Source organism: Mastacembelus armatus, chromosome 7 (genome assembly GCF_900324485.2).
Source record: "Mastacembelus armatus chromosome 7, fMasArm1.2, whole genome shotgun sequence".
NCBI lineage: Eukaryota > Metazoa > Chordata > Actinopteri > Synbranchiformes > Mastacembelidae > Mastacembelus > Mastacembelus armatus.
This window is the reverse complement of record NC_046639.1, coordinates 22,904,504-23,048,682: the sequence shown is the minus strand read 5'-3', so window position 1 is coordinate 23,048,682 and position 144,179 is coordinate 22,904,504. Positions and strand designations below refer to the sequence as shown.

Sequence of the window (144,179 nt, the reverse complement as noted above, 5' to 3'; positions counted from 1 at the left end):
ATGTGGTAAAAGAAAATACTGGGCTGTACTTTAGAGAGTTAAGCCAGCGGTTGGTATGAGCTAGAAGTAGGCCATAACATCGCATGAAGAACATGAGGTGAGTGTTTTAGAACAAGATGTACCTAAAGTCCCTTTAGTCATCTAATAACAAATAAGAGGGAAAAGACTAAAATATTGAATCCATGCTATTTATCTTCTGAACTCATTTGTCCTGCTGTCACACAATCATGCAGACTAAAAACAAACCTGCTGGTCAGTTTAACATCTTTGGAAGAAGAAACTAACATGTCCATGTCCTGCCCTGCTGCACCAACCCAGACCTCCACTTGATGAACACACTGTTATTATTACTAACTGAAATGAACTATAAATGCTAGGAAAATGACCCAGTGTGTAACCATGTGGAATAATCCTTTAACAATGTAGAACAGGATATTTTTTGATTCAGCCGTTGTGGTTTGAATAAAATCAGGCTCACGTTTATCATCAGTGAAACAGCTCTTCATCACAGACTGAAGTCCAGGTTCTCTGACTTATGGATTTAGCTGATCATGTTTTTCACAGGATTAAGTTGTTTAATATATTATTGTCTTTGGCTTTTTAAACATACGTGTTTACATTTGAATGCAATAATGAAATGTAATTCCTGAAAGGCGGAGTCACCATAGGTGGTTCTGTGGTGTAATTGGTTGATACTAACCAGAGGTTAAAAAGGGCTAACGTGTGAATAATTGGCCTTTCCCCTCCCACTGTCTCTATTTATCTCCACCCCCCAGTGTTAGGCTGATATATTATGCTATTTAAGTCTCCCGCTTTTCCTCTTTAGTTGAGATAAGAGTTCATTTCCACTGCTTCTACAGCTTCTCTCATTATTGTAAAAGTCCTTCTTTTCATGCCAAGCAGCCTGCCAAAGAAGCAAATTGCTTGTCCTGCTAATACTTTATTAGAGACTCCTGGTGTGCACATACGCCTTCAACCTCAGTCAGACTCACTAGTTCTCTCAATCAATCACATGCACTTCCCTCAACTTATCTGGTGACCACTTGTACTAAAAACAGACTATATAAGCACACACACAGGTGTGAATGAGCATGCTGTAAAAAACTATATCTGATACATTATGCATTACATTATGCATTATTGTGCATTTCATGATAAAATTGCACATTCTTCAAATAATAGCAAACTAATTTGTCTTTGTTCTACAAATCTGTCGAGATCACTCAACATTAGAGGCGATAAATTTAAGAAATTGATGAAATTGTGCTTTGGTCTTGGTACATTTCACTCATCTATCCATTTCAAAAACAAAGTCTAAAATAAACCTACCAGATAAACTGAATTAAGGCTTAATTATTTCAGTGAGTCAAATGTTGCTATCAGACATTTGAAAAACAAAAAAAGCACTGATGCAAAAAGTTTCTAAAGAAAATTGCACTGCACAATGTATTACTGTCAATGTTAGCCATTAGCCTTGGAGAGCCCAGTGTGGTAGCAGTACCAGGTCAGCAAGGGTGGAAAGGGTTAATAGCTATTACTACACACTATGCATCACCTCATTGCTCAGACTTGTTCAGGTACATCCTTGCCAGGTAACTCCCTGAGGTTTCAGAGGTTCCGTTGCTGCTGCATTCATGGGGCCATGGCCTTCGTGTCTTGTTGAGCTGGTGAGATATGGGTCACATTGCAAGATGTGTTTACAAGCCGCACACAGCAGGTATCCACTTAGTATGCATTTTAAACAGGTGAAACATGGCAGTAGGGTCGAATTATTTCAACTGTGTTGAATGAAATTTAAATTGGGATTGGCCAGAGACAAAGATGGATATTACTGCCACTATTAGCTATTATACAGCCAGTAATCCAACTTTTCCTTCAATATTTGCTTTAATTCCACTTTATCTTGCACACTAAGATGGACAATGTGTCAAATACATAGCAAACGAGCATATTTTTACATTGTTGGCTTGTTGACTTTTTACTAGCAGTTGGAATGGAGGACAGACATTAGATTCACTTCAGGGAAAAGACTTTCAAAGATAGTTTGGGATTGACTCATCTATTGAATGGGAGACCTGGATGCTTCCAACTGAAAAGCCCTCTGACTTTACTGGAGGTAGGGAAGGTAACAAGAGGCATGTCCACGTTTACATTAACGTGCACAATAGTCTTATTGTTACCCCTTCTGGTTGTGGGGTGGTGGGGGTGAGCCATGCACATGCTCGTTTTCAAAAAATGTCAAACAGCGGGTGTCTTCCTCCCTTCATAGAACAATAATGAAACAGTTTTGATTTAGGATGCCACAATGAGGACAGGATGTAACATTTTTGTGGTAAAACAGCAAACAAAGACAGACAAAATGGGAAAACAAGCAGACGCAGAGAACAACTGATCATAAGAGAGTGGCAATACAGACTTACATAAAGTTCAGGCAACCAAAAGCTGACAGGGACAAGAAAAGGCGTGTTGATGTCAGAAGCTGGCAGACAAATAATCCCCAAAACAGAAGGGACACAAAGAGAGCCTAAAAATACATTGAATCCAAAAACTGGCAACTAAAAGCAAAACACAGGCAGAAAACAAAACAAAAAAGTGTGGCTGGAACAAACTGCAGTGGAGAAACCACACATGTCACTGTGGTAGAGAACAATGAGAAAACTGTGGCTTCATTCACAATGAGAACTAATGAGTGAATGAGGTCCAGGTGTGCAGGACAGTGTCAGGTGATCAGGAACAGACTGTTCTTAGGTAATAGTAATGTAGTGGGATTACTACAGTAATGAGTAAGTGATGACACTGACATGGAGTCACACATTCACGTCACATAACCTCATGCAGACACAAAGAAGCGTATCTGAGTACGGGAGAAAAGGAAGACCTGCAGTGACTGCTGGGAGCTTTAACCAGTGTCTGACAAGCAGAAGTGAAGCAGCTCATCTAACTGACTACAGACAGCATCTCTGCATTACTGCTGCGGCCTCCAACATGCAGCATTGATCCGATGGAGTGCATTGTCTGTCTCTTACCTCCTTTCTTCATCCATCTTTACTCTATTCCTCTTGCTTCATTTTCTTTCTCCCTTTCATTCACTGCACTCCACTCTGCTAATCACTCAGTCCTTCTGTCTCCCTTGCTGCTTTTCTTTCTGTCTTCCTCATCAACATACTCCACGATGTGGGATCTGAGCCAAGGCTTTAAGACAGATGGATGATGATGAATGGTGAGCCAAAGCAGATCTCTCTCTCTTTTTCTTTCTTTCTTTCTCTCTTTCTTTCACATAATCTTGACTTTGTTTGCTCAGAAGCACTTCTGAAGCTAATGAGAATGTGCCTTCGGGAGAGAGATGATGTGCTTTTAAATGATTAGGGCAAAAAGCTCTAGTTCCTTGGCCACTAAACATCAATAGAGCAAAGTGAGTTGGACATAAACAGGGTTGAGATTGGAGAGGGAAAAATAAAAAATTTTCTCATTCTGTCCTCATCCTCTTTTGGAAAACCAATCAGGGGCAGTCAACAGCTTGTTCGACCCCTCAAATCTTCTTTACTTCCCTATGATAATGATGGGATACTGCTTGTATTACTAACAGATTCAGGGGTTGTGGAGTATAATGATATGTGAGCAGTGACATGTAGCTTTTGCCTTTGAAGATACATGGATAAAGCCATTTGGAAAATCCCCCCAGGACCCAAGATAGAGTCCCCTTGGTCTCAATTATACTGGCACCGCTTGGTGCTACCTCATTTTCTCTCTACAGTCTCTATCTCTCTCTGCATGACATTCCTACATCTCTTGTAGCACTGCAGGACAGTGCCGTCCTTCACCATTTGATCCAGGCCAGAGCAAACACCAGCTGTTCTTTGATGATAGCAGAGATGATGATAGTGTTAAGAATCCCAGAGCATTGGATCCCCTCCGGTTTAACCGTGGAAAACCCTAACAACCTGTAGCAGCAGGGCTAGCAGCAGGTCTGCAGTTGTGCTGCTGATGGCTCCTAGCAGGAGGCACCATAAATAATGGTCATCTAGCTGTAGTGATGCAAGATGTTGGTCTACATTCTGCGGGTTGTTAATACTTCCAGGGACATTTGCGGAGCTGTTCAGCTGGGGTACACCGTGATGTAGGTGGTGGAGCCAGGAAGCATATGATTTACAATGAGTGGCACAGGTTTGGGCCAACCCATGAAAGCCCTCAGCATGAAAGTCAGACCACTGCAGCCATTCTCAAAAGGCCTGTGCAGCTGTGGGAAACAATGACATCATTATCAGCTAATCAGCAGCATGTTAGTGGGCAAACCAAAACCAAAACAAGACATAAATACAATAAAATCAGACAAATCTACCTACTTGTTAAGTTTATAGTATGTAAGAAAAATGTATGAAAACAGAGAAGAAGTCCGAGCTCCACCGGTTCTTGTGAATCAAGAACCCAGCAAATGATCATTCTTGCTTAAAATTATTATACTTTGCTAAAAGTGATTTTTGAATTCTTGGTCTACGACAATCATACTGTGCTGAGCAATTTTCTTTCTTTCTTTCTTACACATCATCCATTCCACAACCATGTCAAACCCTGTACTATGCTAAGAAATCATCATTTACATCATCTTTTACACTGTAAAAAATGAGCCATTGATCATCCAAATTAGAATATAGTAAATCCGTGGGCAAATTGAAGAAAAGATTTGAATGAGCAGTACAGCTTTCTAACACAACACACTGGCAGATTTATGACTATCATCATCATCAATACAGCTCTGGATGATGATATAAAATGATTACAGCTAATATGGACATTTATGGTGCCTACATTCATACACAGAAGACACACAGATCCCTGAAGGTCAAGTGGAAGAGGGGGGCAGCCGTTTTCAAAGAACCTTTGGTCAAGTCCTTATTGAAATTCATCAATAAAAATGGGCCTCCCTGAGCCTTTTCAGAAATAAAATTGTCATGCTAATTCATTTTGATTGCCACATTGGAATGACTAAGCAAAATGAATGGCGGGGGGCAGATGTGCCCATTGAAGCGTAACTCTGAATATTTCATAGTAAATTACCCATGATCGACTTGCCCCATGGATCCTGGTGCAAATTCTGATCAAATGCTCACATGTGGAATTCCAATCAACGCTTTGCTAACTCATTGATTTGCGAGCAAAAGAGGTACAGGCTAAAACCCCTAATGAAAAGCAACACTGTCGACTGGGATGTTTTTCACATCAAAGAATGAAGCAAATTTAAATTTTCATCCCAAATGTACACCTATTCAGACATTGGTGAATTGAACAAACAGCATACCTTATCATTTACAAAGCCTAACACACATTTGCACAGAGTGATGTGTAAGGTTTTATTGGGGCTGACATTGTGCTCAAACATATCATTTTGCATATCAATGCACTGAAGTTCTTTAGGTGCTTTTCTTGTTGGGACTTGACAGAAAACACAGCACCCAGCGCAGGTTCAGAGCAAGGAGATGGTGTGTGCATCCAATTCTAAATGCAGGATGGGGCCTGTAGATTAAACCTCACAGACCACAGTATGGAGGAATAGTCAGGAATAACAAGCCCTCTGTGTTTCATGAGAGACAGGACGGTAGTGGATAAGGGGGGAGGACACTTTCCAATGAGCCATCTGGACATGCCCCCACCCCCAGGGAATACGGAGCAAAACATGCTTGATCTGTTTCTCTCTCTGTTCCTTTCCTATCCATCCATGTATCTATGTATCTGTCTATCTATCTATGTTCTATCATGTTCATGTATAGTACAAGTATGATCTGTTGTTAATATAAAATGATTATAGCCACTTTAAAGGTGCATTCATGATCTTAAAGCTCAACCTCTCTGTTGTAGCTGGACAGTTTGAACAGCCTGTATTTATTCAGCAGAGGAAGGTGGGAGATTGAGCAGAAGGAGGTGATCAGCATAAGCTTCAGCAGATCCTCTGGGCCTACTCACTCCTGACATCACAGATAGCTGTGAACTTTTAAATAATCATTTCATTTTACTGTAATGCCTAAAAAGACTGTCAAATGAAAAAAAAATCTCTGGTGCTGTCTAAGTTCCCAGTGTTTGGATAAAATTACACAGGGGTTTGATATGGTTACATAATTTTTTATGTTAACAGGTAGACAATATAACTCTATAAGTCATATATGAAGACATCAATCAGACAAGGGACACTTGTAAACTGTAAATTGCAATGTAAACACACCCTTGAATGCTCTTGTCCATCACTTTACAAGTCATTTCTCCATCACACTCTTTTTGTCACCCTCTGGTGTGTCTGTCTCTCTGCACTATTCGGTCGCAGGGATTGGAGGCCCTCAGGGTATTGATTGGGCTCGGCGTAATGCTGTCAGACTGATGGGAGACATGTGATTCACAGATGAAATCTTGGCCCTGATACACTCAGCCTCCAACCACACACATGCGCACACGCACGCACACAGACACGCACACACACACACTTACAGTATGTGGGCAGGAAGCACATAAACACATATGAGTGCACATTAGATCGTGCACTGCTGCGCAAGGCCAAATGCATGTACACACACTTAAATTGGTGCCACACACATGCACCCTTCCACACAGACACCCTTGGGAGCCCCTCATGACACCCTCAATCTGTCACAGATAAAACCCAGAGGACCTCGTCTTCAAGTCAGGAGGGCTGGGACAGTACACTGTGCTCAGCAGAGTTTGAGCTAATCAAAGGTGGCAATGCCAGACTGCCTGCAATGACAGATATTTTTTTCATTTTTTACATATTTCACAGTTGAGGATATCTTGTTTCTTTGGTTGAAGGCATGTAAAAGGAAGTCTGCCCTGGTGGGGAAAATATGGATCCTGCTTAATCAACCACCATGGGCCTGAGGTGCATGTCTGAGTGGAAAAGGCGGTCCAGGTTGTTGGGTGACAATAATTACATGAACAATATGATCCCTGTTATTAATTCCTTCTGCTTCAGAGAAAATGTGGGGAAAGACTTTGTTATAACAGCAGGTCTAAAGTTATTATTAAAGTTATTTTAAACGTAAATGATATCATAAAGCTGATACTAGTCTTTACATTTCGTATGGTCAACAAATGCCATGAAAGGAAAGCTTGGTCTGTCAATTTTGTAAAAAAGTCTAACAAATTTCCCAAAACAGTAGTAGGCAGTGTTTTTAGCCAGTGTTAATCAAACAGAAATAAACATTGCATTTGTTGGGGACCTTCAGCTACAGATTAATAAATGCTGGGTGGCCTAGTGAGTATTTATGGCAACGTTGTGCGTGTTGGATTGAGTCAAAATAAACTAGAGGAAACGTGTCACTCAGTGCAGCAGAGTGCTCATTGATGTGTGGCCAGCAATGGTGTTCTGTAGCACAGACAAATAATCCATCTAACAATTTGGCTACACAAACAACATTTGTTAATGGGATCAATTCATTGCTGCTTTAGGTCTATTCATGACTTTTGTTGACAAATGTCAAAACACAGAATATTGCTTTATTTTCTCTAAGGATGTTTTACCTTCTACAGCAAATGAATCAATCTCACAATCAATGTGTTGGAGCTCTGGTGCTGTTTATTTCCTAATGTATAATTACTATTATGTTCCTTTTCATCCAAAGAAATACATGGTTGAATTCTGTCCTCCAAAAGAGTGCACTGTGTTTCTCCTGACAATTAATGAGGCACTGCATTTGACTTTGAGCCTATACCATTATTGCTCTAATAAAATGTACATTTGTCCTTTCTCCTATGTGAGTCCCCTTCGTCCTCATTGTCTGCCTCTGTGTGGGTCCCAGGGAAATAGCCGCTGTTAAGTCTGAAGGCAGTAAGTGTTCAAATAAAGCTCTTCCTCAGCAGTAGGCCTGTTAATTGTTTGCATGCACGGCTGGGGATCAACGAGACAGATGTGGCAGGAAACAATCATGTGATGAATCAACCCCAGTGTTAAATGGTGTCACTCAACCTTTTAAAATTCAATAAACAAGTCAGTCCGTCCGCATAGAGATCCATACCCTCATCACAGCAAATTTCCTGCGGTGTAAATGAGTCAATAGCAAAATGTGACCCCTGACTTTCCCTGTTCAGGATGATCCATGAGCCAGTCTCACACTTACAGAGACAGTCAACAAGTAGCTTTGGGCAACTGCACTAATGCCAGTTTTTTTAGTAATAGATTGATTTATGGCATGATTTAATGCATGATTTTCCTTTTTTACATTTGTCTAGACGATGAAAATTTTCAGAGGTTTTTGTTTATGTTGTATTTATGACATTCTTTTAATACATTACTCAGTAAAGCCACAGTCTTATTAGCAGCTGTACTTAGACATAGCTGTGCTTTCAGCTAAGTGCTGCAGTACATGCTAACAGGTTTACATTTGACCATCTTTATTAATTGAACAACATGTTTTAATCAGCAGAGACAGTTACCTAAATACAACAAATACAGTCGAGTCTTTAGTTTTAACAGTTATTTGGACTAATCCAAATTCATTCCAAGAGGATCATGGATCTCAATGCATCTTCATGCTACAGTTGTCATGACATTTCTCTAAAAGCAAAAAATGTCAACCTACTGCTGGAACCGTAAAGTCAAGGGATCACTGTTTTCTGGGGACCATGAAGGTCTGTGCAAAATTGAAAAGGAATTGATCTAATAATTATTTAGGTATTTCAGTCTGGACCAATATGGCAGACTAACCAATAGACACTGACATTACCATCCATATATTTTACTATTAACAATACAACAATCCAACACATATCTTCAAAAATATGTATATGACTTACATAACCTTTCCAATACCTTCAATATTTCACCTAACTGTGTCCTATTAGCGTAAGAAATGATGACTCCATTGGTTAAATTTGGCTCTGGCCCCTCTCTCCTTGACTCACTAAATGAGCCGAGTGAAGGATGTTGTGCTCTTCCGCATAAACGCTTGCAGCAAAATAGAGTTTATTAAGACCCATAAAAAACAACATTAAAATTCACAACCAAGGGAGCGTCGCCTGACCCCTAGAGAATGATAAATTAGCTTGTGTTGCCCTAGCAAAACGACCATTTTATACCTTCATCTTCCCCCCCGGAGCTGACTCCCCTTCACTGTGGAGGTACTGAAAGAGACCTGGAATGAGAGGCTTTGGCAGCAAGGAAATGTTTTCAGATTAGTATGATATCATTCTGCCTGCTTCCCTCCTCATAGGAAATCACTCAGTGGTGTGAGTGACATTTAATTCAGCTGCAGGTCTGCTTTTCTCATTCATTGGTGTCAAGTGGGTATGGCTTGGCTGAGCGCCTCACACACCTTCACCTAAGCAGGTCTGAATTTGACATTGACGAGTCTGTTGTAATAATACAGAACAAAGGGCAAGAGAATAAAAGTCAGAGATCTCTTGGTCAGTATAAGCTTCTTAAGGACTATATGTTGATATATTCTAGTTTTCATGTACCATGTGTTTTCTGCAGCCAACAGAGCCATAAAAGTTTTGAAGCTATAGAAAATAAGTGGCCATAATGAAAAAAGTGTATGAATGAGCCACATAAAAGTGAGGTTAATACTAACTTTTAGTACTACAGCCCAGCCAATGCTCTCGCCACATGTATGAAGCTGCTGCCCTATAAGTGTCAACCTTTAATGTCGACTCACTAGCTAACCAAAGTCCCTCGTGAGTCATCACCAGCAACTCATTAGCACTATGCTAAGCTAATGGATCAGTAAATGGATTTTTATGTGGGCATAAATGCAAATTTGCAACACTGTGGGGCTGTTCAACGATGCTGTGTTTAGCAAGTCGTTCGGAGCCTCGGGGGTGTGTTTGTGTCTCATTAGGCTCGGCCAGGGATCTATTGTGGACGGGGAGGACAGAAACTCACTGACGACAGGCCTACAGCGCAGAAACACTTGTTCATCCTGAACCTGGAGGTTTTACTGAAGAGAAGAAAGATCCCCCACAAGTGCAAACACAATTACTTGTTTGAAAGCAGAAAAACAGCATGTTACGCCAGAACCAATCAAGTGTCAGGTGCTATTATGCTGCATGATATTTGTTGCTGTCTGGGACCTGGGAGACTGACACAAACTAAAGCTACTTGATAAGACTTGAGCAAGGGTGTTATCTCAAAAATAAAGTACTCACACATGTGGTTGCTTTCTGTTCCTGCACCACTGTTAATCCATGATTGGCAAAGGTTATCTATCAATCCAACTACATATCCACACAATTTCTCACGGATCAATTACTAGACACATTCAAGTGCTAACAGGTGACACTATTAGGATACTGCTGTTTTTACTGATCATAATGCATGTAGGTAATCTATATAAAGCATCATGAGACATTCTGCAGTCATTTATAATGCACCACGGTTTCTTCTAACACAGGCTTTAAGTCAGTGAAAGAATGAGCATAATAATTAGGTCAAGTACAAAAACTGTGCGTGCTCGTTTTTATGCATGGAAGGTTATAAGGTCTGATGAACATTATTGTTCTTCTTGAGTCCAGAATACAAAGTGTGGTTATAGCCTGCCACAGAAGCTCCATGACAACTCATTGTCTGCTTTGATTAAAGTAACTCTTTTCTGATCAACAGTGACAAAACTGTAATGTGGCAAAAATGGCAGGGGGCAGGATACCACCACTGTAGTATTTGTTGATCCTGACAGCAGTCCACATTCAAATCCCAAAGAGCAAGACAGACATTCAAAATGGAAGCATGCAGCAGCAGGGCCCTGTTCAAAAAACATTTCTGAGTGGGAGGTGAGAGGAATAGTTGCAGAAACCACATCTCTTCTTTCCACAGCCAAGTGCAATACATCATTTCTTGATGATACTGTGTTATATGTTAACCTTTCTTACAGCAAACACTGACCTACCTATATGTTTCTATTATTTCATTAAGACTAATGATTTCTTGAAGGAGCATTTCATAATTTGGCACCAAGTGCAGGAAGAAAGAGACAATGTTCTTTAGTGGCTAAATTGATCAGTTTCAAGAGACATTGAGAGACTGAAAGAGCAGAGCAATTTAAACCCACATAAAAATGCATTTATCAGTCATTTACTGTTCTAAACTTTACTGAATTGCATGTAGGCAAACTGCAAATGTTTGCATGATCACTCGACCTCCTGTGCTCTGACTAAAAGATTTATGCTGGCTTAGGAGTTAATTAGAATGAATTAATGAAAATTAATCTTTTTGAGAATATCATTTTGGGACCTCGAGTAATAACCTCTAATGCCAAATGGGTTGTGGGATTGTTATTGCAACACATTTAATTGCAAATGAACAATAATCAGGTCTGATTAAGGTGGGGTTAATCTGATTTTCATGTAACACCACAGCTCTGACAGTGCCCTTGTCCCTGTTCTAAATAATTACTTATAGCTGGAAGGTGCTGGGGAAACATTTACTGCAGACTTTTATTTTTGGAAAGTGACCATGTTATAAATAGGAAAATTTATGATGGACCCTGCAGTTATTAAAAATAAAACACTCTATGCTGTGCATTATAATTCAATATCTATTAACAATATCTATTATCATCACCACCATGGATGCCTGACCTGAAGCAGGACCTGGCCTATGGCAATGAGTGTCCAGTTACCCAGTTTCCTCTCAGTTTGCACAAAAAAAAAATGTTTAACTCTTTTCAGATTGTCTGTGCTGTCTCATCTTTGGGAAACTGTCTTCAGTTTTGTAGTTTTAAACCAAGGCCTCAGTCAAAACAAAGACCGTGTGGAACAAAAGTAAGGAAGATTTATACAAAGATACTTGAGCACCACAAAAGACATTTATGGTTCTGTCAATTTAAGAACGCTCCCTTGGCTTTTGGGCCTTACACAGTCCATCCATCACACTGCATCACAGTCTCAGCAGCATACTGCTAGGACCAGAGCAGAAATTAAGTTTAATATTATGACTGCTTGACATTTTAGACAACTGTACAAGTAAAGGAAATCCAGGTCCAGGTATTTGTTGTTTCTATTTTTTTCAGATCTTATTAGCAGATCAAGCTGCCATGCTGAGGGAGATTGCAGCAACAGTTCCTACATTGGCTGTGAGTTCAATCAAAGGGACAATTTATTTACGGTGACTGCAGACCAAAGAAGCAATAAATAAAGGCACCAGGAAAATCAAAGGTATGGATTCAGGTGGAAATTGGCATTTTGTCACTACAAAATCCACTACTGACCTGGAAAACACACACAAGAAATATACACTCCTTAGCTCCCGGGAGCAGACTTCCTCTTTATATCCTCAAATGCTTACATTAAGATGGAGATGTACAGGATACAAAGTACAAAGAAATGACAAAAGCAGGGAGTAGACACATTAACAGGAACACCTGTTGTTATTGAAATCACCCTGCAACATCATGGGTATGAAGATTTGTTTTTGGGGATTGGTCAGACATGTTAATTCATCTTTATAGACTGTAGCTTGTTGTACTGTGGTATTTGGATTGTGTTTTATTTTTTAAATATCATACTGGTGTTCATGTTACTGTGTCCACCTCTTGTGCTCCTCCTCCTTTTCTGTAACTCCTCTTAGAATGAGACTCACAGAACTTAAGTACATTATTTGTATATATGTATATACACTCTTCCATTCAATTCAATGGAAAGGTGTGTCCAAACTTTCTGACTGGTACTGTATACAAGTCAACTATATCAAGCATCTGAAATCAGCAAATACTACTTCCAGCTCGCCAAAACATTTCCTATCAAAATATAGTAAATTTAGAAGGAATCTGAAATACATTTAATCACACATGAACTGATTTTAATTACAGAATTTAACTTTGACATGTAGATGTTTCCCCACTTTCAATAATATTTTCCCTAATATAGATACCTCTATTTACTAGAGGTATTTATATTTACTAAATGATGTACTACTTACTTTTACTAAAGAAAAGACAAAAAAATAAAAAGAATAGACAAACCAAGGATTCATTCTCAAAGATTCAAATAAGAACCAATATCTGTAAAATCACAAATGCTTCTTTTTTTCGTATAGTAAGCTCTGTTCTGGGCATTTCCCAAAAATTTACAAGAATATGGATAATGCATTGGATATGATTTATATCACAGTGTCTCTCTGGATGTGCACACGGGCTAAAATACAGGCACACAAGCATCCACACATACACACACACAAATTATAGAACAAGCCAGAGGTCCACATTTGTTAAATGCTCCCGGTGGTGTGTATGAGATGTGTGAGGTTCATTGACAAAAGCTACTCTTCTAGTCTAGGTTATCACCACATACAAAACATAAGTTATAAGCTGAGTCATCCAAAATGTCCACATTTTACCAGCATGACCTTCATTCACCGAGAAAAGACACCAAATCTCTGTTAACTCTTCTGCGTCATTCCAACAGACTTTAATACTTATTCACATCGTCCATCCTGTGTGACTGCAGAGATTTTGGGAGGCTGTGGCCTCGTAAAGTTTCACCCAGGCAAATGAGAGAGAAAGGTGTTAAAGGCTAGAATCCGATGGACAATACAACCTGGCTCAACCTCAGTAAAGTCAACTCTTTAGCAGCAAACTGTCATTAAAGAAAGTTGAGTGGAATATAACCCTGGACAGTTTTGTAGTGCCAATAGTAAAGAAGATGAAGGAGCTGACTTTTGAAAGACCTTCGGACAAAGTTTAAATCACGCCACAAAGGTACGAAAATTCTTCAAGAAGCCATCCTCTGTGGAGCGAATGCTGGCTAGCAAAAAACAAAAAAAAAACCCCACAAGGAAAAATACTTGAATGAATATTCCACTGCCCTGTTCATAAGGGTTCCTTACCCCCTTTGTTCTATGATGTGTCTGTGAATTTGGCTGCAGTGAAGATTCAATGCCAGTTGTGTACCATGCTGTTCACTTGAGTCTTCTCACAGCTCTCACAAGTGTCTGCTGAGAGTCTTTCACTGTGGTGACTGCAGAAGCTCCAAGTTATTTTTTATATATGTATTTTTTTTTTTTACTGAAGTTTTTGGAGCCTCATCGGTGAATGGACACAATGTTCAGGTGTAGTTATTGGCCTCAGGTCCTTTTTGTAGCATGGATGTCAATGAGACTGAAAAAGAATGGAAACACAAGACAAGGATCAGATTAAGGTTATTGGGCAAATCAGTTTCATAAAAAATGTACTTAATAAACAAAGAAAGAAAAAAAAATTATTTCAATGAGCCAAATTTTTTGCAGTTGAGTATGTCACACCTCGCTGTTATAATCAGACCAGCTGCCTCCTTCCTGTATTTGCAGACTTTATCCAGAGCAACACCAGCGAAACAGAGCAACACTGCAAGTAGTAACTGATGAATCATTAATGGGTTGATCCTTAATCACTATAAATTGAGGACTACGTAGATAATGAGTGAACCGAAGGGACTATACTATATACTGTAATAATGAATGAACCATTAAGTAGAGATTAGCTCAAACGTATTTGTGACAATGAGAAACAACCACTTTCTTTACCCTGACTAATGCTGAGCAACAGATGACACTTTTTGATAATGGGTTGATTAAGGGGGTGGCATGGGGGAGCAGTGGTTAGCACTATCGCCTCACAGTAGTCAAATACTGTTCGATTTAAGGCTTTCCTGTGTGGATTTTACAGTTCTCCCCATGTCCGTGTGGGTTTTCTCCAGGTACTCCGGTTTCCTCCCAGAGTCCAAAGACATGCAGATTGGGGTTAGATTCATTTGTGACTCTCACCCAGTGTCAGCTGGGATTGGCTCCAGCCACGTTTAATGTAATCATCATCGTTCTGGTTTTCAGTTTTAATGCGTTGCTGCTATTTCATATTTTGCTAGATGTTAAGATTTGTAAATAAATTGTGTTTGGAGCTATTGTCTTTCCACCTAGATCCATTAACTCTTTAGGATTACTTCCTGGCACATACTCTATAACATCAATGACATGGAATAGGTAACAAAGGCACAAAACAGGTCGGTGATCATGAAGTAATTCTGTCTGAAATTGTCTATGTAAGGACAGTTCTTTCAGGTCTTTAATAAAGTTTTATGAAGAATTCAGAAAAGGGATGGTCCATAAATGTTTGGACTGAAATATCCCTGTCCAAATGGAAGAGATTTCATCTGGAGTGAAATTCTGCAGATTATGGTGTACTTTTGTCAATTCTTTGACCTGAAGACTCATTTAAATTAAACAGAACTCTGATATAAATGCATTACATATATAAGTTCATAAATGTAACCCATAAATGATTCAGGGTGACAGTGGACTAATATGACACTCAGGACTACCCATATAAATCATTCAGACACTTAAATATGAGTTAGAAAATCCACACAGGATGGCACAAATTCCCAGGGCTGGCAAATAAATATTTATGACACCCCCAATTTGCCTTTTCTCCTTGTCCTTGGTAATTGTGCGTGATTCATTTTGTTTTCTTGGTGGAAGAGGGAAAAATCAATCTTAGTATATTGGCTAGGAGACATAAAGCATGCAGATTCCAAATGCTGGTGGTTTTGCAGACTCTACAAGCTTCACAGATACTCAGTCAATGTTCTCAGGAGAGGAATTCAGTTTAATCTTCAGTAGATTTCCTTGTTTTTTAGAGAAAAGAAAAATGTTTCTGGAAGTGAAGTTACCGTGCCTGCAGTACTCTTGCACCCACCAACTTTTAATAAGTAGATATTGACTTGGAGGAATGTAAGGCAGGCAACCAAACGACAGAAATCTTTCAGTGTGGCATTTAGAAAGTAAGGTTTAGAATTTAGCTTTTCTTACAGTTATCCTCTTTGCCAATAACATCCCACCATTAATATAATTTCTACCTTTGTTGTAACAGAAAGTCTCGATATATGAAGTAGCCTCTCCCTTTGACATAACAATGGGCCTTTTTAGTTCCCATCCTCATGCATTTCTAAACTTCCAATAACTCCATCTGATTCCACTTTTTCACATACAGTTACAGTCACTGGTGTGTTTTACTCCGTATTCTCCAGGTCGGGTGATTTTTTTCAGCTCAGTGGTGAGTGGCCCTGGAAAATACATGATGAATAGACACTGATGGCTGATTCAGTCCAGGTCTGAGCTACACTGAACCTTTGTACAACTTAGAATGGAAGCATAGACTACTGCTCAACATGTTGTCCTCAATGATTATTTCAGCTTTCTACAAAACGGAGGATTCAAAGTGTTTTTGCTTGTGCCTCAAAGTGACCTGAACTTGGGTAATACACATAGTACACAAATTAGAATAAAATACATCATTAAAAACTCACGTAACTGCTGTTTTCGTCTGTATCCTACGATGGCTCCTTGGGCAAAGGCTGGAAAAGAAAAGCAGAAGGTCAGCATCGGAGGAACAGAGAGCCAGCCTTCACTAAAGTTTCACTCAGCTTTCTCTCAGCATATTGGCCTTGGACGCAGAGCAGCACATGTCCATTTAAAAGCACAGATGGTATGTCTTCCAATTATATCTAAGGCAAGATGAAAGAAGATGAAGGTTGTTTTGTTGTCTCCCACTTTTTATGACCTCTGAAGATGCTGCTTCTCTCCTCGACCAGAAAATATGAGCGAGTAATGGCCACCTCATCATCCTCATTAACGAGCGAGAGACCCTTCATTTCTACCACAGATAAAAAATTTTTATCACATTAGCTGTAAGACAGGGTGATAAACAGTGTTCCACTTAGTTTCTCTGTGAACAATAACTTCTTACCTCCATTCTTCTTTAGCAGAACACATGAAAACACTGTTTTCCCCTTGACCAGAGGAAGAAAACAGCTCCCTTGCCTTCTTAATATTGGTGAATGAGCCACTTTTGTGTAGATAATGACTCGGCTAATCATAATCAGGAAGCTAATGGGCTGTTTAGCCAATCACAGGAGTCAAGCCGAGACAGCTGTCTGGGCAGCACATTGGCATTCCCAGCAGCCACAGCTCTCGTTTCGGCTGTGCCAGACTTTCCGCAGCAGTGAGGCAGACTTGGTATTCTGCTGCCCTGCCTGGCCTGACGTCCCGAGATCTGTCGCCCTGTCTGTCCTACCAGCTGACTGGCCAAGGCACTGTCGAAGAAATTCAGTCCTCTGAAAGGCACTGATCTATCACAGCTCTCCAGTAGCATGTCATCTAAATGCTAAGTACTCCCACTGCATCTTTAAATCAAAACAAGAAAAGAAATGAGGACGGAGGAGGCAAGCGTGTGGAGGGGATAAAAGCTTCTTGGGGCACAACAGAATCTGCAGAGCAAACCCCTTAGCTTTTTGATTATATTCATTTTGGAGGGAGAGTAAATGCAGATGAGGAGAAACTGGTTGAAAGGAATGTGAATAAGGAGACCAGAGACCTAGTAATCCTGTCAAACGTACAAGGAAGAAAGAGAAAGGAGTTATTGAAACATCTACCCGAAAAAAAAAGTTAGATTTTTCTCCAAAAACCATCATGAATGTACCTAAACTGTACCCACCATAGAACCTCTTCCCTCTCCTCATCCACCTGTCTCAGTCCATCTTTTAGCTATCGATTGGAGGGATTCTTGGAGTTGGAGCAGAGTGCTGAGGCGGCAGAAGCGGCTAGCACTATTAACTGCTCCTACTAATTAAAAGGGTAACAACAAGGTGAGTTTGGCCCCAAGAGAATGAACTGTGTAAGAGACAGAGCTGGCAGTTTGCCTGCCATGCACACCGGTAAACAGTGCTCACCACTTTGGTGTTTACACGACAGGAACCCAAGGACATCAAAGACATATTCTTCTCCTGGCATGAGGGATGAATGAGGGATGAGGGAGATTCACAGATAAGAGGGAAAAAGAGAAAACAGGGAGCACACAAATGAGAGCTTGCTAATTGGACATGTTGTGGTGAAAACATTTGGAACTAGTCTCTGAGCTTGGGGTGCCCTCACATCATCATCACTTGTAAACATTGAGCACTGTGCATAAACGATAAAGTTTCACAGTTGAAATGAGGTGCACAGCACGGGTCTCTGAGTAAGTGCCAGTAGAGATTGGCAAAAATATTAAGGGATTCAATTAACTTCCATCCTTATCATCAACACAGCATATTTTAGGATCAAAGAATTTTTAAGATAAAGTATGCTTGCATTACACAAATAAAATCCTCAGCCAAGGTAGCATTACAACTACCCAAAATCTTTGGAAAACCACTGCAGGTTGAGCAGACAGCTTGTATGCTTAGTGCTCAAGGGAAAACAAAGCAGAAGCCACAAAATTCTCACCAGCAGGCGCTATGCCATCATCGCAGTAACTAAAAATCTTTCCCCAGGGTCTCGCCTAACAAGTGGACTCCTGCACTGGTTTTATCAACTGGAAACTCATGGAGCTCCCAGTCATTACCAGCCACTGAGCTGCTGTTATTATTAGGCTAAAAAGCACAAAGACTCTGAGTGGCTGTTTCATGCCCGAAGTATGAGCCTGGTGAACAAAAGCATCACAGCATCATACCCAGAGCTACCTCAGAGAACCGAAACTGATGTTAGTTATAAATCATCTGCTTGGATCCAACTCCTGCGGCTTGAAACACGGTTGATTTGAGTAGAATCTACAAGACTGAAAACAAAAACAGCTACCGGTACAATAACAGCTGACAGCTGAGCCGAGTCTGTCACTACAATTGGCCCCTGTCAAATTATAGCACAAGTCATCTGAGCCACTGGCAGACACTGGTTTCTATTTGTTTCTGCAGGGTATGAAAATCAGTGAGCAGCCTTTTAAACCTGGCTTTTTATTGCAGAGGACAATTTCCAGAGATATCTGAAATGGAAGGTAAAATGCATTTACGTTTCTGAAACACAGTTTTAACCTTTGTAAAATGGTTAGATTTGACATATAAGTTGGTAAAAAGTGTTTCAGGGTGTTATATCACAAACAAAATGATTTATTAAATAAAATAACATTTAATATAAACCACACGGGATAAATATCTACAGGGGGCTTTACAATCTGTACACCATACAACATCCTTATACTGAATAGTAAAAAAAAAAAAAAGTATAGAAATTAATATAGTGTATTAGTGTGCGTCTGAAAATAGTCCTCCCAAAACTACTTGATCCTTTAAAATTCGATGTAGTATGAGTATACAGTAACCTACAACTGAAAAAAAAATTGCACTGTACTCCAAAATTATACCTCGTAACACTTAACTACTGAAGTATTTGAGTACTTGTAGATATCTGCCTCCCACCACCAGAAACAGATGTGGGTTTATGTTTTTATGGTACCTACTGCCTCTTAAAATGAACACACATGATTCTGACTGGCTGCATCACTCAGAGCTTTGAAACTTAATTTTACTGAGCATGCTTTAATGTCCACAGACAGGCTTGCTGCATTACTTATTATAAAACCTTTTAAATGTTGGCCTATGGTTTTGACAGTTTCACTCCAGACAACCTCTGGAGACAAGCAGTGTGCAGGGTAATGGCAGTTCAAAGCCTGACAATGGCAAAACCTCGACTTTAAATGGAATCATGAAGCTTCCCCCGGTATGTATAGTACGTTCAGTAGCACAATACCAAAGACTACACAAATGAAAGGAAATGGAAATGTGTGCTTGGTTTAGCCAGTTCTCTCTTTTCTGAACATTTCTATCAGTCTAACCCTCTTCAGTGTGTTTTCTGCATCAGTCCACATGCTATCTCCTCAAGACTGATGATCTTGCCACAGAATCCAACAAACAAATGAGCTGAAGCCCAAGGAGTGCATTTTTCATTTCTGCTTGATAAATAGAATAGAGAATTGATCTTTAAATGAAACTAGAATAGAGTATATTTGCTTATCGGACATAACCTCTATGCACTCTGGGTATGTTTGGCAGGGGCATGCATGTTGTCTGAACATCAGTCATTTTGTAAATCTACATCCAAAGGCAAAAACAACCCAGCTACTGTGTGTGATCCCTGAGGATCTAAAGAGAAGCCGTCAGATACAATATGACAGGACTACTGTCAGTTCACAAACAGGAATGTATATGAAAGCCTGGAGGTGAGCCAGTAAATAATAGAATGTAAAAGCTGGACCCATGCTCTTTAGTTGAGTGTATGAACAAAAGAAAGGCTGGTGGTACATTCATCAACAGGTCATCAGATTAACTATGATATTAAAATAGTTTCAGTTAAATTCAGATCGGTATCTCTCTTGGTACATACTGCTACAAAGAACTGCAGTAAAAGTAAAAGTCTGCTTAGTTCAACCAAAAGTTGATGAAATAGATTCTATTAACTGTACACAATTGTTGGAATTTACTTGCTGGTGCACAGAATTTAATAATTTCAACTGCAAATGAGACTGAGAACCAGCAGAGCATTGAAGGACATGGTGCACAGCATGAATGTCTAATATCTGAAAATGCTCTGGCCTGGGTTTTCAGTGCATGTTGAAGATGCCAACAGGTCTCTAATGACCTTTGGTTCTGATTTCCAGTAATATTTTCCCACTGCCTTCAAATAAGATCATTTACACTCAGGACACATTTTTGCTATATGTATCCATCAGGGCCTTGCTATTCAAGAAACTACTTCTTTCATTATTTTACATCTTAAATGATTGCTGCATTTTCTAGACTTGTTTCAGGAGTATGGGTTATTTAGTTAAAAATTTGGCAGAGTCAAAAGGTAAAAATAAAATCACCTTCATAAACTTCTAATGTGACCTCCTTAGCTGTAGCAGTATTCAGGCTATTCAACTGAATGTGTCTGTCTTTTAAAAACATTTTCTGAAGCATTATTTTTATTCAGACAGGGCCAACAGCGGTCACAGCTTGTTTTCCAGTGCTGTTGTAACATCAGTGTGTACAAAATATTACGTGACACAGTATATACTATATACGACAGCACATGGATATTAAAAGTTTTTCCTGAAATAGGCTTTAAAGATAATACATCAGTAAAAGGAAAGGCTTTTTCGTTTTCCCAGTTTTTCATGTTTTATTTGTTCTATGTTGGCTGTGTTGCATCAGCAGTAACTAAACATTATGTATGAAAACTGTGCAAGTGTTTGCATCTGTTTCATTATAGTAGTATATTGAAGAAGCAGACAAACGAGCTACAGTGTGTGTATGTGTGTGTTCATAATGAAGGAACATGCCATCCAGCTCAACAGTGTAGCACACTAATGTGTTTTTAACAGTCTCTGGATAAGAGTGCAGGACTATGGCACGATAGAGTAAGCCAAATCAGAATCTGGCTTCACAAGCTACACTTAGTAGGATAAATTCACTGTTCACAGGATTTGTTGCTATAAAGAAAACATAAGGTTTTTGCCAGTAAGGCTTAGATAATACCATCTGCCACTTGTACAGTTTGAAATAGCTCTAGTATAAAGGAAATTTTACAAACAAAAAGTTGTTTTGACATTGATGACATGTGTGGATATTTTTGGCAGTGCATCAGTGACTCACCATGAACTTTAAAACTTAGTGCTTTCTGTTTATTCTTACTTGGACAGCGCATCTTTTACCATCCCCTCATATTAATGATATCATGCCTACCAAAGATCTGTCATCTCAACCATAACCCTCCAACCCCACTGACAATTTAATCCACAATCATTTTAAGAAGCATCTGTGTTGCTCAAGGGCCTGGGTGTGTGTTGCATTGTGAGCTCATTAGAGGTCACGTGTTGCCAGCACAGCAGTGACCATTACCACACATGAAGTGGTTGCCTGATTGTCTGTTGCAGACACTGTGGCCTTTATAACTGAGGCCCAGTTACATGACAACGCCCTACACTACATCATCAGTCCAAGTAATTAGCTCACGTCTTTCAGAAGAAGTGAGAACTCCTTCATAACTGGACAGGGACACCAGTATTGATGTGGTGCCATTAATCGAGTTTGTCTGCTTGTATTGCCCTCCGGCAACATATCTGTAAGATTTTCTATCCAAACACCCATTTCCATTTGCTCTTTACCTTAGACCTTTTAATTTTATTTAAGGAAAATATTTAATTGTCACATGTCATACTTTCAAAAAGCTTGTAGAACTAACTGGCATTAATGTCTTCATGTTTGCAGCAACACTGGCAGAACACACACACACACACACTCTAGTTTTTTTTGCTCTGGCTGATGCTGTAACAAAGAACACAGCTGGAGGAGGGCCACCAGAGCAGAAAAGGGAAAATGCTAAAAACATGATGCAAGTGTGTCTGACCTGTGAGGTTGGGCTGTGTGAATATGTCTGTGTATATGCTGTTCATTTTGTTACTCTTCTTCGCTTGGCAAAAAACGCCCACTGCAACTGGTCTGTGTCTTTCTAAACTGCACACTAGCTCAGCACTGGCATTTGTTGTGTGGGTGTAGGAAGATTTTTTTCCAGCTACTGTGGAGTATTGTCTGAGGGATGGAGTGCACATGTAATTGCAGTCTGAATATGATCCAATCAGCATTTCAAGTACCTACATTTTATAATTCAATCTCCTTCTAGTCTGTGTAGTAACAGATGAAGCTCTGAGTATAATATTTGGGAAAATAGTCTTATCCTGCACTGAAGAAGCATTTCTAATAGGCGTAGTTTCAATTTCAGCCCATCACTTGATTAGCAAAGGCTGATAACAGAGCTCAGAAGTGCTCTCAACAGAGCTTCACCAAGCAGGGAGCAAACGATCTAATCTCACAACCCTCTTGCTTGCCTGAAAGGAGAAAAATCATTTTACTATACTAAATTCTGCCCGTCTGTCTTGTCAATTTTCCACCTGAAGGCCATTTCTATTTCAATGCACGACTGTGCTCATGTGTAACCTAGCAATTCACATCCACACCCTCCCTGTAAGTGTATGAAACCAACCTCATAACATCCCGCCCACCCCTCCAGAAACGCACTTTCCACCTGAGAGAAAATCATATGTAGACCTTTCAGCAGTTCACTAGTGAAGACAAATTGCCAGCTTGTTTGGAGGGGGGGGGGCCCTCCAGAGAGTGATTCATATTAATGGCTAGCTGGCAGTGGAGAGTGGGCTGCATATTCAAACTCCATTAGCAGGTTAGGCTGGAGTGTGTGACCTGGCAGTGCCACCGCAAGCTGCACACACAGGAGGGCGGATGGCGAGGAGGAGACTGAGGGGGCTGCATTTAGAGAGAGCTGCAGGTGCAGGGGTGAGTGTCTGCAATGTACATGTATGTGTGAAACAGCTAAACTGGTATATCACTTCTTCACTATCGCTGACCCCTGTGATGGACTGGTGACCTGTCCAGGGTGTACCCCTGCCTTTCACCCGAGAGAGAGCTGGGACTGGCTCCAGCAGATCCCCGTGACCCGGGCTTTCAGGAAAAAGCGGGTACAGAAGATGGATGGATGGATGGACTATCGCTGACCGGGTAACATTTGTCCCCACATGATATTTTTGTTTTTTGCCAATAAATACGAACAGCTTTTATTATTTAAATAAAATATAGTATTTAACTAACAATCCATTTAAATTAAACTTGCCAACATTTTCTTGACAAACAAAAGCTTATGATGAATTTGGACATAAAGTTTGCAGAGATTCATATATTTTCTTTTTTGTATGCTGTGCTGGATTACTTTTCCCATGGGGTGGCTGATGGAGTGCCCACAATGCAAAGAGACCCTCCTCCAAGGAGAATAAATTTACTCAGTAAATTTGCTTTTAGAGTTTAATATTTCTTGTCTCCTTTTTGGCCTGAGGGTGCTGATAGTATAAAGGGAGGGGAGTCAACAACAAGATAGGATTCAACCTAAAAGGACGTCAATTTCCATGGCATTTCAGACAGTTTTTAAGACTGACCAGTGTTCGTAAAATGGAAATATTCTGGCGTCACAGTGGTGCTATAAGACATGTTTCTTCCTGTGTTCAAACCAAACTATTCTGGCCAATCATTTTTGATATGTCTGTGGACCAAAGTGATTGATGAACTTATCTAATTCCAAGCGCTCATGCTTTTTGTCCCACTTGAACCTGGCAGCCAAAACAGGTGCCCACGCAAAACAAAACCAGAACATGGTATATTTGAAAAATAACAGATGAAAATAGAGGTGGCTCCCCTAGAGAGAGATACACAAATTTATTTTTTGATAATACAACACAGCTATTGTAAGCTTAAATTTTCTTCACCTTTGTCATCTAAAAGCTCAATTATATCACATTTTATACCAGCAATTTAAACATATGAACTTCACAGTGTTGAATTGGCTTACATGTAAACGTTGCATAAAGACGTCAGGTTTTTTTTCTTCTGATGTCAAATTCATCTAATAAACATTTTATGTCTTGTCCTGCTCATCTCATTTTCAGAATATACTGCAGCTATAGGCTGAACATTAATTTGACTGCCACACAGAAATAAAGTTTACAAAAAGCTTAAATACTTAAATAGATCTGAGAAAGTATTGAGATTTGATAGTTCATTCCTCATGTGTTCAGTGCTACTGAATCTAAATATTAACAGTATATTTTTTGATAAATGCATGATTTTCTGCAGTCCTGTTATAATGAAGCCGTGATTTGCCACCATCAGGTACATAGGTCGCTTTATTTTAACTCCACTTTCTGTGTGTCAAACCTGTGTGCTTCGGCACGAATAATGACTGCAGCCATTATCAGACCCACACTGTCACACTGAATCCTGGGATTTTATGTGCATGTGGAGACAGATTCTCTCACAATTAAACTCCCACTCTACAGACTCTTTCTCACAGATTCTTGCACACAGATGTGGACAGACAGCTTGGCCAGTGGCCGAGTGGCAGCCTGGCAGCATCTACCCTGTTCCTACTCTCTTCCTACACCCTTCTCTCCCTGCTCTGGCCTGATCAGTACTCTCTATAGATTTCTCATTTTCATTAATCTTCCAGAATGTGCTTTCCTCCCATTTCAGGTCTTACAACAAATACCTCTGGATTTCTTCTTTCTCTTGCTGCCAAATCCTCACTATCCCTGCCTGCTTAAAAAACATCAGCATCACTTGTGATTAACTTCTGCTATAAAACTCTCCTGCTAATTGAGAGTATGTAGATGAACACTGAATCTGTATTTTTGCAAATGTATGTACAAAAGCAAAACACTAACCTAAGTGTGCTGTCAGGGTAGATTACAGCATGGTGGGTATGCGTGCGTGAAATCTGTCACAGCTGCCCAGGGCTGCTGGACGGAGAAGAGATAAAGAGGGAGCATGTGAGAGAGATAAGAGAGAGAAAGAGAGTAAAAACCAACAACCTGATCATTTGTTGACCTTGGCCTTATGTACCTGATGAGGACAGCAGTTTCTCCTGTTCTGTCTATCCTGTCATCTCTTGTTGATATCAACATACTGAATTATGCTGTTTCACTTGCTGTGTCTCTGTAAGTAACATCCCACCACTTCTCCCTTTAATCCCTCTGTCTTCTTTTGACAGCTTTATACCTGAGGAGCATATCTGTGTATTTACTGTTCGAACAGAGGATAGAAATAGTCTTTTAGCCTATAAATCTGCCAACATGCCGTATATATGAAGCCGTAGCCATGTTGGTATTAGCTTAATTAAGGGATCCTTAATATGTGACTATATGGTTATGTTAACAAAAGAGTATTATTACGAGACTTTGGTGTTGCTCTTAAAATCCAGTATCTGTCAGGCTAGTGTATATAAATGTAACAACAGGTAAAATTTGATGGAAATACTACGTACACAAAAATGCACAAATTCAGTAGAATCATAAAGTCGGTCAGTTAACTCAGGAATGTCAGTCATACAATAGCCATGATAACTTACTGGTCGTAGGAGAATGTGCACACATTCTTTCAGAACAGTCCTGCTTTAATATTTGTCACTATTGTTGAGCCTTGTAGCCAAATCAACCTGACAACATTAACCAATGATTTTTGTTTAAATCAGCTATAATCCATATTTTCCACTGGATCACATGACTATGAGTTAGGTGAAAGGGGTTACTTATGGTAGTAATAAACTTGGTATTACCTGCCAAAGGACAAGGTTAGAATTGGACTCGTAGGCACAGTGAAGCATTTGCAGATGAAAAAAAAAAACAAAACAGGTATTTCCCTCCCCGAATATTGGACTTACATTCATCAGGTGGGCAGCATCACAACATCAAGGAAATTCTAATATTTGTCATTGTCTGCTGGATGTCTAATTCCCTTTGAGTAAATGAAGGTATGTTCTGAACATCTCCTATAGCATGAAATAACGATATTGTGATACACATACCAATATCTGAATAAGGGGAGCACCAGTACTTTTTTTCTTACTTCAAACATTGGCCAGGATAATTATATTCTCTGCAGTCTGGTGGAACTGTGGAAAGCATATACTGTACTTGTGTCTATTGACTATTTCAAAGAGGCTAGCTATCTACACTACATCACCACAGATAATTGGTGGTCACCTTGTACAAGAACAGAGAACTTCACCATTTCCAGTGAGCACAGAGTTGCTTAGTGTGAAATTGATGTGAAACACACACCAGCAATGAGACCTGTAGCCATGGTGACTCATGCAGTGAATAGGTGAGCAGTAGCAGCTGCGGCCAGTTTTTTTTTTTTTTTTTTTTTTTCACTCATGACTTTCAAACTCATTTATAATGATACTTCTTTTACACTTATTTTATGAAACAAAAGTTAACCTTCACTCTGACTGGAAGTATGATGGTTCTGTGCTTCTTGTGTATCATTTCACTGCTGAGTGAAATTAGAGTTAATCAGTGCTCAGTCAGCACTGCAGCACTGGCAGCTCTGAGGCATTGGATACACATTGCACTGTGAGAAGGGCCTACTGAGGACCAGATGCCACCATATTGAAGGCTTAAAAACTTTAGCATGTTTAGTATTCATTTACATATCTCAGAGTCAGAGAGAGGTCACAAAGTATTGTCAGCCAGTTCTACATTCATATCTAAAATGTCTGATCTCCTGTTTGAGCAAGTGATTTAATTATTTGCTTATATCCATATTTGTTTACATATTCAGACAGCATTAGTTGGATGTTGTACAGTACATATTCAAGGTAAAACCTCTAATTATTGCCCACACAGGCCTTGCTTAGTGGGTGAATCAGTGTTGAATCAAATGGGACAGAAAACTGCTGCTGAATTGTCCCAAATTGGTAACATTTTTCAAGCATGTTGCACATGTGGCCATAAATGTTTATAGCTTATAGGGTACCCATTATCATCAAACAGTGTTTCTAGTCTTCCCACAATCCATAAATACACATGCAACTAAAAAAGAGTAATAAAGAATTACACAAAAGGATTTAAAAGACTGATGGCTGAACTGGTACTGTTAACCCAGATGATTAAAAAGTTAGAGATCACCCAAAGTCCAGTATATATCACTTAAAATTTCAAGCCTTTGCATGAGGAAGGTACAGTAAGTATTTTATATGAGCTTGTGAAAGGCTCAAATCTGAATAAATCCTATGCAGACTATTATAGCCTAAAATGTTGCTGTTTCTGTCTTGCATATTTAAGCTGCTCTGCGAATAATACAGGTTTAATGTTTCTCCTGATAATAAGATCAAGTTTGATTTTGACTGATAGGCACAATGGTTTAGTACTTTGTCAATTTAATGTGATACTGGCAGTGAAGAGCTAATGGAGCAGCTGTTATATATTCTTCTTCCTGGCTGCAGACCAAACAATAGAGTAATATTTGATGTGAATTAGAGCCGATGATGATATGACCATATTCATAACATCTGCAGAACAGTTAAATGCTTATGCTGCTCCAATTTTTCTTCAGTGTGCTGAATGTTAAAAGAGTTTGTGTTTCAAATAGTTTGGTGTATTTGATTTGTTTCAATAATACAGCAGAGCAATCAAATGTGAAGCTGTAAATTTTAATGAATCCACAATATAGATAGACATGATTCTATATGCCCTTTGTGATTCATCACTGATGCAGCCACTGAAAACAGCCACTGACCTGGTGTTTGACTTCTCTTTGACACTCGTGCTGCTATCGACAGTATCAGCTTGTAGGGGGTAATCCAGGATGAAAATACCGGTGTTATGGCATTGAGTGCATAAGGAATGTATTAAACACCATGTCTTGTAAATTACCGTGACGGTCTTGATACGACCGCTGCCCCTGGTGCAGGTCCAGCCAGATCGGTTGAACAGGAGGCTGCAGACCTCCCCCTCCAGGCAGGGAATCATCTCGCACCACTGTCGGCTCCGCACAATTCGAGCTGGGAAGATGAATGACAAGAGGGCAAAGAGGCAAATTAGACAGACAGACCAAGGGAAAGACTTCAAGTTCTCAACTTTTTCTGGAACAAACATCTAACTAGACAGGAAAGTGTCTTCATAAGTTGATGTGCCCACAAGCCTTTAGCATTTTAATTAGGCTCTTGTTGAACTATCATGTCTGAACAGCCTGTGGTAATAACCTTTACAGACCAGTTAGGTTTACAAGCCAGCTTTCATTGCAGCTGCAGAAGAAATGCTTTTTTACTTTAGATATTTTCATAAGGATTTTCTAAGGAACTCTAGGTAGAAGCTTCTAGGTAAAAAAAGTAATTTGTACCATTTAACATCAGTTTGTTGGGTTTTTTTCTCAGGCCTTGCACTGAATAAATAATCAAACCATCAAGGTAGAACACAGCAAAATATATAACAAAACCTTTGTCGTCTCCTGTGGAGCAGAAGTGACACAGCATGAGCAGCATTCTTCATTAGCAACTTGTTGAAAAAGCCCCAGAAACCTTATTCCTCAAATTCAGAGGAATTTCTTTAGAAAGACTTTGCAAGTAAACCAGAAAAAAATATTTAAAAAAAAAAAAGAACTGTAGTAGTGTTAGTAGTAGTAGTATTAATATTACTATTACTTTTCCATCACTGCTATAAGGCTCTGATATTTCAATATATGGATTAGAGGTTATGAAATACAGAATAGAACAAATAAATATATTGTGTGCAGTATATGTGCAGCCATCACGGTAAAAACCAGTTACCCTCCCTCTGCAGTCTGTCTGCATGACATTGTATTAGCATTCGCCTGTAGTCCATGGTGATAAGCACTGATTGTTCTTTACACAGGGTGCTAAAGCAACACCGAAAGGTTATCAGCTCTCTGCGGACCTGGCCAGGGCTGCTGCTCCTGCCTACCCATGATTCCCCTGGGGCAACATATTGTGGAATGAGGTAACATGGTCTGCAAATTGAAAGAGAGGAACTACAATTCGCTGAACGTCCACAGGAGAGCTGAAGGCGGAACGGAGAGGGAGCACAAGAGATGGAGAGCAAAGAGGTGTGGAAAGGAAGGCCTTGTGACATTTTGCTGTGAGATATTCCTGGTCCAGGCCTTGTTAACAGTCTGAAATTGGTCTTTGAAGTGTCAGACCCCGACTGCTGCTCTGCAACAAAGATCTGTCATCTTGTGGTATTTATCAAGCTGGCAGAACAGCACCCTCATGTAAAGCCATTCTCCCTCAGCAAATAACAGATATTGTTGATACACTGGAAGAAGAGCGATGCATTTAGAGCCTGTCGTCCCAATATAGTCAGGAAGCAAGAGACAGTAGAACTAAACAATGCAGTCATCTCACTGAACAAGTCTAAGAAAATATTCATGCTTCGTAACAAGATTCTGAGAAAAAAAATGGTCATTTTGACTTTTCTCTGAGCAGAGATTCCTGGGTGCATAGAGGGAAATCTGAAATGACCTACCCCCTGACACAGCAACATGATGTGGTGAATTTTCATTTTCACAGCCATCCGTCAGGCGCAACAAAGCGTAGATTTATCAGTCAGTTGCAGATGTAGTTTTGAGTACATTACAGGGCCAGCAAAACTCAATTTCCAGGACATGGAATAAAAGCTGAGCTGGCAAAGGGGTAGGAGTGCTGACTAACCGTGGAGTGCATCAGCCCAACCAGCCCAGAGACATGGAGGCTGGCTAAAATAAATGCATTTTTCAGCTACTGCCACACTATCCATGCACTTGATACCTTGCCCTAGTTACTTTTTCAAAGTCATCCATGACAGAGTGACATGATCTATGATGGGTTGGTGAATTTCCTGTGCCATAAGTGATGGCATGCTGTTGGGCTCCATTTATTGGGGTGAAAGCATCAACTTCCTCAATAACAATATCATGCATAACACAAGCAACAACAAAATGCCATGCTGCAGTTTGACTTAAGGCCTTCAATTTCCATCAAGCCAATCTATCCAATATGCTGGTTCTACAGTTGAACCGCCACAACATAAATAGTATCCAGAGCAGGCTCTGTGCTATATCTTTGGAAAATGTTTGTTTGCTGCTCTATTGCATCCTACAGTATAATTTAGATTATGCTGGCTTGTTAGATAATTACTGCAATTGGCTGAGAATTATTGCAGCTATGTTGCTATTATTGATAAGTATCTGCTTTATGTTGCATTTCAACATTTCAGGTTTGTTGATAGAACTTTTTTCATGTTTGTGGTGGCGAAAATGTGCAGCAGCAGCATAGGTGAAACAGCTGTTTGTGGTGGTTGGAAGAGAGACTTGGTCTGTCTGGCTAACACCTGGGTGGTCCATCCAGCTGTCGTCACTGTCAGAGTCCCACCCAGGGACCATGGACATCAGGCCAGGCTTGTCAGCTGCCAAAGTCCCTGCTGTTCTACAGTGCTGGACGTCCAGCTACATCACACGTAAGACCATCTGTCCCCCCATTGACACTGCCAAGCCCTGCCCTGCCCAACACAACACAGCACTGCCAGACAGGACTCGGGAGGCAGGAGGTGCAGGAGGCACAACAGTGACTCCTCAACCAGACACATTGTTAGTCTGATGAAATTCTGTATGGGCACAAGTAAAAAAAAAACATAAAAATTTTACTAAAGCCACAGTCAGCTCATTTAAAATGTATTTAGATGACTGACAACAAATTAAAAAACTAGTTTTAGAGACAAAACACGAAGAGCCACCAAGAAGGTTGCATCAACAAAAGAAGAAAGTGAAGCATGAACCACCACAATAATTAACTGTGTGCCTCTACTGGTAAGGTAAAAATGGTAAGACTTAGCTTTTGCTAAGTATCCAGCAAAATTAGTTAACTAGCATAGCTGGGCACCAGAAACATAACAGATTTTTACAGGCTTTCTGACTGATGTTAATTAAGCTTCAATCATGAATCAATTTGTAGCAGCCAGATTTTCAACCCTCTGTCCTGCAACCTGCTACTACAGGCCTGATGATCTTTTAGTTGTAATTATGACAACAGAAAAAGCCAACATTAAACACACTTCAAACACAGCCAAGCTAGAAATGTCTCCATACTTCAGCATCATTTTGTTCACCAAGCTGTTGCTAACCATTACTCTTTTTTTCGTTGCATTTCTTGGGCTTACTATCAAAATGACTTTTTTTTTTTTTTTGCAACTGGCTGATAATGTTTGAGTTGGGAGGTTACACTGCAAACTGAATGGATTTTACTAAATACAGCTGTATAGTTCATCATGGTGAAATTCTAACAAATTATTTTAGGTTCATTTTCCTGCTGACTTTCAAATGTTGCTTTGATGGAGACAACATACTATTGACACAAAGATGTTCACCGTCAGTGCCACATTTCTTATGTTGTCTCTGCAACATTTTTGCTCAAGAGAAACGATATTGAGGCACTTGCTTTTGCCATCTATTTGATATGTATTCTGGTAGGCAGTGTACAAGAACTACACCAGAAGTATACAAGAAATATCTCAGTGTATAGTGTTGACAGTTGCTTAACAAGAACTGAAAAAAATGAAAGAAATTGGAGAACATAAGGGAATTATAAGTGTATTTTGATTGAAGAAGGAAAACTCAGAGCACCAGGCACAGCACATAAGTATATGCTGTGAAAATGTATATTGTACTAAATAATATTAAAACAGAAGGTGAATACAGAGGAAATAATGAGCATGCATGTACACACAGAAAGTAGTCTCAACTGCATATGTTGATATGTTAAAATCCACTTTTAAAAAGCCTGTCTCCAAATATAGGGCTCGCTCTGCAGTGGAAGTAAATAGAGTACAACAAATCTTTCCTTTTGTTTAATCTCTTTTCAGCATTACTTTTTTTCCCCTCATTTAGTGTCAATAATCATTCCACTAGGTATGAAAGTAAAAACCTGGAGCCATCATACAGCCTACCTACAGCCTGCAGACTCTTATCATGGTGGCCATCAAGCTTCATACAATTACAGTGCAATGTGGTGGCATGGCAACAATGGGCCAAGCAGAGAAAGAAGAGGGAGGGAGTCAGGGAGCAGATTAGAGTGGGAGCAGGGAGACAAGCAAGGAAAAAGCATATAATCCTCCTGTGTACAGTGTGCTGACTAAAACTGCACAATAGTGACACACAACAGCATAAAAAGAGGGCAACAAAGCTTGAAATATGTTCTAAAAAAGACTAACAAAGTCTTATTTTGTAGTAAAAAAACACTGCACTGTGCAGAAATTGTTCAGTGAAATTAAACAAATAAGCAATAATAGAGTAAACATACCATTTTGCACAAACAATAAGTTGATAAATAAAAGGTAACTCACATATAACACATTTATTCACTATAGGGCTTTGATAAGCTTGTTGGTATGCCATTGTGGAAGTGGGAATAGTAACAGGAATGCAATGTTAATAAAAAATATTTGTCCTAAGCTACCAGCTGCAGACTGTTGTACATCTGAAAATATCCCAGAAGCTACATAAGAAATAAACCTTGGATTTTGTTTCTATTCATTACAGGAAACAGCAAATCCATAAGCTTTTGAAGGTGACAATAATTGTGCAGATGATTTTGTCCAACAGTGCCTCACGGCATAAAGTTGCCTGGATATACTGTATTTTGAAAGGTCAACTGCAAACAATCAAATATTAAACCGTGTACAATATTCGATCTGCACAACAGCAACACAGAAAGAGAAAATAAAGCCGATGATCATGTGCATGAAGCTTTGTTTCTTGCTACTGGGGGAGACTCAAAATGGTGGAAAATCTAATATGACAGAAACTGATGGTCCTTGAAGTAAGCTTGTAATATATCATTGTATATGTGCAAGAAATTCCAAATCAGTCAAACCTTCAAGGTATGAGAGGATGTTTATTAAAGTTTCAGTTCTGATTTGTACGCCCAGCGCTATCACCAACATGCCAGTCACAATAACTGGCAGTGGAAATGCGTGAAGACCATGTAAGGATGTGTCACTTCAGTGAGTTTCATTAAAAATCCAGTCAGTTTCACCTAAGATATTACATCTGACAGAAAAAAAAACAACTGGCAGATCTATTACTACCCACTCGCTTAATTTCAAATTCAGAAAGGTCAAATTGAGGCAAGAGCTGAAGGCAAAATGTCCCAAAATCACAATGCTATTACTATAAAATATACACTACACACAACTTTTCATACTACTAAGAAAAAATGTTTGAAAGGCATCAATCAAAATCTGACTTTGGAACACTTTTCCTAATTAAAATTGTAGAAATGTTTAGAGTTGTCTGCAAACAAGCCACAATTTAAGTTTTTAAAGTCAAGTCATTTGCAGTTCATCTTTGAAAATACTTAGTTTTGTCACTTTTCCAGTGCGAACACAGTACATACTTAAATCCAGTCAGAAAAATGTAGGACTATGTAGTGCAGAACTAGGACACAACTGAAGTCTTTCCAAGAAAATGAATTCACTCAATAATTCTGCCTTGACTGCTATACACGGTGCTGATTCTGGGCCTCTCTTGGGTGTTAACATTTGTGCTGGCAGACTGGAAACCTGCTGGTGAGGACTAAGGGCACAAAGGTTACCTTTGCCTTACCTGTTAAACTGTTAATGAACCATATTCCTGTGGTCCAATCCCATTTCTTACATTTTTATCCCTACCCCTAATTTTTGAGTTGATCCTTAAAGCAGAGTTTTAGCAGGTAATGGTTAAAAAATTCCCCTATGAAATGGGACAAGACCCCTGTGTGTTGTGACTAGTTAACACAGTGCTGTCTTCTCCAACTTTTCATATAGTCTGCGGGCATCCTTTTGCAATTAGGTGAAATAAGAGAAATGCAAGGAAAGGAAGATCCTAGTGAGACTTAGGATAGGGTGGGAAGAAGAGATAAATTGGGACTGAGCCTGGGAGACAGCTCATCAGGGGGCCTTTGTTCTACTCAGCTGTGCCTGTTAAGGAGCATTATTTAGTTATTAAGCATTTAGTTGCCTAATGCCAGCAGGAAGTTTAGTTAGTTGTCTCCTTCTACTCTGGCAGAAGTCTTTTGCTTGTTTACAAAAGCTTTATAAAGTTTTGCAGTGATGTGCAGTGGGATTTCACCACACGGGTGCTATTTAACATTTAGAATCATTAATAGCCTTTATTGCTCTACTGAAAAAAAAATGTTGGACTGTTCAGACCAGTTAGTCAGCCAGGTTTTATTCTCTCTAGCACTGTTCCACCTGTGAATTACAACTTTAGAAAACACTTGATTATTGCCAAAGACACAAGTGTTCCTCCAACAGTACTTTCCAAGATTAATTTAATGTGTCTGGGGCTTTTTGTGCAAATTCAGACTTCTAAAAACCTTACAAAAACAGGAACTGCCAAAAATATATATAAATCAGGCTGACAATCATTCATTCATCCATCCGATTATTCCTCTTTAGGGTCACAGGGGTGAAGGCAGGGTCCACCCTGGACAGGTCCCCAGTCCATCACAGGGCCACATAGAGACAAACAACCTCACACACACTCACACTCACTCCTATGGGCAATTTAGAGTCACCAATCAACCTGACATACATGTTTTTGGACTGTGGGAGGAAACCAGAGTACCTGGAGAAAACCCACACAAGCACAGGGAGAACATGCAAACTCCACACAGAAAGGTCCCTGATGGGTTTCAAACCAGGAACCTTCTTGCTGTGAGGAAACAGTGCTAACCACCAAGCCACTGTGCTTCAGTGGGCCACAACATGCAAAAGCAACCTCCTGCTGTAAATGAACCTGGAACACTGCAATTAAATGGTGAATACAAGCTTCAGAAGTAAGTGCAACCTGACTAGACAATCTCACTATAGCTTTGCAAATTAATACAAAACAGAGTAATGTGTGTATCTAGACCAACAATTTTCCACTTTTTTTTGTTTGATCTAGAGAGGAGATGACATTATCACTGCAGGTGATGTTATAGACCTGGACCATGTTTCTAAAATCAGACATGGCTCAAAGTGACGTATAATCATATTACAAATCTCTATGTAAATACAATACTGGGACATAGTTCACAACCTTTATTTACTCACTACAGTTGGTCCCTCTTTCATTAAAGGTCACTATTCTATCAGCACATATCTCTAAAGGGCAGTAATTCACTCCTTCTACAGCTGTGAGACGTATTAAACCGACCCAGAGGACAGTGAGTCCTTGCTGTGTTGATATCAAGTCACTGAAAAAGGCCTCATTATTACAAAGCCTCAGAAAGAGATACAAATGAATAAACTGGTTTATAAGTCAGTAAATTGGTTTTGTGCCTAGAACGACAAAGAGGCGTTTATGGGAATTCACATCAAAAGCTAATACAACTGAAAATACTCAAAAGGTCAGACAGGATATCTGAACAGTGGCAGCATTAAACCCACTGCATTCTCATGCAGTATGCAGAAATTACATCTTAAAACCATGTGATGATGAATACCATCTCAGCTGTCAGCAGAAAGCCTTTAAATGAGCCTGTGAACAACAGGTTTCACCTTTAATGTACTGGTTATTAATGGAGTATAGGGTGTGGTGCGGCGGGAAGCCAGTAATAATCAATTTCCTGCTGCTGTAATCATAGTTCTCTGTAAGTTAATTAGCATCTGCTGAGTGTTATGGGGAGATGTCTGTAGAGAGAAAGAGGTGGTTAAAAGCAGTGTGAGCAATGTGACACAGGCTGTGGGACTGCAGCCTTGTGTTAAGATCAAGGCCAATAAGAGTCAGTGCATGAAAGAACTAATGGTGAATCTGATGCATATGATTGTGATGACTGTGATGTCAGTAATAGTGTGAGATCCAATCAGCACCACAGATGCCCTGCTCCTTCTCATGTGTCTTAATTGAGATAGTGTCCAATAGAACAGAGAGGGCTCTAAAGCATAAAATGCTTTAATGCATAAAGAGTGGGTGAACACCGCACATTCCCCGGCCATACAAGTGATCTTGCAGAATAATAAAAACACAGAAAAGGAGGAAAATGCAGCATGACAGTGCGACAATGACAGGGGCAAAATGATTACTAATTTGCTGAAGTCACAGGCTTACTGGAGGCAGACAGCCAATCATAATGTTAGAAGTCAAACAGTATAAAGACATCAAAAAGACAGAAACACAAAATGATTATCAATTAGCCATGAAAAGAAACTGTTGCTGCTTTTAATGATGAGAAGATGATCATACATTTTGTTCTACTTGACTCTTGCAGTTTTTGAAGACTGGTAGTTTATTTCAACTTGCCAGTAATTCTGCTTTGCTAGACTCAGCCAGTTTGATTGTACCTATATCCCATGTTCCTCCCATTTGCTGTTAGATACCTTACACTGCTTCTTACATTGGTTTATTGTAGATCAGACCTTTTATAACCAAGCCACCTCTGCGCTTCTGAAACTGATCTCTTCTTTTGAACCAGTTCCTCCATACTGAAGTCAGCAGTAATTTCACTTTCAGGTGTATTTGTTGCCACCGAACATCATTATGATGTAGACGTGTCAACAATATCATTAAACTCACGATGTGACACATTATACTGATAACAAACTGTAACCACAGTGTAAAGGGCTGGCATGATATTTTGACCTTCCATAGCAGGAAAAACACTGATGATGATAATTTAGAACACTGATGAAGGCTACCTGCCATCTGGTGTGTAAGATATATGAACCTGGTGTTGTGCATACTGGACACATAATGTAACAGAGACATCACTACTGTTAATAGTTACACCTGTGCTTTTCCTATTAAGATTTTTCACAATGGCCCTGTTATGTCAAAATATCTGTTGAAGCAGAGTTAATGATTCCACATGCAACTGTTTGCCATTATCACTGCTGATTTCATGTATTTTTAGTCCCTGCTATATTATGCTGTAATGTTAGTTATTTCTGTTACTCTTGTTTTTGATGTGATGTACTAGTTTTATACTGGTATTGGTGTGTTACATGTAGCATGAGTGGCTTCTGTGGAGCCTTGACGACTTGTACTCAAGATTTGGGGCATTTTCAGGCATTTACAACTTTGTCTGCCGTATCCTGTGCCTGTGGTTGGTTGATCTATTCCATTGCTTTTCTTGGTGAATTGTGTTTCATCTACATGTTTATAGGGGCTTTAACTAACACTGTAAATGCTCTGTGACAATGTTGGTAATTTGTTAAGCATGGCATACTGGTGACTGCTACATGTAGCTTAATGTTTTCATGAATCATTAAGCTTCATAAGAAGTCTCTGCAGTGTGGCTTGCTAACCAGCAGTTAGCTTAATTGCTGCTTTTTTGTTTTTAGTGTTTTTGGAACTCTCTAACTCAAAGCTAGCTATGGGAAATTTAATATCACTCTGTTGTTACCAGGAATAAATGTCTGCTTTGGGCGAAAGGTGCTGGCTTGTGTCATAGACATCGTCTTACACAGAGGGCAGTGTGCTACACTGAAGAATAAACAAACCTTAAATCCATACTACGGTTCTGTTTGTGCAGTGGTTTATCTGCCTCAAATCAATAGTTTCATATTTTGGGAAGCACACTCATTTACTTTCTTGTCAAAAGTTAACCTTAAGCTTCACATAAAAACTGAAAACAGTTAGCTTGACTATCTCCAAATAACAAAATCTGTGTTCAAGAACCTATAAAGCTCACTAATGTCCCAGACTACTTTTTGGCTTGGACAAGATATCTCCTGGAGTTGCCTGGTACCTGGCTAGGTTCCAATGTTTATGCTAAGATAAGTTAAGTGTTTGCTTTCATGTACTCACATATTTACCTCGAAGATATGGCTGTGATATCAGCCTTCTTGTGTAACTCTTGCAAAGAGAACAAATAAATGTATTTCTCAAAATGTCAAACTATGCCTTTAACAAAGATAAACATTTATGTTAGAACTTCAGCAACTTTACATTTTCCCCTATGCCCAAATGTAGCCATGAGTGAAGCACTCATACAGTGCACGGTGCACAATAAAGCCAAATGTTGCCTCAATCAAAATAAATGCATAGAGAGTTATTGTGGTTTAAACACAGCACAGCTGTGCAAGTAAGAACAGTGGTCCTGGAACACTTGCAGCAGTTCACAGACATTTTTTTCTTTGCTTCTTCAGCCACTTTCCCTGTTGTTTTGCATCATTCCAAATAAAGTCTGTAAAATCTGACCTCTGTTGGACAACTGTCCTCTACTGGGTTAGAAAGACAACTGTACTCACCGTCTACACAGGCTGGTCTCGCCCTAGTGGTCCCAGCGATCTGGCCTCTCCGGCAGGCACAGCGGGCTGTCTGCCTGGCGATGGTCCGTCTGGGGACGCTGCTGTCTCTGTTGAGCATCACTATCTCACAGGTTCCCACCGCCAACTGGCCTGCCAAACACAGCAGCGAGGAACAAAGTACATCACATTAGCATAATGAGACTGTAATGAACATATTACAGCAGAGTAACTGGGGTTAGAAGGAACAAACAACAGGCAGCCACATCGCAGAGCCTTTTTTGTTTTTTTGGTCTGTGTAACAATGAAGAGTTTAATACCCTCATTTACAGTGTCACTTAGAAAATGTATTTCAGTGTTTTCACAATGCTTCTTTGGTTTGAATAGAGTATGGCTCTCTGTTTGTCTGATAAGTGACCATATGAAAACCTGACTCATCTAAGAATCTGTTAAGAGATTTTTATTTGTTTAGTTGTAACTTAGCAAAGAAAGAAAGAACCTACTGTTTGTTTTGTTTTGTTCAGTCTTTCAGACTGAATATGAATGTACACAGCAAATGATAGTAGTCCTTTGCACTATGAAAAACAACAGCATTAGAAATAATGAAGTGTTTTGCCTGTCAGAAACCAAAGTGCAAGTAAGCAGACATAGCACAGCATAACCTCCTAATAAAGAGTTTGGGGTGGATGGTTAGATCAGAAGAAGTGAGACTGTATTAAAGGGAAACCAATGTTTGTTTCTTATGTTTCAGCACCTAAAACTAACCAAACCTCAGCCATGTTGAAAACAAGTCAGAAAGCAATTGATGAATCATTATTGTCATATGTATTTTGAAAGACACAACAATGTAGTTGTTGTCTCACTAATAGCTGTACCAGATCAGCTGCACTAGCATGTGTCATTTTGGAAAGCAACGACAGACAACACGGTTGCCTGGATGATAGCATGGTCTCAGTTTTCTTCTAGTGTCCTCATGAGCCTGACATTTGTGGTTTTGATTGAAATGTCTCATCAACTACTGAAAGGACTGCTATAAAATGAAATGAATTGTTATCTTTTAGACAATCACCTGACCTTTCATCTAGTGCTGCAATCAGATCTACATTTAAAATTGTTACTTACCTTGTTTCATGACTGAAAACCTTCAAAACTAATAAACTTTAGTGCTAATAAGCAAACATTAGCATACTAATGCACTACACTAATATGGTAAATATTACATTTATTTTGCATAAGCCTGTTAGCACTCTGAGTGCAACTATGCTAGCATGGTTAGCATGTTGCTCAAAGCACTACTATGCCTCACTACAGCCAGCTAGCATGATTGTACACTAAATGATGACATCTGGCAAATGCTATAATCAAGATTGTATATTACTAAATCTCAATATTATAATTTTATACTTAGCATATTCAACCGATTTTTCAAATGTTGATTTTCAGAACTGAAAGCCACACATGTACTTGAACAGTATTTGAAACTAGTTAAGGCTCAACTTTACATTTGTAAAGAGCAACAAAATTACACATAAAAGTTGTCTAGCCAGTTAATGACAGAAATAATGTGTGGCGGGTGACATGTCAGTGGCTGCTAGGCACTACCACAGACCAATTTTCAAGCCAAGTTAAGGTTTACTGAGATGGCAAATGGACACAATGCCTAAAAGTGATGATTACCTTGTTCTGAAATTGGTGTGTGTGTGCTATTCTTACACTTCTATCCAAGCACAGAGAACGGCTTCAGAGTTCTCTGGGCATTACAAATTAATAGGTAACAGCTGAGCCAGGACGCTGTTGTAAAGCAGGTATTTTAAAATTTGTTAGAATGTGATCTCTAAATTAATTAATTACATGTGGGTCAGTGACATCTTAGAATTTCAAAATGGCAAAAAAAAAAAAAAAAATGAAACCACAAGTTAGTTTCATCATTTCCTGTGTACATCCACACGTATATTTTTCAGCCTTTCAGTATGCGCCCCTTATAAAAAGCTAAGACAAAAGGGAAACAAGTATTATACTTACAAAATGTTATTCATATTAGGGAAATTATAAGTTCAATTCCCAACTTTTGAATTTTAGAACTTGCATGATTTCAATATGCTCAACTTCAAATAGAATAATGTTCATTTGAAATATTAGGTTTCAGTGAAATAATGTTTTACAAATAAATTTTGTTACAGCATGCAGCAGATTTCTAGCAGTCAGTCACTCAGCATTCTGCAGCTCTAATCCCCACATTGCATTGATGATCATGAATCCTACTGAAAACCTTACAATAATGGGCAAAAAAAAAAAAAAAAGTAACTAATGTTTGGAATTTTTAGATTTATTAAACTGAACCCTCTGCGTGGCCTTTTGTAGCTCACAATTTCAGTAAACGCAATGATGGGGTATCAGTCTTGTTTGGTTAAATTATTCAGAAACCCAGTGGAACATATTAAATTGTCTTTAGGCTTTGGTGCTGTAGTTGTGGGAATTTCTGTTAACATTCTTCTGCTTTATAGATAAACAAGTTTTAATCACATTAGATTGCTTGGGGGTCTGTGCTGTGATGTATGTTTGGAAAAACAAATATATATATATATATATATATATATATATATATATATATATATATATATATATATATATATATATATATATATGTCTTTAAAAAAAAAATCAATGAACTGCTAAATAATAATAATCTGTGAATGCATTAAATGTGACTGCTTGAACTGTATTCCTTAAAAAGTGTAATATAAATGCATCTTAGAATATCATATATGTCTCTAGGTTGGATAGTAAAGCAAGTAAGTTCTCCCTTCTTTATTGAATGGTAAGCTGCCAGTGAAAGCCATTCAGGCTGACACAAAATCAGCTCAGGGAAGACAGGTTATAGAAGAGTCTGTGCTGCAGTTCTTGTGAGGTCAATCCCTGACATTCACTAACCATCTCTCCTTTATACTGCTGCTTCTAGTAACTTCTGAACACCCTCAAAGGTTCATTAAGTGACATACTAACTGCTCTAAAGTACAAAATGAATAAAAACATAATAGCATAATAATTATAGTATTACAGCAGTAATTGTAAAGGTTGGAAGGGTTGATGATCAACACAAATGACTCATAAAATGACTCCACAAGGTGCCCAGACTTTCAACTTTCAAAAGCGACTAACTTTTAAAGCAAGGCATGTTGGATCTTCATAATATCGCATAAGGTGATTTCCACTGATTTTAGTGATGGCCATATTACCTTACCTTTACACCATACGACCTAAATGTTAAGTGAAAATTAACATTTATTGTGGGTCAGTTTAGTTTTTTTATTACCATTTTTTGAAGAATAACCACTAAAAATTAAGGTAGAAGTTTAAAAACTACATATGGGCATATATTTATCAAACTACTAGAAGTACAATTTTGGATTTCAGAAACAATCCTCCATATTTACTGTTATTCATGTGCTTAAAAATAAAAACTGACAATTTAATTATGAGCTTATAGGAGCAAAGATTATTCATTTTTAGAATCCACAAAAAAATCTGAAGTGTAAAAACAATGGTTCAGTGTTTTACAGGGAGTTATGTACAACACTGATGCTTTGCTCTCAGTAGTTGCCAGGCAACCAGCAGAGACTCCAAGAAATTACTAATCTTCTCATCCAACTCTGTCAGAATGTGAATAATCATATTCTCAAACTGCTGTAGTGTTGTTAGGAAATCTAAGTAGTGAATATTCAATGATGTCAATAATAATTTAATTAGTCAATGGATCAAGTGACACAGTGAACTTTAAGCTTTCAGGTCCTGGGGAATGTGCAACCACAGTATTTGTCTTATTCCTGACCAACTATAATAATAGTAATGAAACGGTTGAATTTTTATAAAACCAACTGTCTCAACTAAAGCTCTCCAAAGAATGGAACGTGCTAATTTTAGGAATCTGGTGGTTTTGCCGTCAGGTTAAATTTCCCCTTGTAATTTTGAAATCTAATGGCTGACTCTTAATCTAAATTTTGGTGTAGGTTTTTATGGTTTTATGGAAAGTTCTCAGTCATCCAGGTGAAGTTATCTATAAGCTAAAATATGGATTTCTTACAGTTAAGTTGAAACGTTTCACCACTCATCCAAGTAGCTTATTCAGTCTAAGGAGAAGTTGGTAAGGGATCTCAAATTTATCCTCCAAATTGGAGCCTAAAAATGCATTTTAGCACTCTTTGTATAGAACAAAACATGTTGGAATCTCCATTTATACACAAAATATTAATATTAATTAATTAATTTAATTCCATATTAATATTAATATTAAATCTAATCATGAAATCTGCATAATATTAGTTGAATACATTCAAGCTTTCCAGTAGGTAAACCTTTTTATTTTTCAGTTCAGTTCATTTTTTTCCCCCACATGCTTTCTTGTAGCTCCACTGCCTCAATAATTCAGTTTCTAGGGAATGCTACCCAGAATTTAGGCTTTTTTTGGAAGTATTTTCCCTGTAAAAATAACCATAGACATCAAACTCTTGAAAGGCTAATTGGATAAATCTGCATCTCCATTAAGGATAACTTAATTGCTGTTCTCAGTGGCAATCACATTTTGTGATTTATGATGAGATTACTGTATTTTTCTATAACATTATCATGTAGCCCAGTGTTGGGAGCCGTAAAATACAATCTTCTCTACAACACATAGCAGCACAGCAACGTCACCTGACTGCATACTGTCTGCTGCGCACCATGACCCACACCACTCAGCCCACCCTCTACGCACTCTGAGGAAAGTTCCTGTATACTTGGTGGGTGCTTGGAGGACAGAGGTGCCATCAGATATCAGTGCACCCTGCCATGTTTCAACACTGAACAGATGAATAGGCTTTATGCACTAAGCCTGAAGGAGGAGAACAGTAAGATGGAGGGGGGAGTACTGTATGGGGGGTGGGATGGAGTGGGGGGAGTGCCCTTAGCCACGGCCAACACTCCATCATACATAGAGGCGTTAATTCATCTGACAGGGAATTTCTGTCACTCAGCAGCGTGAAGACACATAGCCTTGTCTCTATTTCCCATCATGAAATGTGCATATGGTGGTGGTGAAGAGCATGCCAAGTGAAGGATGGTGGCCTGTTGCTGTCCTGGCAGAATTGACATCTAGAGGGTTACAGAAAGCCAATACACGGCACAGAGACCAGCCCTCAGCACTGACTGGCAGTTTGATGACCTTATCGCTGAATCACAATGCTGCACAAGAGCACAATGGGAGCACATATGCACATAAGGGTTCAAACGCACAGAGCTTCGAGCAAAGACATGAGTGTATGCTCTACATATCAGCACTTTGATCAGACCCACTGCAGATCACCAAAGCACAGGAGCACAAATATCTTAATATCTCTACCTGAAATAGGCTGCCAAGGGCCTACACTCATGTTCACAATATTCCCCTGATTCACTATGCACCACCGCAGAACTGAGAACTGGTGGGCACGATGAGGTTATTCAACTCTAGATATATGACACTGGTTGACACAGATAACACACACAGAATATAGACCACCAATTATAATCTTTTCTGTTAACATCACAATCTATTCCTGGTGTTTACTGTTCCTCATCCATAGACCGTTGTACTTACCAATGAAACATTTAGTTCGCTCTAGCTTATCTTTATACTTGTTTGCCTCTTTAATTAAGACAGTGCAGATACATCAGCAGTTAGTGCTAACTGATGAAATACCTTTATCAGATTTAACAAGCAATCACATGAGACAACTGTGCGCTGCTCACATCCAACTGAAAACAGATTGGGAGCTGTGAGAAAGGCATTTCTTCTCCTTGGGGAGTTTGCCATAAAATTATATGCCAGGCTGCCCTGAATGAACTATGACAAGGATTCCATTTCCATATTAAAACAATGTTCCTTCATAGATTGTAATTACTTGCAGGCTGCTGAAGATGAAAGTGAAGTTTTACAATGTTTTATTTCAAGAAGCATCTTTGCAAACGACATTTTGCATCATCTTTATTAAAGGTTCAATTTGTTGTACGGCGAGTAGAATTAATTATTCATTCCAATATGCATTTGGTATTATTCCCCATATAGACACAGATATAGTGCAGAGCTGCTCTGTTCTGACTTGGCTTGAACATCCCAAATTTAACTGAACCAGTTTTCTTGAAAGAGCCAATCAGACTCTAATCAGTACAGTAACATGCAATAATGCGTCTGAGTGATTATCTACAGCCCTTTGTATGTTCCTTTCTTGAAAGTTGCATTCTCAAAGATGAAAAAGTGCCAGTTTAGAAAGCATGACAATCATATTAACATGTATCAAATCAGATAGGAATTTAACTAATCTTCTATGCAAGATTTAAAACGTGTGAAATCTTTTAAATATTAATGGTGCAGGTAATCTGTCAAAATTGATTTGTATGGCCATGGTTATCAAATTGAAATAATATTAGCCTCAGAATAAGCCTATAACACTCTGTAGCACCACAAATGTTACATGGCCAGCCAGCTATCTCCTGCAGTTATTTTAACGATCAGTTATGGGCTATTTAAATGAAATGCATTTACATATTTGTTTTTAAAAGCTTGTCATTTGCCCACACAGAAATAAACTCACATACCAATGACAATACAAGGTAAGTGAGTCGCTTAAAGATAGTCTTACATGTCAACAGCAGAAGCCTTCCACAGAAATTTGAGGATGTTATATGTGCTCATGCACCTAATCATGAAGAGGCAGAAAATTAAGATGAGTCATTTAAGTTTGTGCCTTTAAACTATATGCTTAACTTGACTGGAAAAACACAAAAGCAGTTTAGATTGCAGATTGAAGCCTAACACAGTTATGCAGATTGAAGGCTAACACAGTTATGCAGATTGAAGGCTAACACAGTTATGCAGATTTCTCCATAACTGAGAAATCTGCAATTTATTTTCTTGATTAATTAACCTATGAACATCACTCGGCTTTTAAATTTTGCCTATCACAGCTTCCTACTGCCAAGAGTCTATAGCAAATTATTTTGTGTACCTTGTTACTGCATCCAATTGCTGTTTTGCTTGATAAGTGACAACAATTCGCTGATTGTCTAAATGATGCATCATTTCGTTGTTGAAAACAATCAATGATCTGACTAAGTATTTCAGCATCCTTATAATGTATGTCAGGTTCGACACTATCAGTCTGACTACTGCTTGTTTCGTTGAGTACTTAAAAAAGGTGCCCCCACCCTGCCCGCCCCAAAAAAACTCAAACCTGCATATACAGTAAAAAAAAGCATCTGAGTCAGTTCATCTGGATTTATCCTGCACTGCAGCCCTGATTTGGACATTTTAACTGCAGTGCTAAGACCTATTCTCCCATGCCTGTTCTGATCTCACAGCTCTGTCTATTATTAACAACTCAGGATGATATCAAACAGGAATCTTATTTGGCTGAGCATATGCTAGTCAAGGCAGCAACAGCCAAGTGCAACTCATTACCTTAACACCGTTTGACGTGTGCAGCGCAGTAGCTAGCATGTAACGGGACACCAGGTGAATAAGAGGCAGTTTCAATGACCCCATCCTTTACGCTTACTGACACCATCGTGATTTTCTGCAGCTAAATGCATACGGCAGTAGAGCAGTGGAGTGAAACATTTGCTTTATTTTAATGTGCTTGGTTTAAAGGGAATACGACCACTTGATTTTACACGCCATTTGAATACTCTACAGCAGTCCAATCAATATTTATGCAAGTGAATAACTCTATGCTGAAGTCAGAGGACCTGTAATGGTATCTAAGTATGCAATTTAATCTGAGTCTGACAGAAATGAATCAGGAACAATAGTAAAGGTAAGTGTGGGAGCAGCCACAGTCTCTTCTGGGGATGAGTGGTATGTTAGCTATTACAGGATGAAGCTCATTTATCTGCAAGCAGTAAAATAAGCATTGTGTTGACCCACACTCAGTCCACCATTTATTTTTCTGAGAAACAGTTCCAGCTCTTGTATCCTAATGGCAATAGGAGATAAAATTTCTTCTATGGAAATCCCTTCATATTCGAATATATACCTTGTGTTTAGATGTGGGAATTTTTAAAGCTGCACCACTCATGATTTTGATGCAATTACAAGCACCCACTGGAACTGCAGGGATCAAGAAAAAAAGCACTGCATCCCCACCAATTGAAATGCTAGAAATGTGCTCTATTTGCCCGGATTTAATTCTCATGTCAGGTGTGTACACTACTCCACCCAAAGGGAATGACAAATTGAAACTTCTCGTAGCAGCAGTAGGATGGTACTCCCTCAGGAGAAAGTCAGGCTCAAAAGCATTGAATTTTTTTCTTTCTCACTGGAAAGCAGGAGAATGCTGTATAGTTTGATAATGTCCCTTTACAGGACTTCTAGGTCTTTGCTCTTCAGTTTTTTTTATACAGTTATCACTTGCTGACATTCAAAGCACATTAGGTGACATTGTTAAGGGCAGATACTTCACTTGCATACTGTATATCCCCCACTACAACTAACTCAGGTCTGCGTGCAACATGACCTGAACAATACAAACTGATCTGCCTTCTGATGCAACAAAGTCCATGCTGCAGATATTACAGTGTAGACTACACTCAGACAAATGTGTTTTAATCTGCATCTAATTTCTGATTGTGTGAACTGTGCTTTAATATTCAAGCACACCCCTCACAGAAAATATCATCAGGCAGAAAATAGAACAGGAAACAAGACTAAAGGAGCAGTTTTATGCCCAGAAGTTTCCGCAGAGAAAATAACAATGCAGAAATACACTGAGTGGTGCACTACACTCAACCACAAGGGAGGTCAAAGCTGACGGCTAGAAAGAATTCATATTCACAGAGCTATGAAATATGAGCTTTGTGTGGTGCCAAATTGATTTAGCTGTAAAAATTCTTTTCATTTTGTTCCCTAAAGATGCTCACACTTTTACTGAACCGTCATCTATGGAAGTAGGCCTCGATGATTTGCTTACCATTTACGGCCAAGGTCATAATCAAAGCAAGTCTCCGTTTGAATGCTTAATGCCAGCTTGAAGAAGACTGGAATGAAAACAATCTTGTTCACTTCAAGAAATTTGTAATTCTCCGCAACTCTGATCAGGTTAATGTTTGAATGGATAGGCCCTGCTCTCTTGAGTTAAAATAACCAAATGTTTTTGAATTCATCTTTCTGGTACCACATGGAGAATTAATGTCTACCCTCATGGAGCTGATTAATTAAAAATGGAAAAAGTAGCTGTGATACCGACCAGAAGAATTTACTGTGATAAAAACTCTTTTGTCTGTTTTGTGAATGACATTTTTACAGGAAACATCAGCGATTCACTGTCTACACAACAGAGTGGACAGAGAGTCTGTCATTAATGCGAGTTCTGTAGTGATTGCAAAGCCACAGTGAGTCACTTTAAAATTTAGTGACACAGCCTGTAGACATATCTCATAAAATGCGTGCTGTCATTCCCATCGATAGCTTGCACTGCAGAGCACAGTGACAGGCTAGATTGTTGTCTTTGTTTCACAGCTTCTGGACACTGTTATATGTGTTTAGAAGTACTGATTGGATTATTCAAACACATCCAAGTGACACACTAATTATAAAATGTAACACACTGTAAAAAGCAAAATTGTCTGTTGCAGAAATAGCCTTGTAGTTTCATTAAAGTACTTTAGATATTCCACATAATCCACATTTTAAATAATATTCTGTTTTGTTAAACAGGATTATTTTTTTTAAAAAAAGGAGTGAAACAGCTGGGCTGGTAACATAAGAAGAAATATCTGAGAGCAATATCTCACTGTTTTTTCTAAATCTTATTGTAATGCATGTTTTAACTACAATTGCTTATTAACTCATCCACTGCACATGAAGCAGTTTTGGCATAAATTTGTATATGATTTGACTGGCAACCTGATGATTTATTCCCTCTCCTCTAAGCTCTTTTTTAGTCACTTCTGACACCGTAAGGTTCCTGACTCTGGCTACTACATGTTTGATTTCATTCAGCAGCAGGTTAACTGCCTACTCTTTGATGCTGGGTAAGCAGCATGTGGCTGTTTCATCAGAGCATTTGCTAAAAACAGTTGCTTGGTGCTGGCTGAAATTTAGAGTGCTGGGAAAAATGTTTGTGAGCATGAAAACCAAAACAATGAGCTAAAAGAGCTTAAAGGGCTTAGTTAGATCAACTCTGCTTAAAACAAACAAACAAACAAAAAAAAAACTAATTCAAAAAAAATGCTAGAGTGAATGCTAAAGTGCTGACTGAAATGCAGTGCCGAACAAATATAGCAATTAGTACATGCCCAAGCATCCAAATGATAAAGTTTTGGGATTGCCATTTCTAACATATACATTGGCGACATATGCTTATAGTTGATCTGAAAAATTGTTTTCATGTTCTTTATTTTAAGTTGAAATTCATTCATGGCATTTAGGTTCCTGAGCTGAAGTTAGCTTAAAGTTCCAACTGATAGTATAATTCTAACTCACACATAACGTGGACAAAAATGCTCCATCTGCCTACCTCTTACCACCAACCCAAAGGACTGCGATTGACAAAAGATAGAGGGGTTGCCACTCCTCTATAACTGCACCATTGAACCAGAATATGGTCCAGTGAGAAAATCTAGACACTTCTAAATTTATCATTGAATAAACTGGCAACGTTGAGAGTGGCTGACAGGCCATTCATCGTGCCAGTACTGGCACTGGTAGGCACGTACAGAGCTGCTGCACTTTGATTTCTTGTCCTGGCCACAATGACAGATGAGCTATGGAAAGGGTGGTGGCGACATAGCCTCTCACCACCACAAGGACTCACCTCTCTACCCACCAGTGCACCGACACTTATCACTACTTTGGGGGCCTCTCAGGTCATGGCAGTGGAAGGAGTAAAGAGGGGCATATAGTTTTGCTAAGTGAAAGGTGCTTTGACACCACTAGTGGTGTCTAAAACACTTAAAACTAAATAAAACACTATGGTAGTAAAATGGTAATTATAAAACATAAGCAGTCTAGAAATATAAGGGGTAATAAAGTTAAAAAGAGATTGACTGAGCAAATTTGTACAGTAACACACTAGTGAGATCATTTTCAGAAGAAAATGAGTCAATAATAAATGGCTGGGGGGAAGAGGAGGGTTGCTGTGGCTCCGATAATATGCAGGGGCCTGAGAGACAGTTCAGGGGCGGCAATAAGAGGTTGATGACAGCAGCAGTTCGGTAAAAACACTGCAAATTAGAGGCAGAGAGAGCACATTTCACCATACAGGCAGTTCATTTTTCACATCAGTGTCTACTTTTGTTCCCAGCAAGCTGCCAAAGACTCTGATGTAGGCACTATCCCTCCTCCACAACGGTAATTATGCTGCTGGCCAATGCTTGATTAAAAGATCTAATCTGCAAACTTAGTGTTCAATATGTCCCAACAAATTCCAGTGCTTTAAGTCTGTTCGCTGTGTCTTTGACAGTGATGGAATCCAAAATGTTTTGTCATGGACAACAGCCAATGAAGCGGAGGGAAACATCCTTTTGCTTTTTATTCTGTGTCAGGGTGATGGTGTAATTGCACTTGTGAATGTATTATTCAAGAAAAAAGCATGACATGCTGGATTTAGCCTTAACCTCGGAGAAAATTAACACCTTGAAGGCAGAACTCAGGCCTTTTCCTGTGTGCACCAGGAATTAAAACAGGTTTTTTCATCTGAGAAAATTATGGCTTTGCTAAATTATCAGGTAGCAAATAGTACACTTCATGTTGCAGCATCAGAATAAAAAACATTCTGAAGTTAGTTTAGCAACAAGGTTACAACTATTCTAAATTCTGTTCATAATTCACTGTTTAAACTTTCAAAAGTGCCCTAAGAAAACATTAATGTAAAAGATATAAGGACTTATGAATATTACAATATTTTGTTGGTTTCAATAATGTCACTATCTACTGGTTATTCAGTATCATGGACTATTACAATACAATTACCAAAAAAAAAAAAATCACAAAAATACCATAAGGTACAACAAGACTGCTATAAATTAACTCGTGATGTGCACAGACATATTTCAAGTCTCTGCAGGCTGGTTTTATTGAGCATTTAAAAGATTTTTCCTCAGAATCAGTGGATCTGACCACACCATGTGCAGCTGCAACCCAATAAGAAGCCCTCAGAGACAATGGTGCTGCTGACAAAGTAATAAATAGCTCTAAGTGCCCTTACCCTCTCTGAGCAGATGGGAATAGATGAGCCAGAGGAGCAGCAGGCAGCAGAGTGACGCACCTCCACCTGCTGAGAGCGTCTTCACTCCAGACTGCATCCTACACCTTCAGCCTTTTAGATTATCCAAAGTTTGAACGCTTTTGCCGCTTAGATGTCAAGCAGATCAGCAGAAGGGTGGCTAATCCAGTGGTGTCTCCACAGCCTGTCGTCGGCATCCATTTTGAGGGTATAATAGGAGAGGGACTGATAGTAATCCCCCTTTGCTTTTCAAATTCCCTCAGTGAACCGCATATCCATCCAGACACACACACACACAAACTGATTGTGGATATAATGTCACCAGATCTCGCCAAGTTTACGCAGCTGTGCTTTCAGGAGCTAAAATTCACTTGCATGCTTCTGAAAAAAACTGGAAGTATGTCTGTATAAACAGGAGTGAGCAGCAGCAGTCCCCCGCAGTTTTGATCATCAGACGAGATGCTGATGATGCTGTTAGTAAATTCAGCAGCTCAATACCCCCTGAACGTCGCTGTCACCGCTCCGCACGGCTGTAATTGTTATTCCCAACCAACTTCTGCACCGAGCCCGTCTGTTTGTGACTCTACAGAGAAACGCGCAAGTTACCCCGGGCGGTCATGACGAACATACCAATCAGCACGGAAACTTATCGGAAAACGCATCACTCCAGCGCCCAAAACCGGTGTCCAAAAAACAGCTAAAGGCGCAGATGCGTCATGTGTAGCTACATATGTAGAGCAGCGCAAGCGAAATGTCACGTCAAAACAAGAGCGGCGGGTCTCACGCAGCGCGCTGCCGCTGGACAAACGCACTCTGAGCGCGTCCGTACATGCGGTGCGGCGAAGTTGGGCTCGCTTGTCACCTGTGTGAGCCTCTGTAGAGCGTCTGGAAAATTCTCAGCGATGATGCCTTGCTCCTCGGCCTCGAGAAAAAGCTCCCCTCCTCGCAAAAGTCCAGTGTTGGTTACAGTGAGCGTGTTAAACCAGCCTTACTCTGTCCCGGTCAGCTTCATTTGCATGCAGGCGACGCCGGAGAGGAGGATTTCCCTCCTTCAATCCATTGGAGAAACGCTGCTGTTGCACCCTGAGTTGCTTTGAGTTGCAATGTATCCATCTGCTCTCTCGCTCTGGCTCTCTCTCTCTCTCTCTCACGCACACACGCGCGCACACACACACACACACACACACACACACACACGCAAAAACTATGCCCTAATTCCCTCCTCAAAGTCAGAAAAAACTTTGAGCTCCCAGGCTATAAATCCCAAGCTGTACAACATAGTGCTTATTTATACACAAAGATGTCCCATCTCAGCCCACAGGGAAAAACAAAGATGCACCAGTCTCCCCCACTTTCTGACATCTTCCTTTTCTCCATGTCTTTATGCTCGCTTTAGTAGGTGGAAAACGGCTTGAGGGCTGCATGGTCTGGGTACTATAGCTATAGACTTGGTTGGCGCACTCAATGTCGAAAAATGGGAGAGGTTTGCTCCTTCGCAAGTGCATGTACAATGGCTACATCGGCTTTGGAAGCAGAAGATACAATATTATAAAAATCTATCTAATATTGCATGGAGTTTCAAGTATACACACAGAGGGGCACATACTTTACTGAGTGTGTGGGGGGTGAGCTAAAGCCATGCAGATGCCAGTCTATCTTCTGAAAGAGCACCATTTAAGACTCCCTTGCCACTCCAGCACCATTACCGTTACTCACCCATCCCACCCCCACGACAGACACACACACACACACCAGACTTCATGACCAGTAAATGTGCACTTTATTAGCAGATGGAGAAGCTTCCCCTATGTGCTGCTGTGCCTTTCATCGGATGGCTTTTATGATGACGTATAGGCCTTGGCTATGGCCTGTCACATCATCACTGTAATATATGAAAAATTACCAGGCCACACACTGCAAAGACTATATATTTGTTGAGCAGTAAAGGAATGCTTTGTCCATTTTTCACTTTACTGCCACATCAGTGCATCATGTCTTTAAACCTGCTGAGGTTTTCTGCATCACTGTAACCAGCTGCAGCAGCTTACTATAGTTGGCCAAAAGCAGAAAAACAACAATAGAGTTTTGCTGCTGATGTGAGGTTTGTTTGCTTCTCTCATCTGAAGCTCAGCTTAGCTGAGTTATGTCCCAGACGGAGTTGCAGCATAATTATTCGTAACCATCACTGTTACTGAAAGCGTTGTTAAAGTTCTGCCAGATTATTTTTACCTATCATATTTATTTTCATGATAACCAATAATATATAGCTGCTATATTCATTTTATTTTAGCATATGTGTATTATGATAATAGCAATGCCAGTGACAAGAGTGTAAGGAATTTGAAAAGGCTGTACAGCTAATAAAAATTATTACAATTTATTAATTCTGGATGATTGTGAACACACTTCATAACTCAGTTATGTGTAATTGTTATACTAAAGGTGATCATTAATGCTATTCTATTATTTAAGTGCATAGCTTGTTCAGGCATTGGAAAGTAACTAAGCATTTTGTTCAAGTACTGTAGTTAATTACAGCTTTCAGGTACTTGAGCTTAAGGTTCTTAATTTCAGGTGCAGGTTATGTGCTGGAATATTTCTTGGTTAGGACCAGTAACTTAGAGTCCCTGCAAGAGCAAATAAAAGAGCTCTGCCCTCCCTGTAAAACATAGACTTTTCATCAAATATATTCTTTATATTGTTTTTTGTGGTTGTAGCTTCACATTAGGCATGAGTAATATTATTCTTCAATAGGTTCTTTGGTTCCTCAGTCTGAGTCTGCTAAGTCCAGGTAGCACAACTTTGCAGTAAAGGACAAGTTAGCAGAGCTAAACTAAAATGCTGATGTTCACAGTTTTATTGTTTGAGATGTGACCCTTCTTTTTCTGCACATAGAAAAGGGTAGATGCCATCCTGAAATACACTGTTCATCCCCAACATCCTGATGGAAGGAGAAGCAGCTGCAGTAGATGACTCACCTTACTGCACTGCATGATACAGGAGACCCTTCATCCCCAATGCCATCATGCTACACAACACCTAAGCCAATGGCAGATAAGTAATTAACATGAACTAGACTAAGGCTGCAACAATTAATCAATATTATCAATAAAAATTGACTATTAAAATAGTTGGCAACATTGGATATTTATTGATTAATTGGATATAGTGATGTAGCTGTTTGTGTCGGTCCACTCTAAGACACAGGCCCTCTGTGTTTTCAGGCTTCATGCCTGTATTTCCCATGGCACATTTAGTTTTTTTTTTTCTAGCCGCTGCATCTATCAAGCAGAGCATGAAAACGACAGAATTTATATGCGCATGTGGCTGGCCCCCTATTAGGCCATAGAAGTGGCCACCCAGGACTCTGTTGTGACATCTTTCATTCTGTTTATACAGCCTAGGTGCACCAGTGCAAAGTACAGAAAGACTGGGTGAGGTAGGAGGTAGGAAATAGTTGACAGGGTCTGGTAATTTAAGTCACACCACTGGTCTCATGATCTGAAATAACTGAGTCTACTACAGTGCAGTATGACAACTCATACTCGATTTTGCCAAGAGGTGTGAACAGACAACACTTGTTTTTTGTAAACAGTTATTTAATGGAAACAGAAATTAATATCTTAATGAACACATTGTTTGGACCAATCCAGTGCATTTGGCATCTTAATTCTACTCTGTCTCATAGTGTACATTGTTGTAACACATCATTAATTGGGTTACAGCAATGTTTGCACTTTACGGCATTTTGAGAATAAAACTGGTGTTTATCCAGACATGACATCAACATGTCAGGAATATGATACGAATCTGGAGCAGATAAAAATCTTTTGCACATCTGTTTACATTGACAATGTTGTACAAGAACTGTAGGTATTGATTCAATGTGCAGTATGTTTGTGGACTGGGGGCCCATGGCTTTGATCTTGCCTAGAGCCTCATAGTCTCCCAGGCCAGTCCTGTATGTGTGAGTTTGTGTTTGTAATAAACTCTGAAGAGAGAGATCAGTGGTCTAGGTCAAGAAAAAAAAAAGAAAGAACAGCCACAGAGCTGGTGGGGGTTACTTAAGAACACTGAGGCACAGTGGTTTGGACCGCAGACACAGAAGTTAGTTTTAACCTTCCCAAAGCCAACATTGCTTAGTGCAGCATTTTTTTGTTTTGTTTTGTTAATTACTCCTGTTTGCAAGTTTTGTCATAAACATGGATTTACTGGAACAGGTGGAGAAATTGTTACAGCTAATTTGGAACATTTGTCAAATCACTGGGGGAAAAAAAACTGCAAATTAGCAACTCGTCCGAATTTATGAGCATGAGTGTTAGGACACAATCTGCATACGGGATGTCAGAAATGTGATTTGTTAGCCTATATCAAGCTAAGGCAGGCTATAGCCATGTGGACACAACTGGCTGTTCACTTGCTTTGTTTACCTGCTGGAGAGGAGCATGTTGTGCCATAAAGCATCTGTTTTAATGGATCTTTCTTCTGCAAAAATATTGAATAAGTGGGCAATGCCTATTGTACATGCTGTGTGGACATCAGGAGAATTCAAAGGTTAATTTTTGTCATCATTTTTCGCAAGAGGAACATTAAGTAGGCTAATGCTCCACAGCAAAAGGAAAAAACAGGCACTCACCACCAGTGGGTTTGAAATGTGGCCCTGAAAAGTTTGTGTCTTACTCTTGCACAGGACACCAGCTGTTTTCTGCTTGGATTCACAGCAGTTCCAATACCAATGCTGAGGCAGCGTCTCTGTGAAGTAAAAAAGATCAAATCATCACAGAAATATTGCACCCACTCCTTGAACATTATCCACTTCCCCACTGAGTCTCTGTATGCTCACTTATTTTTCAAAAACTGAGATTTTCACTACGGGTGGCAAAACACACAAGTTCCATTTATTGCAACAAAGTTGACCATGTTTGTGATAAAAAGTGCAAAGTATTGAGAAAGTGCTGAACATACAGAACAACTGAGTGCATCAATAATGCCAAAATAAAGTTTTAGTTAATAAATTTTTAGTTAATATTTTGATACTGGCTTTCTGTGGGAAACCACTACAACTGCTCTAAGGTGCTGAGTCATGTTTCTGGTGAAGTATTTCACACTAAATTAAAAAATATCTTAATGTTCGCACAGAAGCCCAGCTTTTTGTCATCACGAACTTGACCAATAGGCTCCAGCTAGAGATTGAAGCTAGCTGGCTAGTAACGATACACTGCCTGTTTATGGGAGTGTAACTGTTTTATTTCCAGCTCTGCCTCGGACTGAACCCTGGACTCACCCACTTCTTTCTGTTATTTTCCCACAACATCTCTGTTTTTCCCTTTGGTCGCGATAAGATTGTACTTTACTTGAGTATTTCCATTTTTTGCTATTTTATACTACATTTCAGAGGAAAATATCGTACTTTTACTCTACTCCATTTCTTTTATAACTTCAGTTGGTAGTTAGTTTTTCCTACACTAAAATTATAGAACGTAATTGATCCTCGGTAGGAAATTCACAAACTACTCAGCAGCCGCTGGGCCTTTGGCTAACTACAAAAATTAGTGTACTGACTAACATTGTGACTAAATTCCCAGTGGTGGGTTCCATAGCTCAAAATTATGAAAAACATTGTAAAGTAAGGTGTCTCTCAGGACCCTGGCGGTATTATTCTAGCTTGACCAGTGGCAGGTCGCAGAAGCTGTGAGTCTCCATGTTCTACACAGATGTCTGCTTGGCTGTTTCATGCTTAACTCCCTTCTCACAGCTTTCGTTCGGACAATGTGAGTGACGTGCCAGTCAAACAGGACATGGTCTGGACCCTTTTTTCTGCTCTGCTAGAGAGAGAGGCATGTTGACAAGCCAATGCAGAAAGGCAAAGAGCATCTGTCCTTTTGAGGCGCAGCAGACCTTGAAAAAACAACACAAACAAATGTGAGTGCAACAGCAAGGTCCCTCACGCAATTACTGAAGATGCAACGTGTCCCTCATAATGATTTACACTGGTTTTCTTTCTTTATAGCTTCCTTCCAAAGATCATCTAACATCGAGAGAACACCAATCTGCTGCAGAAATAACTTGCATGAAACAATCAGAAGGAGGTTAAATTAGGACCTGCATTTTCACATAAATAAATGTCATTTTTTGTTAGTCTTATATGCTGACATAATGAGTCAGTGTAGCAGCTTTGTGAGGGTGTTTACATTTCCAGATTTGCACATAATGACATTTGCAAAAATGTATTGTAGCATTGTAACATTGTTTTTCAATGTTCATGTGATGAACCAATGGTGATTAACAAGATGAACTCATGTAACAGAAACCCATTTAGTTTGATTGGCACATGATCTCTAGGAGTAGCATAAACACAAAAGCAAAGAAAAGAGACTGAAATCCCAAGATTGAGATTTTTAAGATTTGAACAAAAAAGCTGTACAATTCATTTCGCAGTTCACATAAAGTACATTACTATACTATACACATCAGTCTAGCAGGCCATAGAGTTGAGTTTGGTAACTTGTAAAACTAACCAACCTATGGCATATGAGTTCTTGTGATGCTGAAGTGAGAAGTATAGTGCCAAGTCAACAGAAGTGCAGTGATTTTCACCACATCATAGTTACTATAAATGATTTACTGCCCTATTTTCATGTGGAGTTGAGCCTCTGAGAAAATTTCTATTACAAAGTGGTCTTCTTGTCTGTCCTGTCTCAGTTGTTTGGATCAAAACACCATTTTGGGTAATTAAATATGAAATTTCAGCCTATTTTCTGGCCTGTCATCTGAACTGTTGGCGATGATAGCCCAGTAGAAAAAGTGCATCTCTGCAGATGAATAGAGATACAAGCACTTTTTTCTTTTTCATCAAAGATGCTTCCAGTGATGCTGCATCTTATTGTTCTACAGGAACTGTGGCTTTGGAGTGTTTGTTTTTGATTAGGAATGTTTCATGGTCTCTACACATTCAATTATCAGCAGGCTGCTACGCCAGTCGATAGTCATCCTCTCATTAATGGCCCAGAACTGATTACCAAGGACAGAGAGAGAAATGGGTGAAATGTTATTCATTCAAAGTGCTAATTAAATCCTCCTAGGCGGGACTTTCAATCCCACTAGAAACTTTGCCAACATTTTACTAAGTACCACTTATAGTGATAGTATGGCTAAAAATAACAACACTGTGAAAAACGTACTTCTGGATTTCTTTGTGGCTAAGTAGTTCTTTGTACTTCTGCTGCTGATAGAGCTAGACTTCATGTTGTCTTGCATATATTTGATCTACCTCAGATGCATGGCTTTACACTACTCCCACTTTTTTGAACATGAGTTAAATTTTAGCCCTGTGGAGCCAAATGTGACAACACTTTGATGATTAGTGATCAAAACCTTTATCTGCTTGTGTTTGTTCTGTTGTTGAACACAGCTCAGAGTAATAAAAGCTCGAGTCATATTTTCTTTCCCCCTTTATTGCAGTCAAGGGTGGGCAGCTTCTTCTTGTTTCTTTTCACGCTAAGTAGAATTAATAAACTTGCTTTGAAAAAAAAAAAACTGAAGGGCCTCCTCTTGATGGAACACTATCCACTATAGTCTGGGTCACATTTACCTTGCTGCTGTGGCACACCACTGGCACTAACTATTGCTTATTGACCTTTTGATTTTTCAGATTATTTCTTATCTTTGCATCAAAACATATCAAGAGATTTGAAGGATGCTGAATCTAAGTACAGCAGCTAAAAGAAGTGATTATTCAGGTAAAATTAAATTTAAAAAAAAAATTGAGCTAAGTGGCCCTGTGATGGACCGGGGACCTGTTCAGGGTGTACCGATGCCTTTCACCCAATGAGAGCTGGGACATGCTCCAGCAGATCCCCTAATTAGGACTAAGTGGGTATAGATAAATGGTGGATGGATGAACCTGAGCAAAGTACAAAAAAATGAAGTGCAGCCAGGATAAGTGATCTGCTAAATGTATATTTTGCTGTGCATACTTTGTTTACATCACCTCTATTTTCCATACTGAATTCCCCTTCATTTCCTGAGACTTTTGTTAAACTCGTTGCTTAAAGACATTTTCAATAGACAGTGTGACTGACAATCCAGGGACCGCTACAACCCTGGTGGATGAACCCTAAAAGACTTTAGTTGATGTCCCCCATATTGCATAAGCGGTGAACTCTCCAAACTATATGACAGCACTGTATAAAATCATATTACACAGAGAGGCATTTTTGTGGACAGTAAAATGTAATGCTGAAATTTCTGACTACCTTGTCTCATAAATTGGGCCATTACTGTGATCTGTTGGTTACACGCGTGAGCAAAGTCTGCATAGTTGCACACACATGAAAAGTGGGCATAAACCCAAAAAGTCAACTACAGTGCTTGCAAACACTGACTGATTTCACTGTTGGGCAGCCATGAACCATTATGAACTGAACCTATTTAATACCAAACAAAAAATTCAATATTGGACAATAGTGCAAAAATACAGTTCATGTTCAGTGCCAACATTTTTATACATACACTGTCAGCAATTCCACTTGTTCCTTTACTACTGCAGGATAGTATGAGCAAGGGGCCTGAAATTAGCTGTTTGTTGACTTCTAGAGAATCTTCTTGAGATCCTGCTCAAATAATTACCCATTCTGTAACTAAATGATATGGATGTGTAAATGAAAATAATATAAAATGCATAATAAGGAGAAAGAGTTAGTGCTCCTCTAAATAAAGATATTGTCCATCAGTGAATATAAATGAATATCCATAGTGTTTAAAGCTAATGTGTAGGGACCATTTTCCTCTACATATCATTAATTACATTAAGTGCCAATATCAACACCATGAAGAACCATACAGAGAAATATGGATGGATCGGAGGCACTCATATATTCTACCTGAATGAGCGAGTTCAGAAATGATGTTACACAGAGCACATCCTGCCCCCTCCCAGCACAGTGACCTTACAGACATGAGGAAAGACGAAGAATTTGTGCCACTATATGAACGGGCAAAGTCTGCCAGTACAGAAGAGTCAAAAAGTCAGCAAACTGACTCAGGACTGAACAACTTCTACCAAGAAACCAAATTTTACACACTTTAATTCTTCATCCTTCCAACCGCAGTCTTGTTCTGATATCCAGTTCACTGCAGAGGGGCTGCTGTGACAGTCAGCAGTAGTTGTTGCAGCTTATGCCCCATTATCAGTACAGTTCAGCCCAAGAATATTTGCTTCCTTATGTCTACGAGGCAGCCGTGAACGTGCTTGTCTCTTCCCCATAGAGAGATGCCACTTTAGATTTCCATCAAGGTTGCTTTTAATAGGAGCTGTTGTAATCACTGCCTGGCCTACAGGCTTCTCTGGTTTAATCTTGGTCTTAAACTCCTTAGGCCCCGGGCTCTCTTATGTGTCAGTCCTGCTCCATTGTACAGGGAGAACTCATAGAGGAACACCTTCAAACCACTGAAATATGTATAGGCAAATCCCGAAACTGACAAATGTGTGCAGTTTGTGGTGGTTGAGTGAGTGAATTGGGTACCTTGAAATTCAACACAGCGCAACAGCACCTTCATGCCTGGTTCCACTTTGGTTTTCACCTTCAACAGAAGGGGAGAGAGATGTGTGACATGGCTTACTGTCACAGCCAAGAAAAGTAACAGCAACAATCAAGAGTGCAACAGTACAGTAACAAAGTATCTCAGGCTTGTTTTCCCTCCCTCTCTCTTGGTTTCTGTCTATCATTCGGCTCCTTTGATGCGTTTCCATGAGAACAGTGAGACAGAGCAAGTAGGTGTTGTTGCCCCTGGTGTAGGAACAACCAAAGTGAACATAGAGGAAGCAGTGCAGGAAGATTTTTATCTGTTTCTCTCCAGCCTAAGAGCTGCATGGCAGGCTGTATCTGTGAACACGTGATCATGCACATGTACAAACAGATAAATACAACAGAGTGCCTCAACATCACACACATACATGCTCAAAAAAAACATCATACATGCTCAAAAAACCATCATAATGTATGACGAAGCTGGGATCTGAATTGTAGTGTTGTCGATTATTTGCCCTCTGTTATCTCTCCTTCTGTAAACTCTGAACTCTGTAAAGTCAAATGAAATGAGAGTGAATTAAGCTGTGTACATTACATACATACACATATCCCAACCTGCTTGTATTCTAAGCAAGCAACAGAACCCACGAGAGATTTAAAATCTCTTGGGAAGGTTTGTATCAGACAACTTTAAAGATTCAGACTGTTCCATTCTTACAAGGTTACACAAGGCTGCAGAGATCCCATTTGTGAGAGCTCTCAATGCCATTTAGAGCCTTCTTGGACACCATGACAAAGTGGAGTGGTGCAGTACTATTCATCTTCCAGCTGTGGCCAGGAGCCTCTGACACCATAGTAGACAGAGGGAAATGAAAAGAGGGTGCAGCAGCCAATGGCGCCGTACTTTATCTGTCGAGAGATTTGGCTTATCCTCCAGCTGTGTGGGCACTACCATTGAATGCAAACAATATGGCTGCAGAGTGTGGGGCAGGCAATAAACGAAGTTTGTATTGCTAAGTTGTTGCTGCAAAAGCTATCCATAAAGATTTTCTGCAGAGGATTTAGAAGTTGTGATGTTTTTAAAGGAAAGGCATCTGCACGTCTGCAAATGTAATAACTCAAAATTTCAGATCTGATTTATTATAACCGTGGTTTTATGCAGCTTTCTCCTTCATCACCAAGAACTCAGTCTATAAACTGTGACAGAGTTAAACTTTTTGTCACAAATTTTCAAGGTCAGGAATAAATGCTGGCACTTAAAACCCAAGCCCTAATAAACCAGAATTAGCCTTTGAGGTGGCTGTACTGACCAAAAATGTTTTTGTCAGAATTCCCGTGTTATCACGGTTCCACAAATCACTTGGTATGCTAAAGTCACCCTGGCTACACAGAAATTCAATTTTAAATATCCTTCACCCAAAGACAAGACCATATTTCCTCCACAGCGTGAGTATCCAGCAGGTAAGCTCTCACGCCTTCAGACGTCTTGTAACAAGTAAAATTTATTGGCTACACTGAATCATTTCTCCAGCGAAAGTGTGAATTACATGGAACGCTATTGATGATCTTTCTGATTTTCCTCTGCAATTTAAAAGCTATCTGTCTCTATAAGAGCTGTTGAAATGATGGGCAGTAATTTAATCTGTGCTCCTGAAATTGCACTTTGAGAGTGACAGAGAGGAGGAGAGGAAGTATGCAGCAACACATCACATGGGTCATCGTTTTGGGTTGACATGACTTGAATCAAAGCTGCCAAACCCACTACTCTAGTTTGTTGTAAAATATTTATAACGTAAAACAACAAAGAGAGAATCTGCACTGAACTGTTCAAAACCCTGCATCAATAATCTGATCTGCTAAACTTAACTTTGTGCTAAATACAGTTGAGGGAAAAAGCAGGTTAATATAAAACTGAGGTTGAAAATGTAAACTCAGGTAACTCAAAATAAATAAAAGACAAATGGTAACCGTGGATCCTAGGTCTGGAGCCAAAAGTGGGAATTGTTCTGGAAAACAAGAAAAATAAAGTGTGTTGGCTTAAATGTAAAATAAATATGCAGAACACAAAAATTATTCCTGACCACCAGGGCCCTAAATGGGAATAAGCAGGTATAGATAATGGATAGATGGATTATTCCTGATATCGTTAGTGATCCATAGTATATAGTGTAGTAAATAGAAATAAATAAAATCTACTCAATATCTGCTGTAATCAGCCGTAGCCTATAAAACTCTCCTAGTTAAACTTGTAAACTGTGCTTCAAGGTTCTTGGCAAGTATGTTGTTCCACACACCTTAAAGAACATTCAGGTTCTCCTGCATTTAGGCTGTTTCAGGTGCTTCTGTCTCTTCCTGTAATCCCAGTATGATTTGATGCTGGAGGACTCTGTTCTTCTTGTTGCTGAAAATAGCTTTTATGATTTTCGCTGTTGTTTCGGGGTCGCTGTTATGCTGCAAATGGAACTGATCAGACATTTCCCTGATGGTACCACATGATGGATTAGAATATAAACATGGAAAACTGCCTTTGCATAGTACTCTATTTCTAATGCATAAATAATTTGCGTTGGAGGTGTTTGTTCCATAGGTAGATATGTAGAAGTTATGTTACCTAAACAAACTTTGTTTTCCAAAAGTGCTCTTGTTTACTGCAATAATTTGGTTTATTTTCATCCAGAGTTAAACTGCAGTGTGGCAGCGGGCCAGGTGCACAGCCACAGCAGGAAGTTTGTGTTTGCTTGTCAAGCAGTCAGAGGCAAAGTGACTCCACAGTCCTGGAACAGCAGACTTATCTCTGCAGCTTCCCCTCATGTTGTCTCGTTCTCAGCAGTGCACATTCACATTTTATGGAGGAGCAGTCAACATGTCTATGAAAAAAAATTTTAATTGGAATTTGAAGTGGAAAATTTCACCGCCCTGACATTTGCCATTCATGTTCCTTTCACCTCCCTCAGGATCTCCTGCTCTATTGTTACTGGAATCACAGAACTGTCCACTTAAATGTCGAATGGCTGCTTCCTTTACTTTGCATAGTGATTATAATGACTCATCCCCTTACAGAAGAGCTAATCTTAGCATCCATTTAGCAAAGAAGTGTTCCACCATTATGACAAGTGACCCCTATTCTTTTCATGGGAACGACTGCTTCCTGCTTAAATCAGAAAATGGCCAGCAGGCACATAATTCAAATACTGTCCACAAAATTGCTGTGCCTGCAGATTACAAAGAAAGCCTTGAACTGCATGAAATATTAAAGCATTAAGACCAGATGAGGAAATAAGCCACAAGAACTAACCAGTGTCTAGACTCAGACAGGAGAATGAGAAATATGTGTTGGAGAAACTCTAAGGAATGCCTGGCCTCCTTCCCTCTTATGTGGCAATGAAGAAAACTCCACTAAGTGAACAATGCATTCAGGATTTTGGTGTAAAACGCATTATATACTATAATATATTTGGGAACTGAGCATGTGCTGCCTATGTGACAAAAGCAAAGGCCATACAAGGCTGAAAATAATGACATAAATGTAGAGAGAAGGAAAGAAAAGGCAGCCAGAAGAAAAAGAGAAAATAGACAAAATGAAAGAAAGAGCAAATACTGAAGGGAGGTGGAGGTGTGTGTGTGTGTGTGTGGGGGGGGCAGATCAGGGGAAATCAAGCATAAGGCCGTTGTGCAAAATTTACAGCCATAATTTGCAATCCCACAGCCTTGGCATCTGGATGAAGAGAGAAGCACAACACATTCTCATTTGCCAGAAACAGTCTGTGCTTGGTGGGTGTTTGTCACTGCTTCCCCCTCCCTCTCCTTTCTTTGCTCTTGTACAAATGAAACCTGCATCACAGGACAGGCAGCATATCTCCACTATACCTGAGCAGCCAGCCTTGAAGACAATGCCGAGGGGGATCATTTCAGTTGTGGAGGGAAAAAAGGAAAATATGAATTGATAGACTCAGCAGACAAAGGGAAGGACACTTTTCTTTTAGGGGATGTTAAGCCCCTTCAAACTGCTGTGGCATTTTGGATTAACAGTCTGCACCACCTTCATATCCCTTTAACATGCAAATATTCTCCAGGGAACATTTTTGTACATTTTCAAGGACCCTACATGTGGATGGGGTTGTCAGAGTTTATAGATAGGCACTATTTCAGAGGCCCAAGAGAGCAGCATCCACAGGGTCCAGACTTACTAGCAGCATCCCTGGAGGAAGAGACCATAAAGCAGAGAAAGGCAGCGACCATGGAGACAATTTATTCTATTTAATTTCACAGAAGGGTACTACAGAACCCAAAAGAGATAAAGTCCATTTCCTGTACATGTATTTACAAATTTAATTGGCTAATGAACTCTGAGTCTATGAAATTTACCTACACTATATCAAAATCCATTCTTTCATTTTCGGACACTTGCACAGGTCTAACTAGGTCCTCTGAAGATATGCTTAAGGATTTTCACGTTAGATGAATTTCTCTAGCGAGTTCTGCTTGCCCCTGGCTTCACCTCCCAAGCAGACATTCCCAGAATATCTCCAATGGGGGGATGTCCATGGAGCTACCTTCAGATGGCCGAGGGCCACTTTGAAAAAGAGCGACTTCATACAACACAATTTCATCAGAAGACATAAGTGCTTTTCTGATCTAATTGACCAGCCATGAGGTTGGGCTGTATTTGGTTGTACATACGAAAGGTTCACACACCTGATATAAAGTGAGTATGAGCATTGCACTGTCAGTTTTGGAAAGATTGTCTGTTTATAAGCAAAAGCTCAAGAATCACTGGCATCTATTTCCTTGTTTCTCTGGCTTCTGGTTGCCTGTGAGCAAAATCCTGAGACGATATTTCACCTTGGCCAGCAATTTTTTCATACAAGCTGAGGGGCCAATTCACATTTTCAGGACTGTAAATCAAGCCAGCAGAGTTTCCAGTGCTGACCAGGTCACAGCTTGATGAGGTCAGAAGAACATCATCATCAGCAAAGGTCAAGAATCAGGGTGCTTTCCAGATGTCCAGTTTGTTTCTAAACTTAAATAGTTTTAAATGATTTTGAATTATTCCATGAATGTCAACAGTAAGCATATAGGGCTAAGAGAACATTTTTGCTTTATAAATAACGCAGGTGTAAACAGCCTTACTGTAAAGTATCTGTAGACACATGCAGCTGAAACACACCACAAAGTGCCCTTGACAATCATTTGCATTTAAAATACAACACGGTTTGTTTTTGACTCCAGATGACTTGTCAGTCACTCTGCTGCAATAAAACAGAAAATCAAAAATCAGTCAATGTTTCTTTCTGAGCAGTGAATCACAAGGGGATTTTAAAAGAGACTGGGCTGCACAGGTTACACCAACTTGCATCCTAAAACAACACTTCATGGAAATTTCAGCATAAGACAATACAGTGATCATCAAATGCTTTCAGTTCTAATCTGGCTGAGTGTTTGATCACGGCCCATTACTTCAAAGACATTTTTCTCTTGTACTTCATGAATATAACAGCAAGGTAATTTGTACAACAAGAATCTACACCAGGACAAAGCCTGCTGTTGATAATGCTGGGAAAAAACAGCTGAAGTAGGGACACGTTTCAGCATCACACCACTGATATTTATTTGAATTAATGACCTAGTGGTGCATATTCACTTCACAGCCTTCAAACTCTAGTTACCCAGAAGAACAGCCTGCACTTTAATTAGGAAAGCTCTTGGCTCGAGCAGTCACTGATTGAGCGCTATGTCTTCAAACACATTTAGTACACTAGAACCCAGTGAGAAACCTTAAGGAGGAGGGGAAGATCGACAGAGGAGGGTGAGCAAGTAGGAGATGGTGTGATTGAACCAGGGCCATACTCATTAATATTCCCAGTGCAAAGAGTAGCTCCTAGTGACCAAAATATAAGAACATTCTTGGAATTTCCCAACAATTTCCCTTAAAATTCAAGCGTCTAAGCGTAACGATAAAAATTATTCACAAAACTGGAAAACTGTTAGCGGTCGAAGGAGCACTTTTAAGAGGCTTAAGTGTTTCATAAGCAGAAGAGAAAATGCCAGAAAGACAAAGAGGGAGAAGAAATGTTCTCGAAACTCTGACAGTGAGTTCATCAAATATTAGATTACCAATATCCTTACATTGTGCTGAAATAACGTCTGTCATTGACCTTATTACAGATGCATCATATATGTTACCGACTACCTGAATTTACCTTTAGGGATTAATAAAGTTTGTCTTATCTTATCTCGCACACAAACATGCCACAGAATGAAGAGGTTCATGTAAACACTGTGTATCACAGCAGCAACTTTCAAGTTGTTTACATTACAGATTAAGCATGTGTGCATGATTGGGGCAAAAATAAATAGTAATATAAAAATATATATTTATAAAAAATGCTTATATATTATAATATTAGGTTTCTCTACGATTAGTCCTAAATCACTTTTAAGTCCTTAACTTAAGTCCTAAAATCACTCTTAGCAATGCTCTTCCTAACAACTGTTGTTAGGAATTTATCAAAGTGAATATCTAAATATGTTAAAAACAAACATATTAAGACTCCAACCAACAAAACCAGATTAAACACTATAAATCCACTATAAATAAAGTGTTAAAGATTGTCATATTCAAAAACCTGGAAGTCCACATCAGTTTTACATTTTGGTTTTTTTTGTGCAGCCAGACATGGCAGCAGATTGTCACAGCTTGGCTTTCAGCGTCTAAACAAGCTAAAGATGTTGGCTGTACATAACATGACTGTGTTGCCCTGTGGATAACAAGCTCACCTGATGGCAGTGATGCCACCACTGGCCTTACTGGGTCTGCAGCAGCATTGAGTGAATGCCATAATGCTCCCATGATGTCTTCCTATGGAAAGAATGGGGCACCGCCGCCTGCTTGCCTGTGGTTTCGCTGTGTAATGAAATATGTCTCCCTTGATATATGGCTGCAGGAGAAGCCCAAATCGAAAATTGAATCACACTAACTTAATTTGTGGTCGGGGCAATCAAATTACTTGTTTTGGCTGCAGTGCTGACGATAAATTCATCTTTGTGACAAAGCTGTCATGGCTGTGCAAAGGGGGTGGAGGAGACAGAGTATACAGTATGTGTGTGTATTTACTGTACTCGGTAATGGTGAAAAGAAGTTAGCAGAGGAATTTGCCATCGGTGCTGTGGTATGGAGTACTGTGCATATGCTGTCAGTAAAGAGCATGAAGTTGTCATGAGCTTATAATACCAACAATAGAAGTTTTCTTTTTCCAGCAGCCAATGAACAGATGTAAGCAGCTTACACGGGCTTGGGTCGCCCTGTAGAGCGTCTACGGTATGTGTTCATTTCTATTTCAGCTGAACAGCTTGACATCAGATCCAAAGCTTCATACGACTAATGCTGAGCTAAACTAAACGTTCAGTTCATCCAATTGGCAAAAAAGCCAAAAAAAAAAAAAAAAAAAAATCAATAAAAAAAAACAAAAACAAAAGAAAAACAGTTTTCTCACTTGTCTCTTGTGGTGTCTAATTACACAGTTTTGTTTACTAGGCCCTGGTACATCTATGAAGGACCTGAGTAAAAATTTGTCTGTGATGCTCAACATGTTGAAAATTTAGAGCAATGTGTTTACAGCAGCTTGATGAGGCACAGACATGGCCAACACAACAGTTTTTAGAACTACTTTACTTTTTTCTTTCTGTAAAAATTGTTTCAATAAAAACTGAAATTTCTCATTAGTCTCCAGAGGCCAGTGAGAAATTGCAGACATGGCCCAAATGTTCCACTATGACCAACTTAAAAATGTCCAAAAGTGTTTAGGCTTAAAATCTGGCCTGCAAAAGGTACAGTGCCATGGACTTCTCTGGGGGACAAAGTGTGGCAGGGTGGACACATCCAGAGAGCACGGCTGATAAGAGGAGACAAAGAGGGTGGGGGCAGCGTTTGTGTGTCACTCCTTCTTTCTTCCCTTCACTTCACACGTTGTGAAGACCAACGCTGCAGGCGTAGAATAGTTACGCGCCAAATAAATCCCATAAAAGCAGAAATAACAGAGTTTTTATTCATCGAGGTGAACACTCCACGCAGAATTAACGAGTTGCAAGATTTGTTCCCTGTTCAACCAATTTCCCCAATTGGGAATAAGTGTGTGATGGGCCATCGCAAATAAAGCCTGTCCATGCATTCACACAGACTTCACATGCACAGACATTTCAAAGCGATAGATGCAACACACATCTAAAGTGGAACAAATGAATGGAACCAAGCAGAAAAAAATTAAAAAATGATTCAGTAGCAAAACTCATAGTGATGGATAAATACCTTGTAAGAAAGCAGTTTTAGCAATTCAAACTCTACAAATATCAGAGGGCAAAATGAATCATTTTAGGTCTAATCAGTGTTTGAGTGCAGTTACTAATATAACACTGGGTCTGAGTCAAGGTTTTTCACTTTAACAAAGATAAAAAACCATCTATACTCAGTTTATCCTCATTTTTTTCTGTTTTGGCCTCAAGACATTATTTATAGGGTAAAATATGCATAATAATGTCTGACTAATGAAGACAATAAGTTTACTGATAAAAGAGGGTCTGCCCAAAGGACAATGTCAGTATGATTGCACGTTTTGGCTCATTAAGCCCAGAAAATGTACGACTGTTTAAGATGCTCATTGTGATGCCATCTAGCTCCTGTTTCTGTGGAGGCCAAACACATTTTTCTAAGTCACTTTGGAAAAACTGTGTCTGTCAGATGAACATAATGTGATATTATGCTACATGCTTAGATTTTATGCTATTTTTCCCACATATCAGTTAAAGGCAGAAATGGTTAATTACATGGTCAAAACATCCTGCATGCCATTTTTAATACATTATAATTATGTGGGTATGAAATTTCATCACAAATGAACTGGAAAAGTCTGCAATACACTACTTCACAACAAAGTATACACAGTACGTTTACTGTGTGGGATTAAGAGTCTGATGACAGTTCACACAGAAGAAATAAATAGAAATAAATGGAAATCAACTGAGGCCTGAAACAGCAGACAAGTTCTAACACACACTATGGCTACTAGATGGTTAGTTGTCATGGGACGTGCAACAGTGTTTGTGGTATGAAGCAACTGTTATGGTTATGTTCAGGGTTGGAAAGGCTGTGAACTTCAGAAATCTTACCAGGTTGAGCTCCACTCCACATGAAGATGGTGTGGGCGAGCTGCAGTCCACTGGTGGCAGTAACTCCCAATTGACAACAACGATGGCAGCCTGCTCTGCTGGTTGGACAGATAGTTTACAGTGGTGTTGAAAAGCTTTTCTGCTAAAACAGCTGCATGTTGGCATGAATGGATTAATGACTGGGTACTGGGCACAGGCCCAGGAGCCACAAGGATGAGGGGGCAAGTAGACCAGATAACGTGAGGGAACCTTTCATTAGGAGGTCAATCAATTTACAATGAAACAACTACTTAAAGCTATAAAAATGAAAATATATGCAAAGTGACAAAAAAAAAAGGACAAAAGTAAAAATGGGTGCTAGGTGAATGGAGAGTGATGCAAAATAAATAAAAATGGACACAAACTGTCTAACAATAGATGCAAAACTACTGAGATGGCACAAGCTGACTACAATGTAGTTGCTTAGTGTGTGATTCTTACGCCTACAGAGATGGGGGCCTTTTACATGTCTGTGCCCAGGGGCCCTATGTCTTGCAGTTGATCCATGCCTGTTGAGGACAAAAACAACATTATAAAACAATAAGAGCTTTACAAATAAAAAGGAAGAGCAGAACAGCTTCTGCTTATTCTTGTTTGTAGGTTCAAGTAAATTATTTCACAGTCACATTGTTTCCATTGTTATTATAAAAGCATTGCTGATTTGTGGTAAATGGGCTTAAACATGCAAAACTTCTAACATGGTTCTTCATTCAAATAATGCACAGGGAGTTTACCTTCATTCCTATATGGAACTGCAGTGCTGGTAGTAAAATCCAACATATTTTTCTACATTATGCAAATTGGCTCCCAGCAGTCACACCATCCAGTTCATCCCATGTCTCATTAACAACTGCAGCATAAGGACTCTGGTCCTCTGATATCTTGATTTCACTGTTGTACACAAAAACCACACTGCTTTTGGCTTCTTAAGGGCGGACGACAGCATCCTAAAAATAGTCCCTGTTTACCTCCTGTGTTCTGCTATGACTCTCTGTGCCAGCTCACTGTTTTTGCATTGCCACTGTCAACTTCGATCGCCTTAAGAAGAGCAGAGTGAGCAGATGAGTTGTTGCTGGAGAAGAAAAGGTGGGCATGAAGCAAAGACTTCAGATGGGTGATATTCAAAGATAGAAAGATGTAAAAAAAAAAAGGGAAGACTAAAAGGAGGGAGAGGAGGCTGCAGCAGAGTCAAAGATGAAAGGCAGGGTGAGGGGAGGACTTTGGAGCTTTAGAAAGAGAGCTTTTAAGAAAGTGAGGGGGATGGAGAGATTTGGAGTGAAAAAAGCTCTGGGGAGAAGACAGAGATGGAGTTTTTGAAAAAAAGGAAAGAGAGAGAGGGCAGGCTGAATGAAAACATCTGGGGAGAGAAGAGGGAGTAAAGAGTGGGGTGGGGGGGTGGGGGTAAAAAAAGCTACTGCTCTTTTGAGTTCTTTCTTCACGTCCTGGCAGGGCACCACTCTGCTGTCAGGTCCACCTTCCCCAGACAAGGACTGCTTGTCACGTTAATGGCCTGGAAGGATGACCATGTCACTTTATCACCTCGCCATGATGCCAACATGGACGTGGCTTTTGTCTCCTCAGCTCCCTCCACACTCTGCAACTCCCTGGAAGTGACTAATTGATCCTGGGAGACGGGCTTTCTTGTGTCTCGCGGGCCGATGAACAATGTGAGAAAAAGCCGCTGATAAAGGGGAAAAAAAGAAAGAGAGCAGGATGTGCGCCTGGCTCTGGATAATGTAGTCTACTGTCTGCTGCAGTGCTATCTCATTTCCCCACACAAAAGTAACATCACCACTTTGTAAATGAAAGTCAGTCAGGCGAAAGATGCCCCTCACGCTCCGGCGGCCCCTTCTTGAGATAATGGGCACATGCACATTATTTCTGTAGACACAAGATCAGCTCAAGAAAAAAAAAAAAACAGTGTGTGGGTAGTAAATGAAATTCATTCAAGTGTGTGTGTGTGTGTGTGTGTGTGTGTGTGTGTGTGTGTGGCTCCAATATCTAAGCCTCCAAGCATTCCTAAGTGTTCTCACATGAGTGTAGAGAGTGATTGGTGGGCTTCTATCCTGTAACATGCACCTAATTGCTTCACAGTACGATTTCATATCTCGACCCATCACTGCTGGATGCAATGCCTTTTTGCTGCTGGAAGAGTTATTTACTCATCTGCCTGTTGATGCTAAACATGAGGAGGAAACAGAAACAGCTGAACAAACAATACAGGAAAACAAAGCAGGTACCATTTAAGAAGCAGGAGAAGAAGGAGGAGGTTTAGGCCAAAGAGCGCCAGTGGAAATAAGCCAGAAGAACAGAAGGGTGGAAAGCTATCTGAAGGAGGCGAGAATCCTCCCTCCTTCAATAGCTCTGGCCTTGTCAGATATGGTTATGCTTATTTGAGACACAGGCGAGGGGGGTCACTGCACCAGCATGCCTCAGAACATCACTGCGCCTGGGCTATGATAAGAATAGTGCATTGAATCATGGCTTACAGTGCAGTTATGTGTATGGATGATGCATGGTGAATGAATTGTAGATAAGGCCAGGGAGCTGGATGGGCCAGACATAGCAACACTTCTCTACAATGCAGGATGTGTGTGTGTGTGTGTGTGTGTGTGTGTGTGTGTGTGTGTGTGTGCGCGTGTGTGTGTGTGTGTGTGTGCAGATTTATTCGGCTTGTGAACCACAATCTTCAAGCCTCAAAGATCCTTGGGTGGCTGAAAAACATGTAAGAGGAGTGTAAGACTCCTTATTTGCTCCATCTCCTCAATTTCCCTGTTTGTCTTATGGAGTACAGCTAAGAGAGGCAAAAACATAGTATTACTAAAAGTATGTTCCCTGCTTCAATGATAAAATGAACTAATGAAAAATGCCAGTTGCCAGAGTACAAGGTGAAATCTTCAAATTCCTTGTTTTGTCTAGCTGAAATTCCTAAACATAAGTTAAAATGATATGAAACCACTCAGATCTTAATGACTGAGAGCAGTAAATATTTGCCAATAAACAACTTCAAAGTATACGTGTGATGATATACTATACTGTACTCTCAACACATTTTCAGAAAAACCCAAACTGGGTCCAAAATCGTCTGCTTTTCTTCTGCCAATGTGTTTCTTCTGCCAAAGTGTTCAAACTGTCTAAAATACTATGTATGCAGTGGCCTCAGACACTCTACCAATGAAAAGTGTCAACATACATTTAGTAGATGTTGAAATTCCTGCATATCTGTGAAATGTTGAAGGATTGTAAGTGAAATCTTGATTTACTGCTCAACTCCTATTTGAAATTATTCATGTTCAGACTGAACATGTAAGAAAAAAAGGTCACAAATAAGAAAAGGCTGAGTAAATTCAGCTGGGCTGCTGGATATTATTTGCAAAGGTTACTCAAACAGGTATAAATTGCAAATGCATTTGCTGGGGACTGTTTTCAGCTACTATTTATAACAGCAGCACAGAATCTGCATATAGTGAATGGAGCTGAGTCACTTTACCAGCCTCATCTTTAAAATGATTCATGCAACTTTCAAAGATGTACAACATTATCTGTAAATCAGCAAGCACTAAATAAATATGGCATTTTTGATGATGACCTGAAGGCAACAATAAACCTGTAACAGTAGGCCTTATAACTTCTTGTCATAACAGGAAAGGGTGTGACTGGGTCCTGCAAATGGAACACCTAACTCTGAGGAAGCCCTATTAATTAGTTCTACCTGTTCTCGCCCACCACGACAGGAAAAGTACCAGCATAATAAATAACCTGCTGGGGAAAAGGTCCATTCATTGAGTTCGATCTTGGGTATTGAATGTTTTAGTTCACACTTCAAGCTCACCTGAAATTCTTCTTTTGGGAAGTGCTGACTGGGACCGGCTGCAGAAACCCCCTGAAGCCCACCATGATTTAAGATTTAGGAAAAAAAGCAAAGTGCAGGTCAACAGTTATGACCTCATGTTATGAAACATTTACTTTTCCTCACCAGGCCCCATCTAATCCAATCCCATTTCTCCCAGCTGCGCTTCACCCTTTCCTACCTCCCTGGTCCCTCTTTCACACCCTAATCGTCGAGACTTACAGAAAAATCAATTTCCACTACCCAGTGGAGAGGCCCAGTGTTTCACCACTGTGTCTGATTAATGACGTGCAGACGCCATCTCACACTCCGCTGCTTTTTATAGCCCCTCAGAGTTGGTCGCCATTCACTGCATTTTTATGGCAAATAATAACAGGAGATGTAATAGCTATTTCTCCTGGTGAGTAAATCTGAGCTGGGAGACAAGAGGATGGCCCACCCAGACAGCTGGAGGACAGTCCCACGTCAACAAGTTACTTAGGCTGAATGATTGGGTACATGGCTGTGAAGGGCTCGGGTGATTCTACAATCAGACATGAAGGCTATTCTGAGATCCCAGCATCCAGTCTGAGCTTTCAGTTCTTAAGGTGACAACACCCTCCACTGCTTTAATGCTGCAGAGCAGCCAGCTGCTCTTGCACTTTACCAGGTTTCAGCACAGCAAGCTTAAGTTCATACAGAGAAGATGCTTTAAAGTAGCGTAGCCGCTATTTGACATGTTGACAGGACATGTGATCGAAGTGTATGCATGTGGGATAACAATGATGGCACCTCTCAGAGACAGTCATCCTCCTGAGATTTTCACACATTCTTAGAAAATGGTGTGAACACAAATTGATGCATGTGGCTCTGTGGGAGTAAACACCTTGTCTGTGAGGCAGGTCAGAGGATGATCATAGACTTGTTCAAGCCAAAAGGAAGGCCATGCATAATGCAAATAATGGCTCAGTATAACAGCGGCATGCAGAACCCATCACACCTTCCCCAGAGGGGAGAGGCAACAGAGCCGCACACTTACCAGCTAAGGCCAAGAGGATGTAGCTGCAGTGGCTCCATGATGAAGATTAGGGAGATTAGTGCTTGGTTCCACCAGCATTTAAGACCAGTACTTTTCAGCAGGAATACTGTGATCAATGGGTTTGCTCGCTAAGGCTGAGTAAATTTACACTGAGTACAACTCTGCTATGATATGTGATGTGAATTTCTTCCACTGACCAGTTGCAAACTGTGCTGATTTAATCTCCCTCTGGATTTACAGTGGCTTCAGAAAGTATTTAGATCCCTTCACTTTAAGCTCAATTTCTTATGTAAATGGGTATTTTTTTTGCCCGTCAGCAAGCACATTTTTTTTGTCAATAACTCATAATGACAAAATGGAAACAAAGTTTTTTCTTTGCAAATTTACTTAATTAAAGTGTAAAACTAATTTTCTCCACATGAAATTGAATATGTGAAACGTGTGCAAAAAGTGAAGGGGTCAAAATAAATAATTCAGTATTTTCAAGTTTTTTCTGTGCTCACACTGTTTAAACTGTTAAAATGACAAATGTTTTATCTTCTTACATCAGGTGCTACAGTCGGTTTGTTTTAGGATATGGAAAGTAAACCTGAGAGAAAGAGGAAGAGGCTAGTCTCTCCTTTTCATTTCCATTGTGCCACTGACTAATCCACCACAGCCAAAGGACACTGCACCATCCACAAGTTGTCAACACCACCCATTTCGCATGGATGCACAAATTTCTGTGCCGCTTACTGTTGTCGCTGGTTCAATCCCCAGAATCACCAGGATGAATCTGGGTGGAGAAAATGAAAAGAGCAGAACTAACCCCTCCCTCCTCAACACCACTGAGGGGTTTGTGAGCAGATATTCATACTCAACTGCTCCTGTTGCTTCTCAGAAGGAAATAAGAGAAACCACCCTTGTTAAAAACGGGTAGTTAAAGAAAATGAATTACTGAAGAATGGAAAGGGTTTGCCTAAACCAATAAATATCATCATGGGTTGCAGAAAGATGGCAGCTCTATGTCAGAGGTTCAGGCTTGGAAGCAGAGTTTAATGATGTGGGCAATGCTTTTTGGTACACATGATAGCCGTTAATAGCATCATTGGATGCCACAGTGCACCTGAGCCTCGCTGCTGAGCAGGTGCAACCACTTCCATCCAAAAGCCTTGCTTCCTCAATCGGATAGTTCCAACAGGATGAACAACGTCAGGAACATTTCTAATCTCAGGGTGGTTCTAGGACTAAGGCTTTAGTGACTTTAATCCACTCCACTGACCTGCAATATCTACAGACGACCTGAGGGAGCACCTCTCTAATGAGGTAAAACAAGGGAAATCTGCAGTGGTGACATTTTAAGACCTCCAAGAGTTCATGTCATACTTGCAGTGAAGAATTTCAGCATACATAAGATGTACAGTGTGCACTGCATTCCTAATGGTTTAAAACCCTGCTCACATTTTTTTAAGCCAGAGTTTTAGGTGGAGCTCATGATGATTCCAAGATGTACCTGCACATTAGCAAAATAACACACACAGGCCTATGATACAGTTAAAGTCAATAATCAGTGAAGCTGTGAATGGCGACTTAACGTATGCTTGAACTTCTGTCACACTGAGTTGTCTTCTGATGTGAGTCCCGACTGTTGATTTTTATTTTTTATCCTGTGTGAAAATGTGTTTCAAGTGTCATCTAAGATGTCTTTCTCATATCTCTCGCTGCAATCCAATAAAGCAGGAATACAATCCACATGTCAAATTGAATAGCGTCAACCTCTGCGACCGGCGCCACCACTGCATCTACAGCAAATACTCAGACAAATAACGTTTTAACAATCTTTATTTATCCGGGGATGAATTTTGCTGAGTGTGCAGCCTCTATAAGTACATTCATACAGTCACATACACTCACACCTGGGAGCTGTCACACACTGCAGACAAACACCCACACTGTACTGCAATCTGCCGAACAGCTCAGCCGAAGCAAATACAACGTTAAGGTCAATTTTGGTCAGACAGTCCAATAACTGCATCAAATCTAGAAGAATGTTATCAGGCTCACAGCTCTGTCCTTTGACTGCCAGACACCAACACAGCTCCTGGTTTGTGCCTCTGCCCCACATAGCTGAATACACGGATGACTCAACTGGCCAGGCTCACAGCTAATGAAGACCTTCACTTCCCCATGACCTCCCTCACGTCACTGGGGGCATGTACAGTGGCAACACATGCCAGTGGGAGGGACCGTTGTTCCATCACATAGGTGCAGCCGAACACTAAAACCAAAGCAGGTACCAAAAAGGAAAATGATTTTCCCTGGATGTGTCTCGTCTGCGTAGGACTGCCTGTGTTTTGACATCCAAATCAGTACGGTGGCCTGTGTGATCCTCTCATTGCATCCTGGCAATGTCGCCACGTCCCCAGGTCTCGGCAATGTAGCAGGTGAGTAAAAGGTCATAACCAAAAGAAATAACAGGCTAAAAACCACAGGTCACGGATCTGTGGGATAATAAATCCAACACAAAGTGGATCTGCATAGACCTGAGCATTTGTTGGATCTGATGTGCTTTGAGAGGGAGAATTATTACGGTGAACTTCACAGCTCACCACAGCTTTGAACTGAATTAGACTCAGAAATCAAATAAAGTAAATAAATCTTTTGTCTGTCTGTTGCCCAGTCTGTTGCTACAGGACTTTCACTTCGGACATTATGATTATTACTGGCAGCTTGTTCATTGGTCTACTTAATTGATAACACGTCATACTGCTGCTGGTGTTCACGTTCTGTCTCTGTACTGGTCGAGGGCATTGTGGATCAGGTCTCATTATTCCTGAGACACTTCTGTCAGGCCTGGTTATTCTCAGTTCCCTGTTAGATAGGAGCTCGCAAATTCATTTATAAATGCCAGGTTCAGGTTTAACACCAGGCTGTTTCTGGTTGGTGCCAAACATTTGGACCTCTAATTGTTGGCTCAGTGAAATCCATTCAAAAAGTACCAGCTTCTCTCAAAGTACAACATCAAAATAGTTTTTCAACACATAAGAATTTCTGACTTTGAAGTTCTAGCTGGATGTGACTATGAAGAAGCATATACAGCACTGTGCAAACGTTTTAGGCACTAAAATACTCAGGGCATCTTTTAATATAAATTACATTTTTTATTTAAGTTACCAATTAACTTTGGACAAAGTGCAGGAAAAGGAACAAACCTAAATCTAATCAGTATCAGCACCTTGGAGAAGCTGTTGCAGTTGTCCCAGTGTTTCTGTCTCTTCATGTGATCCCAGACTGACTCCACACTGCCCAGATCAGGGCTTCATGGAGTCAGACCATTTACTGCAGGACTCCTGGTTCTTCATGAACTCTAATGGGCTCATGGGCTTGTTGTCCTGCACAATGAACCAGTCAATGGATGATGGTGTGTGATAAAAATCTAAAATATCTGAAGTGCCTTAAACGTCTGCACAGGACTAAATATGTTTGTGAGCACATACTGTAGATTTAAAATAATATTCAAAACAATATCTTTCTATTATTGTTTAAATTTAACAATTCAAAACCAGTAGCAAGTATTTTTTGTGTATCCACATTCACAAACAGTAGCTCATGCTCCTTTGACTTTAAATCCATTGTTATTCAAACAAATACTCAAAACAATTGGTTATCAAGCCCCATGAAGCTAAGATTTTGGAAGTAATTCTCTGCAGGTTAACCACCTCTTTCATGCTGTCACATTATTTTCACAGTCCCTAACTGCTACCAGGCTGAACTACCAATAATATCGTGCAAACTATTATATTATAAAACCAGAATATAAGTACATCATATTTTTGTCCAAATTGTGGTGTCAGGTATGATCAGGTGTAAATGGTGAAATAAAACATGGTACTCACCCGTTAGCTCAGCTTGTCTGTCCATCCGCAGCTTTTGGTGGAAAGTTGCTCAGCAGAAACACAAAGGTGCCATTAGCTGATGCCACTGGGTGTTGATTTTTCAGTTTCCTATGTCCTGGTGACAGCTTGAACTTTGACCTGCTCTTATATTTCATCTTGTTCTTCCAATTTGTATTTGTTTTAACAGCATGGCTGCAGTAATGACCATTACTTCCATATGGATAACTTGTTTTCATTCATTCATCCCACTAAGCTACTGATACTGTATTTTTGTTGGAGCTTTAAGACGCCATTTGCCTCAGGACTTTGCCAAACAGATGATTACATAAACTGAAAATTCTCCACATGCGTTTCTGACGACACAGCTCCAGGGAACATCAACAACCAGGGTAAACAAGGCTCAAGCTGGCGGGAGGATGAGTCTGAAGTGTCCTTAGAGAGCAGCACATCTCAGGCGGGCTAAACTGCTGTCAAGTTCATCAATACTGGCTTTACACCACGGTGCACAAAGACAACCTGAGTCCTGGCTGCAGGCTACCACTCTAAACAACTCCAGAGCCTGCTATCGAACTTTGGTTGGCAGTCAATATCGCCTCCCTCCTTCTCTTTACAGCTCGTAGCCATGCCAGCAAGAAAAAGTTGAAGGAGGGTTGTGTAGTAGGAGATACAAAAGAGTTCACCTAACCAACAGAACAGAAACAGAACAAGTGTTTTCTTGGTTAATAAATCAGAAAGAAGAGGCTATCCAGCTAGCACTCTGCACATGTACTTCACCTTTACTATACGCTTTCCAACAGAACTCGAGCTCTGCAGGTTCCACCCCCTGGTCTGCTCCTTCAGGTCTGATCTACTTATACAAGGACACTACATTTTCATGACACCTTAATTAGACCCAGCATGAAGCCATCAGGACAAAGGAAGAACCTTTGCTCCTCCCCATATCACCTGTGATCCCAGAAGAAACCTTCATCTCCACTTGTATGTTTCTGTTGCTTTGGATTTTCTTAAGTACATGGACTTCAGTTTTGCAGTTTACTGGTCTTGAGTACTCCTCAGCCTGTGAAAATATTCAAATATTTCATAGTCGTAGGCAGAAAAGAACCCCTGAATCATTATTTGAAGCACCTTGGCGTCCTAAACTGATCACCCATCAAACTTCCTAAATTATTAATAGCACTGAACAGGATGAGCCTCAAGCTGATGTATGATCTGTACTCTCCTTCTAGAGGGTGAAATTCTAAATTCATGTCCATCAACATTTTGACAGTCAGCAATGGTCATGATGGAAAAAATGAGATCACAAACAGCTGGAACTAGCTGGGCTCTTCCTTAGTGATGGGGTGTAGAGCTCAGATATCCAGAAAGGAGCCAGGTGGTTGGTCGGTTGGTTTGGGCATCTGATCAGAGTACTTCGCTTTGGAGGGTTTTTCCAGGTAGTTCCAACGGGTCGGAGAACCTAGGACCCAGAACATGCACAACAGATAGTATATCTCATCTGGACCCAGAATGGCCTCAGGACAGCCAGAGAGGAGCTGTGAAAACAAATGGATGGACTGTGGTGTAACCAGGGCTAAAGGTCAAGATATCTCAGCCTCTGCAGCTTCAACTTAGACCACTTTTTTTCAAAATACCTGAATGAAGTGCACGAACCTTTTAGGGGAGTATCAGTGCTGGATCGTTTAGAAAGGAAATGTGAATGTTCAGTGAAGGTTGAAAGAACTTGTTTAATACAAGGAGAATAAAGGGTCACCATAGACATACAGTTGTAAGTAACAAACACTAACTAGAATATTCTCCATCCTGAGAGTGCTCAGTTTGTGACTACATTTCAGATATGGACATGCTGTAGAGAGCACTTATAAAACCTCCAGGGGTCATGAGATGCTAAAGAGGATGCAAGGAAGTGGATTAACATCCATAGGGAAAATCTTGTGGAGAACAAGCTCAATGATGGAGGGAAAAGGCTCAAGTCCCAGTGGGGGAGTTCATACTCTATACCTCACTGTATCCCATCATGTGTTGGCTCCAGGTGTTAGGCCTGGATGCCTGAGTGTGACAGTCCTAAAGACTGATGGAGCGAGGCCTGATGCATCCCCAGCCTCCGCTGCCAAGCCCTCCACATTCCCTCATTTAGGAGCATTGTCACCCAATGAGTATCATTTGTCATCATTGACTTGCTCCATGCACACACCCATGCTGTTTTTCTGTGGCCCTAGCCCATTTCCACAGTTGGTAAACAGCTAAATCCCTCTCCCAATCAATGCAGCCTATTTAACTTGAGCTATTGACTTGGTTGCCCCTCAACAGACTTGAGAGCCTGAAAAAATGCAAACAAATTAGATGAGTGAGAAAGAACAACAGAAATGGTGGTGCAGACTATGAAAAGTCACATTTTCAATAATGAGCTTTCGGTTGCAGGAGAAAAGAAAGTGACGGAGTGGAGATAAAGCAAGTATGGGAGGGGAAAGAAATCAGGGGAAAACAGAGGAGGAATCGATCGATATGAAAAGATAATCACCAGGCTTCTGTCCCAGCATGGAAAGTGTATGACATTGCAGAGGTGGGCATGGCAGGGAAGAGATCAATGGGCTGCTTTTTGTTGATCTGTAATCCTTAACTATCTATAAGTAATTAACCTTCAGAGGAGAATGCAGAGAAGAAAGAAACCGAGGGATAAGAGGAGGAATAGCAATGAGCACCAGTTAAAACACAACCTTGCACTGACCAGATAACACAGCAAACCAAATTAATAGTTAACTCCATTGCTGTTTCTGTAATTTGCTACATCTGATTCAGTTTTATTTCTGTCGGGGATCGCCTTTGCTCTGAATGAGTGTGTCTTCCTCTGATCTTAGGATGAGGACAAATATAGAGAAGCTGCTTTGATAAAAAATAATCTCATCTCAATTTCAGAGCAAACTTTCAAAATCCAAATTATGTCAAACGTTTGTTCTGGTTTTAGGTGAGAATGTAGTTTGGAGAGGACACACTCTCCTAAAGTATTTCCTGAGAAGATGGGGGAGAAGGATCATATTAGGAGTCAGACTGCCCTCTGTAGGTGCTGGAAGAAAAACAAAAGGAGAGATTCACCCTTACCTTTTCAGAAAATACCTCATATCAAAAAAGAAAAGATTTTTTCATTTCTGTACCTCATTTTTGCCCCTTTCTATTTTTAACTACATCAGGAAAAACAAGCTCAGCTAAAGAAACAACCCATAGTGTGAAATGAGCAGTGACGTGACAGTGAGTGGTCTCTGTACAGGGTTTATTGGGACACAAATGCCTATACAGAACATTTTCATTACTTCAAATCAACCTTAGATCTTGTCAGGAGTAACCACTGAAGAATGTTTAAGTTAGTGAAATGCATACCATGTTACTGAAATCTGTCACATTAACACACAATGATACAACAGAGCATAAGTGAAGTAAGAAATATCTTGTGTATCTTATGAAATGGCCACTGTAGAAAGCATAAGTGATTAGGATGTTAACATGGAGGAAAGTCATTAGAAGCAATGACTACAAAGTATAATCATCAAGTTTAAGAGGTTTCAAGGTTACTCTGCCATCAACATAAAAAATGCCACTGAACAATTGCATTATTCTACAACAGCAAAAGAAGACGACCATCTCAGAGGCCCTGCACTGTGGCTTCACTTTATGTTTCAGTGATGGAAGTTGAGCACTTCTCAGTTTACCAGTGAAAAGGATGTCCAGTAACATTGGCTGCTCTTCACCAAAATGGACACCTGAAGATAAAAACAATGACGTATTCAATTAAAGGCAAGAGAGGATTGATAATACCAGCTGTGATATAGTACATGCATCATTTTGCTACTGACCATCCAATGTAGCACTGGCACAGGTTTTCATGTGATGTGGCTTGCTTTATGAGGAGTTCTACTTGTGTTGGCACGTCCAGTGTTTCGTCATGAGAAAAGTCTCGACCTGTAAGGAACAAACTCATCATAACACTAGGCCATCACCAGTCAAGGTGACGCCAAGGGATTTTTAGGGTTGTTTACAGGAAATCCTACAGGAAAATGTGGTGGGTTAGCCAACAGTATAATAAAGTGACTCAAGATGGTAAAGGGTGAATGAATAAAATAAATAAATCTGTCATATAATGACTTCACAATAAAGAATTTAGTGTCTGTTGACATAGTGGGGAGAGTCATCTGTCCAGTAAAAACTCTTGAATGTAACCAGGTGTCTGTGCTTCCTGGAGAGACTACTGAACTAGAAGAGCATAGCATATTAGCATATAAGCTAATCTGTATCTAGAGCTTTGACCCCTTTATGTATAGGCAGTGGTTGTTGAGTGGCCCAGGACTGACCTGTGAGCTTGTCTCGCACTCTGTTGATAATCTGTATGGCTTTCTTGTTGAGGGCCTCAGGTTGTACCAAACCATCTCCAACTGAAAAATACAAAAACATGTTGGAAACAACTAATAATACAGGAAATGAAAATTCAGCTGCTCTCATTAAAGTGAACTTTAGTGCTGCCTTATAATTTCTCAGTAGTTGCACCAATCATTTATGGCAGCAAGAGAGTTTGGTATTCTGTTGAAAAAAAAACAGAAGTATTATACAACAAATTCTCTGTGGTATGAAGGGATTCTGACTCACTGAAGGAGTGAATGGATTCAGGCACCGTGGTCCCTGGTTTCTTGTGTGTGGTCTCTCCAAGGTCTATTCCCTCAAGAGCCTCTGCAAAGGGCACCACACACTCACATGTTTAAAACACTTTCTTATATAATTAGGTAGAACGCAGGAATTATAGATCGTGTGTAGACGTACCCACTGACTGTCCAGCGGTGTACGAGTCGGTCCTGGTGCGGGAACGCTTATTTCCTTTGGTGTTTGCTGTGGGTGAAGCAGCAAATGTGATGCAGCACATGTTCTGACCTTTTAAATGCAGTTTTTAACATTTACATACAAATACAGCTCTGTTCAAATGTCCAAGAAGACTTTACATTAAAGTCCTCCTGTGAACGGAGAAACGAGTTCTAATGAGTGAACCCTGTAGGTTTAAAAAAAAAAAAAAAAAAAAAAAAAAAAAAATCACTGTAAGAACCAGAGGTTCCAATTTTTACACAGAATCTGATTTTTCATGGTCAAAACACCTACAAAGTCAAAATTCTTTAAATAAAAGCTGAAAATAATGAACTTCACTCATAATAAAACTGATCTATTCCACGACTCTAGATTAAATATTTTATATTAGCTGAGTGTGTGCCAGACAGCTTCATTCACTTTTTCCACCCATACTGAACAGAAATTTAAACAACTTTTGAGATGTCCCTGCTGCCTCTTTCAAGGCACATAGATTTTGATTTATACTGGATAACACTTTTGCTTTTCAGCCTGATGTGATTAAATATAAAGCTCCACATTCCTCTAACTCAACAAAATCTGTTTCCATTGTATGTGGAGTAATTTGAGCTAACAGTCACAAAATTATTTCAGTATGCTGAAATATTTCACATGCAGTTCGATGTTTTGTTAATATTTCAAAATGTAATTGGTCTGTTTTTCTTCCTCTTACTGTCCATGAGCCTCCAGTTGAGCAGCGGGTCATAGACGAAGGCCTCCAGCACAGCCATGACACTGTCCCGGTGTTCCCTCAGCACCTCCATCACTGTGTGGCAGGTGATGCGGTAGTTACCGTCCAGGCCGGTCACCTAGCACACAGTCAGACACAAACTTTACCAGCTGAAACAAATCTTTACAGTTAATTAAACTTTACAGCATAAAAAGATGTTTTTCAAATGTCAAAAGTCAAACAATTTTGTAGATAAAAGCTGAATATAATCTGATGTGTTGAGGGTGAGGAGAGGAGCAAAAACAGAATTTTATTTCTCCATGCTTTCATGTTTAATTCGATTTCTTCTTTTCCAATTAAATAAATGGCAACGGAAGTCATAACTTCTAACAATGCACTGCACCCTTGCAGAAGAATCATTACTGACTTAATTACAGATGACACACAAGAAGCAGCTCAGACAGTTTAGGTCCAGTAGAAGAGCATTTGTAGCTAAAACCTGGAGGCTTTAACACATGGATAACTGTGGGGAAAATAACTTATTTAAAGTTTTAACTTTTCTGCTATAGAGTTTTTGATGTAGCAAAAATCCCTAAACCCCTCTGGCTGCTGTAAGAAAGCCTACACACGCACACGCACGCACACACACACACACACACACACACACAACAACAGAGCTCACAAACTATGTGTTTTTCCACAGAACACGACCCAGCATGCCTACCTCCATAGCATTGGTTAACATCCTCGTTAGTCGGAATGGGATCTTTTCAGGAAACTTCTCTCTGGTCATGGCAACCTGTTGATAATAGTAATAAGGGTTAGTTTTAAGATAAATTTGAAAAACAAAAAAAAAGTATTCAAAGAAAAGTTCTCACCTCAAAACAGTCTCCAAAGTCAATATGGAGGATTTTGCCACTTAAACGGTCCAACATCAAATTAGACGGATGCCTGGAAAAATACAAACTCTTTAATAAAGTCAAATTATATTAACTGTCTTCATTTCAACAATCTGCTCAGAATAATTCAAGTTCAAGACTTCAACCTTCTGGCTTAGAAACCCACCTGTCACCCAATCCGAGGATGTAGCCCACCATTGACATTACAGCCAGAGAGCGGGTGTAATTTGTTCTCCTGTCAAACCACACCTGGAGGAGAAATAACATCTGGATTAATTGAGGTTTTCTGTTTCACAACCTGAGAACAGAACAATATGAACAGCAGCACAGAAACCACTGTCAGGCTGCTTAAAACATCCTCCTAGCACATCAGAAACACAAGGTTTTCATGTTCCTAAAACACATTAAATTTGAAGGTCTGGTTGGAGAGTCTTGCTTAGGCAGTGGTTTGAGAGCAGGACAAAGGGAAAGAAGAGTGATTTTTCACAGAAAATAAGTCTGAACTGAGAAACTAGACAGACTATGTTTCTTTGTATGTAATGAAAAAGAGAAAATCAGTGATATGCTCATCTCTTGAAAGATGTTAATGTTATATTTTCTATTACTGAGCATTACTGACATTTCATATTGGTACCACTGAAAAGTAAAATTAGACACTACAAAGATCAAGTGCATTCAATCACTTTCCCCTGAGCGAGAGTGAAGAAGCAGAGCACCTCACCTCAGAGCTGGGACTCTTGAGCCACAGGAGCTTGGCCAGGTCATCTCCGGCCGTGTTGTTGACGGCATGCTCAAACACCTCGACCTTCTCCATCAGAGTTAGGTGGTCATAGTCTGGGGCCATCTGAAATACAGTTCAGTTCAAATATATTTTAACCCTAGTGAAGTGTGAACAATAATGAATGTTGCATTTCAAATGAAAATGGAAAGAAAACTACAATTTCTTGTCTGTGCTGATGCCTACTTCAATAAATAAGTTGAAATTAAGTGGGAAATATATTGTCCTCAAAACACTGTGCATGTTAATGTAATTACTAACTGCAGGTTGAGTTAATACTATAAAAGAAAGTAGGATAAACCTGTTTCAGGTCATAGAAAATTATAAAATGGCTATGAGCAGGTCTTAATGTAGGAACAGTGTTTTTGGGGCGTTTTGGGCTTTATTCAATAGTAGATCACACAGAGGCAGACAGGAAACTCTTTTAGTTGCTGTTTGACCAGCGGCTCCCTGCAAACCTGAAGTGGAACTGAAAATATCCACAATGGCAGTCTCTTTAATTAACTGTAAAGCTTTGAGTTTGGAAAGAAACACCTTCACACACACACACTACGATCTGTCACTGTCTCAGTCCGTGATCTTCTAATACTTTATCTAAAACTGATTAATGGCCTGACTCACTGACTGGTCAACTTAATGGCTCATCATTTCAGCATTTGCAGCTTAAACTAAACACAGCATGTTAATTATAACATCAGAACATGGAAATTAAATAGTTCGCTAACATAAAATGTGGCCAGAAGATTATTTGTGAACTTTGTGTCAAATGTTTATTTGCAAAAGGCTTGTTTTTGCTGACAGATATTGGAAGTACCATTTGCTATTTGCCTGCTCAATCCAAGAACATCTGTAAACAATGAGTCAAGTCATGGCTGGACATCATTTTATTGCAGACCAGTGAGATCTGAGCTTCAGATCTGCCCTATTGCTGTGGCCTCACATGTTTCTTTCGCAGGCTGTAATACCTTTTCCACTGTACAGTTTTCAATCAAACCACTGTCTAAAAGCCTCTTTCCCTGCAGATGTCAAGGTCTCAAACTGCTGTGGCCTCTTCTCCCATATATCATCTGAGGCTTTCTGTAGAGACACTTCAGTGTGGAAGATTATGTATGCACTGCATGTGTCTTTTGGCTAATTGGCGATTTCTGAGTCCAGATGCTTCCTCTGCTTTGATAAATCTGTTTAGTATACATCATGGATGATTTTGCATGAAAATTGCAACCTTACAAACACTTCATACATGAGAAACTGGTCGCAAAACAGTAAATAAAATGCAGGTGAATAAACTTAGACATATAAATTTACATTTAATAAGATAAGATTGAATTCCATCCTGTGAATGTGACTGTCTCAAACGTATGTTAGTGAGTGGGGAAGAAAGTAAGAAAATTGCTCTCTAACAATTTCAAACAAACATGTAGGCAGGAAAATATACTCAATTATTTACAGTTATTTAAAAGAAGGAAGTAAAAAACCTTGTGAATCTTAATGGTTTCTCACCCTGAGCATAATGCGGTGTTCAATGTTGAGCAAAATCTTTTTCTTCTCTCTGTAGTCTCTGATAAGGGCATGCAGGGTGTCACAGTGGGGTACCCACCCAATCAGGCCTGAGTTGGTGGACAGGGGGATCACTGCATAGCGCTGAATGCTGATGAATACAACACAGTCAAAAATAAACACAAGTAAATACATTCATTCATTAAATTCATTGTCAAGGTATTTAGTTTCTCAGCTTCATTTCCACAACCGTGGGGGTATGCATGTGGATGTCCTCAACCGTGTGAAGTGTACAATCCATCAGTCTGTGTATGAACATAACTGTGTGTTTACCTGAGGTTCTTGCGCAAGGATGCAGGGTCGTTAGCCAGCAGTGTGTTAACCAGACCAAACAGCTGCATGACTCTCTCATCCTGCCTCAGGTCTTCATGACCCTTCAACAGGAACATGAACTCGTGGCCATTACTGCCTGCAGAGGGGCCACAAAACAACATTAATACACTGCTCAAAAAGGGTTAAGGCATTATGTAAGAATTATACGGCAGCATTAGGCAGCAACATCTGTTTTCTCCAAGGTGCTTCCCTGCTGCTCTGCCTCTCCATTACCTTTACTTTAATCAAGGTCTATTCAGATTAGGTAGCCAATAAACGTTATATTATATTAATGCAAGGTTTCTCTCAACAGCACCTCACCTCATGGATGCACTTTGGTTTTGAAATGCACTGGACAATAATAGATGTGAGGGTTGTGGCAAAATGACTCTTCAACAAAAGCTTATGATTTATACAGCAAAACAAACACAAAACCTCACAGGTACCACAATGAAAGTACATTGTGAAGTTCATATTAAGTTGTGTCTGATGACTGTGACAGACTGTTTCTTGATCAACTCTCATGAAGTGTAAAATATTTATTAATGTCATCACAGTGCTCTTAAACAGAAAGGTTTGAACTATAAGTTAATGTATCGGAGGTACCAATGATGTCACTTACCTAACTGTTCCACTATTCTGTACTGAGCTCAGTAGCATCAAAACACTACATTACAACAATTACGCAAACACTATAGCTGTCATACTACCTCTTGGATTGAGTAACAAATCCCTATTCGATCCCCAGTCTGGCCCTGATGACAATCCCAGCAACCAATGAGTTGTGTGTCGCTAAGGGGACAGAGTGCCAACAGTAAATCTAAGCAGCCTGTAGCCTGTGACAGGTCTTAATCTGAAGTCTTGCTCCAGAGGTTTGTTGATTTATTTGCCATCATCTTTTACACAGTAGGTTGTGTAACACTGATGGGATACATCAGAACACAGTATTACATTGTCCACTGGAAAAGCGTGAAGTAGAGTGAACCATTTGTGATTGATAATCTGAGGATTTGGCTTCAAGACAAAGTGACTTTATAGTGCTGAGCCATTTTAGAAGCACTTCGCTATCATATTTTATATCACACAGCAGAGAAGGGGATAAGGTGTCAGAATTATTTATTTCCTTATTAAAATGAATGCCAATAAACGGTTTCAGGAGGATTCCTGACAAATTGATCTGAGTCTGCATGGGTTATTTCTCTTGGGACAGAAAAAAGAAAAACTACTTATTTTGTGCAAAGCTGACCGGCCAGTGAACTTGATTTTCCTGTGGTGGCTGGGAGTCATTTTGGTATTAAATTCATCACCAGTTTGATCTTAATTCTATTCGTAAAGATTTTTTTTTTCCTCTTATATTTATTCCCACACAGAACTCTTGGAGTGTTTGCTGTTTGGGTAAGGATTCTTTTAACATTGAATTTTCTCTAATGAGATAACCTTATATCCTGACTGGAAACATTCTGTAATCTATTTTCCTAATATAATGGGTTCAGTGCCATGTGGACTCTCATCTTACCCATGATGGTGAGTTTGCGTGGGCGCTGCTTGGAGGTGATGACCTGCAGGGAGGGGGCGATGGACTGGATGCGGATGATGGGCTGGTTGGGGTCATAGGTGCCTGGCACAGCCAGCTCCAGGTCCCGGCACATGAGCAGCTTTGGAGACACATATTGTAGCTCCAGGGAGGTCAGCTGCATGGAGAGTTGATGTGGTGGAGAAGTAGCACAAGAAGAGACAATTAGTTTTTAGTCTGTTCTTTTTTTCTTTTTAGAAAAAAAAACAAATAAACAAAAAACTGCCAGAAAGGTCCTGATGCTGCCTACTGCAATATGCAGAGTGCAACAGATGCTGGCTCAAATCCAATCTTTTCAATCTGGAAAAGTTGTTTACACACAACCTTTAATAAATCACTCTGAACATTTCACTTTCTATGCGAGCACTGATAAACACATTCCCTGCCTGTCTGCATTCAGCCATCAGTGACTTAAAAAGCATCAAATAATACTATCAAGAGCTGATGTTTGTTTATTTCATCACAGCCCAAACATGCACTGACTGGTGTTATGGATACATTCTGAAGAAGGCTTTATTTCTATGTATATGCCCGGTGGAGGAATATCTGCATTGCTCCCAGCATGTTATTATATTGCTGTGTATGTCGTGCTACTTGCTCTAATACTTCAGCAGGGAGTGGCCCTGTAAGGACTGTGCCACAATGTCAAATAGCATTTCCATCTCCATTTGACATGTGAAGTGAGTGTTCGTGACAGAACTGTTTTTAACGTCACTCTTCATCAAAGGGACGATGACTGTGAGGAATGACATCCATCAGTCCAATTTGATCTTCACTCCAGAAACAAAAAGACCTGGTGTTAGTGAAGTTAGAGACATCTACCCATGATGCTGTCCCAAGCTGACTTTGGGTACAGCCCTTGTCTATCTGCATCAATGAACTTAGACAGGTCAAATAAACTGAAATTGCTTTTCCAGCTTGTGGGATATGGTGTGCAACATAATGGCAATATTAATGTGCAACGAAGGCAGAAGTAAAGCTACAGTAGCCATGAAAGAACCTGATTACTGACAGTATACTGAGATCTTTGACAGGTTCGTTAATTTTTACAACTATTTGTGCTTTAAAACAGTGATTCTTAACCATGGGGCCGCGGGGCCACAATGCAGCTTCTCACCACTTAGTGGCAGTGAGGCGTCAGCCAGTTGTTTAACACGCTCCAATAAGCAGCAGCAGAAGAAGTAGGCTGAAAACCTTTGGCAAAAAAGTTTTTAAAACGAAAAAATGAAGATGAAAGCGGAGCCAACCCTCTTCAAAGATTTTCTTTCCTGTTCTTACCAACATTTTCAGATTCAGTGCATTCATTTACCTGTGGCAGCTGTTTGGAAATGCGTCTGAACACGTGGTAGTAGAGATCCCAGGCCTGGGTTAGGTCTTTTACATTTCCAGAGCGCATGTACTTTCTGCACCAGTCCTGAGCCTCCATCAGGTCTCTGCCGTATGCCTGTAGAACGAAGAAAGACAAACACATTCAGTCCCTGTACAATATAACTCATTCAATTAAATGAACATTTGCCAGAGCAAGACAATAAAGCTGAATATCAAGGCATCTGATATCACTGTTGGCCTGGAGCAATCCAGGATTCTAGTTAACTATTTTGTTTTTAATACTGCACATCTGCAAAGGCAGCCTCAAAGGAAACATTTGATGTTACTTGCTCTGAGAGCCAAGGTCATGATGTGGCTTGATGTAGCCATGTATTAATTAGTTCAGAGTACAAACCCATAGTTAATTTGTGATGAAGAAATATCTTAATATATATCAGAATGTGTATGCAAATGTTCACTCTAAAGCATTTTTGTTATTGGTTTTGAAACATGAGTCCATTGTATTTGGGATTTTTATGTCAATTAGACGTGGCATAATAAACTATTATACAATCTTTAATTATGTTGCATAGGAGATGTGCTGAGGTTAAAATCTAACGTCAACCCAATCAGAGACGACATGCACCTGGTTAAAAGAGGTCTCCTTGAGAGTCTGAGGTCCCCTCTCCATCATGGCATGTAGAGGCTCCAGCACAGCAAACATGCCCTTGACGTTGCGCTCACCAAAGTAAAGACGTGAAGCCTCTTCAAGACCCTCGTGCCACATCTCATGCCACAAAATGGCCACTCGGATAAGCTCCTCACTTACCTGGATGGAGAAAAACAAAGAGGAAAGGGTCAAGCTCCTTTTTGCCTCTGAGAACTATAAAATAGCAGGTGTCTGGTCTTCATGGATAATAACACATTGACTTATTAAGCATAAACATTTGCCTTGTAATAGTAATAGGACTTGATTCTTTTCAGAGATTTTACATTTACAATAGTAGTAGAGCAAGATGTTCAAAGTTTGGCTGCAATGTTCTTTTATAAAGACTAAATATGAACAGGAGACAGAAAGATAAAGAGAGTCAGAGGAGAAACTCTTATTCTAAAGTTGATCTTTCAAGACAGGATAGTTAAAAAAAATATCTCAGTTGACAAATCTAAGCTTTCTGTATATATTTAAAACAAATGTATTAAAATTACATGCAGCAGATCCCATTTTACCCTTTAAAAACAAATATGCATCACTTTTTGAAGGATGAAGAGAACAGTTTACAGTAATGATAAATATACTGTAAATGACTGAAGCTCTCTACCATCATGGCTTGCTGAACCAAAGTGTTGCAGTGTTCACACATGTTCTTCAGGATCTTGTTAGCAGCATTGTGGCGGGCTGTGGTGGTGGACTTCGAGGCCACAGTCAGTGGGTAGATCAAAGCCTGAAGGTGAACGGACAATCCAACATTCATCATTACTCCCTGAGAGTGCTGATTTTAAGTTGTCATGAAAAATATGGTTTTGGTTCTATGTTGTCAAACTACATTAGCAACTTGCCTGGGGATGATATCGTCCAATGTCTGTCAGCAGCTGGTGGATCAGACGACCCACCAGGGCTCGAGGGGTGTCAATTCGAGCTATGAGCTGAGGGATCACCTGGAGAGGCAGAGAGAAAACTGAATATGCACTCAGTAACATGTGAAAATAAACATACCATTGATTCAAGTTCATGCTCAAATCAGCAGGAATCTTTTCTAAAATTCACATTTACATTAAAGAGACATCATGTCCAAATCTTCTCACTTTAATGTCTTACCTGTAGCCAGGTGTCAATCTGAATGGTCTTGATGCCCTCAACTAGGGCTTCATTCACTTCAGGCCAATGACCATAGTCAAACCACAGAGTCAGGACTCTGTACAGTTTAAAAAAGAATGAAAAATGATTTAGAATAATGACGCTGAGCAATCTCCATCAACCACTAGAGGTCCTCATGTCCCAAAATAACACATCTGATGAGTGTTAATGAACACGGGTGCTGTTTGCTTAAGTCATTTGTCCACCTTGTGTCATAGTTATTTAGCCCACCTGAGTGTGTCCTGAAGGTTATTGCCTCTGGAAAGGGAAATGGATCTGAAGAAACCCTGAACAGCAGGAACTGTGTACAAAAGCAACGTCTTCGAGAGGTCCTGTGGACAGACAACAGATGCCTTCTTTGGCATGACCAAAAGCAAAGAGCTATACATATAGATACTGTATATGTACATATAAATATACTTGCTGGGAAAAACAAATAAAAGGTAAAACTGAGATGAATTATGCAACACTATAAACATAAACCGGAGAGGGGAGAAGGGCTGCACTTCACTACTGAAAAGTTCTGTCAAGCTTTTAACTGTACAAGAAACAGATATTGTCCAATCTCCAACATGCTTTCTGAGTGAGAACATGCGTAGTGGCAGCTATAGTTGGTAGCACTTTAATGTGGTGAATTTACAAGCTCATATAGTACTAGCTCACTGAATTAACTACTGTATGTTGCTTTAGTGAGCTGAAACACTGCATAGGCAATGCAGACACTGTCCTGTAAATACTCTCTACTTTGGTTGGACTAGAAGCACTGCCAGAGACAACGACACACTCAATGATGAATGTGGACAGGTGTGAAGGAGGTTTAATTCTCTGTGACTCTTACATCATTGACCTTTTTCTGTCCAGGTGAGGGCACAGGACTGTGGTCGGTGCTGTCGACCTCGCTGTCGCTGTTGCTGGCTCCGCTGTTTGCACTGGCGCCACTGGCATGTCGCAGTTTCTTCTTCTCATCGCGGCCTTGATTCTGGTGTTTGTAGTGCAGCACTGCCTCAAAATTCATCACCGCCCAGGCATGCCAGGCCTAGAGAGAGATGGTGTAAACGGGGTGGTAACCTGAAATGACTTCCATGTTTGTCCATGATGTAATTTTCCAGGACAGATATGTCCCATGGGGCCCTAATTTTTCTAATCCAAACATATGAGTTTTGAAGTTTGCCGTGTTATGCAATCACCTATTAAAGGCTAAAAGATGAAGGGAGTTGGTGAGAACAGACAAGCAGCACATACATGGGTTCTCATCTCACATCTATGCTGCATCAGAACAGGCACCACAATCATTCAGCGAGTGAAATAAACAACCCATGTACAGACAAAAAGCAAAAACCAAACACACTCCTATGTTTGGACATGTTTGGGTAAATGGCAATAGAAAAGGCTCAAAGTTTTCCCAGTGACATAATGGTGACGGGGGAACCTCCTGCTAAGTCAGCTGGGATTTTATTGCTTCCAGAGAGAAGCCAAAAGTGAAAGGTCAGTGATGAAAGGGAGGGACTGACCTTGTACCAGTTGCGGTCATGCTCGGTGGAATGGCTGTAATACTGCAAAACCTTGGGGATGGTGCTCTCATTGATGCCCTGCAGGCTGAGCTGCCACTCTCCCAGCTTCAAGAAACATCTACATGGAAGAAAAGGAGGGAGAAAGACAAAGGGGAAATTTAATCCAAGCTTATTACTCAAATGGTGGCTTTTCTTACACCCACAATATAATCTTTAATGTCTATCTAATTTTTAATGTCTACACATGGTAAACCTGGTGTAGCTCAGACAATAGACCACCAAAGAAACTCTATCTAACCAATGTAGCTCCACTGAAAATCCATTTATCATTATGGAAATATCAAATAAAGGAGACCATAGAAGTTCCTAATGTCAGAAGTCAGTACTATTAAGAGGAACTCCGGAGTGACAACTAATTCAAAGACCACATTAGCACCAAAGAAACAAGCCACAAAGACATGTCATCATCAGTTTATAACCTTGCCAATGTTGTCATTGCTTATGAAGATTTGGCACTGACACTGAGTACATTAAGTAACACAGCGTACACCCAAGTGCACATTATTAAAAAGGAGTGAGATAATACAAGAGCCTTTATCACAAGTATCATTACTTAAGGATTTAAAAAAAAACAAAAAAAACTTATGTAATCCGGCAGTGAGCACTGTGGCATCCCTAGAGGGGACCTGGCTTTACCCATCATCCTTAAAAACACAGATGCTTACAAGCAAATAATCAATCTGTGTTTGGGGAGACCCAAATGTATAATTCACATACCTTTGCATTAAATGCAGCAACTGACAGGTGTTCTACTACCATACCATCCCACCACCATCTGAATACTCTCTGCAGACCACCTCCAACAAAATTTTCTTTCAGAATTACATAATTTCTTCTGAATGCTTTTCCATGCTTCCATGACTCAGCACATCTATGCCAAACGGTTACCGTAAACTGCTTACAGGTTGAACTTTTGGGAAAAATGAAGAAGGAGAATAGGGTGTTCAGGGACATTAGAACAACATGTTTATTTAGACAGGATGCACCGAGGGTCATAAAAAATAACACCAAATCCGTAGGGGAGCATGGAGGCTTACCTGTGATTGTATGGATGTGAGTGACCAGTAGCCCAGCTGCTAACCTGTTTTTATTAAAGTATGTCAGCATGTCTGAAAAGGACTCATCCTGACTGATGTTATACATTCCTCAGACAAACCATAGTCACTGTCGGGAAGATCCAAAAATAGAAGAAAGTCTCTACTGGCTGGGTGTGTGTCATGTATGAATTATGAGATGGGAGGTTGTACATGCACAAGAAGAGATAAGACAACCGGTATGAGTTTAAGTCACTAAAATGTAAACATCTGCTTTCCTGCAGTGGGAAGCAGGTGGACTTTCAAACCCTGATGGAGAGAACTTGAAATATCCTCAAATATTTTAATGAGCTCACAAGGGCATGAAATCAAGTTTTTTAGGACTTTTAAGACTAAGTCATTCCCAGCAATTTTTGGAAATAAAAAACTTTCCATTCTCTAATTCCTTCTATTGATAATTATTTGAATGTCAGGTTTTTATAAATCTGGTGTTGTGTTGACAGTCTGAACAGAGTCCATACCACATCTTTTTCCATGATGAAATGAGGTAATGACACTGAAAAGGTGCCAAAGAACTAGGATAGTCATTTAAAAAGCACAACACCCACAGACAGAGGTGTAGGCTATGTGTGAAGGAGGCACACTGGTGATATCTGTATGATGCAGGTCTGCATTAGCTACTGTTGTGCAGCATATTTAGTGTTGAACTCCAAATGATAAGCAACAAACCTTTCCTTCCGCAGACTCAGCTGTTTCTATGCTTAGTGACTGTGTTAGCCACATGTTTAAGCTAATGTTATCCAAATGGATACTCACCTTGCACTTGATTAATACTAATGGCACTGTTTAGTCCCTTGTTTAAATGAGTCCTTGCATCTATGCTGACATACTCTCTTTTTTGTTTTTTGGCAGCTGCCATTTTTAAGGTTTACTGGAGGTACTGAGGGGCAGACCAGATGTTAAATGTTCACCTTACAGTAGCATGACAGCCAAATCATTTTTTGCATTATATGGAGGGAAAGTGAAATTGCTTTTGACCACTCTGTCAAGGTAAAGATTTTTTTTTTAAAAATGAAAAAGATTTTTTGTGACTCAACTAGTTGGCTGTTTTATAGTGTTCACAAATATGTATTTTTGACAAATTATTTTAGACCCTCCCTTGACACATGGCCTGGGACCTCTGACCCAGTGTTCCCCTGTGTGGGACAAACAGCCAAAAGGCAGAATGTTGAGTTGAGACATTGAGACAATCTGGCCGAGTGTGAAAAACACCACAGGATGCCAATGGACTATTAAAGTGTGCAATGGCAGATTGGTTTATGGAAAAGCAGAACACCCGGTACATGACCCTTGTGTTTTCAACATGACAGAAAATACGAAGTTACTTTTCCCCTGCTACGTCATGTTGCTTTGTGTTTTGTTCATTGTACAGAAGTCAGCAGCACTATATATAATTTTATTTGCAATTACAAGCTGCGTTTCACAGTCATATTGTAATTTGCTGTATATTCCTGTATATCTTCAATGGGAACCCAACATTTCTGTATTGTAATACAACATTATGGGCTTCCTTATAACTTTTAAAATTGCAGTGTGATATAAGCTGCAGGCTGAACACAGGAGGTATTATTCTATGAACCAATACAAATATTAGGAGGATCATGCTACTCTGTCTCCACTGTAATTTCATATTGAGTCAATTATCTGTCTCAGTACCAGTTGATACAGTATTTAAATCTGTTCTGGCATTTGATGTGGATAACAAATCTATGCAAGAGCTTTTGTGAGGCAAGAAGTCAAAGTTACTTGCTGTACATCTGTCTTTCGTTTGTTTAATAGTAAAGCTGTATGTTTTCCGGTATTTTGCACACTTTTTAAATCCAATAATACCTCAAATCTAATCTCAGATTAAATCTGCATATTGTAGCTTCACTCAGTAAAACTAAGTAGTTCTGGAAGGCAGCAGTAGGCAAACACTTTTCATATTCATCATAAGCTTCTTTCACCACAGATATTTTGACTTGTCATAAAAGCACAGGTGTTCCTAATAAACAACAGCATGGTTCTTATTGTTCACAATAAGCCTGACGGTGACTGCATTGCATACCAGGACCATGAATGTGAAGCAACTAGATGGTATTCAGATATCAATTTTATTGCTCACACCTCTGCTCTTCCTACTGTGATAGGTAAAGACTAATTTGGTGGTGAGCTGCTGTACTTCAAAAAAAGGGACAAACCTGGCCATGAGTTTGTGCAGCTCCTGCTTGTGCTGTTGGTCTTCGGCTGCTATAGCGTGCTGGGCTTGCTGCTGCATTCCTTGCACAAAGTGTTGCATGTGTTGGAAGGCATCGATCTAGAGGGATACAAAACAAGCAACAGAGACAGGTAAAGACTTTGTGTCATTCAGAACAATATGTCTTTCTGTTGTCCTTTGTGCCTGAAGTGAGCAGTCTGTGTATATCATGGTTGCATAAAATGTGGCATACACATAAAAGCATGCAGCTTCCTCTGATTTTTTTTCATGCTGACCACAGGTAAAATAAGCAGCATGAGCTTGACAAGTTTCACACAGCATATCTGCTATAGATAGAAATTTGTATCGCTTTTTCAAAAACATGTAGAAAAGTTGTCATGTATAACTTCATTTATGTGGAGAATACCTTGAAAAATGAAAGAAGCATTTCACAGAAAAATATCCTGTCTATTAAGGTTATAAAAGTATTACAAATCAACTGTCTCCACTAGATGACCCACTGCTGTTTCCATTCCCTGCCATTCACTGGCAAGTGTGAGTTGTGAACATCACACTTGCCATGACTGAGAGGGCAGAGTTGATGTTCCCTACTGTTCCATAACACCAGAAACACAGGATGGGTTTTTTTCCAGCTGTGTCTGTATATTTTTATGATATTATGATTCATCTGGTGAGCAGTGCAGCTGGTTCGTGCAATAGCATTGCTTACACTCACACTTACCTAAGTAGCCTACTGAGACCTGCACTCTGGGGCCAAAAATGTTATTCAACACGTTGTAATGAATGCGATGTGTGAATATCCTGTATGTGAAAGTATGTTCGGGAGGTAGACATGACCCATTTCACACACACACACACACATTAAGTAATGGGTAGAGGGACAGCAGTCGGGTGACATAACAGGAACAAAATAAATAAAATAATAAAGGTTCTTTATTTTCTGAACAGCACAATTCTATCAACCCTATCAGTCATTAGCATTATAGTTTTTAATATGAATATGTACCACATAACTCTTCACTGCCCAATTCATCATCATTCCAGTGCTGAGAGAGCAGCTGACTCTCAGCTGACAGCAACAGAATACAACTTTAGATATGTGGATGGACACAATTATCACTAGATGAAATATCACTGTGCCACTTTGCATTACTCAAACAACAAGTGGAAGCTGACTGATCGAGTGCTTTGCACATCTGAATGGGACTGTACATTATGGAAAATGGCATATAACCTTGGACCAGCCATCATGCAAACTCTGCAAAATGAGTTTGTATGAGTTTTTAATGATTGACAGTGAAGCCTTAGTGTTAAATTATTATGGGTATGGGTCGGGGCAAGTCTGGATTTGACTTAGAGATAACTGTGAGCAATGAGTCGTTTACCAATATCAAGGCAGGGGCAAGTTTGCAATACTGGACTTGTGCAGGACACTGATCTGAACCTGCACTGGTAACATACAGTGTGAAATATACAGTATAATGTCACAGTTCAACCAAACCCTGCAAAACTTATGAGCATTGACAATACTCACTCTGTTCAAGCAAATGAATACTTGCAAAACACACTAATTAAAACAATTGTCAGGATTCATTGAATAATGCTAGTTCAAATGAAATAAAATACAATTTAACTGCAAAGAGCCAACTTGAGTACAAATTTGTTTAAGTTGTCATCTGGATCAAATGATTTTAGGGCAGATATAAATCACTCCAAACAAATTCTGCCAAATCAAATTGGTTACTGAAATTCAAGGTTCTCTCCAACTCAAATATTTAACATTCTGTTCAATAAACAAAAGAAAAAGTATTTTATTTTTGTGTTAGTTGTTTCTTTATCTTGTTTAGTCTAGTTGGGGATCACATTTTAGGTCAGTCACAGTACCTGCAGAAATAAAACCAGAACATTTTAAGATGTTCACAAATTGAACAAGCTTGCTTTCTCCTACCTTGCGAGCACTCTTCCACATATACTTCATATAAGCATAGGTGACGTGTGGGTGGGCTGTGGGCAGTGGGTGATCTAATTGCTTGGAGGGGTCAACACCCAGAAGGAGCACCAGAGTCTTATGGGCCAGTGCCTGAAAAGATAAAAAGTAGAAGTAATAGGAAAAGGGGGCTTGTACACAGTTTAGGAAAAGTTTAAGAAGAACCTAAAAGGTGAGAATGTCATCTTTCCTCAACACAACATTCAGCTTGGTTATATATCAACCTTTCTTTAGAAATAAGTCATGAAAGAGTAAGAAAAAAAAAAAAAAAAAAAACAGGTGCAAGAAACTCAAACCACACCGCTTCACAAGGTATAGTGCAAGTGATTTTTATAGTGAAGTCATTTTTTCCAAGCTCTCATAATCACATTTCCTGCTATGTTTGACGATGGTCAATCCCACCAGCTTTTTCTGTGACATCATTGTTGGTGACTATCATCTATGTGTGCGCTTAAATATAATAAGAGTCTGTAGACAGAAAAATGGGATCTTTTGTCTGCCATCTCTTGCAATCAATTGCAATAACAGTGAAGTAAAAAAGGATGGAAAATTTCACCAGTGCAATTGAGCAGATATGTGGGTTTAGGTTTCTAAACATTGTGATTGAGGGTGCTGTACTATTTTCATCAGCGCCAATGCAAAGCACATTAAAATGAAGTTTTATTTCATGGTTGCACTTAACTGGATTAGAACTTAACTCCCCTTTCCTGTTTGACAAGACTGTTTAAATAAACTGATTCATTCCTCCTAAATGTTATGGGATTATAACTAAATGCTGACATGAGCATACTAAGTGGCTTCAGTTTTCATTGCATGTACTGACCAGCCGTCCACTCTTGCCACAAAGACTGGCATACTTCAGCCAAGTCCTCATGTCTTCATGGGGGCTGATGACCAGTGATCGAACCATCAGGATTCTCTGCCAATCTTCTACAATACGCTGACAACCCTGGAGCACAAAACAAAAATAAAGACAGATGAGTTAAATACATGCCATTCCTTTTTTACTTCCTTCAAAGAGAGGTACATACTTGTTAAACTGAAGAGAAAGCTAGAGGGGTACAGTTGACACCCTTAGGGGGTACCTATTACTAGTGGTACTAGTGGTTCTTGCTTTTAAAATGCTCTATATTAAAATTCACAAGCCCAAAAAAAAAGAACACAGCCACATGTACAGACCATGAGCTGACGTCTTTCAAATATTACAAGGTATTCACTTAAACCACATTTTATAATCAAGATATAATACAGACCAAGTGGCTGGCAACATATAGTAGACATCACTTGAGATACTAAGACACAGATCTTTTTTAAGCAACAAAGCACAACTAAAATCAACTCGCTTCAAAGATAATTCAATCCATCTTTGTGTCTGAAATGGGAATTTAGTTCATTTGCAGTGCTTTTTTTGGACTCTGACTTTTCCATACATGGCAGTATGTCAGGGCAATCCTTTTAGGAAGCTGTGGAAAGCTGGGGTTGGAATTAAGTACTTCAGTTTCTGAAGTAAACTTAACGTAAGGGGATAAGGGGCAGAGTACAGGTCAAATCTGGCAGGAGCTATGCAGTTTAGTCTGGATTTAACCACAAGAAATGACTGCGCCAAATTATCATGTTCATCTAGCAAAACTGAAAGGAACAACTGTGGATCATTGGTCATGGGTGGTGAACACTTGCATATGTACCAGTTAACTCCTGCACAGTCTTGAGAGAAATACAAACTTGATGGACTGTGGATAACGTGGGTTTTTGTTTATTGGTGAAAAGTATTTTCCAAAATGTCAAGAGATAAGGAATGCCAACGGAGACAGAGCATGCAGTATTATACAAGCTGTATTAAACTCAGCTAAATACAAGCTGTATAATGCTGAGAGTCAGGAGCAGCAGATAACACATCAAAGGTTTATCGGTTTATCTGCATGACTTAAATTTTTGCTGAGGCCTTTCAAATAATCGCATTTGATTGAGCAGTAAAATAGCCAGCATGAACTTTAACAGTATTATCTAACATCGAACGGCATTTCTCTCTAATTCCGAAGAACTGGCAGGCAGCAGATAAACTACTTGTGGATTTGTGGTTCTTCCATATGTTCTCCTGTCTCATTGAACCACATGCATAATGCTGTAATTCACAATTATTAATAATGATAATATTAGTAATCACAATCAGTCTTAGGAAGCAGAAAGAGGTTTATGGGGTTATAGCTTGATTTTAACAAAATTTGCCTTCCTTTAATTCCTGAATATTCCTACAAAAGGTCAGTTCATGCTAGTGATGGTGATCTGTAGTGTGTAGTTGTGTTTGGAAGCTCAGATACAACTACCCAGATTTATACTAATTTAAGTAAATGATGTATAATTGCCTTAAACATATGTTCCTTTCACAACATCAGACCACCTCCAGAAGAATAACAAAGAACTACAATGACAAAGAACTTGTAAAAGTAGATTTTAAAGTCTGCTAAAAGCATATCATTTAAAATGTTCAGGCATTTCCTTTGTTGTAGTATAAGTGATTAACTCTTGTTGTGTCTGTGAATTTCAATTAAGCTAGCTAGCTAATGCTAGCTTTGGTTTTATTACTAGTGACATTTATTAACTGTTTCAAAAAACTTGACCAGAACATGATTTTATTTTTATACAGCTCCTATGAAATTACTTTAAAAAATGTTGAAATAAACATTCAAACATATAGGATTGTGAAGCCACACTTAGATGTTAGCGTGTATTTGTAATGTTTCCCATTAGTACCACTAGTCTTTCTAACATCTGTTGTACATTGCATTTGGAGCGTGTGTGAGTGAGTATATGTGTGTGTCTTATGTCAAGAGCAGTACTTACCTGAAGCCTCTCCCACCATGTTTCCCGGATGATGTCCCTCCTCTCTGGCACCAGCTTGTACTGGATGACTTCCTCTAGCTCAGACAGCATCTGGCAGGACACCATGGCCTGAGAAGCAAATAGACACACATTTATTCTTATCCACACATTCATCGTTATAATGTAATTTATTTTGCCCAGATCAGACTAAAGGCCCTACTGTGCAATATAAAAAACGATCATTAAAGATAATAAATATTTCCAATTCTGTGACTCATCAACTAGATCTGTGAAACAACATTCAGAACCTAGATGCCTGTTTAAACGTGTTAGATGTTCTAATAGTGAAACTACAGTGATCAAAACTAGGATCAAATGGTTTTCATATGAGGTTTACCTGACAATTCTATACGTGAGGAACACTGCTGTTTTAAAGATTCAAATTCTGATTTGAATGTTCGCTTGGATAATTCCACATACAAATGTAGAGAATAAAGTAGGAGCATGAAGCCTTCTGCACGTGAATGCTATAAAATGGTGAACTGAAACCAGGGGTTTAACATTTTGGCTGTCTTAAAGGAACACTTACTCCGTAGGCTCGACTGTAGCTCTCGCCTGCCATGGCTGTCAGTTCAGCATCCAAGAGGTCTCTTGCTTTGTCAATACACTGCATTAAAACACACATTTCAGTGAGAGTCTAAACATTAATTAAATTTGTAGCTGTACAATGTGACCCTCCCATATTTGTTTTTCATATTTTTAGAAGTCTGCACAAATGGTTCATACTTAATGCCAAACAATGACAACACTGGTTTAATCCATGACTTGCTTTTCCAAGATACTCACCAGAAAATCTGACAAAAAAACACACCTTGTATTTTGTTAATGTAATGATAGCATGAACCTAGAATGCACCATGACATAGCATCACACCATGCACTAAACACTCCCTACATCAGGGCCAGCTGGGATTGGACTAAACCCAGAAAACATAAAAAAAAAAAAAAAATGAAAAGAGGCAAATCCTTTGCACTTAATACTTGCCAACTTTGACACATCAGTGCAATTAGAACTGGAACGCCTGCATGTATCACAAAATGGTTTGATGAACTGCTGAGTGCCCAGTGGTTTCTGGGCAGAGGTAAATTAGCTGTTCTGAGCAACAGTACGGAAGTTATGTAACCATGAGTATGGATTATAAATACATCTATTAAAATACTATCCAAATATCCATGCCCATTAAGAGATAGGGAGAAAGGAGTGATGAAAAAAACAAATTAAAATGGGGAGTGTTAGTCATGGTTACTGCTATGAATGTGATGCTAATTCTCGTTTTCATGATGTTCAGCCAACTGTCAGTTCACATTCATGCACCAAAAATGTTTTTCCTATCTTCCTGTTCCTTGAGTGTATAACTGTATTTTACTGGCTGATCTGTGAAATTCCAGCTCCCTGATTTTCCTACCAGGTCTACATGTCTCCAAAGTCCAGGATACTGCAGACATTCCATCACCAGCGAGACCCCCTTATGGGTGGAAAAATAGTAACTGAGATAAAGACCTGATCCAGCTCAGCAAACAAGGACACAAGTATTGTGCCTGAAAGTCTGCTGATTTCCTGGGCCTCTACAGCTGATGTTTTTGGGAACTGTTATTAGTGGGATGTTAAAATGACGCATCTTGAGGAAGTTCTCTGAGGCCAGAACACACAGCTGTTTCTGACCCACTCCCGTGAATATTTTTTCTGTGGAAATGAAAAGGGGGAATGGCATGCCAAAACACCTCTTCAGGCATGTACAACAAGAGGAGGGGTTTTGGGAGGGTGGTTGGGATGAGGTGACAATGAGGCTCTTTCTTTCATAGCCTCCAGTCAGTTACAGTGCTGTTTACTTCTGAATAACTGTGCTGGGGCCTCACTGGAAACGTGCAGTCCAGACGACTCCTGATAAATGCAGTGTCTGGTGTTTGGCAGCACAAAACAAACCATGATCCAACCTTCCACTCTCTTACATAAAGTGTTCACTCGTGCACTTACATAGGTTTAGGTTCAGTGAGATTCCTTTATCATTACAGTGTGGCATGAAGGCCTCTGTGTGAGTCTTCAAAAAGAACAACTCTGCTTTGTTTGTCTAAACCATCAGACAGTAAACAAACCAAACAATGCATCATGAATCCTGGTACAACAAACTTTTAGTGAGGGTGCATAACTATACATCGTCTCTGGAACTGACCAACATTGGGATTTATAGAGAAACGTGTGATATCCATCTCACAGAAGTTGCCTAAACTCCAAGAACACATGTCTGGTTGTTGGGAGAACACAGGGAGGGAACTAACAGCCCTATGGGATTTAAAGGACCTAAGTGCAAGGATTACCAATGACATACTAAATTCATGCTTTCACTCTCCTTCCATCTGCTTTTTATTTATTCCTCTTCATTCATTGTGAGTGGCCTCACTGTCAGTAATTGCCAAAAGTCTGCCTTCCCTGTCGATGCAGAATCCTGTAGGCCACACCTGGATCGGATGGGGAACAACAGTGTGCAAGTCTCCAGAGCTTTGTGGTGAAAAAGGAACTTAAAAAATAAGTAGAGATAAAGTGGAGGAGCACGTGTTCAATGGCATGCAGTCTGAACAAATTCATCCCCAGGGACCATGAGCTCATCTATGATCTCCAACCTTCATATACCCTGACCTCCACCAGAGTGCCTTGACAGAAGAGGAGTGGGCTCTGTTCGTCTGGGACTGAACTCTTTGATGATTTCCAGTTTTAATGGTTATATAATAGTTCTATGCCAAGGAACTACCACATTGTAAAAGTAAAACAAAACAACCCCTGTGCATTTTATTCCTTTTAATGAAAAGCCTGAGCTGATGGGGGAATTTGATCCTCCCTAGAGTAGCTCTAAAAGTTGTTTTTAATGTTTCTTTACAGTATTGGTTTCCAATTTTATACCCTGCCATAAAGACTAATGAAAATTCCAGAAGTTGTAAGGCTAGGCGAATTCCCATGTGGCCTGTCTCATGAAAACAAAAATACAGACTTTTAATGTGTATTTAACAAAAACAGGCTCCACTGGATGTTCAGTGAGTGATGATGTAACCCACCTGCTGGGCCAATGAGAAGAGGTCCTGATGCAGAGCTAGCACTGCTCTATAAAAAGCACCATCGTGTGTGTCCCTTGGGATCATACATGTGTACTCCTCCATGCTGTCCCAGTGCCCTGGAGAACAACAATTAAGAAACAAAATGCACAAAGACAGGCTTATGCAGGAAGTTTATGATAATGAGCACAAAAGTTAATTATGGATGTCTTACAGCTGACTACTGTCATAAGTGAGCTTGCGATAATCTAAATTATTGCAACTTCAACACTGTGCTTCCCAACAGCAACAATAAAAATTGTATGAATCAAACCCACAAGCCGCAAACCTCAAAGGTTGCTTCTGCAGCATGGTCCCAGCTTTTCTCTACCATTGCATGTTACATTATGTCAATGTTATGACTGGATACTATTCCCATCTGGTTATGAGAGGGAGTCTTGGCAAGAGCTCTTAGCGTTTTCACTTCTGCTTGGTTTGATTGCATTGTTGCAGTGAGTTGCAGAGGATGGTCTGAATGCTCCATACACATGCTCCTTAAATTCCTTAAAACCTGATGGTTACTATATTGTCAATTGTTCACATATTTTTATATGTTTAAATGTTAATTCATATATGATATGAAGTATTTGAGTGGCTACCTAGACCCCAGGCGGCAGCAGCAGCCATACGAGCCATCTTAGCCTGGGTGTCCTCACTCACCAGCGTCCACTCCTCACAGCACTGTTGGTGCAGCTGACCCCTTGAAAACATTAAAAACAAGTTTCAAATGGTAGAAAACAAATTCAGATTTTTTGTGTATAATGATCAGAGTTATGATGGCAGTCCCATAGTGTCTTCACAATAATTACTTCACATAATCACATAAAGATACAGACTGTTACTGGACACACTGACATCTGCAGGGTTAGTAAAAAAGTGAACAACCCATAATTTTGTTTCCTGGTGCAATGCCATCTGGAAATATCTGCAAATCACATGGTGTCTATGAGCTGTGTGAACAATCTTTCACAACTTGTCTAACGTGATGCGAAACAGCACTGGTCTTTCTGAAGAGCTGAACAGGCTTTTCTGAAGTCTAATGATAATGCATACATTTCAAGACACCAAATTTCCTTCTCCAGCTCCAAACAACAACTAAAAAAAAAAAAAAAATTCACCAGAATAGCAAAGCACTTCCAGCTAAGGATGTGATGGCAACTGATTGCAGATAAAATTTGGTTCTGTTACATCTGTTATTTATTTCTTCATGGGTTCTTAAAGCATCTTAAACATCTTAAATCAGTGTACCGTCTTGACAACAGTTTGATAATATCAAGCATCCCAGAAAACAGATGGATTTCCCCATTAGGGTTATGTGTATTCAATAGAAAGACAAATTCCTCATTAACAACAATCAGTCCTGCATTGTCCAAGGGGAGATCAATGCACCTCACGTGTTTTACAGGCAGGATGTTGTAGGAAGCTGTGATGAGACAGACATAGAAAAAGTGCAAGAAGAATGGACATAGAGGAAAGAGAGGGGCAGGTGTGGATCGGGATCTGTGAAATGAAGCTGTTCTCCAGCTGTCTGGCTGTTGTATAACAGGAGAGCAAAAGGTACAAAAAGCTCCATTACACTGGGTGCATCTGTGTCTACAGCAGTCTGGCAGAATGAAGAGGTTCAGTACACCATCATTCACATTTTTGGAATTTGAATTAAAATGGTGCTGTAAATCCATTTGTTTACTTATGTGACAAGTCTTTAAAATACACTGCATCACTGGTGCACTGACACAGGTGTTTTCAGTTGAGCCTGATTGGACCTATTCTCAGAACAGTGTGCACCAGCTGAGTTTAGATAATGTCGACCTTACTCTCATTAAAACAGTAAATTCAATACTAAACAGTAAATTCATACTAAACCTTTTCTAAGGAAAACACATGCAGGACCCCTTAATTTGAGCAAATAAAAAGTTCGAGATTCAAGAGCTCACAGCAAAATAACAACCTCGGACACCGTCTATCCATTAGAGGTAAGGTTAAGAGCTGTGCTATCACATTTATACCAAAGAGCCCAAGGTAGAATTTGATTAAAAAAAAAAAAAAAAAAAAGATGAGGCATTAAAAATAGTGTCTCTTTATATATTAAAATACATATTAATGGCTCTGAGACATGAAGGCTAAAACTGACTGAATGAGTTGTTGCAGCAGTACTGAACTCACAACAGATTTGACAAATACCATACCATTCTCCCAGGGCCTCTAAGCAGCGCATTCTGCCCAGGATGAGTTCTGGATCCTCTTTGTTCATGTCGATCTTCTTGTCATATGCCACCAGGGCATCCTCCCATTCATGCAACTTCTCATACCAGGTGGCTTGGATTTCCTAATGTGAAAAAAATAAAAAAAATAGCAGACAGGAAGAAACATTCAACTGGAACAATATGACTTTGAGAATCCACAAAATTAACATGAACGTCTTCTGTGTCTCATCACAAAACCAAAACATGTTTCTTATCTTGACCATCTGACAGTTTAATAAATTGCTTTAGTGCATTTGCATTCAGACAAGTTCCACAGCTAACTTTCATTATAAAACAGCATGACTGATGGGAGATTTTCAACGTGATCAATTCTTGAGCTATTACAGCTATTACATGTGCGGGGAAAATGACTTCCAGGTACTGACTTCTTTTGGGTGGCATTAACCAATGATAACATGCATATATTTCTTACAAACTTAGATTAACTGATTATTCCAGGCCTTTCAGCTAAAAGAAACCTTCGACAAAATCAAGGGAATGCATTTTTCTGAGAAAAACTAAATTTGGTTTGTGTCTACTCACAACCATGAGTAAACAACATGCAGTATATTTTGTATTCTACTGCAATTCATTGAAACTATGACAAATGTGGATTGCAGATAGAAGACATCATGTATTAGTAACTGTTGGCTAATGAATCACTGATATTATTTACTGTCAGGCAACTAATTACCATATTGTATACTTTACACTAGTGTGCTTCACTTTCTTTCCCATGGAGCTGTTGTATCTGCACCATGTTGTATATTTTTCTCCTTTATGTTGTAGATGATCTCACAGTGGACTCAAACTTCTATGATTATCTTTTCCATCCTCCTACCTGGATTCCACTCGCAGACTGAGTGACCAGGGAGTTGTTTTATTTTCCAAGTTATGCCTTGCATTTACTATAACTGAGCAATATTAGATTTATAGTACATGGTTTAAGCCTAAAATTATCACTGCTCTATTGTTATAGAACTGGTTTTAATATAGTTATAACTGAATTTAAAAACACATATTTCTCATAGATATTTTTCTTTTAACTATTAAAAAAATATGTATTTTGGCATCTTATGAGACTGATGTCTCTCTTGTATTTGGTAAACCATATAAGGCTCATTAATAGTAATGTGTTGTGCTTTTACATTTACTCTCTGTATGTAATAATTTGACATCAGTGATGTATGTATTAAGAATTAATAACTAAATACCTTTAATGATTTCTGATGATAACGGAGTTGAGTCTGTTGAGGGACTTGCTATTAGAAGATAGTGCTTGTATTTTATGTTATGAAGTTATGACTCAAAAACCATATGGTAGCATTTGAAAAATACACAGAACATAAAAGAAAAGTATGAAAGAAAATCCAAACATCATTTTAACTGGATGAAGAACTACACTATTCTGCTCCTTACTGTTGACTAATACTCAGAACAGCAGATGGTTTTTCCACATGTTGCACATTAAGAACAGGGTGTTCTGGGGGAATTTGTCTCAAATGACCCTCATCCTCACGTTAAAATGTGTGTATTGGGAATGGATTCTGTGGGAAGAAGTGTGTCTAGAACATTATCAAGAGTTGGTGGGGGCTGTTGCTACAGGTATTTGAAATCCAGAAGTTGAAAGATTTATCTTATGTAGAGACACTGCACTGTGGTCTAGCATTTTTAAGAGGTAGCATTTTATGACTTTAGAAAGTAATCACTGCAGCAATAATTTTCTCCTGTGTCAGTAAGCAGTATCAGCCCTACATTAGGCTTTGATATGACAAGATGTCCTACTTTAAACTTGTGCTTGTGTGTATTTAATTGGTCAATATAACATGTTGCCAGTTTTAACGTTTCTGTGGAAAAGCAGGAGCCATCCAAACCATGTTGTGCTAAGGCTGTGGTGTGATGAAAGTGGAGGCCAAACCCCAGAGCTGGTCTGAATGCAACCTAAGATAAGGTTTCTTTAAATTTTATTTTATTTTATTTTTTTTTTATTGGGGGGGGGGGGGGGAAGCACCCACCAGTTCACCAAAATGTTTCATGGCATACTCCAGCACCCCAGATGCTGCTTCTGGCTGCTGCAGTTTGTTGTTGATGCTGCAAGATAAGACAAAAACAAAGACACGCTTTCAGGGCAATTTGAACATCTGATCTCTAGTTAGAATGCGTACAACATCTAGATTCAGATCCTACTGTTATTTAAAGTCTGCCAAATAGCAAAGAGAAACAACATGTGTGGTCCAACTAACCAGTAAGAGTCAAAAGTACAGAGACAGGTTTGCATACAAAAACACCTGTAATTAAAATTTTATGATACAGAATCAAGCCAGTGGAAACACTAACGGATACTGAACTCGAATTTCAGAAGTGTATCCTGTGCCATAGACGTTACTTCAGGAAAGTACCCAACAAAATGCACTCCTAGCATTGCTAGTCAACTAAGACAGCACAATTTATGCATGCTGACAATGTAAAAGAAACATTTCCACTTCCTGCAAAGGTGTTCTTCGTGAAATGTGCCTCCTGGCATTTGTCACTTATCTGACAACTCATGTGTTGTCTGTCAAGAAACTGCAGATCCTTTTTGTACACACTACATTCACTCGCTCTGCCACCACATCTGGAAACACTCATACAAACCGCAAAACTATTACATTTGTTCAACTGCAAGTGCGTGCACAGCCAAGGCCAATACATCTGTGCAACGTAGCACTTAAATACTGGTATACACTGGAGCTCCTGAGGACAGCAGGCAAAGTTGGTGGATAATTCAGCATACGATTGAAAACTTTATTTAACTAGCACAAAGGCCGAGAACTGTGATGAAATGGCACAGTGAGCGGTTGTGCCTAAGCAGGTGCAAGCCTATTTAATGACAGGTAAAATGACAAATAATTACAAATGGTGCTATTTTGCACACAGCTGAAAACAGAAAACAAATAACCTTTGATTTCAGGGACTCAGTGCTCTGAGTTGCTAATCAGCTATCAATACAAATAAGAATAATAAAGAGCTCCACGTCTCTACAGTGATCAAGAAAGACCTGATACAACTAGGAAAGCAGCAAATCCTGAGCCATAAAACATCATTTTAACTTAATTTAAGTGTCTATATAACAACATTCCTTAAGCATGATAAAGAGTGCACATACAGATATGGATCTGGTGTATTAGATTGTTCCTTATATGCAACAAGATTTCAAATAGATTACTGCATGTGCAAAACAAATTCATTCTAATGTTAGTAAATTAAATATACTGGCTAATAATAGTACAGTTGAGTTAATGTGAAACAGAATTAAAATATACGATATATCTCAAACTAAAAAAAAAAAAAAAAAAAAAAAAGATATTCCTTATATCCTGGTCTTGCGTGACAGTGAAAATTGTGTTTTTGCACAGACCAAATTATGTAAGTGATTTCTCAAAGTTCACTGGTGTAAACAGAAGATGGAAGGTGCAAGACTTAAGGGCGTGATGGAACTGAAACAACAGAATGCGATTACATAACATGGAAACGTGAGCTCATTTTAGTAAATAAGCATTTCTCTGCGACTCTCATGGGGCTTGACAGAGGGCCATGTACCGTCTCGGCAACCATTTAAACAACTATTCCACAGTCATCAATTAACACAACCACCACCCAGTATTGTTACCAACACTGGAAACATCACACAGATATGTTTTGCATATTTTGTCATTTAAGCTGGTGCCACAAATTGCTAGTTTTTGTCAGATAATAAAAACATTTAAATACTAAATGAACAAAGGACTGAAGGTCTCCATGTCACAACACACACACAAGCTGCCAAGATATGCTAAAACTGCCCAGATGTGGTTTCATCTGAGGAGACAGAATAAGGGCTTAGAGACCCTGGAGATTCCATTGTCCCTTAGCTGAAGCCATCTGGCTGCCAGCTTCAAGCACCGACTGTCTGAACACATCCAAGGCATACGTAACATTCTCCTCAACTCTATCGAACTATTAGCAAACAGCTTCATTGGAAAGGCTCTTTGCATGTGCAGGACTACAACCATTCATTCCTAACTATAATTGTTGAGTCATTTTTTCCTGTGAGGCATGGAGAAGTCTCTGAAAAAGCTTGAGCTTAAGTTCCATCTAGTGTAAAAGTGCCATGATTTAGTATAACTTGCCATGAAATGTAGATGGTGTGTTGTGTCACCTGAAACAGAGTCCCTCGACGTTTAGTTCTAAACCCAGAATGGGGTTAGCTTGCAGTTCTTTAGTACAGAAGTTTAGAGGGCAGATCCTTTTTAAATGAACAGGATCAGTCTCAACACTCAATAATGTGACAAAACACTTTCAGCCCATATATGTTGGACATTTTTTTTTTTTTTTTTTTAAACAAAAGAATCTTTGCTATTAATGTGTTTAAATGTATCACTTTAAACAGACTCAGACAGTGTGAACTTCTGAAACATGGACATCAATAACTCATGTTTTATTTTTATTAAAAATGTTGACTGCATGTTTTTGCTGGGGCCTAATTCAGAAACACTCACATAATGAGAAAGGAGAGAAAGAGTCCAAAGAGAAAGGAATCCATGAAACACATAATTCATCATACTGCAGACTATTATATTTTGAAATTTGACTAATAAATACAACAAATAAATACACTCCAATAAAATTATCCACAATAAAAAGCATGGTCCCTTAGAAAATTTGAGATAATTTCCCCAACAGAAGTTAAGACATGAGTGATGTTCACAGAAAGGAAAAAAATCAGACCTCACACCAGGACCCAAGTGAATCTAGTTAGGAAGATATTCTTGAGCCTTGCTCATTTGTTTTGCTTGGCAAGCAAGACTCGATTCCTTAATGTCGTCCACAGTTTCTAAATGGGAATGGCTCTCAAAATACTGCTGAATGAACAGTATTCATGAATGACATGTGCAGATGACACATGATTACACATGTTAGGACAAAGTTGTTGAAATGGCTTTGATGGACGTCTGGTACGCCAGTGTCTCCACTGGGAAAAAAACTGATTTGGTTTTGTTAAGAAACCATATATTTGCACTTTTCACATGCAAAATGAAAAATGGCAGTATCTGTCTGATACTTCTATGGCCTTTGTGCTGAAGAACCATCCATTCCATGGGGCAGCCAAAATGCAATCAACAATTTTCCCAGGCATAAAGATTCCAACCATCTAGCATCTTAAGGGAGTTCTTTCCATTGTCTTAGCATACTACAGATGAAAAACAGGCATGAGAAGTCTGAACTGTTGACACCAATCACTATACTGCTTCAGCCGACCACCTTCTCTGAAACACTGACCAAGGCAACTATACATCACAAGAACATAAAAATACTTTTCCATCCACAAACTCATATTTATGAAAAAAGTATGTCACCTAATAGAAGGTGCTATGTAGAGCCTGGATGGAGAAACAATCTTACAGAATACCTTAGTCTGGCTAAAAGTTGGCACAAACATGAAACAAATCCTGAAAAACATAAGCACATGCAAACAATTGCACAGCCAGTCCCATTCAGGCAACAGTCACAAGCAAATGAAAATGATACTATCGGATTCATTTGTATTTTCAAGGTAGACAGACAGAGCTTTAAAAGATAATGATGCTGTACTACTAACTGCTGGCATGTAAATCCAGACCAATGAACAGGACAACATACAGCAGTTGTATTTGTATAAACACATGTGAATCAATGTGCTTCACATAAAAAATAAATGTAATTGTCTAAAAAGGAATTTCAAGTAAAACTGTTTAAAAAATTAAGTAGAAAGAAACAAAAGAATACCAAAATTATACTAATGAGAGTGCAGCTCCTCCAAACTCTTGAACTCATTTGACTACATCTGAAGAGCCATTTGTGTCTCATCTCTCAAAAAAAAAAAAAAGTCAAGATAAAACAGTAGTTACTTCATTCCCAACATAGGGAAGCACTTATCCCCTGACTTGGAAACAATTTCACTGAAATGGCTAATATCACATGTCTCAGTAAGACATTATCGAAGTCACTCAATGATTGTGTAATTTTAATAATTTTCAGTTTGTTTGTATTTCCTGAAATAAGTTAGACATGTTATGGAGTCATTGAGACATCAACCAGAGAAACCATTCCACCCATGTTGAACCAGACTATCACCACTTTGGGCTATCACAGGAGAACAATCATTATGTTTCCTCACTTTCAGGTCACGAGGCCAGCAGAACAAAGCATCTCTAGTGGCCCAAAACACAAAGCGGCCTGAAAACCCTGGAAGTCACCTCAAAGGAATGCTGTTGTTGCTATGTGGACAAACATATCCATATGCAAACTTAATGGAAGGCCTTCAGTTTCTGCAGGCTACATTTCCAGTGAAATTATAATAATTTCCATTGAAAGATGCCAGTTCTTTATTTTTTGTTTTGTTCAACTGAAACTGATTCATGTTAAAATTGTTTTTATTTTGCCTAAACAATGGAAATAACCAGTGGGTGCTGTTGCTCCATTTAACCACATGAATTACAACAGAATCATAAAGCAGGAAAAACCTTACCTATATTCTGAAGGTGAAACAGTATTTATATTGATTTTTGTCATATTTATACTTAAGGATACCACTTAGTTAGACATCAAAGTCACTTTGGAGTCCATTCTAAATGCACGGAGATTGCTACATAAGTAGTAAAAATAAAAACAGCTGAGTTTTTTCACTCATAAATGACCTCCTTAATTACAAAGCTAAAAATGCTATTTAACAGTCTTCATTATATTTATTTTTCTAAATAATGCAAATGTTCAGTTTCATTATGAACAACTTTGAAGTGGTTCAGACTTGTGGCTCTGGCTCCAAGGTGTTTCCAATAAAAAGGTCCTACTAGCCTTTGTGCCATGATTGTACCTCCGTAACCTCAATCCCTTATCTCTTACACTAATTTTGACTTTTTGGTTAAAAGGGTTCCTTTTTAAAAAGACCTTTGTTATGAGTGTATTTAAAAGGGCCAAAGTCATGAATATTTAATGAGAAATTGAGCCCCTGGGCACAGACATGTAAAAGGGCCCCATATATTTCCTACATTTGAGAAACTATAGTCAGTTTGTGGCCGACTTGTGCTTCTTTGTAAATTTGTACCTATTTTCATCTGTTTTGCATCTCTTCATAGTCACATTGCACCTACATTTACATGTTTCATGCCTTTTTTGTGGTTTTTCATATTTTGGTAATCATTTTGCAGTTTAAAATTGTTTTCTGATTAATTTTAGTCACAGTGTTTGTTTTGTGTGGTTTTCAACAGCCCCTCAAGGATCTCTTCTAGGGCCCTCTGACAACAGACTGTTGCCTGGTAGCCCCATTCATTAATCTATCTATGGTTGAAGAACAGTAAAAGTCTTTATTTTGGGGATCAATAAAAAAAGAGACTGTGTTTTGTTTTCTCTCTCAAATGTTTTTACATCACAGTGTCACGAAATGTCTCTGAAACAGTGCCACATGGCCAACTTTGCTTAAACAAAGCAGGGGGAACTATTCTAAAGGGATAGCGGTTAATCCATCCTCTACCCCTCCAGTAATGTTTGTCCCAGCTACTGGTTTGTGTTGTGGTGAGGAGACAGACCGTGCCTGGCCCGCATCCGTTGCACAATAGACACCACCTGGTAGCCATCACCAACCTAAGCCACTAGGCTGCTTGATGGTCTGCCAGGGCATGAAGCCTGGCACCCTCTGAGCCTGAGGATATCCTGGTGCATGCTGTGTCCCTTATTATATAAAGTACAGTAAAGTTTACCCCTACACATGGTTTACCTGAGTTAGAGATCACTATCCATTGTGTTATTCTGAAATTCAAATCCATACTAACTCATCCACTTGCTTTAAGTGTCTAAAATTAAGATAACATGCACTGTAATTTTGTACTAACTCAGACATGTCATTTATATGTCTTTCCATTTTTAAGTAAATAGCCTAAGATACTACAGAGCTGTCAACCAAACATGTCTAATTTATAATCTAAAATACACTACATCAAAAAAAAAAAAAAGGTCTCTATTACATCAACTAAATTATGTCACATTCATTGCTACTCCGAGGCTTTGTAACATGGGCAGTAAATAATAAACAATAATGAAGGACCCTGTCTTTACAATCACCATTTATATCAAATGGCTCATTGTCTTACATAATTTCAAATGCCAAAGACATGTTAAGACCATAGTAATATTATGCTAACCCATGATTTAACATTTGTACAAGTCAAACTGAAGAATTCTGTGTGGACAGAGCTGACAGGTGGAAAATGCGACTGTTGGTAAAGATTATGTAATTCACAGTTTTGAGATAGTAGCTCTGGAATCCACTGGCTCCTGCTTTCACCTCCTGCCTTTCCTGTAATTGAACCCATGATCGTGCTGCTGACAGCACAGGCCCTGTGGTCACTGTTTCATTACACAACATTTTTCCACTGTATTTAGGGACACAAAAGCCATTTGTGAGTATATTCCGACTAAAACACTTTGTTTTGTCAGCTTGCACTTATTAAAAATAGATGACAGCTGCAATTAGCACAGCAGGGTGTCCAACTTCTATTAAAGGGCAAAGAAGAGAACTCTCAGTGAAATGTGTGGGCTTCCCGAGGAAGTCATATAAAGAAGGGGGCTTTGGTTTAAGTTTAGTAAAGGCCTCTAAAATTAAAGAGAACCATGCATTTTTCACACAGAGCCTGGTGAGACACGGTTAGAGGGTAAACAGTGTTTAAAGAAGCTATTTCACATGGAAAAACAGAACAATGCTGAACACAGAAAACGGCATCCAGTCGGTCTTTCCTAGCACTGAATGACAGACTCCAGGCCCATGCCTCTGGGATGCAATGCTTGAAAGTGTGATTGGCTCACAGAACAGTTAAGGCAATGACAAAATTCTGGAAAGCAGACTATCCACATTTTTCCAAAACAGACTGACGCACATCAGTGACTTGAGGTTAATATTTACAGCAAGGTCAGCAGGTACTACGCCCCATCAAACATCACACCACATGGTAAATACAATCTGGAGACTTAAAAATAAAGCAGGAAAATACCTCCAGGACCTCCAGGAAAATAATTATGTGGTGCCTGGACTTACCAAAGAGGTTACAATCATTAAGGTTGATTGTTGTTCTATGCCAAATGCACCAATACAAACATGACTGAGCCACATAAGTATTGGTGCAGACCATGACATTGTGGTAAACTGTTAAGTAAGACTTCAGAACTTGTTGCGTAATTAAAACATGTCAGTAAAGCAAACATGAAGGCAGCCTAATATTTTTCAATTACGGTATGTTTGCATGAAGTTGACAGATGGCTCAGTACTCCCATATGCCTTTCACAAACTGAACAAATACAGTGAATGAAAGGCACATGTCAACATTCAGCTACACTAAAACAGAAGATTACCGTGAGCATTTACCAGGACGGACAGAAAAAACCTAAGGTTTTAAGAAAAACCTGATTTTGATGCAAAACTATGTAATAAGATGAAAAGTTCAGGTTAGTTTAGTTTTTATTCAAGCAGGAACGAGTACTGCACTATCCATGTGCACATACACAAAAATAACCTGATAAAAACTGATTGAGAAAAGAAAAAGTGATAAAAATTGCTCCCAAGTGCTACTAGTGGTCAGAAAACACCACAGGATATCTTGGAGCAAAATATAGGAATTCCACAGAATGAATATTTAAGAAAGCCCCTCTGAGATTGCACATTATTTCAGCCCTTTGTTTAGCATGTTAAAAACTTTAAAAGAGAAAATGACCCACATGCAGAAACTGTACAATTGGTGATTTGAACCACTAGCAAATTTTACAAAAACAACAATCACTAACCCAAGGGCTGCTTTGTCTCTCTCCATTTTTTAGATTCAGTCATCATATTTAATGCCTGTGATTGTCTCCTTCCATCCGTGTTTCCCCTGAAAATCAGCATACCCTATTACAAACATCAGTCAATCAGTACACGAAACACGCCACAGACAATTGTGTGGAGTTCCTATAAATCCAGTTCAGACAGACACAGTGACCTGAGTAAAATCAACATAAACTGTTAATAGCTCTACCTTGAATCAATAAAAAAGGCAAGTATATTTGGCCAATTACATTATTTCCTGTGCCTTCCAGTGTTTCAGAATTTTCCTAATCAGATTTTTGCAGTGGTAACACAACATGAAAACCAGCATTGTCTGTGCTGTAAAAACTACAAATTCCATCTGCTATTAATAAAAGACAAAAATAGCACTTCATTTTGTTGCTCTGTGGTTCTCTAGTAAGTAACAGTACACCTTTTAAGCATGTGGCAAAATATTAAACATTTACACATGGTGACAGCACATTCAGACTCTGCCTATCTTCTCCTGAACAAATTCTTTCCACCAAATGTATAATGTATTTTGGTATCATTTTATCCTGAAGATTTTGCTAAGCTTTCTGCTTGTCTGATATTTGATGCTGTAAAGCTTGGTGGACAACATAATTGCTTTAACATCAATAAAATACTTAACCTACAATTAATAACACTTAATTATTTGACACAATCCTTGGTATGTAAAGAAGTTGACAGCTCAGAAGAGTGAAGGATTTACAGTACAGTTTCACATTAACAGGGTAATTACAAGGTAAATTACATACAAGTGCTTTAAAGGCTAAAACAAGTTCTCAAATGTGTCAACAGTTTCTGTGGATAGCTGAAAATTGCTGAAATAAATACAGTGAAAGCATGTTAGAATATGCATTTGTACTGAGTAACAACTGGCATGGACTGAAGGTGAAATGAGTGCAGACAGTAGTCATTTCTTTGTTTCTTAAGAACCTTTTGTTGCTCATTACTTCCCTTCAACACCTGACAAACACACGAGAAATGTGGGCAAAATGTCTATGGAATGAGTGAGAGCAAGATGAGGGCAGAGGTAGTGGGAGGCAAGGGGAGGAGGAATGGGAGAGGTCCCCCACCCAGAAGGTTCGAGAGGGTCAGAAGGATGACTTGTGTGCACTAGGAGAGAGGGGGAGGACCCACATGCAGAATATTTAAGATGCTCAGGCAGAGGAGGACTTCACTGAAGAAATAAGACAGAGCCTAGGTGAGTTGTTGGTCAAAGGAGTGCTCTAACTTGTTCAGTCTAAGCTTATGCATGTATAGTATTTCTAGCAAATATCTGCCACGGTACTGACTACTTCAGAGCACCAGAAACACCTGTGACTCTGTGAAAATCTAGAGCATTTGTATGAAAATGGCAAAAGTAAACTTGAACATAGTGGCTCTGGCAGTTACACTGCTCCTACTAGCAGAGACATGGGCCCAGAACTCCAAGAAGAAACCTTCACCTCTAAAGCCTGTCAAGGGTCAGTGCTGCGATGAGGTGCGCTCTCTTAAGGTTCAGGTAGCCAATCTGAGCAGTCTTCTCGAGGAGCTGAGCCACAAGCAAGAGACAGACCTGAAGAACGTGGTCAGGCAAATAATGGAGCTGAACAAGCAGAACAGGCAGCAAGAAGCCCGTGTCACCGAAGCAGAGAGCAAGTACTCAGAGATCAACAATCGTGTGGAGATCATGCAGCTACAAACTGCACAGTCTGCTACTCAGACTTCATCAGGTGAGCATTAACACTTTTTAACCAGTACATACCCTGTTGATGTTGATCTCAAACAATTGTAGAAATCTTTAGTTTAAAGCTTTAGTTTAACATTTTTGCTCACATGAAAGCAATTTGCATTAAAAAAAAAAAACCATCCTCTAAGGAGTTTTCAAGTGTTTGCACATGGTGAAATATCCGTTGGTTACTCTGGTGCATATTTAATCTGCCTCTTACTTTCTCCAGCCTGTTGAAAAAGCTCCTGTCAAATTCAAATTGCTGGTGAAAAATACTTTCCATACAGATATGACTAAACTTAAAATGTGCCTTAGGTGCAACTTCTCACACTGTTTCTGTTTTTGAAAAGGGGGCCTTTGTGGCACAGTAAATGTTTTGAAGGATCATAGCCTTCCTTTAATCAAGAAGGTTGCTGAATTTTGATAAGATAAATTGTGGGGCACAAGTTAAGAATCATAAGCTTCATTTCACTGGAACAGAAGTACCTAAACCAGTTCTCAGATAGGCAAAATATTACATTGCATATCTATTTTTGCTGTAAAAAACTACAATCCACCTTGTAATTTGCTTTGTTGGATCTCTGACAATCTTTCAAATTGGCTGTGATGTACATTACATCACACACACTTCTTTGAGCTGTCTCAGAACTCAAAGCATTCATTTTAACTGTAGGGGCCCATCTGCAAAGCTGCCAGTAAAGGGTTCCATCAAAGGCTGATCTCCTCCCCAATTCAATTTAACTTTAACACACCACTAATCAGCACTGGCTGGCAGCAAGAGGTTAACCAGGCATGATGTAGTTTATTATTTCAATACTTTAACTGTTCTAACAGGGCTCTAACATTAATGTCACTGGCAAAAGGAGCAGAGAGCCTTCTAAAACGAAAAACTGGAGACAGGAGAGCAGAAAAGGAAGGGATGCAAAGATTTTTTTAATATACAGACTTTTTAAAGTATTGGGTTCATTTCCCCATATTGATGTCTCAGTCCTATTAATGGCATCGCCATACTCTGAAAGAAGTAACTAGGGGACTCTGCAGAAATCAAAGCCACGCTGTGCATATCACCATCTGTTTTGATCTCTTTTGCTTTTGGTGGAGGTGAAAGTCATTTTTTCATCTGTTCAATCACTCATATCCAAAAAAACCGTTAGAATTTATGAGACTCATATTTTTAAAAACTGCTCATGGAACTGCATATGGTTTAAGCATAACGTACGATATTCTTTTTTCCAGATGCCATATACGACTGTGCATCACTCTACAGTAAGAGCTACAAGATCTCTGGCGAGTACACACTGCCTAAAGATGAGTTTTTGGGTACACCCAAACTGACTGTAAGTAATTTTAATTTTTGTGCATAGCATATCTTATTAGTGGATTTTCATTGTACGCTCTACTTCTTCTCTCTGCATTATGACATATGTTGGTTAATGCTTTCAGGTCTTCTGTGATATGGAGACAAATGGAGGTGGTTGGACAGTGATCCAAAGGCGCCAAATTGGCATGACATCATTCAACCGTGACTGGAAGCAGTACAAAAGTGGATTTGGATCCATTCGAGGAGACTTCTGGATAGGCAATGAACACATCTTCCGTCTAACCAGGCAGCCCAGTACGCTCAGGATTGAGCTGGAGGTAGGTGTTGGAAAGCATGGCAATACATAAAACCATGCATAAAGCATTTCATAGCAAAAATCAGGGTACAAACACCTTGTAGAGATGTTAGACCATGAACATAAACATTCTAAATCTCTATTACTGTCTCTTTCTTAATCATGTTATTTGTGTTTTCCAAATTCAGGACTGGGAAGGAGAGAAGCGCTATGCTGAGTATGGACTTTTTAATGTGGGTAATGAACGCAACAGCTACAAGCTCTTCATTTCCAACTACAGTGGGAATGCTGGAGACTCCTTGCGCTACCACAATAACACCAACTTCAGCACCATCAACAAGGACAATGACAAATGTGTGGATGATTGTGCTTCACTGCGTAAAGGTAAATGATGAGAGTGAAGCAGCTAAAACAATAAATAAATAAATAACCAGAAAAATAATAATGCCAGCGCAAATTGACAGCAAAATCTAATTATTTTTTGTCACCTCCTTCCAGGTGGGTACTGGTACAACTGCTGCACTGACTCAAACTTGAATGGTGTTTTTTACCGCTATGGTGAGCACTTAAAGAACGCGGATGGGATCACTTGGTACGGCTGGCATGGGTCCTACTACTCCCTCAAGAAAGTCGAGATGAAGGTCCGGCCAGTGGGTTTTCAATCATAAATGCTTCAACTGTGTGTCCTTGACCACACTCACATGAATGCTGAGAGGGCTCATTAATACATGTTCTAAACTCTAGCTTTTCTCTTGACTGCAAAAGGAATGAAAATGTTCTCTGTGATAGTCTGGTAATGGTTTAGTTTCAGTCAGATGAATGTGTAATGCTTTTGCTGTGTTTGATTGTAAATTGTATTTATCAGAAAAAATATTTTATTTTTTAAAAGCTTTGATAGATGCTCTTTACCACTGTCCCCTATGGGTAACTGAATTTTACATCTTTCTCTCATTTGCCTTGAAAGCACTAGAATGTGTTTTTTTAAGTTAACACATGCTGTTTATGGACAATATAATTAATCAGTCCAGACTGGTCTGGTTCAGGTACAAAACATTATGCAATTAATCAAAAATGGATCTGTGAGAGTTGCTGGAATGGGACCAACTACCAACGATGTTTCCTATGAATTACCTTGCATTTAACAATTAATGATGCAAATGTGTAATTTGTAAAATGTGTACAGTTCTGTAATTGTTGTTTTATGTGATGGAAAATAAACATATTTTTTAAAAGAAATGCATAAGATGTTTAAAACTGAGTATTCTACATACATCACTGTCTTCATTTCAAGGATAAACAGAATATGTCATGATAAAAAAAAAACCTTGAAGTCAAAAACCCAAGATGTATTTGTATGTATTTGATGCATGTATTTGATGTATGTATTTGAAGATGTATGTATTTGCCCTGAGTAACCAACCTCTGACACTTGGCTCATCTCCTGACACCCTGAACAAAGGTCCAGTTAGGTACACATTACACACTATTCTGCTTTCAAGTTAAATCACTGTAGGTTTACTAGGTTGAAAACAATAACACCTTTTTGGTAGACTTTGAACAAAGAAAACAATACTTAGAGCATTCAAATATCCACAGACAGGGAACACTGGCTATACAGGGTCAGTGCTATATCAGTCAGTCACCTAATTAAAGCTGGACATTTATCCCTTCTCTGTAGAAGAAATGACCACAGAAGAACAAAGGATAGGAAGATTTTTCTCTCAGGTCTTTGTATTCCAAGGTCTCTAAGTATTTGAAGTTGTGGCCCTGACAACAGAAGGAAGCCATGGTAGATAGTCAAAGTGGAACTGTAACACAACAGTTACTACTGACACACACCTTTATGTTGCCATAGAGGTAGTTCTATTGATCATAATTTCTACTGACATACTATAAGAAATCTAACTGCTGCAAATGCAATTTCAAGTTATCTTTAAAGGGAGTTTAACTTGTATCAAATAGGGCTGCCAAAGTCAAAGTTATTATTTACAGAAGATGAATATGAAGGTGACTTGACCTCTGTGCTCCTTATTAAATCTGTGCAGATATTAAATCCAAATGATCATATACACTATGGTGTGCCAATGGACTGTGTATAAAACAGTATAAAAATCATCTGGTGGCTTAAATACAGCCTGAGAAAAACAATGATGAACTGAACTGGTTTAGAATCCTATGTAGATACACCTATAAGGTACAACACACATTTCTATGGTTGTTATTCTCTGACATTGGAAAACTGCATCTCATGAAGTCATAACAAAAGCATAATAACCTAAGGTTAATCAATCTGGTATGCTGGGCTACTGAAATACATGATATAGTACAAGTGTTCCTCCTATTGTGTCCATCCCCTACAATGTTTCAAGCTCAAACTTGCTATTTGCAAGATGCAGAGGTATCCCACACTCTTTATGTTCATCACATATGGTAGTGATTGTCGAATACAACAAAATGTATAAACATAAATAAAACAGACAAGTAACTAGTCCATTACACTGCACAAAATAAGAAAGTACTAATACCATATGCCAAATGCTCAATAAATCAATCATTCATCTGTTGTTCAGAATAGTGGGAAGAAGTTTTCCCACTTCCTGGCCCAAAGCTGAGAACTCTAAAAATATACACAGGTTACAAACTAATCCTTGTGAATCCTAACAAATTTTGCATACCCCTTATAAAAATGTCCTATTAAGCAGTATCTCTTCTACTCAGACTAAATATGCTGAATTTTAACTGGACCACATGAGGGAATCCAAAAAAAACAACCACTTAAATAATATTGCTCACCATAAGTCATCAGCAACTAAAAAAGCAGAAATGATGCCTCCTCATCATCAAAAAATGTGCATTTGATGTGAATGGATTTTTTTTTCTAATGCGACTACAACTCAGTAGATCCAGGTTTATGCAGTGCTTTTTGCACATCAACCTCTAGATCTTTTATGGGAAATCCTGGAGGAGCGAGAACCAGATGGGTATATTGAAAACACCAGAGTACTGGCTCACATTCATCACCATCAAGGCTCCTGAGAAATTGAAAACAGGCCCCTTAGAAACACAAGTCCAGGCACTCATAGATGAAAAGGAGGCAAGAGTCCAATTAGATGCCTGGAAAACAGATTTCTCCAAGCAATGAAAAAGACACAGATATACAGAATGAAAAAGGGGGATGGAAAAGATGACAAGATATCAAAGGGCTATTCGACAGGAGGTATGTATATATCATAGCAATATAATTTATTTATGTATTTATCAGATTAAAAACTGAACTTAATTTAATATTTGTCATTAGGCAGTAATCTACTGTACCTAATGTACCAAGCAATTATTTGCTATAAGCAAATCTTAACATTCAAGAAATACTGTGATATCTAAATAGATTACATATTTCTTTGACTCTACTGTAAAAACTAAACCAAATTTAAAACCATCTAATCTAATGTTCCAAGTAATTATAAACATTTAGGTGAAGTCAGTTCTTCTTTGAAATGTTCATGTAAAAAAAAAAAAAATGCTGTTTTCACTCAAACACAGTCAAAGAAAGGTGAGTTCAACAGCTCACTGTTTATAAAAGTTTGGGCTGTTTCTCGTTAAAAAATAAAAAGTTTGCTTCTGAGTTTTTCAGACATCCTACCTGATAAGAGACTCCAGGATGAGAGGTGAGGGACCTTTCTGAAACTCCAGCTCTTTATAATGCAGAGCCTTGGCATAAGCACGGCACTTGGCAGCTCTCTCACCAAGCAGCACAATACCATTATCATCTCTCAAAGGTAGAGGGCCCTGGAAAAGAAAACTAATTTTAGAAAACAACCAACGTTTTTTTTAAGAATATAAAATTTACATGAACACTTTTTTGTAACCTCGACTATCAGCTTAGTCTGGGCTTCACCATCAAAAGAACTTATTATTCTGTTGATGTCTGATGAACAGAACTTCAGGTTAAAATATAATTCAGGTATAATTCAATTACTTTGAATGACAGAAAAACAAAGCAGTTCGATATAACATTTACTTTATTTTTATACAAGTGCCTTTGCAACTGCTTTCTTTAATTAATGCAGGTATAAGGTATAAAACTGTGCTAAGTGAACATGTTTCAACACTAACAACATGAAAACAGATGAGGTTTGAATGCTTTGAGATTATATATTTACCCATACTAGCTAATATCAAAGCTCTGAATCAAGAAAAATATATATCTGAAAGCACCCCAATAACATAGCCTATACAATCCCTCAGTATAAAGTGTATCACAGTGATTCTACAGTTTATTGTAGCTACTGCAGTTTACTGCTAACCTTGTCACTATGCTCCATGAACTCTGCTAGGTTGAGCAGAGTTTGTGTGACCTCAGCAATGTCCTGGGAGGTGAGTGCTAACTCAATGCTGCGGATGAGCTCATCCTGCTGGTCCTCACTCAGCTCGGACCAGCAAGACAGGAAGGCTGCATTGAAGAGGTCCCTGTTGACCGGAGAAACAGCATGTATGCATTAAAACATAGGCAATGTGTCACACTACTTCAAAATTTGAATATTTTGAGGAAGAAAGAGAATCTGGGAGAACACCAAATCAATTAGTAGTCGGATTATTCTGTAGCTTGTATAAAAAGGCTTATTTTATAGCCAAGTGCAATGCTGTGTAACAGCTTTGATTACACAGCATTTATAGTATTTTCCGGTAACAACCAACTTCACATTTACAGTTACACACAGTCACATCTGGAAGCGGGTAGCTGGTGCAATCAGTCTTGTATGGCTGGTAACTGAGCTGCTCTGCACTGAAGGGCCCTAAAACAACAGCTGATGTTTCACTGTTTTGCTGAGGAGGGGCTGTTCAAATACCTCAGCTTTCTTAAGGTGCAAAGTACAAAGACAGCACTTCAAATTCTGTTATGTCTCTGGGAATATGAATATTTTTAGCCGTTGTGGTTTATCATACATGTCGAGCATTGAAGAAATGAGACAACATAAAGGCTAAAAAAAGAAGAGAGCAGGATGGTGTGAGCTAGAATGGTAAATGTGGCAGAAGTGATATACCTGGCAAGAGGAATATAAGTTTGAGCCAAAGACCAACATGATCGCAGGGCTGGGGATGATGACTCTTTGAGCAGGACAACACTCAAGCGCCTCAGCCACTCCAGCCAGTCATCTTTCGACACCTTCCTGGCAGCGCCCCAAGCCTGTGAAAAGATAGAAATAATGTGTTTCAGAAGTCAGTAGTATTTACAATAAAGTTCTCCAGACCTTAGTTTCACATGCAATGTGTGTGGAATGATATGACTGCGATAACATAAAATTTTGTTACCAGTCACCAAATGTACCAAAGACTAGAGAAACATTATTTCAAAATTCAGTTATTTGGTGTTTTATAATGTAATGGATACCAGTCTGTTTAAATCAATCCCCTATTATAACACCAATGGATTGAGATCTTGTGAAGACCACAGCATATAATTGACATCATTTTCATACTAGTCAAACGTTTCAGTGAGCATGTGTGGCCTGTATGAATGCATCTGTACTCAGTGTGTTTCTCTGTCCTTTATTCTAGTTTGTTTGTCCATGTGTCATAATCACAAGTAAACTATGGCCTGTAAACAGGACTGTTTACTGTATACAACAGCAATTGTTTTTAACAACTTTACCAGTGGAACAAGTTTAAAAAGTAAAATTTTCATTTCTGACCTTCTGAAGTGCCGTAGTACTGACATGAAGCTTCTTCATAGGTCCTGCCTCCACTGGCCCACTGACTAAAGCATCACCTTGGTTACCACGAAGCTGGCGATGTTGGAAGATTACAGAGTCCTCTTCTTCCTCTGCCAAAGTGTATCCCTGTTATGACCACAAACACGTGTACACACACATAGGCCACACACCAAGCCCACACACAGACCAACTGTTGAGTCAAGTTTCGGAAAAATATTTTGTGAACATAGAAATGCATTTCCTTCCTGAGGGATAAGTGTTGATAAACAGAACATGCTAATGACTTGCTTATGGTGCACTGTTTATTTAAAATTATGTAATTAATTGTTTGACCATGTGTAGTTACTCTGTGCAATGGATATAATGTTTGGCCCTGACTACACAAGAGGCAAAAAAAAAAAAAAAAAAAAACACGGAACATGGTTATGAATGGAGGAAACATGTTAGAAACAGGCATAATATCAGTTGGTTCCCCAATGGCGTTTTGAGCAGTTTCTGCCTTTATTATGTCAGCGGGTCTTGGAGAGGAGACAGAAAACAGGGCAAGCAAAAATATAAAGAGAGGGTGGAGACCTGTGACAAATGTCAGTGGCCTGACTAGAACTGCCAGCAGTGGACACGGAATGTATATAGTTTTCTGCTGTAACTTCTCATGTACCAAAGCACTTGGTTTACTATATTTCTGAGAAAAGCTGGATATATTAGGGGGGTTTACCTTGACAATGAGTATGTCATAACGCTGGTGGTTGATCCTATGCTTCAGCATCACTTTGTTCACCATTGGAATGAAGATCTGGTACTGAAAATAAGAGGGAAGTGAAAGAGAGTAAATAAATGGGTGTTGCTACCTCTTTCACTAACCATAAACCATATAACTCACTCCTGCACTTGTATCTGACCACCATGAATCTCAGATCTAAAGCTTCCCGTTGCCAGATGTGGCTGCACATGGGCTGGTGGTTAGGCCTGAAAATAAGAAGGTTTTGGGGTAAGGAAGGCTCAGGAGGAGAGGGAGAGGTAAATGTGACCTCATCCACTCTAATAAACACCACCACCATCACCCCCATCCCCCCATAACTAAACAATCAATGACATCAGCCGTCTGGCAGGAAGTAATAAAGAGTGGAGAGGCGGGGGCCAAAATGCTGCTCTTGTAAAGTAAGCAGTAGGCAAGCTGGAAATGGTCTACTGAATAATCTACATCTAAAGGAGGCCCTGAGGACATCTACCTTCTTGCCCAGTTGGAACACTAGTGAGGACAGGGTGTCCATAGCGGTAGAGCGTAGCTCAGGCGTGCTGTCAAGTGTCCGAACAATCGGATGGATAATGCGTGAGGCGTAATCTGTAAAATCCAGGGACTCTGTCAACCGATCAAGTGTCTCCAAGGCAACTCTGAGTCAGACAGAGGAAAAACAGAAAAGACAAAATAATATATTAATAAGATTAGATTAGTTAAAGATAGTAACAAGGACAGACATAGCACTGAATGACTTTAAACATGACCAAGAAGAAATGTGAAGCCTTTGCAGCATCTGCCAGCTATATTCTTCAATATGGGTGTGAGACGAAAATCAGTATTTAATGTGTTCCTCCTTATGAGATCAACGCATGGGGTAAATCTAGCTCCTTCAGAAATAAACAATTGAAATCTGATTTAGTATATAACATAGCTATAAATTAATAAAATTCCTGGATGGCAATTCATATTTTTCACTTAATCCACTACAACTAGTTCTTGAACTACAATTACAATTACAGAGACAGTCATGGAGTACTGACTTCCGAGCCTGCAAGGGCACATCAGGGGCATCAAACAACTTGACAATGGGAGGCAGCAGCAAGTGGAGGTAGTCATCGAGGTTGGCACCAAACAGCTGGATGGCATTCAGCAGCTGAAAAATAAAGCACATGCTGCTCAATCCCACATACCGCAAGACTTAACATGATGATTTTAAAGAGTTTGTTAAGAGCTAAAGGCGTTTTTATAGGAATCCTAAGGGTAAAGCCAGATGGTGTTCAGTTTCTGCAAGGTGCTGGTATACATGTATGCCTTCTAGGACAACTTGTACTACAAATGAAAGAATAAGTGGATAACTTATTTGTCGATGACTTGATACTATACAAAGCAAATGCAACAGATACTAATTTATTTCAAACAGAACATTTTTAACGTCCTAACACTCGACACAACTATTTTCAGTAATGTCATGATAAAGTCAGTAACTGTAAACTTTAAAACCATCACAGACTATGAAGTCTAAATGTGAACTTCATAATACAGGAACACATCATCAGGACTGTAGGGCTTACTAGATCTGTTAAAGTGTCATTTCCATCTAGCCAGCCAGCTGCTGAAAAAAAGAAAATTAAAAAGAAAAGAAAAAAAAAAAAACAATAAATGTAGTTGTATTTTGAGAAAGGTTTCTACTTGGTTGGTCACGGTCATGTTATATGAGGAAAGTGTGAGCAGTATGTTTGAATAGATGGTTTTCTTGAAGGATAATGTTCCAAACCTGACCCCAACTATGATTCCCCCTGTCTAAATTGCAAATGGCGAGACAGCAGGAAGTAGAGGTGGAAGTGTATGCGTGTGAGTGTCTGTGTGTGTCTGTGCTGGGGGTTGGGGTGGTGGCTTAGGAAACCAGCTCCACGAAATGATGGAAGTGTGTTTTTCTTTTCTTCCCCATTGGACTACAGGCTAACCCAATTCCCTGTTCCCCCTTTTATGATCCCCATCCTATGCTAAAAGATTAGGCCCCAGATTCAGACCTCAGACTGTGGGCTGCTGGGTTATCTAATACAGCAAACTGAGACAAAACAGAAACTAAGCAGAGAGCAGTAGATGACCAGGGTCCTTATGAGTTTGTCTTTGTGGTGAAATGATTCAGGATTTGATGGAAAAGCCAGACAATACTGGCAGCAGATACAAATATGGAGAAAAACAGAAAAAAAGCCCTACAGTCACCTGAGGGCTGAGTGCCTGTGCTTTCTGAAGCAGTATGGAATGAAAGGAGTCCTTTTTAAATACACAATTCCCTTAGCAGAGAATTATCTACTAAAATATCAGCTCAAATCTCAAATATGATTAAAGATGCAGTGTGTAGATATACATGTATTTGAGAGAGTGTTCAATAAGATGAAACCCTGCACAAAGTGAAGAAGGCGGAAAAGCTTCAGGTTTCTGATGATGACACCAGGCCACAGCAGTTTGGTCTGCTTGACTCAATATCTTTTTTTTTTTTTATTTCAGCTATTGCTCTGCACACTGCTGAGGAAGTATACGCGGCAGCATTAACCTGTTTCCAGGCTTTTATTTGTTAAGTTTCTGTTGGGGGTTATGAAAAGCTGTTCCAGCTCTGTGACCACACTTTCAATTTCCGTCGTGCTGGATTCATTTCTGCAGCCTCACAATTTGTTGTCTCTTCATTTTGTTCTGATTCATTTTATGTTTATATGAGTTTTTTCCTGTATTGCTCTGCTAGTTTTTTTTAGTTTTTACAAGTAAACCTGTTGAAATTTCTTCTGACAGGGTAAACTTCCAAGACTTAACCTTTAGATATAAATTTTACATACACTTAATGAAACATGTAGATGACAATTAACTGCAATCTAGTATTTAGATTTAGTAATTTAGCTTGCAGTTAAGTGAAAGCCCTGTGAATCATTAAGCAATGACACCTTATCTTCCTGTGTTCTCTGGTGGTTAATGAAAATAATACCCTACATGCACAGGTACATCTGAATTGTGCCACCTTTCACTCACCTTGATAGTAACACTGCGCCCAGTACTGTTGTCATGCATGAAAACACGTAACATGTGTGGGATAAGCTGAGGCAGATAGAGCTTGAACTCTCCACCCAGTGCCACCACAATCTGCTCGATCAGAAGAATGATTGTGTTTTGCATGGGGTTGTTAGGTGTCCAGTACTCCTACAGAAGAAAACATACATTCCTATTAATTAAAACAATATCTTGCATACTATTTGTTCTAATATTGATAAACTAGAAAACACTGTCCTATCTTTGAGTAGCACACAAGTATATGGTAATGGTTGAATGAATACCACAGAATTTCAGGTTAGCATTATTCAATGTCCCACTGACCTGATGCTAGGTTTGTTTTGCCATTACCTAAGAGGCAGTATACCACCTCACTGAATCCCTAGAGTTAACTAATACTTGCTAAACTAATGTACAGATGTGCCTGTCACAGTAAGTTTTATATTTGTCCTAAATAAAAGTGACCTAAATTAATGGAAGTCCAGCTGGATATAAATTTTTACGGTAGTCAGAGGGCACATCCAAAGTATCAAACACAAAGCACACCATACTCTGGTATAGCATTCAGGGTTTGTGTGTGTATGAGGAACTTCAAATGTGTTTCCATCACATTGGTGAATGTGTGAGAGGCGTTTGGACAGATTTCCCTCTGGAAATACAAAGCTTTCACGTAGCAGCCCCCAACTTCCTGCTTTCCCTCCCAGCGGCAGCTGACTAGAGCTCAAGTGAGTGTACATCCTGAATCTCTATTCCAGCCTCTCATCTGGATGCAGGAGCAGAGCTGGACAAAAAAAATGAATAGATTCTTTGTTTCACTCACCATTTATTACCTCAGAGGGACACGAGGTACAATGGTCCACTTCTCTCAATTACTTTTCTTTGAGATGAGTCAATGCTACAGCAAAAGAGTTGGTAATGGTGTTCCCAATATGCATTGTGGTATTTTCTGACCTGCTGTGTGAATATGTGCTAAATGTGTTTGAGCAAGTCCAGAGCCTATTGTGTCAGAAGTTGCTCCTCATGTGATGAGAGTGAACACCAAGAGTCATCACCATTTAAGAATGAATGGGACAACATGAGTCAAGCTGTTTTTTAGATCTAAATGTTGAACTGGAGTTAGAAAGTGTGACTCTGAACAATGAGTAATACTAAAAGAGAAAAGACAAAATAGTATGCAGATACAAATAAAATAATTTTTACATTCCCACGATTCCACATTCTCTTTGATCTTTCTAGTTAAGTACCACACCACACACACTGTGTACTGCTGTGTGACATGGGACCAGACTTCATCCAGGGGCTCTGAGCACATTACTCCTAATGAGGAAAGTTGAGAGTATAAGTGAGTGCAATTACGAGTTTGCAGCTGTTTGCCTGACTCACGAGAAAACAAGAGGCTTGGATCATCAGTGTTTGGGAATTTGGATTAGGGAAGACCTGACACAGTTACTTACTCTGATGAGGGTAAAGATGTCATCCATGTAAGGGCGGATGTGGATCTTAACAAAGCACACCACCATTCCCATCTGCTGGAAGAGGAACTGGGGGACAACAAAAGCACAGAAACCAAAGAGGTTTAGAGAACTGTGAATGACTGATTATTAACCAGAGCTAAATAGACAACAAAGCAACAAGACAGCCTCTTCCTTCCTATTCCGTAGAGCTACCTACCTCTCGGATACTGGCATCACAAACCCGGATGACATTGAGGAAAGTGGGCATGACCTGAGGCAGGAACTGGACACACTTGAGGCCCAGAGACTTAAAGATGAAGGTAACAGCCTGGACCACCATTGTATGGTGGTTGGAGAGTGAAGGGTCTCTCAGGATGCGCATCAGAGTGACGATTGCCACAGCAGGGTAAAATTCGTCCAGGGGCAGGTTTCCCATGTTCACTAGCATTTCGCTGGTGCTGTAGTCCGCTGGGAGGGAGAAACGTATGTTATTTGATGGAAGTCTTCATTGTTTCCCAATTATAACCCCAAAATATGGATTTTCTTCCTTTTCCAAATATTACTTATTTAAACCATACAAAACACACTAATGACTTAAAAGTAGTTATCTAGTGTTAGCTCTATATTAAAAAAAACAGTGTTTTAATTTTTGGTGGTGGAAGAAAAGCTCTTATTTTGGCTTTAACTTCATATGGCTGTAAGGAAGCAATTTAAAATGCATTCTAAATTCTGAACTGCATATGTAAAACTAACACTAGCTCCAGTTACAAGCAATAAAAGAAAACTTCCAGCTCAAAAAAAAAAAAATCGGCTTTAAAATTTTCAGAAAAGTGCGATCATACCATCATAAGTATTGATGCTCACTCTAGGACTATAAATCATATTCCAACAATAATTTCATCAGCCCAAGCCAGCTGAATATATAACATGTTGTCATGACTCTTCAAGACACTCAAGACCATAAATCTCATTTTACCACACAAATTTCATATATTCGAGTGCTTGCTGCATTCTGTAAAATGCCATTTTAAAATCACTTCAAGAACTGGAGAAGCTGAGATGATTTTTGCAGCTGTGACAAGATTTTGAGCATTTCTGAAAATTAACCAACATAGACCAACGGTGTTGGTCTTTTTAAGATTTATAATGCACATTTATTTCACAAAACATATATTTCTTCTTTTGCAAAATTGCATATGTGGTCAGTCCATTTATTTATCTATACAGAACTATTTAGTTTTACAAGTTTTTCATGGTCTGGTATTTAGCACTTCACTGGTTTTCTGCAGGAGTACAGTTTAAGCTGCTGTAGCCATCTCCCCCCAGTCTCTGGACTGTACACATAACAGATTGGCACAGAGTCTGTAAGCTAAAGAGGGCTTTGCTATTTGATGTTTTATTATTCTGACCTTCACCAAGTCCAGATTAATGACGGTGATAAATGGTTACACATCTGTACCTTTAGTGCCCACAAACAGTCATCAGTGTAACTGAGTGAGGCAGCAGTGCTGAAGCAATTCAAGCTTCAACTGTGTTGAAAAAAAATGTAATTCTTTCTGGCCACAATAACAGACACAAATACATAAACTTACTAAAATGAATATACACTGTTCTATCAGTTTTTACGACCCTGATGTTCTGTGGTGGTATGACTGGTCGAGTTTGAAGTCATGTGAGGAGCTGGGCCGAGCCAGTAATCTCCAAGAAAACACATGCCGTCAAATATGCTAGTGCTCCAGACACTGACCCTGACGAATCTGCCAAAAGATATAAAGACTCCAATGCTGGTCATAGTCCACTAGTTTGAGAGGAGACTGGTAAAACTATTACCATATTGTTGAGGTCACATTGAGAAACATGAGACTGGATCAGACAATTGGGGACGTGCATTCCAGACACATATGACTAAAGCCAGATTAGCATTTTTACTATCTTTATTAGGAATTTTTAAGAGGATGATGGCCTTGAGGCAAGAATGGAAACCTCTTGAATTACCTGAGAATTTCTGTGATCTGTCAAGGATTAAAGAGGATGAGTCCAAATAATTTTAGTGACACAAGGTTTTTATATATAAATGTCATTCTCCAGATTATCTGCAAGGATCTAAGAAGTGCAAAAAGTGGGTCACCTTAAATGAGACGGCTCTCCTTTAAAAAATGTCACTCAGTTGTGGCCATTATATTTCCCTATGAACTGAGTCTCTGTCTGGAGGACGTTTATTTGGATACAGATCAGACAAAAGCCAGAAACTAGAATGCACAGAACCAAGGCACCCAAATGTCACAACGTCAAAGCCATAGTTTCTGTTGACTTTTCAAATGTAGGAACACGACCATTAAAAACACTGTTCTGTGTTGAGTGAGTAGACCTATCACTTCACTGTGCTCCATTTCTAACAGGATATAGATTTATGAAATGTAAACCTGATGATAATAAGCATTTATGGCCAGACTGGATTACACTGATCTATGTGACGCACATTCCAAAACCTAAGTAACTGAAGATGAAAGTTTCTCGCTGCAGTGACCACATTTTGACCATAGAAAGATGACTTGCAAGAAACTGAGGGGATTCTGTGTATGCATTCATGTTTCAAAACATGCACAACCAAATACATGCACAAATAGTTTGAAATGATTTTTCATTATTAAATATTGTTTAACCCTTTATGACATACCATGAAACAAGTGTGCCAGAGCTTATCTTTACATTTTTACATGAAATGCCTTTTTTAGAGCATTTCAATAAGTTACGCATCAATACAACGAGATCAATAAATCCACACAATGAGATTCATGTTAACTTAGATAATCTCTATCTCAGGCACTGAGAATTTAATATTTCTACAGCCTTGAGCAAAACAGACCGAAAGGTAAACTTATCCATACCCTGACCTGTGGTAAAAAAGTACACTAAAAATAATTAAAGCACTGATGCAAGAGTGGAAGTGGTCTAAGGGATTGAAGGCTTACCTGAGTCTTGACTGGACTTTGACTCAGAAAGACTGACAGCAGAGGCATCTCGTGACTGGTCAATCATCCCAATGTTCACTTTGTGCTTGTAGGGGTCCAGAGCACCGAGAAGGCCCAGAACACGAATAGCCTATTGGGGATGCACAGCAGTCAGCTAGGATCAGCAGGTTCAGTCAATGTTCATGTCACAATGCATTCCCTGAGCCCCATAAAATGTACAAGGCAAGAAAAGAAACTACAACAATAATTATTTACATCATACCCTCAAGACTTAGTATAAAGTTCCTCATAACTACGGAAAATGTGCATGTCCTCATCCTGCATGTATTAATGTGATGACAATTCACTGGTCAAAGTCAAATGAAATGTAGGGCTTCTGGTATCACACTGATTCACTATAAGCAAGAGGATGGGTTCACTTTGGTAGCAGACAACTGTGGGGAGAAAACAGCCAAGATGGGGCACCCATGCGTACCTCCCTCCTGATGCCCTGGTTTTGTTCTGTCTTGAGGAAGTTGAGCAGCACCTCCAGAAGGGAAGGGTACTTGCGATACGGCTCCACCACATAGCCTGTACTAGCCACTTGCTGGCCCAGTGTCCACAGCGCCACCTGATGGAACATCAGAAGCACATTCTCTTTGAAAATTGGCATGATGAAGCAAAACCATGTTTAGAATGCATTTTATATTGCTTCCTTACAGCCATGTAACAAAACATACCTATGAAACAAACAATGCCACATAAATAACTATATTTTGATTTTACTGGATTCTTATGGTTGATCATACACACATTAATCCTATTTACAAGCACCTGCCAACAATTATAACTACTTTTTAGTCCCTTTTTGATAAGCCACTGATTAATACCTAATCTGTCTTTTTTTTTTTTTTTTTTTTAGCTCCAGGCATACAATCCTATTTAAACCGAAAGTACCAGAAGAACAATGCTCTCAAAATGACTTCTGTGTAACTTCTGTGTATATTTACAAAATTTGGTGTAGTGCTAAGGAATAAAAAAAAAAAAATTAAAAATACAAAAAGCAGATATTGCTCATATACCTGCCGCTTGGCCAAAGAGGAGGAGTCCTGCAGCATGTCCATGATGATTGGAAAAAGCTCATCCATCCATTTCCTCATCTCCAGGCCACTGACCTGATAGGACAGGCACAGGATAACCAATTATAACTGTGTTAATCTCACAATCGGTCCAATTTTCTGTCTAAAATGGAACAGTTAGTTGATTTGCACATGGTTTTACAATTACTTGTGGTATTATTTATAAAAAGCATATAAATCCATAGCCTTTTGGTGTAGAATTTCAGTTACGAAAGCAATTGTCTAATTATTCTAAAGTCAGGTTTTTGCTTGGTTCGTTTCAGTGTCAAGTGAGATTTTTCAGGGTAAGGGGGACATGTTGCTGTCTGCAACATTTACTGCAATGCATTCTTAATGCTACCACTACTATTATTAAAATTTTGAAAATTTTACACATAGGGTCTTTCTGCATTTGTCTTTTGTTAACAATTTTGCCTGAAAGTTGACATGGTAGGTCGTCTGTATTACCCACATTTTCTTGTGTCTTCCTCTGTGGGATCCAAAACTGCTGGATACCTGCCTCTCCCTGCACTGAGCCAACTGTCAAAACCTGGTCTACCTGTGCATCTCCTGAACTCTGTCTGAACTGCATGGTCTGCCTGCTTTTATCTCTGCTTTCCTGACTCTTCTGTGAGGACCATCGAACCACCTAGACAGGGTGGAGCGAGGCACATACCCATGGGTGAGAGACTAACCTCTACTTTTAGAAAAGGACAAGTTCAGATAGCTTTCTTTAATACAGCTACAGCAAATGATTAAAAATGTAATAATGTGCACAGGACAATGTGTTCAGTTTCAATCAGTAGCAGCTATAAAATTAATGTGAAATATGAAGTCCTCACAAAACATCATGGTACTGAAAAGTCCAGCCTTACTTGAGCCAACTCGCCAATGGTCGCAAGGACACTAATGACCACTCCAGGGTTTGGGTCTGGGTCTTTAAGCTTGAGGATCAGAGCCTGCAAAAGCAAAAGGTAGGGGAGTCAGTTAACCTATCAAGCCCCAGTCTTTCCCTTAAGTTTCACAATTAGAAAAATAATGTCTTCCAAGAGTTCACAGAAATGAGGTTGTAATAGACTCATTTATACAGAGAAAGTCTACTGAATACCCATGCTTCTCTGAGGCAACAGGCATTAATACATTCGTATACACACACACGCACACATATCTTCACAATAAAGAACTAGCACACAGTTGTACCTTGAGAATGGGTTCCATGTATGGCCGTATGAGGCGGGGAGCATTGGACACTAGGTGACCAAGCATGCGGGCACTCTGCTCTTTGTTCCTGCCAACGCCACTGTGCTCCAGCTCTGTTAAGATCTGAATCAAAATTTAAAGCTGAGTTAGGTAAAACACTCATCCTTGTTTATGTAAAATAAATCTCAATGAAGCTAATTCACAGTGTGCATAATAGTGGTAAAGAAGCAGCCTCTGTGTTGCTGCTCCCATAATACATATATTAATGTGGGATACTTGGGATTTTTAAGGTCTGTATAACATCATGGCTTTTGCTGCCCTCCAAAGGAATCCAAGTGAAACAACAAGACATACCAAATATGTATTTAAAATAAGCATGAAACACATCAAAAAACAAATATACAATTTTTTAATTAAATTCCAAGATAGAGTGGGGTAATCATGATAATTACTGATTAACAATAATTATTTATCATAATATTAGAAGTTTAGAAAAAAACAGTGCCAATAAGAAGTTAAATGTTAAACACAAAAACTCATTAAACTACTTGTAGTGTGCCATTTGCTATGCTTCTCTTACCTGGATAAGCATCTTGCGTAAGAAGGGCATGACAAAGGCAGGGTTCATACTGCTGAGGCGTCCGATTGTGCAGATGGCCAGCTCTCTGATCTCAAACACCTCATCATTCAGCGCCACAAACAGTGCCTGCAGGTTCTCAGCCTGGGCAAGGTGAGCGTCGAAACGTTCATCGAGAGATGCTAACACACAGTATCGAATGTCTGGATCTGCAAGGAAGAGAGACCAAAAAAAAAAAAAAATCATTTTGACTTTTATTGTATTTAACTTTATCATCGTGGGACATGATAGCTTTTAACAACTGCATTCTCATGCTACAAATATAATTACAATTACATGCTGATTCTTGCACTGTATTTAGAGACCTTAATACATCATCTATTGAAAAGAACAGGAAAAAAAAAAATTCATAAATCTACCTTCTACCCTTTGATTGCTTCAAGTATTACCTGGATCAGTGATTCCAACAACTAGCAGCTTGCTGAGCACATCTGCAACAACCTGCACAGCTGTCTGGCTGACAACATGGCCACTGATCAGATGAATGGAGGGGGTGAGGAGGCGTGAGCAGGTTCGGGCTGCCTCCATCCGGATCTCCTTGTGCTCACTGTTTAGGAAGTGATCAGCACAGTGTCGTACAAACTGGGTGAGGGAGTGTCCTGATGAAAGTAAAAAAAGAGAACAATGGATGAACTGGGATATTTTACAATATAACTATTTTTAAAACAAGCAGGGCATTTATACAGACAATCACAAAAGCATATTAGGTATATGCATTCTGTAGACACTATCTTCCTGTATTTCCTAAGTAAATTACAATAAAGGGGCTTCTTTTTTTTTTTTTTTTTTTTTTTTTTTTTAAACCTGGCTTTTTCAAAGTTCTTACCTTCAAATTCAAAGCTTCCCAGTGTGCGCAGGGCCAGGGTAATGCTGCCGACATCACTTGCCTCTGGGATGTTTGTGAGGCTTGGTGAGGCCAGCTGCTGAGCCAGGCCTTTGGGCATGCCAGGATGACGGAGTGGCTTGTGCATCAACACCAGAGAAAGCATCTTCAGCAGACCATCCTGGATGTCCTTCTTCAACTGGGGGATTTGACGGCTCAGGTCGTACAGCACTGCCGTCAGTGCAGGACTGGATAACAGGATAAAGAAATGTGTTGTGGTGTTTATAAACAAAAGAATAACAGTATAACCCATATAAGGCAAAACCATTATGTCCCACCTGAGACCCACTGCCAGCATAGGCTCCAGCAGCTCCTTGATGTCTGGTTGGATACTGGGGCCCATAGCTCTGGAAAGCATGCTGATACAGGTGAACACTGTGGCATCCACCTGCATGGTCTTTTGCCTCCTATGCACATTGAAGAGCGGAAAGGGGAAAACCACAGACTATGAGAATAGGTTTCTTTTACTTTCAGTGACTCTATCCCTAAATAACTTTTCAACATTTCCAGGAGGGAGCAGATGCTCCATAAATTATACATTTTAAACTACATTTTAATTAACTGAATACTTCTGAAAACTACAAATCGAAAAAAAAAATACAATTGATTCTTCAAACATGCGACAGACCTATGATATTACTGCATAAGACCAAATCAAAAATTGTATAGTAAGACAGTGATTGTTAGGAAACTACTAAATAAAACATATCAATATCTGAATAAGTAGAAATATCATTTACGTAAACAGAGCCAGTTACATGTTTTCTATTACTGACTTGTGTGCAAAATCCTTGGGAGGCAAGGCAGCCTTGATGATCTCAAGGATTTTAGAGAGGTACGGCTGGATGTCTGCCCTGACAGCCACCACCAGCAGCCCCAGAGCCTGGAAAGCTGCTGTTCTCTCCTTCTCCTTCTTCAAAGAGCCCAGCAGGTAGCCCATAGTGTCTGACAGATACTGGTCTGCATAGCGGATGGACCACCACAACACAAATGATTACACACAGATGTAGGGAAAGAAATTTCAAAACATCTTATTAAAGTAAAGCCCACTAAGCTAAAGATAAAAGAGATGAAGTAACAATCATCATTTATTTATATTTCTTCTCCATATACACCAAAAGCCTCAGTGAATACAGAGATGGAAAAGAATGCATGGTACACATTCATCAATGGTTAAAGCTGGAATTCAAACATGGACTAGTCCTACCTGTAAAGTTATGTGGCTGGAAAGCAGCCAGGCGTGGAAGCAGATTGAGGATGGTCATCTGGATCAGAGGGTTTTTACTTGTCTTGTATTTCAGCACCCACCGACACACCTGGAAAAACAGCAGCATAAAATCATGTGTCAACTACGATTAATCTGGTGCTCAAAATAGTACAACTCTTGCATTGCTGGCATTCACTGTTATGCAACAGTGTTCACTTTTATAAAAACACTGTTGTGTTTACAGCTAGAACATTTATCAATTTACAACACTTCAGTCTGTTTGACCATCATAAGGTTTGTGGGTAAACAACACCAAAGTTCCATATCTTAATTATCCAATCAAAGGACTGCAGAAATTGGTTCAACTTAAAACCAACTTACAGGGGAAAAAAAATTGCAAAGGCATGATATCTATTTTCTATACAGTCGCACTCCTCGAAAAGAACTGACCTGGTCAAATCGCTCCTCCATCAGCTCACGGCAGTATCTGCTTTCCACCAGCGAGCTCTTGGTAGGTACCGGCGTTGCTCCAAAACTTAGGAAGCCCTGAGGCGTGCTGTAGCCCAACAAGCCTAGGAGGGCGTTGGACTGCTGTGGCTGCACTGACTGGAAGCTAGTGAAGGGTGTTATGTGGCGGGGCTTGGTTCCAAATCCCATCAGCTCCTTGCAGTATTTATCATGGACCAGCTGCTGCTGCGTGATCTCCTCCATCTCCTCACGCATTCGCTGTAATAAAAGTACGACAGTGAGGGGAATATTTTACTTTGATGTGTTAGAATGTGTCCGTTGTGAAGCCACAACTCACCTCTCCTTCCATGCTGCTGATGCGAACCAGCTCATTTAGGATTAAAAGAGCACCATGGACTCTGTCATCACGATTCATTCCTTTCTCTTTAGCCAAAGTCTCATCAAAGCCTTTCTCTGCTTCCTCAAAGGTTTGCTGTTGTAAAAAGGACAAACACACATATACCCTATTACAATGGCATTAAATTTCCTCTGGCAAATAAAACATATAGTAAGGAAGAATGCTTCATCAAAAAAATGTTAATGTCATACTTTGTACCACTGTGGTTTCTGCATTTCTTTAGTCTCCCTCTGTGTGGTGAGGATGAGACAGGCTCGCAGGGCAGACACAGCCCCTTCTCGAATGGCCTGCTTGGGGTCCCAAACTGCATAAAAGATGTTGTCAAAGAAGGGCTGCACTTGCTGAAAGAAGAAGGTGGGTGCGCTCACAGCCAGCTCTCTCAACACCAGCACCTAGAACAGATGGAAAATCATATAATGTCAGAAGGCAGAAATTATCATCTGCCCTCATTTCACCACCAAAAACAAGTGATATTTCCATAACAAGCAACATAGACCTGACAGTCTGGCATTTACTTACTGCAGCATGGCGTCTGCCTTCATTCCTGTCTGCTCCCAGCCATTCCAGGGCCCTTTTCACCTCAAACTCCACATACTCAGCAGTAAAAGTGTCCCCTGCCATAGACAAGTGTCCCATGGCTTTAGAGGCCATCTCCATCACCACAGGGTCACTAGAAGGGAGAAGGTTGCGCAGGTAGTTGGCAAAGCGGCTGATCCTGGTAGCATTGCCGCCCTCAACTCCAATCAGACTCACTGGAACAAATTAAGTCATAGATATATACCTCCATGTTAGATTGACTAATTAAAAGTTTAAAAATGAAGATGAAAACATGGCATGACTCGGTTTGGTTTTTACCAATGGCAAGAATGCCTCCTTTCTTCTCATTCACATCTGAGCTGGATACCAGCTCAAATATGTGGTGGTTTAACTCATCATAGAACGTAGTGGCTTCATCCTGGCTCAACTGTAAAAGTCACAAAAGGTTATAATTATTCAAAATCAGTAAGGACTCATGTTCACTCCTGAAACTATAAAAAACAGCTATCATGGGCAACAACAATCACTCAGTAAACAGCAAATTACAACAATATTCTCATGGTACATTGTTAGTAGGTGATGTCTACTTGTGTTTTTACCTCTCTGAGCTCTGTAGTCACATAATGCTGCAGATCTTTGGCAGATTTCGCTCTGGTGTCTTCATTTCGGCTCTTCAGCCCACTGACAAACTGTTGCAGCACAGTGGCTGTGCCTGACATGATCACCATTTGGACGCCCTACTTGCAAAGAGATAAATAAAATTCAGTTACACCATTTTACAATACTCCAGGTTGTTACAAACAATCAAACAAACAAACACAGGCGACCACAACAACTGTTGTTATCAGACGTGTAAATAAAACATTTGTCCTCAGTTGGCAACACATCAGGTCAGTGTTGTTGTTAGCTGACCTTACAGCCAGTTAGCTAACGTGTCTGGTTAGCCATCGGTAGTCAAATAAATTTCAACCGTACTGGTTAACTTACACTAAACTACAAAACAGCATCGTTTGCACCATTACTAGAATACTGACACACCCATGTGTACAGGTCAGGTCATTTACAGACTAACATTAATTCATGAGTACATCATGCTGGTTTTGTTTGGCTAACATTAGCTAGTGCTAACACGAAGCTATCTGTCAAAACATTAACAAGATGGTAAAGTCACTTTGTACCACTCACGTGCTGAAATTAATATATCCAACACTTAAATGCCATTCGACTCTTGCAGGATCGCTCTCATTGTAAGACTACCTGGGCCGGACAAGGTTGGGGTAGCTAGCTACAGTAAGATCTCTATCAGTTAGCTGAACTGCACCGACTCACGCTTCACAAGCGCCGAGTTGCGCAACCTGCGCAGAGCTGAGCGCAGCTCAAGTGTAAGAGCACTTGAATTTAAAGTACTGACACGCTTCAGTTTGTGTGTTTGTAAGGCTTTATACTTTGTCTATATTATTACTTTCTATATTTCAAGAATGAAAGTATAATTTTTTAAAGAGATATACTAAACAAAATTAAATGTGCTTGGCTGCTTTTTTAATCCCATTCCTGTCTATTTGGCAAAGATGTAATTCGCACCTATAAGTTCACTTACAGTACAAGTACTGCACAGCATGCCAGTGTGTTGGGGGGTTGGAATGACATTTTTCAGCATGCCCCAAGGGTAGAAACAAGTTTTTGACAAGTATTATTCTTCATGTTCACATTGTTTGGTCATGTTCCTTTGCATCTTTGTAGCAGTGTAGGTGGCTATAATTTCACCCTGTGTTGTAGTTAATTAGTCTTGTCCTGTTATTTTTACATTCACCCTAAGTGTAATTGCTGTAGTGATACATACCCTGCCCTTTTGTTTCCTTTGTCATTTTTGTAATTGCACTTGTAATTGAGATTTTCAGTCAATTTTGTCAAGTTAAAAGAAATTTATTAAAAGTGTTGTGATTGTTTTTGGGGTTTTTCTTGCCCAGGTTACTTTTGCAATAGTATAGTTGAAGTACAAAAAATACTTTAAAGTGAATAAGTTTACTAGCGTTATACTGCAAGAAGGGGGATAAGTATTATATGGCTAGCAAACTAACAGTATATATAGCAGATTATTTGCAGTATATTTCTAAGTAGACTTTCATAAACTAAAGAGTTGACTAGCAGTATATAGATACCACTAATTTGTTTAATTCACAGTAAAGTTGCAGTACTAAATTAAACTTGGATATAATCTATTTATGTACCCAAAGTTTACTACCCCTAAAGTGTACTTAAAAACATACTTTTATAAAGTAAAAACTGGGATAATTTAGTCCCAAGAAGTCTTGAAATAGTACAGTTAAAGCTGATTGGTTACCAAGAATCTACAAATAACTGCAATTATATATTTACAAGCACATGCCTATTGACGGTTTGTATGTGATGGCAACAAAACCATATCAAAACTGGTTTATGTATGTATTATGTATGTAAGTGTGCAAGCTACATTCTAAATGGTACAGCATACAAGCCATAAAACAAAATGAATTAGCATGAAATTAGACACTGATAATTGAATATTTCAAATATAGCATCATATAAAACAGGGGTCACCAACCCTGGCCCCCAAGAGCTACTGTCCTGCTGGTTTTCCAACTATCCCTGACCTACCCACTGCTGATTACCTGGATCAGGTGTGTTCAGCCAATCAGAAACTAGAAGGGCCCGTGACACGAGGTCTATATGTAGCTGTTCTTTTTTTCTACACTGGAAATATATTTACAGCCTCAAGGGGGAGACATTGTCCAAGTAAACCTGCTCTCATTACTGGGAAGATTACATCTGACTTCATGGAGTTGTGACATTTACCACAGTGCCACACACCAATCGAACCCACACCCTCCTGTTTTTCAGGTGTAAAAAAATGAGACCTTGATTCAAATCCTGTTTGAACCTGTGCCCTTTCTATGTGAAGTTTGCATGTCCTCCCTGTGTCTGTGTGGGTTTTCTCTGGGTACTCTGTCTTCCTCCCATAGCCCAAAGACAGGAAGTTTGGGGTTAGATTAGAACTGATGAATCTAAATAACTTGTAGGTGTTAATGTGTGTCTTTGTGGCAGCTCTGCAATAAACTGGTGATCTGTCCAGGGTGTACTTGAAATAACACTGTTACAGTGACCCTGTCAATAAAGGCTTTTTTTAGGTGCTGAATTCAACTGCACAGTTAATAACCAAAGCAGCAGCTGCTCTAATGTTTGTTCACGAGCCTTTCCTTTACAAAATTAAAACTGTAACTGAACTAAATGCTTTTTACAAGCCTCTAAAGTAAAGACTGGTGTTAGTTAATGCCAAGTATCTGGTTCAAAGTAGTCTATTCACTCTATTCAATTTAGTATTCAATTGTTAGGCAAAGTTATTTGACATAAACTGGCTAATCATTAATTAATGATAAGCAATTAATGATACAAATCTTATGCTGTTATTTTCATGAAGCCTATTCTAATAAAAAATAAAATTGTAGATTTTAAAGAGAATAAAAGGCTGGTCAGTCTTTCTTCTGGGATTACAGATTGTTCATGTGAATAGCTTTTCAGTGTTGTCTTATACTGTGTATAATAGCTGTACATATGCATTTCTTTCCTATTCTAAAAGTATAAGATCATTATAATTGCAAAACAGGTGAACATAATGCAAAATGTCACGAATGCACCAATGTTTTTGTTATTG

General features: G+C 39.4%; 3 protein-coding genes across 5 annotated transcripts; 1 reads left to right on the top strand and 2 right to left on the bottom strand.

The window, feature by feature from the left end:
- Positions 1-12,078: 12,078 nt before the first annotated feature.
- Positions 12,079-51,414, bottom strand: tafa5l (TAFA chemokine like family member 5, like). Of its 2 annotated transcripts, XR_003297263.1 has the most exons (6): positions 50,573-51,414; positions 38,358-38,507; positions 28,029-28,156; positions 25,038-25,112; positions 16,270-16,317; positions 14,070-14,087 (listed from the first exon to the last, which is right to left on the bottom strand). XR_003297263.1 is itself a non-coding variant. In XM_026332761.1 (5 exons), exons 1-4 carry the CDS (start codon positions 50,667-50,669, stop codon positions 16,294-16,296), a joined length of 399 nt encoding a protein of 132 aa, XP_026188546.1. In that variant the 5' UTR covers positions 50,670-51,414; the 3' UTR covers positions 12,079-14,087; positions 16,270-16,293. The 2 variants fall into 2 exon arrangements, 1 of the variants encoding a protein (XP_026188546.1); XM_026332761.1 differs by lacking the exon at positions 25,038-25,112 and having other exon boundaries at positions 12,079-14,087.
- Positions 51,415-81,312: 29,898 nt separating this feature from the next.
- mtor (mechanistic target of rapamycin kinase) lies at positions 81,313-141,821 on the bottom strand. Of its 2 annotated transcripts, none has more exons than XM_026332053.1 (58): positions 141,677-141,821; positions 141,091-141,228; positions 140,810-140,918; positions 140,474-140,706; positions 140,146-140,346; positions 139,895-140,029; positions 139,540-139,815; positions 139,090-139,198; positions 138,659-138,842; positions 138,161-138,289; positions 137,826-138,070; positions 137,389-137,598; positions 136,943-137,148; positions 136,363-136,485; positions 136,038-136,121; positions 135,127-135,219; positions 134,541-134,675; positions 134,066-134,195; positions 131,311-131,561; positions 131,094-131,180; positions 129,622-129,789; positions 127,638-127,750; positions 127,088-127,250; positions 126,574-126,657; positions 125,838-125,984; positions 125,190-125,332; positions 124,452-124,614; positions 123,788-123,933; positions 108,965-109,040; positions 106,893-107,032; positions 105,306-105,406; positions 104,671-104,786; positions 102,153-102,230; positions 101,585-101,692; positions 99,567-99,692; positions 98,705-98,836; positions 96,740-96,855; positions 93,406-93,523; positions 92,733-92,930; positions 92,126-92,226; positions 91,856-91,952; positions 91,597-91,695; positions 91,359-91,481; positions 90,686-90,868; positions 90,041-90,175; positions 88,675-88,849; positions 87,120-87,255; positions 86,790-86,937; positions 85,233-85,355; positions 84,678-84,760; positions 84,491-84,563; positions 84,337-84,411; positions 83,616-83,751; positions 82,868-82,933; positions 82,697-82,777; positions 82,405-82,485; positions 81,910-82,015; positions 81,313-81,816 (listed from the first exon to the last, which is right to left on the bottom strand). In XM_026332053.1, the coding sequence occupies exons 2-58, from the start codon at positions 141,217-141,219 to the stop codon at positions 81,801-81,803; spliced, it is 7,542 nt and encodes a 2,513-aa protein (XP_026187838.1). In that variant the 5' UTR covers positions 141,220-141,228; positions 141,677-141,821; the 3' UTR covers positions 81,313-81,800. The 2 variants fall into 2 exon arrangements, with proteins under 2 accessions (XP_026187838.1, XP_026187839.1); XM_026332054.1 differs by having other exon boundaries at positions 92,742-92,930.
- angptl7 (angiopoietin-like 7) lies at positions 117,995-121,383 on the top strand. The gene is made up of 5 exons (XM_026332056.2): positions 117,995-118,535; positions 119,768-119,868; positions 119,975-120,169; positions 120,336-120,531; positions 120,646-121,383. Exons 1-5 carry the CDS (start codon positions 118,169-118,171, stop codon positions 120,813-120,815), a joined length of 1,029 nt encoding a protein of 342 aa, XP_026187841.1. The 5' UTR covers positions 117,995-118,168; the 3' UTR covers positions 120,816-121,383.
- Positions 141,822-144,179: the final 2,358 nt, after the last annotated feature.

Excerpts from the sequence above, each read along its gene's own strand:
- mtor (XM_026332053.1), bottom strand. The coding sequence starts at position 141,219 with ATGGTGATCATGTCAGGCACAGCCACTGTGCTGCAACAGTTTGTCAGT. Across the intron at positions 104,787-105,305 it reads TGCTGCCGCCTGGGGTCTAG|GGCACTGGGACAGCATGGAG; the intron begins GTAGCCACTCAA and ends GTTGTTCTCCAG. Across the intron at positions 86,938-87,119 it reads TCCTTGCGCAAGAACCTCAG|CATTCAGCGCTATGCAGTGA; the intron begins GTAAACACACAG and ends TGTATTCATCAG.
- angptl7 (XM_026332056.2), top strand. The coding sequence starts at position 118,169 with ATGAAAATGGCAAAAGTAAACTTGAACATAGTGGCTCTGGCAGTTACA. Across the intron at positions 118,536-119,767 it reads TGCTACTCAGACTTCATCAG|ATGCCATATACGACTGTGCA; the intron begins GTGAGCATTAAC and ends TCTTTTTTCCAG. Across the intron at positions 119,869-119,974 it reads TGGGTACACCCAAACTGACT|GTCTTCTGTGATATGGAGAC; the intron begins GTAAGTAATTTT and ends TAATGCTTTCAG.
- tafa5l (XM_026332761.1), bottom strand. The coding sequence starts at position 50,669 with ATGCAGTCTGGAGTGAAGACGCTCTCAGCAGGTGGAGGTGCGTCACTC. Across the intron at positions 38,508-50,572 it reads TTCCCATCTGCTCAGAGAGG|GCCAGTTGGCGGTGGGAACC; the intron begins GTAAGGGCACTT and ends TGTGTTTGGCAG. Across the intron at positions 16,318-28,028 it reads GTCGTATCAAGACCGTCACG|CCTTTGCCCAAGGAGCCATC; the intron begins GTAATTTACAAG and ends TTTCTTTTCCAG.